The 138,816-nt window shown below is 34.7% G+C and overlaps 21 protein-coding genes, 2 long non-coding RNA genes and 1 pseudogene across 29 annotated transcripts; 11 read left to right on the forward strand and 13 right to left on the reverse strand.

The window, feature by feature from the left end:
- On the forward strand, positions 8,302-10,738 carry LOC18593635 (putative disease resistance RPP13-like protein 1). Its single transcript, XM_018124195.1, has 3 exons — positions 8,302-8,630; positions 10,137-10,595; positions 10,676-10,738. Exons 1-3 carry the CDS (start codon positions 8,340-8,342, stop codon positions 10,736-10,738), a joined length of 813 nt encoding a protein of 270 aa, XP_017979684.1. The 5' UTR covers positions 8,302-8,339.
- LOC108662841 lies at positions 10,782-12,866 on the forward strand. 2 transcript variants are annotated; one of them, XR_001928674.1, is made up of 3 exons: positions 10,782-11,586; positions 12,258-12,520; positions 12,622-12,866. It is a non-coding gene; the product is annotated as an uncharacterized LOC108662841 (long non-coding RNA). The 2 variants fall into 2 exon arrangements; XR_001928675.1 differs by having other exon boundaries at positions 12,664-12,866.
- Positions 13,613-15,709, forward strand: LOC18593636. The gene is made up of 5 exons (XR_001928670.1): positions 13,613-13,671; positions 13,788-13,867; positions 14,430-14,565; positions 15,245-15,395; positions 15,487-15,709. It is a non-coding gene; the product is annotated as an uncharacterized LOC18593636 (long non-coding RNA).
- On the forward strand, positions 26,221-30,567 carry LOC108660438 (putative disease resistance protein RGA4). The gene has a single exon (XM_018124196.1). It carries the CDS (start codon positions 26,221-26,223, stop codon positions 30,565-30,567), a length of 4,347 nt encoding a protein of 1,448 aa, XP_017979685.1.
- LOC18593637 lies at positions 31,633-33,326 on the forward strand. Of its 4 annotated transcripts, XM_018124486.1 has the most exons (5): positions 31,633-31,682; positions 31,809-31,938; positions 32,583-32,664; positions 32,774-32,834; positions 32,965-33,326. In XM_018124486.1, exons 2-5 carry the CDS (start codon positions 31,926-31,928, stop codon positions 33,112-33,114), a joined length of 306 nt encoding a protein of 101 aa, XP_017979975.1. In that variant the 5' UTR covers positions 31,633-31,682; positions 31,809-31,925; the 3' UTR covers positions 33,115-33,326. The 4 variants fall into 4 exon arrangements, 3 of the variants coding, with proteins under 3 accessions (XP_017979975.1, XP_017979976.1, XP_017979974.1); XR_001928655.1 differs by lacking the exon at positions 32,583-32,664; XM_018124487.1 differs by lacking the exon at positions 31,633-31,682 and having other exon boundaries at positions 31,721-31,938.
- On the forward strand, positions 43,758-45,673 carry LOC108662836 (disease resistance protein RGA2-like). Its single transcript, XM_018124479.1, has 2 exons — positions 43,758-45,400; positions 45,545-45,673. The coding sequence occupies exon 1, from the start codon at positions 43,907-43,909 to the stop codon at positions 44,633-44,635; it is 729 nt and encodes a 242-aa protein (XP_017979968.1). The 5' UTR covers positions 43,758-43,906; the 3' UTR covers positions 44,636-45,400; positions 45,545-45,673.
- Positions 47,087-50,734, forward strand: LOC18593639 (putative disease resistance protein RGA4). The gene is made up of 3 exons (XM_007020954.2): positions 47,087-50,161; positions 50,271-50,329; positions 50,457-50,734. The coding sequence occupies exons 1-2, from the start codon at positions 47,139-47,141 to the stop codon at positions 50,320-50,322; spliced, it is 3,075 nt and encodes a 1,024-aa protein (XP_007021016.2). The 5' UTR covers positions 47,087-47,138; the 3' UTR covers positions 50,323-50,329; positions 50,457-50,734.
- Positions 54,550-61,144, forward strand: LOC18593640 (protein disulfide-isomerase 5-3). The gene is made up of 15 exons (XM_007020955.2): positions 54,550-54,733; positions 55,078-55,168; positions 55,394-55,488; positions 56,493-56,550; positions 56,901-57,085; positions 57,209-57,266; positions 58,360-58,400; positions 58,486-58,560; positions 58,871-58,927; positions 59,237-59,303; positions 59,415-59,549; positions 59,760-59,981; positions 60,492-60,653; positions 60,762-60,839; positions 60,946-61,144. The coding sequence occupies exons 1-15, from the start codon at positions 54,693-54,695 to the stop codon at positions 61,021-61,023; spliced, it is 1,443 nt and encodes a 480-aa protein (XP_007021017.2). The 5' UTR covers positions 54,550-54,692; the 3' UTR covers positions 61,024-61,144.
- Positions 61,532-62,773, reverse strand: LOC18593641 (early nodulin-like protein 3). The gene is made up of 2 exons (XM_007020957.2): positions 62,349-62,773; positions 61,532-62,250 (listed from the first exon to the last, which is right to left on the reverse strand). Exons 1-2 carry the CDS (start codon positions 62,542-62,544, stop codon positions 61,799-61,801), a joined length of 648 nt encoding a protein of 215 aa, XP_007021019.1. The 5' UTR covers positions 62,545-62,773; the 3' UTR covers positions 61,532-61,798.
- LOC18593642 (TBC1 domain family member 15) lies at positions 65,016-71,320 on the forward strand. The gene is made up of 12 exons (XM_007020958.2): positions 65,016-65,561; positions 66,099-66,194; positions 66,941-67,044; positions 67,180-67,319; positions 67,405-67,503; positions 67,602-67,724; positions 68,256-68,344; positions 69,140-69,245; positions 69,339-69,436; positions 70,204-70,458; positions 70,736-70,819; positions 70,996-71,320. The coding sequence occupies exons 1-12, from the start codon at positions 65,472-65,474 to the stop codon at positions 71,008-71,010; spliced, it is 1,299 nt and encodes a 432-aa protein (XP_007021020.2). The 5' UTR covers positions 65,016-65,471; the 3' UTR covers positions 71,011-71,320.
- On the reverse strand, positions 72,093-75,064 carry LOC18593643 (COBRA-like protein 10). The gene is made up of 3 exons (XM_007020959.2): positions 74,257-75,064; positions 72,513-73,975; positions 72,093-72,389 (listed from the first exon to the last, which is right to left on the reverse strand). Exons 1-2 carry the CDS (start codon positions 74,822-74,824, stop codon positions 72,555-72,557), a joined length of 1,989 nt encoding a protein of 662 aa, XP_007021021.1. The 5' UTR covers positions 74,825-75,064; the 3' UTR covers positions 72,093-72,389; positions 72,513-72,554.
- Positions 75,926-77,884, reverse strand: LOC18593644 (thiamine thiazole synthase, chloroplastic). The gene is made up of 3 exons (XM_007020960.2): positions 77,313-77,884; positions 76,465-76,953; positions 75,926-76,305 (listed from the first exon to the last, which is right to left on the reverse strand). Exons 1-3 carry the CDS (start codon positions 77,736-77,738, stop codon positions 76,144-76,146), a joined length of 1,077 nt encoding a protein of 358 aa, XP_007021022.1. The 5' UTR covers positions 77,739-77,884; the 3' UTR covers positions 75,926-76,143.
- On the reverse strand, positions 80,422-82,351 carry LOC18593645 (protein translation factor SUI1 homolog 2). The gene is made up of 5 exons (XM_018124488.1): positions 82,189-82,351; positions 81,266-81,346; positions 80,954-81,159; positions 80,807-80,860; positions 80,422-80,690 (listed from the first exon to the last, which is right to left on the reverse strand). Exons 2-5 carry the CDS (start codon positions 81,300-81,302, stop codon positions 80,646-80,648), a joined length of 342 nt encoding a protein of 113 aa, XP_017979977.1. The 5' UTR covers positions 81,303-81,346; positions 82,189-82,351; the 3' UTR covers positions 80,422-80,645.
- Positions 83,078-86,000, reverse strand: LOC18593646 (DDRGK domain-containing protein 1). 2 transcript variants are annotated; one of them, XM_007020962.2, is made up of 9 exons: positions 85,906-86,000; positions 85,516-85,645; positions 85,319-85,433; positions 84,624-84,730; positions 84,426-84,527; positions 84,157-84,318; positions 83,777-83,833; positions 83,556-83,592; positions 83,078-83,421 (listed from the first exon to the last, which is right to left on the reverse strand). In XM_007020962.2, exons 2-9 carry the CDS (start codon positions 85,633-85,635, stop codon positions 83,216-83,218), a joined length of 906 nt encoding a protein of 301 aa, XP_007021024.2. In that variant the 5' UTR covers positions 85,636-85,645; positions 85,906-86,000; the 3' UTR covers positions 83,078-83,215. The 2 variants fall into 2 exon arrangements, with proteins under 2 accessions (XP_007021024.2, XP_017979967.1); XM_018124478.1 differs by lacking the exon at positions 85,906-86,000 and adding an exon at positions 85,834-85,856.
- LOC18593647 (L-type lectin-domain containing receptor kinase IX.1) lies at positions 86,233-88,500 on the reverse strand. The gene has a single exon (XM_018124197.1). It carries the CDS (start codon positions 88,498-88,500, stop codon positions 86,548-86,550), a length of 1,953 nt encoding a protein of 650 aa, XP_017979686.1. The 3' UTR covers positions 86,233-86,547.
- LOC108662834 lies at positions 90,920-93,406 on the reverse strand (annotated as a pseudogene).
- LOC18593648 (L-type lectin-domain containing receptor kinase IX.1) lies at positions 99,388-101,414 on the reverse strand. Its single transcript, XM_018124198.1, has one exon. The coding sequence runs from the start codon at positions 101,412-101,414 to the stop codon at positions 99,459-99,461; it is 1,956 nt and encodes a 651-aa protein (XP_017979687.1). The 3' UTR covers positions 99,388-99,458.
- LOC18593649 (MYB-like transcription factor ETC1) lies at positions 103,540-104,890 on the reverse strand. The gene is made up of 3 exons (XM_007020966.2): positions 104,619-104,890; positions 104,053-104,140; positions 103,540-103,916 (listed from the first exon to the last, which is right to left on the reverse strand). The coding sequence occupies exons 1-3, from the start codon at positions 104,668-104,670 to the stop codon at positions 103,829-103,831; spliced, it is 228 nt and encodes a 75-aa protein (XP_007021028.1). The 5' UTR covers positions 104,671-104,890; the 3' UTR covers positions 103,540-103,828.
- LOC18593650 (protein translation factor SUI1 homolog 2) lies at positions 106,441-108,612 on the reverse strand. 2 transcript variants are annotated; one of them, XM_018124490.1, is made up of 5 exons: positions 108,412-108,612; positions 107,450-107,531; positions 107,150-107,355; positions 107,005-107,058; positions 106,441-106,846 (listed from the first exon to the last, which is right to left on the reverse strand). In XM_018124490.1, the coding sequence occupies exons 2-5, from the start codon at positions 107,484-107,486 to the stop codon at positions 106,802-106,804; spliced, it is 342 nt and encodes a 113-aa protein (XP_017979979.1). In that variant the 5' UTR covers positions 107,487-107,531; positions 108,412-108,612; the 3' UTR covers positions 106,441-106,801. The 2 variants fall into 2 exon arrangements, with proteins under 2 accessions (XP_017979979.1, XP_007021029.2); XM_007020967.2 differs by having other exon boundaries at positions 107,450-107,536; positions 108,412-108,589.
- LOC18593651 (2S sulfur-rich seed storage protein 2) lies at positions 109,909-110,575 on the forward strand. Its single transcript, XM_007020968.2, has one exon. The coding sequence runs from the start codon at positions 109,955-109,957 to the stop codon at positions 110,405-110,407; it is 453 nt and encodes a 150-aa protein (XP_007021030.1). The 5' UTR covers positions 109,909-109,954; the 3' UTR covers positions 110,408-110,575.
- LOC108662709 (2S sulfur-rich seed storage protein 2-like) lies at positions 112,422-112,745 on the forward strand. Its single transcript, XM_018124199.1, has one exon. It carries the CDS (start codon positions 112,422-112,424, stop codon positions 112,743-112,745), a length of 324 nt encoding a protein of 107 aa, XP_017979688.1.
- LOC18593653 (polyubiquitin) lies at positions 115,802-118,110 on the reverse strand. The gene is made up of 2 exons (XM_007020970.2): positions 117,990-118,110; positions 115,802-117,125 (listed from the first exon to the last, which is right to left on the reverse strand). The coding sequence occupies exon 2, from the start codon at positions 117,123-117,125 to the stop codon at positions 115,980-115,982; it is 1,146 nt and encodes a 381-aa protein (XP_007021032.1). The 5' UTR covers positions 117,990-118,110; the 3' UTR covers positions 115,802-115,979.
- Positions 123,646-125,773, reverse strand: LOC18593654 (gibberellin 2-beta-dioxygenase 8). The gene is made up of 3 exons (XM_018124475.1): positions 125,264-125,773; positions 124,235-124,556; positions 123,646-124,042 (listed from the first exon to the last, which is right to left on the reverse strand). The coding sequence occupies exons 1-3, from the start codon at positions 125,698-125,700 to the stop codon at positions 123,812-123,814; spliced, it is 990 nt and encodes a 329-aa protein (XP_017979964.1). The 5' UTR covers positions 125,701-125,773; the 3' UTR covers positions 123,646-123,811.
- Positions 128,789-130,898, reverse strand: LOC18593655 (polyubiquitin). The gene is made up of 2 exons (XM_007020973.2): positions 130,783-130,898; positions 128,789-130,115 (listed from the first exon to the last, which is right to left on the reverse strand). The coding sequence occupies exon 2, from the start codon at positions 130,113-130,115 to the stop codon at positions 128,970-128,972; it is 1,146 nt and encodes a 381-aa protein (XP_007021035.1). The 5' UTR covers positions 130,783-130,898; the 3' UTR covers positions 128,789-128,969.

Genomic DNA, 138,816 nt, shown 5'->3' on the forward strand with positions numbered 1-138,816 from the left:
GTATATGGGTGTGTGTTTCTGAAGAATTTGATGTCTATATAATTTTTAAGATAATCTTAGAGTCGCTAGGAAATAGTAAAGTGATGACTTGGATCTAGATATTTACTTGAAGAAGCTTGAAGAAAATTTGAGAGGGAAGAGATATTCACTTGTGTTGGATGATGTATGGAATGAAAACAATTTAAAGTGGGATAATTTTTCAAAGCATCTTGTGTTTGGTGCCCCAGGAAGCAAAATTCTTATGACAGCTCGTAGTAAGAAAGTTGCAACTATTATGGGGGTGAACCATCCTTACCTTTTAGAATGTCTCAATGAGGATCAATCTTGCGCTTTATTTGAGAAAGTGGCATTTGCAGGACAATGTCAAACCAATCCAAAGCTTAGAGAAATTGGACAGGATGTTGCACGAAGATACAAAGGAGTTCCTCTTGCAATCAAATGTTTGGGAAGTTTGATGAGACAAAAGCTTAATGAAAAGTACTGGTTGTCCGTCCAAGAAAATGAAATTTGAAAGTTACTTGAAAAAGATGATGGTGTTATCCTGGTGTTAAAGATTGAGTTACATTCACTTACCAAGTCATTTAAAACAATGCTTTGCTTTTTGTTCACTTTTTCCAAAAGATTCTAAGATATATAAAGACGAGTTGATCCATTCATGGGGAGCATAGGGTTACATTCAATTACAGGAGGAAAATGAGAACACAGAAGATATTGGTGATGAATAATTTAATGATTTGTTGTCAAGGTCACTTTTCAAGAGGATAAAGATTATTTAGGGAGAATTTTTTGTAAAATGCATGACCTTGTCCATGATCCTGCAAAAACAGTTGCAAGTCGTCATTTTCATTGGATGAAAGATGAAAAAGAAAAAATTTCAAAAGGAGTTCACCACATGTCAGTAGAAATAAATTTCGAAAAAGTTGTTTTGACTTTGTCGAAAATGAAAGGGATGAGGACTATGTTTTTACATAGACACATTTTCTATTATTTTTTCATTTCAAATGCAACTTTTTTGAGCTTCAATTGTTTACGCATGTTAAATTTGAGTTGGATGAGAATTGTCATTTTGCCAGACTCAATTGGTGAATTGAAGCACTTGAGATATCTTAATCTTTCTGATAATGAGGAGATGGAAGTGCTGCCAAATGCTATAGCCAAATTGCACAATTTGCAAACTCTATTACTCAATAATTGTACTCTACTTAAAAAGTTACCAAGGGATATATGACAATTGATTAGTTTGGAATATTTCAATATTGATGGTTGCAAAGGCCTGACGTGCTTGCCAAAAGGTTTAGGTGAATTGACTTCGCTCCAAAGATTGGACAGATTTATTGTGAACAGAGTTAAAAAGAGTTTCTCAAATGCAGCCACGTTGAATGAGTTGAGGGATCTAAATTACCTTGGAAACTGCTTAGGAATTGAACACTTAAAACTTGGTGGAATTAGAATTTATGGAGGCAATTTTAAAGAAAAAGAAACGGCTTCAGTCTTTGCGATTATACTGGAGATCCTTGGAGTGGAGTGCTTTCTCTTCAGAAAGAGTGGACAGTGAAAAGGATGAGTCGTTGTCAAATATTCTTGAGCCACACCCGAATTTGAAAAGGCTGATGGTATCCGATTATGGAGGAACAAGGTTTCCGAGTTGGCTATCTTCATTGACTAATTAAGTCGAACTTGATATAGACACATTTAGGAATTGCCGAGACCTGCCACCCTTGGATCATCTTTCATCTCTCGAGTCTCTTACTCTTGTGGGGTTATGGGCTTTAGAACACGTCACAGATTCTTTCCCCTTGCCTTGTTCTACGCCAAGAAAACCATTCTTCCCATCACTTAAGAAACTTGAGATCAAGTATTGTCACAATCTCAAAGGATAGTGGAGGACAAAGAATGAGAACGAGGGATCAACAACTGAGCTGCTTTGCTTTCCTTGCCTTTCCGAGTTACATATGGAGAAGTGTCCAAACTTAACCTCCATGCTGCTGTTTCCATCTCTACACCAAGATCTGACTTTGATTGATACTAGCACAAGGCCTTTGCAACAAACATTGAAGTTGAAGATGAAGATGACCGAGGCTAGCATGACATCAGAAGAAGCATCATCATCATCTTCAGGGAGCACGTCCTTCTTACTATTCAACTGCCCTTCCTCTATGCAATTTGAAGTGTTTGACTCTTATGAAAATTCATGATCTAGAAGCTGTCAGAAGAGTTCCTACAAAATCTCACTTCTCTTGCACTCTTAACATTGAAAGACTGGCCTAAATTGGAATCGTTGTTGTTGAAAGAGATGAGCTGTTATATGTTATGAAGTACCATAATTTGAGGGTTTTGTTAGACTGGATACCCAATCTCATCACTTCCTCATAGGTCTTCACATTTGCGAGTGCCTTGAATTACCGGACTTGCAATAAAGGATGCATAGCCTTACCTCTTTAAAATGGTTGTTGATTTACAATTGCACTAAACTAAGTTCTTCGGGATTGGGTTATGTCAGTATTCCCAAAACACTTGTAATTCAGGCACGCCCTGATCTACATTCCTTGCCACTAATGGTATGGCTGGACATCATGCCTAATCTCACTTCTCTCAAAACACTTAAGATTTGTAAGTGCTCTGAATTACAGGACTTGCAAGGGATGGATCACCTTACCTCTTTAGAAATATTGTCAATCACTAAATGTCCCCAATTATCGGAAAGATTTCAAAAGGAGACTGGAATCCTATGGCCTCACATCGCTCACATCCCATCTATTATAATTGACGGGCAGCGGATTCAATGATGATCGTACAATATAGGTAACTATATTTTGCTTCACCTCTATTTATATTTTCTCCCTTTACCTAATAATTCTTTTTTTTCCTGCATTTGGATTTGATCTAATAATATTGATATTTTTTCTTTTCGTACTTTGAATTTTCAAATTTTAATAATATTTAAACTGTCACCCTATAACTTGATGTTAAGGCTCTGCCAGTATTTAACAGCAATTGGGAACTTTTTCCTTGTTTCAATCTCACACTTTTCATTTACAATCTTAATTTTTAAGCATTTAGGATCTCACTAGCTCTAGATGGAACCCTTGTACAGATAGCATACTTATACTCAAAGCATTAAATTCTATACTCTTGTGCATACAATCTTTTTTTAAAATGCAACAGTATAAATGTGCCCAAGTTATCAATTTATTCTGATTTTTCACCTTGTTATATCAATTCCTGACAATCTTTTAGATGTTTCCTCTCACCTTTTTCAGTAATGCTAATCTGTGTCTCGAAGAGAGTGATGCGACTCAGATATTCTCAATAGTTAAACTTCTTCTGTTTAACATACGCAAAAATGGAGTTCATGAACAAATTATTGTAAGTAGTTTCACTTCCCCCGGTCTTATATGTTGATCAGTACAGTATCATCTCTTATACAATGGGACAACTTTGGATGTTGTTGCCATACCCTTTCAGGAGCAAAACCAGAATTAAATGGACAAGGATCATGAGACAGATTGCTTCTATATATATTTATATATATAAACCAGAGAATTGAATCTGGAGATGTGATGCAAATGGGATATGCTATCATTCAACAATACCGAGAAGCTAACGTATTGGTGGCAAATGGTGAAGATGGTCAGGGGCGGAGCCTCCTAATGTGATGGGAGGTCATGTCCCCCCCCCCAAAACTTTTAAATTTTTTTTCATAACATATAAAAATTTTAAATTTTTTATATATTCTATTACTAACTCCCTCTAAATAATGTTTTATTTAATAATTAATATAAATAAAAAATAATAAAATGATTTCACTTATCTCACTCAACTTTAATTTTTTAATTTATATTATTATTTTTATTATATTTGTTCATATGTTATAAGTTTTTATAAATATTCTTTTCCAAATTTTTACAAACCATTAACCATATTCTTTTTTTTTTCTTTTTTATTATGTAATATATGGTATCTACCTTCTACTTGCCATGTTCTTCTTTTTTATGTTACATAAATTTTATTTTTTATGATTTTAATTTTTAAAAACTAATAAATTATTATATAGTTCTCAAATATAAGTTATAGTATTACATTGTTACTTAAAATTTCATCAACGTATCATTTTTTTATTTATCTTGATTATGTAAGAGGAAACTAAATTGAGTATATACTTTTATATGCTTTACATTTTATATTTAGTTAAAATAAAATTCTCTCGTATATATATTATTTACATAATTCTGATTATATAAGAAAAAATTATTAATCTTACATATCATTTGTAACTATTTATATTTTTCAAATTTTAATTTTATATTTAGTTTCATATTTCTATTGTCAATATTTTTATTGTTGATTGAATTTAACATATTAATTTTTTAAAATTTTAAACTCTTATTCAACTATGTTTGGCCCTCCCAATAAAATTTGGCTAGCTTCGCCCCTGAAGATGGTGTTATGAGTTTGAGCTTGGACATGTTGATGAGAATGCAGGGGAATCAGCTATAGTCTGACGCGGTTGTATTTGATTTTAACGGTGCAAAATTTATTGTAGCTGGTTTTATTGTCTGCAATGATGATGGAGATGTTTTCTTAGCTGGTGCTAATTGTCAAATCTATGGTTCCAGTGTAGAGGAGGCAGAGCTCATGGCCCTGGCATGGTTCCTGTCATGTTGCGTTTCAGAAAATGTTAAGAGTCCATCATGTGTTGACAGATTGTCTAAATGTGGTTAATTGGATACGTACCAACAGAGTAAGTGGTGGATTAGGGAACATTATAGAGGACTGCATTGAATTAATCAAAAGTGCTACTGGCCAGATTTCTTATTGTCCAAGAGGGAAGAACCAAGCAGCCCATCAAATTGCACAAGAAGCTAAGGAAATACAACAGAGTAAAGTGCTTTGGAGGAGCATCCAGATTTAATCCGAATTGATTTAGCTCAAGTATTAAGTTTAATTTAATTTGGGGTACTAGGCAAGGTATATATGTATTTGTGTAATTGGGAAGGCACTCATTTTTCCTCTTCCATGGTTTTCTCCCACTGGTTTTTCCCATGACAAGGTTTTTAATGAGACTTTCTCGGTTATATAAGGGGTTATAAAATATGTGGTTGAGTGAGTGAATTTATAATGAAATGCATTCTTTTCAAAAAAAAAAAAACTACCCTTGCCTTGAGTTCCCTGGTCTGTGTTTTGAACCCACAGAAGAACCTGCAGAGTTTCATGTCTTCTATTTTTTGCTGAAAGCATATGGCTGAGAATATAATGTTCAAAGAAATTAAATTCACATCGGCCTATTTGTTTCCTAGTAGGTTGCGCTAGGTCAAATAATCAACAAAGTACAGCAGGATGAAAGTTATTGGAAAAGAATTAACATGAAAACAAGAATCTAATCAGTCATAAAATTAATAAAAACTCTGTTCCTATAATTAAAAATCAAAAGTTGGGGAATACTAGTAGAATTCCATGTTTCACTAGTTTTTGTTTGATTTCAACAATGTAAATATATTTTCTGTTTATTAATTAATTGACGATTATTCATACTTCATTTAGGAGCTCATGTCCTCTAACCATTGTATATAATTTTTTATAAAAGAAAAATAAGTAAAAAAAAAATTCAAATTCAATTTCATTATGAATTATTTATTTGTGAAACTTTTTGAAGGTAAGTAATAATTGGATGGAGACAACATAAAGCAATCACTCGATGTGAAATCACTGTTTTTCTACATAAAGTTGGCTAACAATCAATTAACCCAGTAAATGACCTTGTTTTATTTCAATATCATGTATATGGGTGAGATTAGGATACTACTTCTTAAACAAAGTGTTAAATGAAATCAATTAATTGTTAGAATAAAAAAATTAAATTTTTTTGAATAATTTATGAGTTTTTTTAAGTATTATGTGTAGTTAAAATTAAGTAATAAAAAAATAATCTTAATTTCTACAAGAAAGAAAAGCAATTTTGATTAGTTAAAATTTGCAGTTCACTTTCTCTGAAATAATTAACTATATATATCATGGCATTGATTAATTTTTGTTGAGCAACCAATTTACCAAGAAGAGATCAAAGGATGACTAGAATAATAGATTCAGGTAAATGCAAAAGTCTCCATCAAGTTGGCCAACAATCCATTGACCAAGTAAATGCCCTTGTTTTCTTAAACAAAGTGCGGAATGAAATCAATTTGCTTATTGATAAGACAAAGTTGAAGAAATAATGATTGCAAAATGACAAAAATATAAAAGAAAATAATAGAAGGATCAGACGCCAATCTTTCCAATATATTTCTGAATGTCCTACACCTACTTTTATTAGCAATCAATTCATTATTATTAATCATCAAGTTGCCAATATATTTCCGTTGTTCCTAATTTAAATGTTATTGTTCCAAATTTCCTATACCTACTCACATGTGACGTCTTTGACCCAAGTTGCCAATATTTTTGTATTTATCCTGTACCTTCTCTTATTACTTTCTCGTCTTCTTCTATCATCTCTACCATCCCAAGAGTTTGTTTGATTTCTGCATTACTCTTCTTTTAACTCAAACAAAACCTACTCTTCCATTTTATTTTCCTTCATTTTCCCACTTTTCTTTTAACTCAAAGAACAAAAGCATCTCTGTTATCTAACTCTGAAAAAAAAAAAAAGAGAACAGTTCTCTTAAATTGCTTTTGTTTGATCCTTGTTAACTACTTTTCCTTTCCTTAATTTTGGTTTCCCGATCTCTGGAGTTGGTGAAGTAATTTCATCTCAATCGAGGTAAGGTTCAATCAAACATATTATATTCTCCATAATTTATTTTTTTTATGTTCTCAATTTCTCTTATCATTTATGAATTTGCCTTCTTATTTTTTAAGTTGGCAAATAAAATTAATTAATTAATTTGTACTTTACTTATTTACTTCTTAATCCTATGAATATTTAATAATATACTATGTGCAGCATTTTAGTATGAAATAATTTTAATATTATGACTTTAAAATATGTAAAATATATGAATAAACATATGCCTGACTTTTTTTTCCATCCATAGTTTGACTTTTTATGCCACTAGAAACCTTTCATCAACAAGATTCAAGACTTGTTATGGCATGCAAACTTTTGGAATTAATAAAATTTCTACTTTTCAAAAAAAAAAACATATGTTAAAATTTCATTATAGATTTTTTAATTTATGATAATTTTTTTTTTCATTTTTACCGACATTTATGGATATTTTGAGAAAGTATTTTATAGAATGATGATACTATGCTTTTACTTTAATATGACAATATATTATTAATTAATATACACATGACTAGTGTCACGAATTTTTACATTTGCAGTATTTTCAATTTCCAAGTTAGTCGGTCAACAATCCGTTCAATTGTGATCCACATTTTCAAGTAAGATCCTTTGCAAACATTTAGTAATCGTTTTTGTCTTTCTGTAAAACATTTTACGCATTGATATTAAAATTAGTTAGATTTATATTTTATAAAAGTTCTAAGTGAATTTTAATTAAAAAATATTGCATGTTTTAATAATTTAAGACTTTGGAATTTGAGATATTAATATTACTTGTTAATAACAGTAAAGTTTTTATAAAAAGAAAAAAGAAAAGATGAGGCCAATAGTACTATAATGTAAAAGATTTGAGCCAGCATCTTGTACGAAGGATTTGAAATTGAATAAGAAAAAGTATTTATATTGGTGTACTAACCACGCTTAGTTTTTATACCTTTAGTTTACCAAATGATATTATATCATTAACAAACAAATATAAAAATTTATAAAGCTTTTAAAATAAATATTAAAAAAATTTTAATAACTAATTAGAGAAATATTGTGGAGGCATAATCTAATAAAAATATGAATTATTGCAATGGTAGCCCATTTTTGGTGCTCCAATTTTTGACCTTGATCTTCTGAACACACAATCCAAAACAATTCCAGTAAATAGATTAATTATGATGTACACACATCTTTGCAATTTGCATTGCACATTCCTACCAAACATATTGAAATTATTCTTAAGCTTCCTTTCATCGTTTTTTTTGTTTTTACTTTTTTTTACAACTAGTTATAAATTAAGTGAGAAATAAATGACAAAAAAGTGAAAGCATAATTAATTAAAAATTAGCAAATGACTACGGTAAAAAAAATAAATAAATGGTAAAATTATATTAAAACCATTTCATTATTTAGAATATTATATATATATTTAATTTATCAAAAACTTATTTTGATTTACTCAAACATGCTTATCAGGTCAAGTCCACTAAGTCTTTCATTACCATGTTAGTTTGCTTATATTTCCCTGTTATCTGCTTTAGATTCTTTTCAACCAAGTTGTAGATCCATGGCAGAAGCAATTCCATATGGAACGGTCAGTAACATCTTGTCCAAGTTGGTGTGGCTTGCTGGGCAAGAGCTTGGCTTTATTTTCGGGCTGAATACTGATCTGGAGAAGCTTCAAGAGACTCTCAGCACCATAAACGCCGTCCTTCGTGATGCTGAGGAGAAACAGGAGAGCAACCATGCCGTGGACAACTGGATAATTCGGCTGCAAGATGTTGTCTTTGATGCAGAGGACTTGCTGGACGAATTTGACTATGCGATCCTGCGCCAGAAGGTGCGTCCTCGGGGACAGGTATACAAGTTCTTTTCATCCTCCAACCCTCTAGTATTTCGTCTTAAGATGGGTCATAGATTTAAGGAGATTAGAGAGAGGCTGGATGCGGTTGCAGCAGATATTTTTAAGTTTAACTTGAGTCGGAGAGTTGTAGTGCTGGATAGTCAAGCTAAGAAAATTGACAGGGAGACTGCCTCAAAGGTGAGATCGGAATTAATAATAGGGAGAGAGAAAGAGAAAGAGCAGATTATAGAATCATTGTTGAAGGAGCAAAATCATGGTGACAGCATCTCCAATATTGTTGCCATTGTTGGGTTTGGAGGTTTAGGAAAGACCTCACTTGCTCGGTTGGTGTATAATGATGCAAGAGTAACAAACTTCTCCAAACGGATATGGGTGTGTGTTTCTGAAGAATTTAATATTTATATAATTTTTAAGAAAATTTTGAAGTCTTTGGTAGATGACAAAGTGGATGATTTGGATCTAGATAAAGTGCAAAGAAAACTTGAAGAAAATTTAGAAGGGGAGAGATATTTACTTGTATTGGATGATGTGTGGAATGAAGACGCTTCAAAGTGGAATGATTTTTTGCAGTATCTGGTGTTTGGTGCTCCCGGAAGTAAAATTCTTGTGACAACTCGTAGCAAGACAGTTGCATCTACAATGGGGGTCCAACTACCTTACCTTTTAAAAGGTCTCAATGACAATCAATCTTGGGCTTTGTTTGAGCAAGTGGCATTTCTAGGACAACGCCAAATCGATCCAAAGCTCAGAGAAATTGGAAAAGATGTTGCACAAAGGTGCAAAGGAGTTCCTCTTGCTATCAAATGTTTGGGAGGTTTGATGAGACAGAAGCCTAATGAAAAGTATTGGTTGTCTGTTAAAGAAAATGAAATGTGGAAGTTACTTAAAGAAGATGATGGTGTTTTCCCAGTTTTAAGATTAAGTTACATTCACTTACCTAATCATTTAAAACAATGTTTTGCCTTCTGTTCAATTTTTCCAAAAGATTGCAGGATATCTAAGGACATGTTAATCCATTTATGGGGAGCTCAAGGTTACATTCAATGGATGGAAAATGAGCGTATACAAGACATTGGTGATGAATACTTTAATGATTTATTCTCAAGATCATTTTTTCAAGAGGAAAAGAGAGATGAGACAGGCAATATTGTTAGTTGTAAAATGCATGACCTTATCCATGATCTTGCATTATTAGTTGCAAAATGTAGTTTTTATTTGCTGAAGGTTGAAAAAGAAAAAATTCCAAAAGGAGTACGTCATGTGTCACTTGAATGCAAACCTTCTGAGATGTTTTTGACGCGCTTGTCGAAAGCAAAGGGGATAAGGACTATGTATTTTCGGGAATACACTCTCCAGGATTTATTCATTCGAAATACAATTTTTTCAAGGTTCAATTATTTACGTATGTTGAATTTGTGTAAGATAGACATTGACATTTTGCCAAATTCAATTGGAAAATTAAAACACTTGAGATACCTTGATCTTTCTTGTAATTATCAGATGGAAGTGCTCCCGGATGCAATAGTCAAATTGCACAAGTTGCAAACTCTATTACTCTATGATTGCAGGAAGCTTAAAGAGTTACCAAGAGATATACGACAATTGATTAGTTTGGAATATCTCAATATTGATCAGTGCAATGGACTACAGTACTTGCCAAAAGGGTTAGGGGAATTGACTTCGCTACAAACATTGCATAGATTTATTGTGAATAGTTTCTCAACTGCAGCCACGTTGAATGAGTTGAGGGACCTAGATGACCTTGGAAACTACTTAAGCATTGAAAACTTAGATGATGTGAAGAATGTGGAATTAGAATCTATGGAGGCAAATTTAAAGACAAAGAAGCGGCTTCAGTCTTTGAAATTAGATTGGTGGACCTATCCACGAGGGGACGATAAAAAGGACGAGTTGTTGTTGGATAATCTTCAGCCACATCCTAATTTGAAAAAGCTGGAGGTATTGAGGTATGAAGGGGCAAAGTTTTCGGCTTGGCTATCTTCCCTGAATAATTTAGTCAAACTTCAAATTTGCATTAGTTACAATTGCCAACACCTGCCACCCTTGCATCATCTTTCATCTCTCCAGTGTCTTATTCTTGAGTATTTGAAAGTTTTAGAACACGTGGCAGATGATGGCAAGGAAGATAACCATTCTTTCCCCGTGCCTTGTTCCACTCCAAGAACATCATTCTTCCCATCACTTAAGATTCTTAAGATCCGAGGATGTCCCAAACTCCAAGGATGGTGGAGGACAAAGAATGAGAACCAAGGATCAACCGCTGAGTTGCCTTGCTTTCCTTGCCTTTCCAAGTTAGAAATCGAGGACTGCCAAAACTTAACCTCCATGCCGCTCTTTCCATTTCTCGACGACGATTTGACTTTGAAAGGTACTAGTGTAAGGCCTTTGCAACAAACATTGAAGATGAAGATGACCAAGGCTAGCATGACATCAGAAGCATCATCATCGAGAAGCACATGTCATTCTTATTCCTATTCTTCGACTGCCCTTCCTCTCTCCAATTTGAAGCGCTTGACTCTTGATTCCATTAATGGTCTAGAAGGTCTATCAGAGGAGTTTCTGCAAAATCTCACTTCGCTTGTCTACTTACAATTTAAATATGATTGTCAATTGCTGCCGCAAAAGATGAACAGCCTCACCTCTTTACAAGAATTGCATATTGAGTATTGTCCTGATCTGAGGGTTTTACCGGACTGGATACCAAATCTCACTTCTCTCATAACACTTACAATTTGGTATTGCCCTGAATTACAATACTTGCCAGAAGGGATGCATCGCCTTGCCTCTTTACAACGATTGTCTATTCGAGGATGTCCCCAATTGTCAAAAAGATGTAAAAAGGAGACCGGAATCCATTGGCCTCACATTGCTCACATCCCATCTATTGTAATTGATGGGCGATGAATTCAATGTTGATCATACTGTATAGGTAACCATATTTTTCTTCACATTTGTTTACATTTTCTCCCTTTACCTGAAAATCCCTTATTCAATGTTGATCATTTGTTTAGACTGAATTCAATGTCTATTCATATTGAAATGGCAATTGGTGCCGAATATAGGTAATCATATTTTTCTTCACCTCTGTTTATATTTTCTCCCTTTATCTGATAATTTCCTTTTTTTTCGTGCATTTGGATGGTTAATACTTTGTTCTATGCATGTAACCCAAGCCGAATAATGATTCGCCAATGCAAAAGTGGATTTAATCTAGACTCTGCTACTTCTTTCTAATTATGTGGACTAACAATATTGATTTTTTTTTTCTTACTTTGAATTTTCCTTTCCTAAGTTAAATATTATTAATCCTTGAGTGAAAGGACTTTGAACTGTGACCAGAACTTGATGTCAATGTTCTGCCAGTATTTCACAGCAATTGGGAACTTTTTTTTTCTTGTTTCAATCTCACATTCTTCAATCATAAACTTAAATTTTAAGGATTTAGAATCCCACTAGCTCTAGATGGAACCCTTGTAAAGATAACGTACTGACAAATTTGAAAAAAAAAAACTGCAGTATATGTACACAACTTATCAAATTATTCTGATTTTTCACTTTGTTATATCAATTCCTAACAATCTTTTAAATGTTTCCTTTCAGTTTTTCCAGTGATGGTGAGGACCTGGAGGAGATAGATGTGACGTGAATATTCTCATGGAGTTGATGAATAGATTATTGTCAGTAGTTTCACTTCCCCTGTTTTTATGCATGGATCAATGCAAAGTCATCTCATATACAATGAGACAACATTGGATTTTCGTGTCATATCTTTTCAGAAGCTAAACCAAAAATAAATGGAAAACGATCGTGAGACAGATTGCTGCTGTCACAGAGATTCTAAGTAATTGAAACACTGGTGAAATGTGAGAATCTTTTTTTTTTACAGATTTATATATTTCTTCATTTTTCTATCTTGTCTTCAAGAAAGTGACTAATACTGTGACCTCTTCCTTTCAACAAGCAGATGGAATGAAGTATTAACCTCAGAATATTGTTTTTTCCCCAGTTTCCCTGAGGATTTGCAACTACAAGTTTGTTAGAGGGCTTATCTCCACTCAAGACTCTTGAGCTGAAAGCTAGAAATAATAGAAAACAATGTGAAAGTCTACTTGTACATGTCCCGTTGTATCCTTTGTGACGAGGAGATTTTGCTATGGGTAATGTTTCCTACTCTTCCAGTTGTAGGAACTTGCTCTTGTAAAGAATATATTGACATCATTTTTGTCTTTTTTTTTTTTAATGTGTTTATAATGGGATGTGACATTTTTTTTTCATTGTTTGAAGGAGGATGATCTGATCTTGTTAATTTCCTTTCATAGCACTATGGCAGAACAATTGTTGATTTTGCTGTATAGGTAGTTATCCTGTTTGAGCCACCAATTCCTTTCGGTGTGGCTGAACGTTGGCAATTGTGCAGGTTTATGCTCAAGCCAATCTGTTTATGCCATTGGGAGTCTTAAGACGATGACTAAAGACTACCTAAGGAATGCTGGCTTTGAAGCAATTTAATAAATCACCTTTCAAAAAAAAAAATTTGTTGAACTGAAACCAGGGGAAATTTCTAATGGTAAACTTGATTACTTATTTGGTTTGTCTTATCAGTTTCATTTGCTTTCAATAGGGAAACCATTAACACCCAACTTCATACTTCTTTCTGCATGTCTTTGTTGGGTTTATGAACTTTATCTGATAGTTTGAGAGAGTACGTGCAGATTTCAACTTACCAATGCCTATGTGAAGAAGAGTACTACAATCTGTGGATTGGAAGCTTTACTCTCAACAGCGTTTATCACATCATAGTTTTAAGGAGTGACTATGTATGTTACAGTTTCAATGCAATTCTATGTGAGAGTTAAATTTTGCTGTGTGTTTAACTTCAGTAAAGACTAGGTGATGAAAATAATTGAACAGCTTGACCTCTGGTTTCATTTAGATAACAACAACTGCACAGCATGCGACTCTTTCACCTTTTCTTCCAAGAAGTAAGCCTTGGTCTAACGATCTTGAATTTAAGGTAAATTAGCTTATCAATTATGACTATGCATTGTAGTTTCTTTAGTTTTTGTTCTTTGATTTTTTTTCATATCTTTTTCCTCAATGCTTCTTTATGACAATGGTTTTTTTTACTAGTTATCTGTGAAAGGAGGCAAGCAACACTTGCTAGGTAGTGGCTCGAGTGATTGGGAGAAGTGCCTGGATCAGCTAAACTGGTTGGAAAACCCTTTTGCTTCTTTCAAAATCAATAATGCTTCCATCTCGGTCATTCTTGGAGGTCTTTGTGCAGTGGCTTCAATCCTAGTCTTTAGACCTTTACTACATTAACCCAAACTGTGAAGGGACCTAAATACAAAGGTTCTTTCACAATATATATGGAGAAGACTTTTGGGATAGTGTTCCGAAACACTACAAAAAAATTGAATTTTAATCACATTTGTTTAGACAGACAGTTTTTTTGTATGGTAAAATTTTAAAAAAGTGCAACTACTTAAACTTTTAGCTTCACTTTTTTCACATTTAGTGGCAATATAAAAAAAATGCAATCTTTGTAAGTGTATGCAATTTCTATCGTTACAATTTATTCATAATACATCTAAAAATTTATATAATGAAATTAGATCTACAAAAATGTTCTAAAAAACATAAAGACTAACATGAAATCAGAAGCATCATCATCCTTGTCATCCACGAGCACTTGTCATCCTTATTCGTATTCATCAACTTCCCTTCATCTCTCCAATTTAAAGCGTTTGATTCTCCAATTTCTCTTTACAGCAATTGTCAATTCGTGAATGTCCCCAGTTGTCGAAAAGATGTGAAAAGGGAACCGGAATCCAGTGGCCTCACATTGCTCACATCACATCTATTGTAATTGATGGGCGATGACTTCAATGTTGATCATACTGTATAGGTAAGCATATTTTCCTTCACATTTGTTTACATTTTCTCCCTTTACCTGAAAATTCCTTATTCATTTTTTTTTCTTCCTGGATTTGGATAATTCATACTTTGTTCTATGCATGTAATCCAAGTCGGTATACCGATTCACTTATGCAAAAGTGGATTTAATCTAGACTCTGTTACTTCTTTCTAGCTACGTGAAGTAATAATATAAATTTTATTTTTCTTTTCTTACATTGAATTTTCCTTTCCTAAGTTAAATGTTATTAATAATTGAGAGAAAGGGCTTTGAACTGACACCATAACTTGATGTCAAAGCTCAACCAGTATTTCACAACAATTGGGAATTTTTTCCTCGTTTAAATCTCTCATTCTTCATTTATAAGTTTAAGCATTTAGGATCTTGCTAGCTCTAGATGGGAGCATTGTACTGATAGCAAACTTAAACTATGAGCATTAAATTTTATACTCCTATACAAACAAATTTGAAAAAAAAAATACAGCAGCATAAATGTATTCAATTTTATTTTGATTACTGTCAATAGTTTCACTTCTCCTGTTTTGATGCATTGATCAATGCAAAATCATCTCTTACCAATTTTATTCACTTTCTATAAAAAAACCATTAACATCCAACTTCATACTTCGTTCTGCATGTCTTAATTGGGATTATGGACTTTTTCTGACAGTTTGAGAGAGTACATACGGATTTCAACTTGCCAATGCCATTGTGAAGAAGTGTACTAGAATCTGTGGATTGGAAGCTTTACTCTCAACAGCATCATCGTATTATAATTTGAAGGACTGAGTATCTATGTTACAGTTTAATGACAATTCTATGTGAGAGTTAAATTTTGCTTTGAGTATTTAAATTCAATAAAGGCTAGCAGATGAAAATAGTTTAACAGCTTGAACTCTGGTTTCCTTTTAGATAACAACGACTGCACAGCATGCGACTCTCTCACCATTTCTTCCCAAGATGTGAGCTTGGTCTAACGGTCTTGAATTCAAGGTAAATTGGTTTTTCATTTATTGCCCTATTATATATGAGGAATTTGCTGTGTATAGAATCTGCAATAATTTTCCATTGCTCTAATGTTTAAGATTTCCATTTTCCATCGAAAATAATGTTTAAGATTTTCATTTATTATGAATTGTTTGCTTGCTAATTATCATTATATTCAGTTTGATTCAGCATCTATATTTTTCACTACAGTATTTGTCAAAGGTATTCCTCTTTTGACAAGATAATGTTAATAGACCTGAAGTAAATCTCATTTACCCTCTCACCATGAATGTAGGCTATGAAGATAATTTTTGTAAATTTTTTTTTGTTTTTATCATACTCAATTGTTTACTTTGCTATTTATCATTAAATTTGGGTTCGGCTAGCAGTTGGGTTCTATATTTATAATTTTCACTATGTTATTATAAAAGGCATTAGTATATCCCAAAATGCATCAAGTGAAACTATCATAAATGTTTCAATTGTAATAGTGTAAGAAAGATTATTAAATTGAAATTTCTCAATTTCAAGATGGATTAATTTTTTATAAATGTCCCTACAACTAGGTAATTGGCATTAATTAGAAATATTTCCTACTTAAAATTTGCCATTAATTATAAATATTTTGTTTTAAAAAAACACAAAATGTGGATAATACTCAATCGTACTCTTAATTTATATAATTTGACATAAGCCAGAGATCCATAAATATAATTTTGTATAAACAGTATATGGAAACAGTGCCAGCATTTGCACTGCCAAAGGAAGAAACAGCCATGGTTGGTTGATCAGAGCTAGGATTGTATTGGTAACGAACCAGTCCTTTAGGAAACAAAACTAGAAATAAACTGAGAAGTCTCTGTATCGTTAGTGTTGCTCTGCCAAAACTGGAAATAATCACAGTTAAAGGTGCTTCTAAACTAAAGCAATTATTTGGGGATGAAGAGAAATAACAGTGCTCCGTACTATTACTGATTTAGGAGCAAACTCTCATCACAGGTCAATTTTGCATTAGAGAGAATTTCATTTATTCAAAAGAAAAAAGTGAAGCTCCATGAAATTTTTGGTCCCTTGCCTTACACTTGCGTCCTCGCAAGTCCCATCTTTTGCCATAACACTTCGTGGAAAGCCAACCGGGGTCCTTAACAGAGCATCTGACAGAGACTTAGTCAAAATACTTCTTCCCTTAGAATACGGTCTCTATTAATGGTGGTGAATGCCTTGCTGTCCAACTAGTATAAAGTAAAAGTAGCGGAGTCAGATTTGGGGCCTTGTCTTCCACTAAGGATTAAAAATTGAATAAGAACAGTAGGAACAATAAAATAGAAACAGATTTCAAAGAAAATAAGTCTTTGCTGAAACTTTTTCTGTAACTTCAGTTGGTCACTAGGATTTGAAGCAGATTTAAAGCTAAAGTATCTATAAAAAGGAGCTCAAATCTATAACAAATAGATCCATCAAATGGACTGACAACAGGTTTCTTAGGCACCCCCTAAATCATCATAACTAGATTTCATCCAAATCCAATTTGACTTATCTGTCTTCCTTTCTTTTATCTTTTATTTTTAAAAACAAAACGCGTATTCAACTAATTGTACAGTATTTGGATATGAAAGTTGGTGGTGTTATGTTACTTCGAAGAAAAACAATAGTTCAAAAGTGCTCATGATTCCATGTCCCACTAGAAATTGTGGGTAGTTGGAAAATTTCCTATAGAATTACATCCTCTTGCCATAACACTTCCTGGAAACACAAGCAGGGTCCTTAACAGAAAATCAGAGAGAGAATCATCAAAGTTTATTAATTTTCTATACCTACTCTTATTACAAAATTTTTTACTCATTGAGAGAAAAAAATGCTTGGGTGAGTCTTTAGTTTCCTAGAGAAGACTAACCCAAGCATACATTCATCCTGATCTGTACACTTAAGCATCACAGACGGGTTCACCTGTGAACAAAAAATAGGCCATCTGGTGTGTATATTTTCTATTCCTATCTTGTAATTTACAATTCACCCATTACATCCCCATAAACAAAAAAGGCAGGGGCTTGAGGCCACCCTGACCAAAAGAGAAGACATTATTATGTTTAAGATCACAAAAATGAAGCCAATTTTACATTAGTTAGAATTTCCTTTAATAGAGTGTCTTTGTTCATGGTGGCATTAATATTGTGTTCAATGTAACCATGAATCAAATATATCTGGAAAGATTTCGAGAATCTCCTCTTTACTTTGGTATATTTGATTTCCGCATTACACTTAATTCACTCCACATAAGAGTCATAAAGCAAAAGATGTTTGGGTCCATTGTTATTTGAATAAAAAAAATAACAATAAAAAAGAGACTCGGAAATAAATCTATAACTCAAAACTGCTCATGATTCTGTGTCCCTCTAGTAGAAAAGGGAGAGAAGCATTGTTTGGGTGGCATTTATATCTATAACTAGAGTGCAATGCAGATGAGATTGGGAATAAGGTAAAACCAACAACATTTACCTACAATTTTCAAAGTGTGGACCCACTATCACATGTTCTTTGGGGAAGAATTAGAGAAGGAGGTGGAGAAGGGGGATTCATTTTCGTTCAAACTCCCAATCAAAAAATGAGACAGATACACTTGAATTAGTCTTTCTAAGAGAGAATTAGTCAATCACAAGGCAAAAGATGTTGGGGCCCTTGTCTTCCACTAAGGATTTGAATAAGAAAAATAGTAAAAATAAAAACAAAAAGAGATTCCAGAGAAAACAAGTCTTTGCCTTAGAGTTTCTACTTTAATTTCTGCTGTTTTCCTGGCCTTCTGCATGCAAAGTTGATTTCTACTTCAGTTTTCTTTGAACTCAAAAACAATAAGAAAAAAACCTTCACTAACAGCGTTAGTGCTTGTAATATTTTATGGCTGGATCAGAATAGAAGCTGTCTTTTACAATCAAATTTAATACTTTCATTTAGGAAAATATCTGTCTGTCAATAAAAGACTGAAATTTGTCGATAACTTAAATTATCAACAGAATACCAACGAAAAGTTTTGTCGGTGTTTAATCGGAAATATTGCTATCGATAAAGCTGATTCCGTTGATAATTGAAGTTTTTATCACCAATTTTTTGATGAAATATTTCGTCGAACATTCGATCAGCAAAGCATCTAATTCATCGATAGCATGACTAGTTGGTATTGATTGGTTTTTGTCGATAGCTTCTGTCGGTAATTTTCCTTTTGTGCTTTATTTGTCTTGGTTCGACATTTGAGTAGATATTTGCAAGTTTAGATGCATTGACACATATTTGCTATTTTCAAATTACGTTATTCTTTCATCTTAGCTTGACAGATATTTGAATTTCCCCCTTTGCAGTATTTTATGGTCCTTAATAATTAGTTGTAGTAGTTCCTTCTTAATATAAAATAGCTTCACGGAAGTTTTTTCTTAGTTATGATTATTTGAAGGAAGACAATATGGAGTCATTTTCTTTATTGTGTTTTCTTTTTCTAGAAGATTATAATATTAATATTGAGTTGTTGATTACATGTAGAATTGGTTAGGGATTTTTTTTTTATATTAACTTCATTGAAGACTTAAGGGGGGGAATTGATCTAGCATTATGAAAACTCCAAAACTTTGATTTGTTATTGGAAAGTGTTTATGAAACTTTTATAAGAATGCATGATATGGTTTGTGATTTTGTTATTGCAGACTTCTTAATTTTAGTTTTTGAAAAGAAAACTTTGAGAAAGTTCTGAGAATCTCCTTTTTACTCTAATAAAATTGGCTTCCGCATTAGACTTAATTTTTCTAAAGCAAGAATAAAAAAAATCCTTTCATATTGATACTTTTTTATTAACTTAGAAGCAAAGATAATCAATTAGGCGACAAACGACCAAAGTTTTCCAATTGCAAGAAAAAAACAATTGACAAAACTCTCTTAAATAATTTTTGGCTTAGCTTTTCTTGATGTTGGCCATTTTTTTAATTAAAATTTCTCCAAGAGATGATGGATATAATTTTCTATTTCCCTTTAATAATCACTTTTTATGGTAACCAAAATTTATAATTTAACATTCATCAACACATCTATCGTGTTTTAATAATTTAAAATTTGGAAGTGAGATTTTATTATTTGTTAAATAATAATTTTTAATGAAAAAAGAAATGAAAAAGTGAGGCCAATAATTCCATAAATCAAAAGATATTTGGATAATTAAAGTCTTAAATTTAAGGTTCTTGGATTAATTAACAACCCTGATCACAACCACTGACTTGTAATTATTGGGAGAAACCATTACTTCTCCAAGGCTACCACCTAAAAGAACGAGTATAAAGGAAAAAGTTTTCTTTTTCTCTTTGAAAAGTAAATTTGTCATAAATTAATGATGACATTAATTTATAATGCTATTCAAGACTTTAACTTTATAAGGTAAAGGACTTATTTCAATCGTAATGATTAAAAGTTGATTAATTAATTGTTATAATTTTTTTAACTAAGCAACCAGTTGATAAAAAAAGTTCAAAAAAGTGAGTAGAATGATACATGAGCAGAAGATTTTTTTTTTTTTTTGTTCACTAAAATTTGTCCATGATGATTTAGCCAGGCAACAATGAAGTCATTCTTCATTGCTAGAAAACCATTAATTCAAAGGTGCTCCTGAGTCCATGTCTCACTAGTAAAAAGGGACAACAATCCGTGAAAAAGCTCCGGAAATCTCCCTGTACTAAAGTAAATGGACCTCGAAGGGAAAAATAATTGCAAAACGACAAAAATGCGGAGGACAATAATAATGAGATCACATCAATTACTCAAAAAAGCTTTTAAAAGTAGGTCATTACTCATTATGAGAAGAGAATTAACCAAGTAATACTTAATTACAGTATAATCATAAATAGAGATAATCAAGTGTTTACTCTTACAGACATTTATGAAATAATAATAATAGTTTTTATTTTCAAAGATTGTCAAGTGTTTTTCATGTAAATCAACCAAGTCAGTCAAAAATTAATACTGAAAAGTAAGTGAAAAATGATAAAAATAAATAAATAAATCAAAAGCGCATCAATGATTCCATGTCCCATTGCGTAGGAGCACAAAGAAAAAAAAATAATTGTCTTTCGAATAATGGTAAATTTTACATTATTATGTTTAGGATCACAAATATGAAGTTAATTTTACATTAATTAGTTAAAATTGCCTTTTAACAGAGCATATCCATCATTATTTTTTCTAGAGAGAGAATTAGTCAAAAATACTTCTTCAATGACAATACACTCTCCATTAATGGTGGCATTAATATTGTATTCAATTTAATCATGAATAAAAAATACCTAGAAAATTTTCAAAAATCTCCCTTTTTGTTTGGTAAATTCGATTTCCGCATTAGGCTTAATTCGTTTGAGTAAGAGTCATAAAGCAAAAGATATTCGGATTTATTATTATTTGAATAAAAGAAATAAACCATAATTCACAAGTGCTCATGATTTTCAAAGTGTGGACCCACTATCACATGTTTTGGGAAGAATAGAAAGGGGGATTCATTTTCAAAAGGTTCCTATACACTGACATCCTCGCAAGTCCCATCCCCTTTCCCTAACACTTCCTGGAAACACAAGCAGAACATTTGAGACAAAATTTGTTTAATTTTATTAAAATGGACTAATCCAAAGTAAAAGCTAGAGACTTGGCACTAAGCAAAAAATTTGTTTGCGGTCCAAGAATAAACATTACAATGTTGTTTTTGAACCTTTGTCTAATTCGAAAAGAATTTTATTTTAATATATTTGGACAATTAAAGTCTTGAATTTAAGGTTCTTAAATTAATTAACAACCCTGATGACAATTGATGACCAGTAATTATTGGAAGAAGCCATTACTACTCCAAGGTCACCACCTCAAAAACCAAGTATAAAGGAAAAAGTTTAGTGATAAAAAAGTTAGAAGGAGCATCAACTATATAAACGATAAAAAAGGTTTTGGCACCTGTTTTTTTATGATATTTTCTTTTAATTTTTATTTGATTTCAATAATATAAATATATTTTCTCTGCTTTGTTAATTAATTAATTGACCATTATTCATACTTAATCCATTTGCTCATGTCCTCTAGCCATTGAATATCATTTAAAAAAATAATCCAAAAAAACAATTTGAAATCAATTTTACTTACATATTATCTATTTGTCGAAACTTTTGAAGTTAAGTGTGAAAGGAAATCAATTTGATTATTACTAAAACAAAGCTGAAGAAATAATTATGTTGTTCAGCTGCCAAGCTTTTGCATTGCGTGGAAGTTGTGAAACGAAAACAATAAATAAATAAAAAATAACTTTCTCAAAGTATGGAAGTAGCTTTGGCATTGTAGCTTTCTCAATGGGACGACGTTGAGATTTCATTTATTGCCAATATTGTCAGTTGTTTCGGAGTTCATGAATAGATTATTGCCAATATGGGGTTGGGATTGAGAAAAGGCTTCTTAGTGACATCCTCGTCATAACTGTAAGTCATCCAAATCCAAATTTGGCTGATCCATCTTCCATTCCTTCATTATTCTTTTCTTAAGCAAAAAGTGTATTTTACTTAGTAAAGTCGGTTACCGCATAAGACTTAATTCTTTTAAGACAAGAGCCAAGAAAAGTCCTAATTTCACATTGATGTTTCTTTGTAACTTTAAAGTAGAGATAATAAATTAATTGACTAATAACCAAAGTTTTCTCACAAAACTTTCCCAAACATTTTTTTAGCTTAGCTTTTCCCAATGCCGGTCATTTTTTCAATTTGAAATTTCTCCTAGGGATAATGGATGTCATTATCTATCTCCCTTTACTAATCTAATAAGCACAACACATATAACCTGTTTTAATAATTTAAGATTTTAGAGTGAAATATTATTACTTGCAAAATAATTTAAAAAAAAAAAAAAAAAAGAAGTGAGGCTAATAATTTCATAAAACTAAAGATGTTCGGGTCCATTGTTATTTGAATAAAAGAAAATAACAATTAAAGAAATACTTAGAAGAATACCAAGTCCTTGCTGCAATTATTTTTGAATAATAAAATAAAAAACATTCAAAAGTGAATCAATAATTCCATGTTACACTAGACAAAGTTGTGAGGATTGGGATTATTGCATTTAGAAAAGGAAAATGCTGCGTAGATTTGATAGAATTAAAAATCAAAAGTTGTGGAATACAAAGAGGCATTTCAGGTCAAGGGTCTTCCACTTTCAACTAACCCAACAACGTAAGAAGAATATATTTGCTGATTAGAGTCATAAAAGGGTCCCTAAATTTAATTAAAATCTATGTCAGTGCTTGGTCACGTCATGTCGGTACTACTATTACATCATTCGTGAAATACCACATCACCATTGCCATATCATCAGATTCAATGCCACATCAACAAAAAAATGTCACGTCAACACAACCAAACACCATATCAAATAGATAATAGAAAATTTCTAACACATTAGACTGGGGTACTGGGCAAGGTATATATGTATTTGTATAATTAGGGAGGTACTCTTTTTTCCTATTCCATAGGTTTTGTCCCACTAGGTTTTCCCATGAGGAGGTTTTTAACAAGGCTTTCCCATTATACAAGAGGTATAAAATATGTGGTTGAGTGAGTGAATTTATAATGATATTTTTTTTAGCTCATATGCAATCATTATGTATTTCTGATTAATGAAATGCATTCTTTTCAAAAAAAAAAAAAAAACTACCCTTCCCTTGAGTTCCCTGGTCTGTGTTTTGAACCCACAGAAGAACCTGCAGAGTTTCATGTCTTCCATTTTTTGCTGAAAGCATATGGCTGAGAATATAATGTTCAAAGAAATTAAATTCACATTAATTGGTCTATTTGTTTCCTAGCAGGCTGCATTAGGTAAGATCCCCTTCGTGGTCAACAAAGTACAGCGGGATGAAAGTTATTGGAAAAGAGTTAATATAAAAACAAGAATCTAATCAGTCATAAAATTAATAAAAATTCTGTTCCTAAAATTAAAAATCAAAAGTTGGGAAATACTATTAGAATTTCATGTTCCACTAGTTTTTATTAGATTTCAACAATGTAAATATATTTTCTCTGCTTTTTTAATTCATGAACAATTATCAATACTTCATCCACAAGTTCATGTCCTCTAACCATTGAATACATTTTTTATAAAAGAAATTAACTCAAAAAAGAAAACAATTCAAAATCAATTTCATTTACGTATTACCTTTTTGTGGAAATCTTTGAAGTTAAGTACTAATTGGATGGAAACAACGTACAGCAATGACTCAATGTGAATGAAGACTATTGAAAACTAAAAATCAACTACAAAGGAAATCATTGTTTTTCTACATAAAGTTGGCTAACAATCAATTATCCAAGTAAATGCCCTTTTTTATTTCATTATCATGTGTGTATATATATATATAGGTGAGATTAGGCTACTACTTGACAAAGCGTGAAATGAAATTAATTTGATTATTAATAATGATGTTGTTCATCTGCCAAGCTTTTGCTTTGCATGGAAGTTGTGAAATGAAATGATCTCTAACAATGTTTTGGATTATAGCTGGAAAACAATAAATAAAACAAACTTTCTCAATGTATGGAACTAGCTTTCTCAATGGGACGACGTCGAGTCAAGTTTCTAATATATTTCTCAATGTATGAAATCAATTCATTATTAATCACCAAGTTGCCATTTTATTTCCATCGTTCCTAATTTAAATATTATTGTTCCAAATTTTCTATACCTACTCTCGGCGTATTGTAGCTGGTTATTATCAAAGAAAAGAGCATAATATTTGTTTATTAATGAGTTGGGAAACTCACAAGTCACATGGGACGTCTTTGACCCAAGTTGCCAATATTTTCCCATTTTTATTATGACTATACTCTTATTGCTTTGTCGTCATAGAGTTTCTATTTGAGCATCTTCTTCTATCATCTCTACTATCCCTAGAGCTTGTTTGATTTCTGCCTTGCTTTTCTTTTAACTCAACAAAGCCTACTCTTCCATTTTATTTTCCTTCATTTTCCCACTTTTCTTTTAACTCAAAGAACAAAAACATCTCTGTTGTTCAACTCTGCAAAAAAAAAGAAAAAACATAGTTGATCTCTTAAATTACTTTTGTTTGATCCTTGTTTGCTACTTTTCGTTTTCTTAATTTTGGTTTCCCGATCTCCAAAGTTGAAGTAATTCCATCCCAATTGAGGTAAGCTTCAATAAAACATATTATATTCTCCATATTTTTTTTTTTTATGTGCTCAATTTCTCTTATCATTTATGAATTCGACTTCTTACTTGTTAAGTTGGCAAATAAAATTAATTAATTTGTAGTACTTAATTTACTTCTTTACATCTTAACCCTATCAATATTTAGTAATATACTATGTGTAGCCTTTTAGTATGAATTGGTTTTAATATTATGACTTTAAAATATGTAAAAATATATCAACAAACCTGTGCTGAAATTTCATTCTAAATTTTTTAATTTATTTTAAATATTCATATTTTTTTTATTTTTACCAACATTTATGGATATTTTGGGAAAGCATTTTATAGAATGATGATACTATGCTTTTACTTTAATATAAAAATATATTTTTAATTAATATGTACATGATTGGTGATAAGAATTTCATACATCTGCAGCATTTTCAATTTCCAAGTTGGTCGGTCAACAATCTATTCTCTTGCAATCCACATTTTCATAAAGGTAAGGTACTTTGCAAATATTTTGTAATTGTTTTTTTTTCTCTGTAAACCTTTTTACTTATGAAAATTAAAATCAAACAATTTTTTATTTTATGAAAGTTTCAAGTGATTTTTAATTAAAATATATAACATATTTTAATAATTTAAGATTTGGAGTTTGAGATATTAATATTACTTGTTAATAATAGTAATTTTTTTATTAAAAAAAAGGTGAGGCCAATAGTTCCATAAGGTAAATGATTTGAGCCCTTCTCCTCCACTAAGGATTTGAAATTGAATGAGAAAAAGTATTTGTATTTGATGTACTAAATATGCATAGTTTTTAAAATAAATATTAAAAAAATATTGATAACTAATTAGAGAAATACCACGGAGGTAAAATAAAATAAAAATATGAATTATTGCAATGGTACCCATTTTTGGTGCTTCACTTTTTGGCCTTGATCTTCTGAACACACTATCCAAAACATATTCCAGTTGATAGATTTTCAAGTCTAAGATTAATTATGAACACACCCCTTTGCAATTTGCATTGAACATTCGTACCAAAAATATTAAAAAAATATTCTTAAGCTTCTTTTTATTGTTTCTTTTGATTTTGTTTTTACATTTTTTTGGTACAGTTATTTGTTTTTTATTTCTTAAAAAGTTAAGTCAGAAATAAATGACAAAAAAGTGAAATCATAATTAACTAAAAAAGAGTAAATGAGTAAGGTAAAAAAGTAAATAAATGATAAAATTATATTAAACCTAAAAAGATCCATTTTATTATTGAGAATATTATATATATAATTTATGAAAAACTTATTTTGATTTATTCATTCAAACGTGCTAATCAGGCCAAGTCCACTAAGTCTTTCATTATCGTGTTGATTTGCTTACATTTCCCTGTTATCTGCTTCAGATTCATTTTAACCAAGTTGTAGATCCATGGCGGAATCATTTTTATATGAGATGCTCAGTAACATGTTGTTCGATTTCGTGTCCGATTTCGTGTCCAATATTGTATCAAGTGCTGGGCAACAGCTTCGCTTGATTTTCAAGCGAGATGAGGATCTGGAGAAGATTCGGCAAACTCTCACCACTGTAAAAGACTTCATTCTTGATGCTGAGGAGAAGCAGGAGAGCGATCTTGCCTTGAAAGAGTGGATAATTCAGGTGGAAGACGTTGTTTACGATGCAGACGACTTACTGGATGAAATTGACCATGAAATCCTGGGCGAGAAGGTGCGTGCTCAGGGACAGGAACCCGGGGTGCATACTCGGAAAAAGGTACGCAAATTAATTTCGTCTTTTGAGATGGGCCCTAGAATTAAGAAAATTAGAGGGAGGCTGGACAAGGCTGCAGCAGACATTTCTACGTTCAACTTGAGGAAGAGAGTTGTAGAACAGGATAAGAAAGCTAAGCATATTTACAGGGAGACTGCCTCAAAGGTGAGATCGGAATTAATAATAGGGAGAGAGAAAGATAAAGAGCTTATTATAGAATCATTGTTGAAGAAGCAAAATGATCGTCATGGCGACATCATCCCCATTGTTGCCATTGTTGGGTTTGGAGGTTTGGGAAAGACCTCGCTCGCCCAGTTGGTGTATAATGATGCAAAAGTAGAAAGTTACTTTCAGAGACGAATATGGGTGTGTGTTTCTGAAGAATTTAATGTTGGTATAATTTTTAAAAAAATCTTGGAGTCTCTTGAAGGTGATAAAGTGAATGACTTGTGTCTAGATATTTATGTAGACAAGCTTCAAGAAAAATTAAAAGGGAAGAAATATTTACTTGTGTTAGATGATGTGTGGAACGAAAATAATTTAGAGTGGGATAAATTTTCACAGTATCTAGTGTTTGGTGCTTCCGGAAGCAAAATTCTTGTGACGACTCGAAATAAGACAGTTTCATCTACTATGGGGGTGCATGATCCTTACCTTTTAAAAGGTCTCAATGAGGATCAATCTTGGGCTTTGTTTAACCGGGTGGCATTTCAAGGACAAGATCAAATCGATTCAGACCTTAGAGTAATTGGAGAAGATGTTGCACGAAAATGCAAAGGAGTTCCTCTTGCTCTCAAATGTTTAGGAGGTTTGATGAGACAAAAGCCTAATAAAAATTATTGGTTGTCTGTCCAAGAAAATGGAATCTGGAAGATACTTGAAAAAGATGATAGTATTTTCCCAGTGTTACAATTGAGTTACATTCACTTACCAAGACATTTAAAACAATGTTTTGTTTTTTGTTCACTATTCCCAAAAGACTTCAAGATATCTAAAGCCAAGTTGATCCAATCATGGCGAGCACAAGGTTACATTCAATTAATGGAAAATGAGAATGTACAAGACATTGGTGATGAATACTTTAATGATTTGCTGTCAAGATCATTTTTTCAAGAGGAGGAGAAAGATGCATATGGGAATATCATCTGTTGTAAAATGCATGACCTTATCCATGATCTTGCATTATTAGTTAAAGGTCATCATTTTCATTGGATGAAAGACGAAAAAGAAAAAATTTCAAAAAGAGCTCGACATGTGTCATCAAAAACAAATTCCAAAGAAGTTGTTTTGACTTTATTGAAAACAAAAGAGATAAGGACTATATTTTTTCGGGCACACATTGTCGAGGATTTATTTCTTCAAAATGTAACTTTTTCGAGCTTTAATTGTTTACGAATGTTGAATTTGAGTAAGATGCGCATTGATATTTTACCAGATTCAATTGGTGAATTGAAGCATTTGAGATATCTTGATCTTTGTTCTAATAACAAGATGAAAGTGCTCCCAGATACAATAACCAAATTGCACCATTTGCAAACTCTATTACTCAAATATTGCACCCGTCTTGAAGAATTACCAAGAGATATACAACACTTGATTAGTTTGGAATATCTCAATGTTGATGATTGTCAAGCCCTAAAGTACTTGTCAAAAGGGTTAGGGGAATTGACTTTGTTACAAAGATTGGACAGATTTATTGTGAACAGTGTTGAAGAAAGTTTCTCAACTGCAGCCACGTTGAATGAGTTGAGGGACTTAAATGGCCTTAGAAATAGCTTAACAATTGAACACTTAGGAAAGGTGAGGAATGTGGAGTTAGAATCTAAGGAGGTGAATTTAAAGAGAAAAAAACGGCTTCAGTCTTTGAAATTATGTTGGAGATCTTCCTTGCATTGGAGCCCTTCCTCTCCAGCAACAGTGGCAAGTGAAAAGGATGAGTCGTTGTTAAATAATCTTGAGCCGCACCCGAATTTGAAAGAGCTGAAGGTATTCGATTATGGAGGAGCAAGGTTTTCGAGTTGGCTATCTTCGTTGACTAATTTAGTCAAACTTACAATAGCATGTTTTTGGAATTGCCAACGTCTACCACCCTTGGATCATTTTTCATCTCTCAAGTCTCTCACTCTTTACCGTTCCAATGCTTTTAAACACCTGCCAACTTTGGATCATCTTTCATCTCTTGAGTCTCTTTCTCTTACAGGGTTACGTGCTTTAGAACACCTGCCACTCTTGGATCATCTTTCATCTCTAAAGTATCTTGTACTTGAGGAGTTAAATGCTTTAGAATATGTGGCAGATTCTTTCCCTTTGCCCTGTTCCACGTCAAGAAAACCATTCTTCCCATCGCTTAAGAAACTTAAGATCGAATTCTGTGACAATCTCAAAGGATGGTGGAGGACAAAGAATGAGAACCAAGGATCAACCGCTCAGCTGCCTTGCTTTCCTTGCCTTTCCAAGATAGATATATCCAAGTGTCCAAACTTAACCTCCATGCCGCTGTTTCCTTCTCTCGACCAAGATTTGACTTTGTGGGGTACTAGTGTAAGGCCTTTGCAGCAAACATTGAAGATGAACATGACTGAGGCTAGCATGACATCAGAAAAAGCATCATCATCATCAGGGAGCACTTGTCATTCATATTTTTCAACTACCCTTCCTCTCTCCAATTTGAAGCATCTGAGTCTTATTGACATTAAGGATTTAGAAGTTCTGTCAGAAGAGTTCCTACTGGCGTACTACCCTAAATTGGAATCGCGGCAGCTACAAAAGATGAGCTGCCTCACCTCTTTACAAGAATTGTGGGTCAAAAATTACCCTAATCTGATGGCTTTGTCGAACTGGATACTCAATCTTACCTCCCTTGAAACACTTCGAATTAGGGGGTGCCTTGAATTACAGTACATGCCAGAAGGGACCCCTCAGCTTACATCTTTAGAAGAATTATCAGTTCAGAACTGTCTTAATCTGGTGGCTTTGCCTGACTGGATACTCAATCTCACTTCCCTTAGAAGTCTTCAAATTGAGGAGTGCCTTGATTTACAGTACATACCAGAAGGGACGCATCAGCTTACCTCTTTAAAAGAATTGTTCGTAGGGAAATGCCCTAATCTGAGGGCTTTGCCAGACTGGATACTCAATCTCACTTCCCTTAAAACACTTCGAATTCAAGGGTGCATTGAATTACAGTACATGCCAAAAGGGACGCATCAACTTGCCTCTTTAAAAGAATTATTCGTAGAGAAATGCCTTAATCTGAGGGCTTTGCCAGACTGGATACTCAATCTCACTTCCCTTGAAACACTTCGAATTCAGGGGTGCCTTAAATTACAATATATGCCAGAAGGGACACATCAGCTTACCTCTTTAAAAAGATTGTTCGTAAACAATTGCCCTAATTTGAGGGCTTTGCCTGACTGGATACTCAATCTCACTTCCCTTAAAACACTTCAAATTTGGGAGTGCTTTCAATTACAGTACATGCCAGAAGGGACACCTCAGCTTCCATCTTTAGAAGAATTAATTGTTTACTGTCTTAATTTGAAGGCTTTGCAAGACTGGATACTGAATCTCACTTCCCTCAAAGATCTTTATATTTGCGAGTGCCTTGAATCACCGTACTTCCAAGAAGGGATGCAGAGCCTCACCTCTTTACAACGATTGATAGTTGAATATTGCCCTAATCTGAGTTCTTCGAGACATTCTCTCAAAACACTTCTAATTCGGGGGTGCCCTGAGTTTTACTACTGGAGAACGTTGCATCCTTTTTCCTCTTTAGAAGAATTGAATGTTCAAAGTTGCCCTAATCTGGGGAAATTGTTGTATCGTATATCACTTTTTTTCACTCACCTCAAAACACTTAAGATTTGTAAGTGCCTTGAATTACAAGACTTGCCAAAAGAGATGGATGACCTTACCTCTTTACAAGTATTGTCAATCAGTGATTGTCCCCAATTGTCTAAAAGATGTGAAAAGAAGATCGGAATCCTGTGGCCTCGCATTGCTCGCATCCCTTCTATTATAGTTGATGGGCAACAGATTCAATGATGATCATACAATATATAGGTAACTATATTTTTCTTGACCGCTATTTATATTTTCTCCCTGTACCTAATAATTCTTTTTTTTTCTTCCTGGATTTGGATGATTCGTAATTTGTTGTATGCATATAATCCAAGTCGACTATGCAAAAGTGGATTTAATCCTGACTCTGCTACTTATTTCTAAGTGGACTAACAATATTGATTTTTTTTTCTTTTCTTACTTTGAATTTTATTTTTGTTAAGTTAAATATTACTAATGTGAAGTGTGACCAAAACTTGATGTCAAAACTCTGCTAGTATTTCACTGCAATTGGGAACTTTTTCCTTGTTTCAATCTCTGATTCTTCAATTATAATCCCAAGCATTTAGGATCTCACTAGCTCTAGATGGAACCCTTGTGCAGAAAGCAAAGTTATAGTCAAAGCATTAAATTTTATACTCTTATATAGACAAATTTAAAAAAATTACAGCAGTATGAGTGTACTCAGTTAGCAAATTATTCTGATTTTTCACTTTGTTATATCTAAATGTCTCTTTTCACCTATTTCAATGATGTTAATCTGTGTTTGAAGGATATTGTTTAGGTTGACCAAAAGTTTGGGTTTTCTGTAAAAAGTTATCAAAAGCTTTTTGTGCAGTGTTGATGTAATTGTTCAATTATCTTATCAGTAGAGTTAGAATGCCAAAAAGAGTCTTTAACTGATTAGATCATAGACTTTTGATCTGACAATATCAATGAAATCAAAACTTTTCCAAATAAAAAACATAAGTATAAAATGGGTTATGGACAGATTATTGTCAGTTGTTTCACTTCCCCTGTTTTTATGCATTGATCAATGCAAAATCATCTCTTATACAATGAGGCAACATTAGATGTTTGTGTCATATCTTTTCAAAAGCAAAACCAAAATTTAATGTGAAACACTGGTGAAATAAGCTGAGATTTTGTAGGCACTTGCTTTTGTAAGGAATATGTTAACATTATTTCTTTCTTTTTTTCTACGTGTTTATAATGGGATGGTGACATTTTTTCACTGTTTGAAGCAGGAAGCTTTCATCTTGCTAATTTCCTTCCAGAGCAAACTGTTGTTGAATTGAAACCAAGAGAATTTTCTATTGGTAAAATTTACCACTTATTTGGTTTGTATTACCAATTTCATTTACTTTCTATAAGGAATCCATTAACACCCAACTTCTTACTTCTTTCTGCATGTCTTTATTGGGATTATGGACTGTTTCTGATAGATTGAGAGAGTACAAATTGATTTCAACTTGTCAATGCCATTTTGAAGAAGAGTACTACAATGCACGAATTGGACGCTTTACTCTCAACAGCGTCATCACTATCTATGTTACAGTTTGATGGCAATTCTATGTGAGAGTTAAATTTTACTTTTGAGTATTTGAATTCAATAAAGGCAAGAAAATAATTTAACAGCTTGACCTCTGGTGTCTTTTTAGATGACAACGATTGCATAGTATGCAATCCTTCACCTTTTCTTCCCAAGAAGTGAGCCTTGGTCTAACGATCTTGAATTTAAGGTCAATTAGCTTATCACTTATTGCTCTATACAATTTACTGTGCACAGAATGTTGAATATTTTTTCATTGCTATAACGTTATAAGATTTTCATTTTCCATAGAAAAAAAAGAAGTGTCATGACTTGCTCACCACCTCCCTTTTGAGGCATTCTTGAAATGCAGGTATATTCTCAAAGCATATCTATTGCAAAAGTGATGACTATATGTTGTAAGAGGAGATATTGCTATAGGTAATGTTTCTCCCTCTTCTACTTGTAGGCACTTGCTTTTGTAATGTTTCAACCTGCCAATACCAATGTGAAGAAGAGTACTAGAATCGATGAATCGGAAGCTTTACTCTCAACAGCATCATCACTGTCTATGTTACAGTTTGATGGTAATTCTATGTGAGAGTTAAATTTTGCTTTGAGTATTTAAATTCAATGAAGGCTAACTGATGAAAATAATTGAACCGCTTCACCTCTGGTTTCTTTTTAGATAACAATGACTGTACGACATGCAACTCTTTCACCTTTTCTTCCCTAGAAGTGAGCCTTGGTCCAACGATCTTGAATTCAAGGTTAATTGGCTTTCCATTTGTTGCTCTATTATGTATGAGGAATTTGCTGTGTATAGAATCTTCAATATTTTTTCGTTGCTCTAACGTTTAAGATTTTCATTTTCCATAGAGAAAGAAGAGATGCCAATGACTTGCCCGCCAACTCCCTTCCGGCCATTATCGAAATGCAGGTATTCTCCAAGCATTATCTATTGCAAAAATGATGACTATATGTTAAAATCTCGTTAGTTTTTGTTCTTGATTTTTTGCATATCTTTATCCTCAATGCTTCTTAATAATAATGGTTTTTTTTTTTACTAGTTATCTGTGAATGGAGTCAAGCAACACTTGGTAAGAAGTGGCTCGAGTGATTGGAAGAAGTGCATGGAGCTAAGCTGGTTGGAAAACCCTTTTGCTTCTTTAAAAATAAATGTCAATGAATTCATCTTGGCCATTCTTGGAGTTCTTTGAGCAGTGGCTTCAATTCTAGTCTTCAGGGCTTTACTTAATTAGTCCAAACTGTTAAGCGGACCTAAATACAAAGGTTCTTCCATGATGTATACGGAGAAGACCTTTGGGATACTATTATGGGATTTACTATTTGCTACATTTGGGTGCTGTAACTACTGTAACGTCATCTTCTTGCATCATATTAAAATCCCTTTTACTCTTATATCCGTAGATGTAAATAACAAAGTCAAATTATGTAAATTTTTGTAAATTTTATTATATTAAAATGTTTGGTATCTATATTTTTCACTCGATTATTTGTCAATGTTATAACTATTAGGTACAACCTATATTCATATTCCAGCTAACAATATTCTAAAATAATGTTCAAACTCACTATATTAATTTCAGTCAATATATCGAAAATCTTATATTGAAATCCATAATCAGCTAACTGCACCAGATGGAAGAATATAGAATGCGTCAAGAATCAGTCAGCATCTCACATCTTTGTCTGTATAAACACAGGGCAATGTAACCTCTGTGTATGTATGCATGCATTCGCGTTTCTGTGAAAGGCAGAGGAGAGGACAGATGCGAGTGTGTATGATAGAACCAAACTCGTTACATCAGGAAGTCAACCTCATCAAAGCAATGCATGACACTAATAGTTTAAATAAGGGACGGAGCTAGTCAATTTTTATTGAGGGGTTAAAGGTTAAAAAAAATAAAAGTTAAAAATTTTTAAAACTAATATATTGAACTTAAGCATTAATAATCAAAAGATTTATAATAAACATTAATTTTATATAACATGTAAATAAAAAAATAAAAAAATTTATAATAGTACTCTAGGAAAATTTTATTCGACGATGGCAATATCTTTTTTAATATAAACAACTAAATTATTTATAAGAAACTTATCATTCATTTTATTTCGAAGTCTTGTCTTTCTCAATATAAACAACTAAAAAATTAATGTAGTCNCGAAGTCTTGTCTTTCTCAATATAAATGACTAAAAAATTAATGTAGTCAACACCCAGTATTTTTATTTTATTATATTAAAGTTTATAATACTAAATATTAAACTATAAAGCATAAAATATAAATAGTTAAATACAATATACAGAATTAATAATTTCTTCTTTTACTCAAGATAATTTTTTTCAACTAAATATAAAATGTAAAGTACATTAAAAACATATACTCAAGATAATTTTTTCTTACATAATCAAAATTAATAAAAAAAATGATATTTGAGTAAATTTTAAACAACAACCAATAATGCAACACTGGAACTTATATTTGAGAATTACATAAACAATAATTTTTTAATTTTTAAAAATTTAAATCATTAAAAATAAAATCCACATAACAGAAAAAAAAAAAACCATGACAAGTAGAAGATATAATCTATATAACAAACAAAAATATGGTTGATGATTCGTAGAAATTTAAAAAAGAAAATCTATAGAAATTTAAAATATATGAGCAAATAGAATATAATTGAAAAAAATAAATAAATATAAATAATAATAATTAAATAAAAACTTTATCTCTTTATAATTTCACAATATAAGGACAAAAAGGAAAAGAGGAAAGATAAGTGGAGAAACTTTAAAAAATTTTAAAAATTGAAGAATTTGAGTAAAATTGAATGGGGCTTGTAAGGTCATTTTATTATTTTTAATTATATTAATTATTCAATAAAAATTATTTTAAAAAATCATTAAAAAAATATATAATATATGAAAAATTTCAAAATTTTTGGGGGGCCATGGTTCCCCCATTACGAAGGGACGCTCCGCCCCTGGTTTAAATGTTGCACTTGAATGGCTTGATAACAAAACTAAAGTCCCCGGACTCAAACAGAACCAACCAAAATGTACATAACAACATGAGAGAAGCTCCTTAGCGCATGCTTGTAAGTTGGAAAGAACCGTATGCATCTTACTTGGAGTTCATTGGGAACAAATCCAGCATCAACAGCAGCAGGGATAGCACCAACTATGCCAAAAAACAAAAGAACCACTAAGTCTAGTATCATGAGAAGTTCAAGACTTACAGAAATGACATCTATATGAAGACGAGACATGACAATGACAACAATAGAATGAGGATTTTATAAGTTCAGCACGGTAGAGTTGTTGAAGCTAACTAGCTGCATCAAGTTTCTCTGCAAGCTTCTCTAGTAGTTTGAAGTTGTCAGCACTTTTCAAACCTGGCCCCCAGTGCCCTTCCCGAATCAGGGTGCTCTGTTTCCTCAGATGACAGCTTTATGTATCTAGATTTACCAGTAGAATCTGGAAGAAAAGTAGGAACGATTGTCAAGACATGGCAAAGACTCAACTTTAGCCCAATAATCCAATCAGCCATAGCAGGTTGATTAGGGTTAGGATTGCATTGGTAATGAACCAGTGCTTTTAGAAACATAAAGATATCCGCAACCTGGAGGGTTTGGATGTAAAGCTTGCCGGTTGTGTCAACAAAACCAACCTCAAGGATTCCATCAACAACAATGAGGAGGTCAGCCATATACGTGGGTGGATGTGAGGTGGGTTAACGGTGCCTGCAGGGTACTCCAAAGTGGCAAAGGAGACTCCGGCCGTTAAGGGCCCTTTTGTAACCTTGACGTTTGGTGCATAGTCAGCATTGAATATACGTAAGAAGTCTGATATGATATCAGGAACACTAGCAGATACCATTGCTGCTAACAAAAACAAACCAATCAACTTAAAAGAAAGTCGATGCCTTGGTTGGTAGCACTACAATTTCTTTTGAAGGTTGAGAAAAGATTATGTTTTTGCTTATACAAATCCTCCTGGAGCAATTACTTATAGGTAATCAGTTGAGAATTCTATGTCATAATTGTCAAAATTGAGAAAACAGTTTCCGATCGGCAACAAGAACATTGTATTTTTCCATTGGCCTGCATTACCTGAATATCTTTTATATTAACAAATAAATATAAAATCTGCTCAAAAAAAATGAAATACCAACTAAAAATCTTAACAAGTCTTCTTAGGACACTCCATAATAAAATATATCTTTTATTTATTTATTTGAAAAATAAAACTCTAATTGGTTCACTCATTTTTGTATGAAGAGTCTTCCAGTTGCTAGATTTCCAAGTCCAAGATTAATACGGAAGCAACACTTTTGCAATTTACATTGCACATTCCTACCAATAAATAATAATAATAATAATAATAATAATAAATATTCGTAAGCATCCTTTCATTGTTTCTTTTGTATTTTTTCATTTGCCCAAAGTTTCTTTAGTTTTATTCTTGATTTTTGCATATCTTTATCCTTAATGCTTCTTTATAACAATGGGTTTTTTGACTACTGATCTATGAATTTTTACTCTGAAAAAATAAAGCTCCCTTTGTCAATTTTCTGTGCACTCAAATAAGAAGATTAGCAACAAGTTATTGGTTCCCAATTGCCTTTGTTAGCAAATTGGTTGCATCTTGTCAGGTACTCTTTGGAATTTCTTCTTCTTCTTACTTGGTTAATGTGACCAATTAATTAAAAATCCTTTTGGTTCTTTAATTTTTTTGGCTGCTATTTGAAGAATAATCATGCCATGTTAAAATTTTTGCAGCGTAACACGTTGTTCTTGATCCTCTTGCCACTGTTACAATTCTTTCTTGACACTTTTCTGGTTGCCATGGCTGCAGCTTGTGGGATTGCATAGTAATCCACACATCCATGTTGGTGTCAAGATTGCTATCTTGGTAGAATTTTCACGCTCCTTTTACCTCTTGGTAATTTCGCAAATCTTCTTCTTGTCTTTATTTTGATAGCTTGCCACCTTGTCGCATTGCTTGCCATTATATAATTCAAGAATGATATTAAGATGCCACTCTGCACATCACGCATGCTGACCCATGTTTGATAGCATATGCCTATCTTCTTGCAACATTTAATTCATTCTTTGCTGCAATTATTTTTGTTCTGGATTCCTTTTCTTGTTGCCTTTGTTATTTTTTTTTTGGCCATAAATCATCTGACTGAATACCTTCCCAATGCTACATCTATGTTTGTCTTTTTTGGCGATTGCGATTACAAAAAGACCAGCACCAAAGATGGGAGGATGAAGAATTGAAGGATATGTTCGTGTAAAGAAGGTTATAATTACAGTCCTAGATTAGACTCTGACCGTTTGGCTTCTTTTACTTGTAATTTCTTGAACGCCAATCATTTTTGCCAGGTTATAGCTCATACTTTGCTTCAGCTTAGTTGTAGATCCATGGCAGAATCAATTTTATACGGGGCAGTCAGTAACATCTTGGCCCTGTTGGCGTCAAGTGCTTGGCAAGATCTTGGTTCAAATTTTGGGTGGAAAAACGAGCTGGAGAAGCTTCGAGGGACTCTCAGGACCATACACACCATCATTCTTGATGCTGAGAAGAAGCAGGAGAGCGACAATATCGTGAAAGAATGGTTAAGTTGGCTGGAAGGCGTTGTCTACGATGCAGACGACTTAGTGGATGAATTTGACTATGAGATCCTGCGCCAGAAGGTACTTGCTCGGCGACAGGTACGCAATTTCTTTTCATCCTCAAACCCTCTAGCATATAGTCTTAAGATGGGTCCAAGAATTAAAGATATTAGAGAGAGACTGGATGCGGTTGCAGCAGATATGGCTATGTTTAACTTGAGGGGCAGAGTCGTAGAACTGGAAGCTAAGAATACTTACAGGGAAACAGGCTCAAAGGAGGAATCGGAAATAATAGGGAGAGAGGAACATAAACAGTCTATTATAGCATCATTATTACAGGAACAAAATGATTATTGTTAGGATAGTCTTGAATTGTGATTTAATTAGGATTGTTTAATTCTAATTAAATTAGTATACCTTATAAATAGTCTTTAAATCTAGTTAGATTAGAATAACAATTCTTAATTCTATTAGGAGAAGATTCCTAATTATTTTAGGATAAGGTTATTGTATTTGATACTATAAAAGGACCCCATGGGTTAAAGAATAATTATCACCTAGATTTAGAGAGAGTGATTTAAGTGTACGTGGGATAAGGGTTATGAGTTTGAGACTGTTCTTGTAATCTCCTGATTTTCTCTTAGTGAATTTTTCTCTATTGCTGTGCCCGTAGACGTAGGTCATCAAAAGACCGAACCACGTAAATTCTTGTGTTATTGTGGGTGTGCTTGATTTCTTCTTTCTTTATTCTATTGATTGGGTTAGATCTTGGGCAATTCTTTAGAGACAATTCCGCAATTTCCCAACAAACTGGTATCAGAGCTTCAAGGTCTTGGATCAATCTGAATCTCGCTATGGCAACTTCGTCGACCAAGTATGAAATTGAAAAATTTAATGGAAGAAACGATTTCAACCTGTGGCGTGTTAAGATGCGCGCATTGCTAGTGCAACAAAGACTGTTGAAGGCACTGAAGGGAAAAGAGCATTTTCCCTCGAATTTATCTGATAGTGAGAAAGATGACCTTATGAAAAAAGCACATAGTGCTATTCTCCTTGCTTTGTCTGATGGGGTGCTAAGAGAAGTCACGGATGAGGAATCTGCTGCTGCAGTGTGGTTTAAACTCGAAAGTATTTATATGACCAAGTCCCTAACGAATCGGCTTTATATGAAGCAACAATTGTATACTCTCAAGATGAGTGAAGGTACGTCCGTTAATACCCACATTGATGAATTTAATAGAGTTATTCTTGTTTTAAAGAATATCGATGTTAAAATTGAGGATGAGGACTTAGCCCTAATTCTTTTATGTTCTTTGCCTCCATCGTATGAAAATTTCGTGGATACTATGCTTTACGGCCGAGACACTCTCACTTTCGAGGATGTAAGGGCATCTTTAAATTCCAAGGAATTAAAGAAGAAAGTTGGTGGTATTCGGAATGAAAATCAAGCAGAAGGTTTGGTTGTAAATAGAGGTAGAGGTAAAGAGAAAGGCTTAGACAGAAAAGGTAAATCTAGAGCAAAAGGGAAAACTTGCTGGAATTGTGGTCAGAAAGGGCATTTTCGTCAAGACTGTATCAAATTCAAGGATGATGAAAAGTTTAATAAGTCTGAGAATACTGCAAACGTGGTTGGAGATGACTTTGATACTTTTGAGGAAACTGATAATGTTCTTGCAATTACTAATTGTAACCTGATGGATACATGGATCTTGGATTCGGCTTGTTGCTTTCATATATGTCCTAGGCGTGATTGGTTTACAACTTATCAATCTGTTAATATGGGCACTGTACAATTAGGAGATGATTTCTCTCTCTCAGTTGTTGGAATTGGCACAATTAGAATCAAGATGTTTGATGGTATGGTAAGAACACTTGAGGTAAAACATGTCCCTGACATGAAAAAGAATTTAATATCCTTGAGTTTGTTAGATAAGAAGGGCTACAAATATAGTGGCCAAGATGGTGTCTTGAATGTATCTAAAGGAGCCTTAACTATCATGAAGGGCAAGTTATCCGGTGACCTTTATTGTCTAGTGGGAAACACGGTCATTGAAACTGTTTCTGTGGTCTCATCTAATGATCCTGAAGATGATGTAACACGTTTATGGAATATGAGATTTGGTCATATGAGCGAGAGAGGGATTAGAAAACTAAGTAAGCATAGTTTGCTGTGTGGTCAAAAGAGTGGAAAGCTAGATTTCTGTGAGCAACATAGAGTGAAATTTAGCACTAAAACTCATCAAACCAGGGGTACAGTAAACTACATCTATTTAGATTTGTGGGATCCTTCTCCGGTGGTATCAAAAGGTGGATCATTATACATGTGGATCTTTATTGATGATTTTTCAAGAAAGGTGTGGACGTATCTTCTAAAGGCTATGAGTGAAGTGTTAACCACCTTTTTGCATTGGAAGGTATTGATCGAGAAGCAGACTAAGAAAAGGATCGAGAGCTTTCGAACAAACAAAGGTTTGAAATTTTGCAAATGTGAGTTTGGTCTATTCTACAAGAATGAGAAAATCGTTAGACATCGCACTGTCGACAAAACACCATATCAAAACGATATTGTAGAATTGATGAAGAAAACACTTTTGGAGAGAGCAAAATACGTGTTCTCAAATGTTGGCCTAACCAAAGTATTTTGGACAGAAGCTATCAACAAGGCTTGTTACTTGGTAAATCGGTCTCCATCAACTGCAATTGAATTTAAGACTCCCAAGGAAGTTTGGTCTGGTAAGCCTGCTGATTATTTTATATTGAGAGTATTTGGTTGTCCTGTTCATGTTCATGTGAGTGATGGTAAACTTGAGTTGAGGGCGACAGAGTGCATATTCCTAGGCTATGCATATGGGGTGAAGGGTTATTGGTTGTGGTGTACTGATTGTAAGTTCCCCAAGTTTATGGTGAGTCGGGATGTTACCTTTGACAAGTCTGCATTACTTTGTGGGATAAAGTCTAGAATTGCAAACACATCAGACCAAGAAGTTGGCAAGCAGGTGGAGCTTGAAATCAATGCTCTTGTGACAGTGCGAGATGATAGTGAAATCCAGAAAGAATTGCAAGAGGTACAAGAATTGGTATCTCAACGAAGCATTACTTGTATTGATGGTGATTTTGATTCTTATGTTTTATTTGTGGAAGTAGAGATTGAAGAGCCTTACTTTTATCATGAGAAAATTATATATGTCGAGTCTTCTAAGAAGATTGAGTCTCTACACTGGGATCAAACATGGGAGCTTGTGAAAACACCTAAAGTTACTATTGAAGTTGGCTTAGTGTGTGAAGGAGGTGCAAACATTAGTCGTAATGTGGTTGGCTTCTCCAAATCAGATTTTGCTGGTGATCTAGATAGTAGAAGATCTCAAACGGGGTATGTGTTCACTCTCTCAGGATCTGCAATCAGTTGGAAAGCAGTTCTTCAATCAACCTTTGCTTTGTCTACAACTGAAGCTGAATATATGGCTGTGACCGAGGCAGTGAAGGAGGCTTTGTGGCTTAAAGGCTTGGTTAGTGATCTTGGTTTTGAACAAACACAAACAGTTGTGTTTTGTGATAGTCAAAGTGCTATACATTTGACTAAAAATCAGATGTTTCATGAGAGAACCAAACACATCCAAGTCAAGTGTAACTTCGTTCGAGAGATTATTTCTAAAGGTGAGATTGTAGTAAAGAAAATAGCTACAGATGAAAATCCGGCAGATATGCTAACTAAGTCAGTTTCTGGGATAAAGTTCAAGCATTGCTTGGACTTGATCGGTGTTCGTAGTGCTTGAGGCCCATTGGGGCAGTGGCGGTGTCGACAGAGATTGGTTCGTAAGGTGGAGCTTGGTGAATTCAAGCCTAAGGTGGAGATTTGTTAGGATAGTCTTGAATTGTGATTTAATTAGGATTGTTTAATTCTAATTAAATTAGTTTACCTTATAAATAGTCTTTAAATTTAGTTAGATTAGAATAACAATTTTTAATTCTATTAGGATAAGATTCCTAATTAAATTAGGATAAGGTTATTGTATTTGATACTATAAAAGGACCCTATGGGTTAAAGAATAATTATCACCTAGATTTAGAGAGAGTGATTTAGGTGTACGTGGGATAAGGATTATGAGTTTGAGACTGTTCTTATAATCTCCTGATTTTTCTCTTAGTGATTTTTTCTCTGTTGTTGTGCCCGTGGACGTAGGTCATCAAAGGACCGAACCACGTAAATTCTTGTGTTCTTGTGGGTGTGCTTGATTTCCTTTCTTTCTTTATTCTATTGATTGGGTTAAATCTTGGGCAATTCTTTAGAGACAATTCCGCAATTTCCCAACAATTATCATGGTTCTATTGTTGTTATTGTTGGGTTTGGAGGATTGGGAAAAACGTCACTCGCCCAGTTGGTATTTAAGGATGCAAAAGTGGAAAAGTTCTTTGATCGACGGATATGGGTGAATGTTCATGAAGAATTTGATGTGTGTAAAATTTTTAACAAAATCTTGAGGTCCCTAGGAGGTAGTGAAGTGGATGAATTGGATCTAGATCTAGTCCGAAGACAGCTTGAAAAAGTTTTAAAAGGGCTGAAATATTTACTTGTCTTGGATGATTTGTGGAAGGAAGATATAGGCTGGGATAATTTTACTAAGTATATGGTGTTTGGTTCTCCGAAAAGCAAAATCCTTGTGACAACTCGTAATAAGGATGTTGCTTCTAATATGGGAGTTAAGCATCCTTACATTTTAAAAAGTCTGAACGAGGATCACTCTTGGGCCTTATTTGAGCAAGTGACTTTTAAAGGACAACCTCAAATTGATACAGAGCTTACAGTAATTGCAAAAGATATTACACGAAGATGCAAAGGAGTTCCACTTGCTATCAAATCTTTGGGAGGCTTGATGAGACAAAAGCCTAAAGAATACTGGTTTTCTGTTCAAGAAAATGAAATCTGGAAGCTTTTTAAGGAAAAAGACATTGTTTTATCAGTGCTAAGATTGAGTTACATTCATCTACCAAGGCATTTAAAGCAGTGTTTTTCTTTTTGTTCAATTTTTCCAAAAGATTTCAAGATGTCTAAAGATCTATTGATCAAGTCATGGCGAGCACAAGGTTACATCCAAGGCATGGGTGAGAAAGACTTTAATGAATTATTGTCAAAATCATTTTTTCAAGAAGAAGAAAAAGATGACTATGGCAATATTATTAGTTGTCAAATGCATGGCCTTATACATGATCTTGCATTATCAGTTGCTGAAAGTAGTTTTTATTTGATGAAAGATGAGCATGCAGAAGTTCCAAGAGGAGTCCGTCATGTCTTACTAGAAAAGTTTTCAAAAGAAGTTGTTCTAGCATTGTCAAAAACAAAGGGGATAAGGACTATTAATTTTAGGTATGAGTTTATCGGGGATTTATTCCTTCTAAATGTTATTTTTAAAAGCTTCAGTTGTTTACGTATGTTGAATTTGAGTTGTATGAACATTGACATTTTGCCAAATTCAATTAGTAAATTAAAGCACTTGAGATACTTGGATCTTTCTGGTAATGGTAGATTGGCAGTGCTCCCAAATGCAGTAACTAAATTACATACTTTGCAAACTCTGTTACTCTATAGTTGCAAGAGTCTTAAAGAGTTACCAAGGGATACATGGCAATTGATTAGTTTGGAATATCTCGGTATTGATGGTTGCGATGACCTAAAGTGCTTGCCAAAAGGGTTAGGGAAATTGACTTCGCTACAAAGATTGCAAAGGTTTATTGTGAACAGTGTTAAAAAAGGTTTTTCAGGTGCAGCCACGTTGAATGAGTTGAGGGACCTTAATGACCTTGGAAACTACTTAAGCATTGAGAACTTAGACATGGTGAGGAATGTGGAATTAGAATCTATGGAAACGAACTTAAAGGGAAAGAAACGGCTTCAGTCTTTGCAATTAGGGTGGAAGGACAGTGCAAGTAGGGACTATAGAAAGGATGAGTTGTTGTTGGATAATCTTCAGCCACACCATTATTTGAAAGAGCTGTCAGTATACGGGTATGAAGGAGCTAAGTTTTCGAGGTGGCTATCTTACTTGAAAAATTTAGTCAAAATTCATATATACAAGAGTTGGAATTTCCAGCACGTGGTAACATTGCCACCCTTGGATGAGCTTTCATCTCTCCAGTCTATTACTCTTGAGGATTTGCCTCTTTTAGAACATGTGGCAGATGGCATGGGAGACCACCCTTCTTTTCCTTCACATTGTTTCCAATCGCTTCAGCAACTTGAGATCCGAAACTGTCCCAAGCTCAATGGTTGGTGGAGGACAAGGAATGAGAACCAAGGATCAACTGCTGAGCTGCCTTGGTTTCCTTGCCTTTCCAAGTTAAAAATTATCAATTGCCCAAAGTTAACTTCCATGCCGCTCTTTCCATCTGTCGACCAAGAGTTGAGTTTGGAACATACTAGTATAAGGCCTTTGCGACAAACATTGAAGATGAAGATTACCAAGTCTTGCGTGACATCAGAAGCATCATCATCAGGAAGCACTTGTTCAACTGCATTTCCTCTGTCCAATTTGAAGTGTCTGACTCTTGCTGCCGTTAATGACGTTAATGATTTAGAAGCTCTGTCAGAGGAGTTTCTGCAAAATCTCACTTTTCTTACGTGCTTAACATTTAAAGATTGCGATAAATTGGAATTGCTGTTGCCGCAAAAGATGAACTGCCTCACCTCTTTACAAGAATTGTGGGTTGAAAATTGCTCAAATCTGAGGGCTTTGCTGGACTGGATACCCCGTCTCACTTCCCTCCACACACTTACAATTAGCAAGGACTCTGACTTACAGCACTTGCCAGAAGGGATGCGTCGGCTTACCTCTCTACGTGAATTATGGGTTGTCGAATGCTCTAATCTGAGATCTTTTCCGGATTGGATACTCGATCTCACTTCCCTTACCACACTTAAAATTTGGGATTGCCGTAAATTTCAGAGCTTGCCAGACGGGATGAATCGCCTTACCTCTTTGAAACATTTGTCAATTAAGGAATGTCCCCAGTTCTTGGATAGACATGCAGAGGAGATCAGAATATGGCCTGACCCTGCTTGTATCCCGTCTATTGAAATTGATGAGCTATGGATTCAATGATGATGACGTAACCATATTTCTTTCACCTCTGTTTGTAGTTTTTGTTCTTGATTTTTTGCATATCTTTATCCTCAATGCTTGCTTATAAAAATGGTTTTATTTGTACTGGTTATCTGTGAATGTAGGCAAACAAAACTTACTAAGTAGTGGTTTGAGTGATTGGGAGAAGTGCTGTAGCTGAGCTGGTTGGAAAACCTCTTTGCTTCTTTCAAAATGAATGTCAATGGATACATCTTGGCCATTCTTGGAGGTCTTTGAGTAGTGGCTTCAATTCTAGTCTTCAGGCCTTTACTGAATCAGTCCAAACTGTTAAGGGGACCTAAATCCAGAGGTTCTTCCATAATATATATGGAGAAGACTTGTGGAGGATTCAATTTTTGCTAGTCTTTATATCCTGGAATTATCAAATGGCAATGGTGGCTTAATGACTCTGTCTAACGGTTTTGATGCAGGTGGTTGTTTATTTTCGTTGGGCTGATGCAGCTTGCGGTATTGATTTTCATTGCTATGATGCAGCTTGCCGTCCCTTGCTTTGTGTTGAAGTCTATTATGCTATTAATGAAACTCAACATGATTACTACATTTGGTTTTGATGCGGGTTGTTGTTTTGGTTGTTTATTTTCACTGGGCTGATGCAGCTTGCCGTATTGATTTTCATTGCTATGATGCAGCTTGCCGTCCCTTGCTTTGTGTTGATGCCTATTATGCAATTAATGAAACTCAACATGATTACTGCATATGGTTTTGATGCAGATGGTTGCCTTGGTAGGTGTGATGCAGCTTGTGGTATTGATTTTCCCTTGCTATGATGCAGCTTGTGGTATTGATTTTCCCTTGCTATGATGCAGCTTGGCGCCCCTTGCTTGTGTGTTGATATGGTTTATGGTTCATGCGTATTATGTTTTGCAGGGATTTAGGTTGCAGACCCAGGTGTAACTATTTTCTACTTTGATAGGAACTTTTGATTTGAAGCGGTATATGTAATTGACAGTCATGTAGGTGTTGATTTTGCTGCAGACAGATCCACCTTCAGGCTGGTTGGCCCCAGCTTTATTTACCCATTTGGGATATTATTATTATAATATATATATATATATATATATATAATTATATATATATAAAGTCTTATCATTAAATTAATTTATCCATTTAAAAATCTTGATTTAAATTTATAAGAATAGTCGTAAAAGTTCATTAAATTAAAGTAAAAATTGTTAAAATATTGAGATAAATGTGTAAGAGTTTTTCTTGAAACAAACATTGTTAAGATATTTATGTAAATAGGTAAGAGTTATGAACAAGTCATTCAAGACAAAATATACAAATTCTTAGAGAAAATTAATCATTTGTGTTTATATTTTTCAGAAAAACATTTAACTATTTATGAATTTTAATTTATAAATATATAATAATATAAAATAAATTGAATTATAATAAAAATTAGCCAAGGACAAATCTTGATGTAAATTTATAAAGATAAATATAAAAAAATCATGAAGGTGAAATAAGTATTGTTACAATATTAATGTAAATATGTGAAAATTATCGTATAAAAGTAAATTAAAAAAAATAAACATAACTTTTTGTAAAATTCATCATTTTCATTCATATTTTCGACATAAAAATATTTAACCATTTATAAATTTAAATTTATAAATGAAAAATTAAAAAATAATTAAAAATTAATTATAAAAAATTATAAATATATATTTTAAATTTTATATATATAATAATAAAAAATTAAAATTACAATCACCATCACCTACCGCTATCTTAATTCTGTCATTGTTTATTTTCTTTGAGATTATATTAAAAAGCGAAAGAAGACACTTTTGTTTTGGATTATTGCATACAATAACTTTATAATGAGCAAATTGTGAGAAATGGTTTTTTTATAAACCCAATTCAAAAATCACTTATTATAATTTTAACTATTTTTAGATGTTTTTTACATAACTTGATAACAATGCTCTTTAAACAATTTTAGATAAATTAAAATAGCTTTAATTTTCTCTATCTCGCTATTCAGATAAAAATTTTAAAATTAAATATTGATTTCTCTCTCTTTTTAAAACTGTCTATCTNTTAAAATTTATTTATTTTTTAAATGTTTTATTAATTTTTTTAAAAATAAATAAATGATAAAATTATAAACATTCATTAGAATTTTAATAGTTTATATATAAAACTAAAAGATTCGTTTCATTCTAAACTCTCTCTCTCTCTCTCTCTCTCTCTATATATATATATATGTATTTAATTATAAAAAACTCTTTTTTGTTTTACTAAAGTGTGCTTTTAATTGATACATAAATAAGGTGAATTTCACAGAAAAATCAATAATATTGACCACACTGTAGCCCTTAGATTTTGAGGGTTTTATTTCAGCCATTGATGAAGAAAAAAAATTACAAACCTGTTAACTTAAAAGCAACAGGTTTATCTAAAACCCAAGAAAAACCAACTTAGGAAAAAAATTAAATCAAAAAAAATTGAGAGAGACATGAGAGAGATACCGATCAACATGTGTCAACCAAGAGCTATGGCGGAATCAATTTTATACGGTGCAGTAAGTAACATCTTGTCCCTGTTGGCGTCAATTGCTGGGCAAGATCTTGGCTTGAATTTCGGGCAGAAAAAGGAGCTGGAGAATCTTCGAGGGACTCTCACCACCATTCACGCCGTCCTTCTGGATGCTGAGGAGAAGCAGAAGAGCGATCTTGCCGTGAAAGAATGGATAAGTTGGCTGGAAGACGTTGTCTACGATGTAGACGACTTACTCGACGAATTCCACTATGAGATCCTGCGCCAGAAGACGCTTGCTCGGAGACAGGTACGCAAGTTCTTTTCATCCTCAAACCCTCTAGCATTTGGTCTTAAGATGGGTCGAAGACTTAAGGAGACTAGAGAGAGGCTAGACGCGGTTGCAGCAGATATTTCTAAGTTTAACTTGAGTTCAAGAGTTGCAGCAGATGTGATACCTAAGAATATTGATAGGGACACTGCCTCAAAGGTGAGATCGCAAATAATAGGGAGAGAGAAAAATAAAGAGCACATCGTAGAAATTTTGTTGCACTGTCGAAAATCAATTCTTGTTATTGCTGGAACTGAAGGTGTAGGAAAGACCTCGCTCGTCCAATTAGTGTTCAATGATGCAAAAATAAAATGCTTCTTCAATGCACGGATATGGGTACGTGTTTCTGAAGAATTTGATGTGTCCATAATTTTTAAGAAAATGTTGAAGTCTCTTCAAGTAGATTGTAAAGTGGATGATTTGGATCTACGACAACTACAAATACAACTTCATAATAATTTAAAAGGGAAGAGATTATTGCTTGTGTTGGATGATGTGCGGAACAAAGACCATATAAAGTGGGGTAAGTTTTCACAATATATGGTGTTTGGTGCTGACGGAAGCAAAATTCTTGCAACAACTCGCAGTGAGAGGGTTGCAGCTACTATGGGAGTCAACTTTCCTTATCATTTACTAGGTCTCAATGAGGATCAATCTTGGGCTTTGTTTGAGCATGTGGTATTTAAAGGACAAGGCCAAATTGATTCAAATCTTAGAGTAATTGGAAGGGATGTCGTAAGAAGATGCAAAGGAATTCCTCTTGCTATCAAATGTTTGGGAGGTTTAATGAGACAAAAGATTAATGAAGAACATTGGTCGTTTGTCCAAAAAAATCAAATCTGGAAGTTACTTACTGATAGTAGTGTTTTCTTGATTTTAAGATTGAGTTACATTCAGTTACCAGATCATTTAAAACAATGTTTTGCTTTTTGTTCGATTTTTCCAAAAGACTTCAAAATATCTAAAGACAAGTTGATCCATTTGTGGCGGGCGCAGGGTTACTTTCAAGTACGGATTGAAAATGAGAATATACAAGACATTGGTGATGAATACTTCAATGATTTACTATCAAGATCATTTTTTCAAGAGGAGGAAAATGATGCATATGGGAATATTGTTAGTTGTAAAATGCATGATCTTATCCATGATTTTGCATCATCTGTTGCAAGTCGTAGTTTTTATTGGATGAAAGATGACAAAGAAGATATTCCAAGAAGTGCCCGTTACGTGTCACTAGAAAAAAATTCCAAAAAAGTTGCTTTGACTTTGTCGAAAACAAAGGGGATAAGGACTATGTTTTTTCGAACAGATGTTTACGAGGATTTATTCATTCGAAATGCAACTTTTTTGTGCTTCAATTGTTTACGTATGTTGAATTTGAGTCAGATGGGTATTGAAATCTTACCAAATTCAATTGGTAACTTGAAGCACTTGAGATACCTTGATCTTTCTTGTAATGATATGATGAAAGTGCTCCCAAATGGTATAGTCAAATTGCACAATTTGCAAACTTTATTACTTTGTTCTTGCAGCAGACTTAAAGAGTTACCAGGAGATATACAACAGCTGATTAGTTTGGAATATCTCGATATTGATGATTGCTATGAGCTAAAGTGCTTGCCGAAAGGGGTAGGGGAATTGACTTCGCTGCAAAGACTGGACAGATTTATTGTGAACAGTAGTGTTGAAAAGAGTTTCTCAACTGCAGCCACGTTGAATGAGTTGAGGGACCTAAATGACCTTGGAAACTGCTTACGTTTTGAAAACTTAGACAAGGTGAGGAATGTGGAATTAGAATCTAATGAGGCAAATTTGAAGGAAAAGAAACGGATTCGGTCTTTGCGATTACATTGGGACCCCCGTGCAAGAAGGCACATTGAAAAGGATAAGTTGTTGTTGGATAATCTTAGGCCACACCCGAATTTGAAAGAGCTGGTGGTACACGGGTATGAAGGAGCAATGTTTTCGAGTTGGCTATCTTCCTTGAATAATTTAGTCGAACTTGATATAGACTATTGTTGGAATTGCCAATACCTGCCACCCTTGGATCATCTTTCATCTCTCAAGTCTCTTATTCTTCAGCGGTTCAATGTTTTAGAATATATGACAGATTCTTTCTCCTTGCCTTGTTCCACACCAAGAACATCATTCTTCCCATCACTTAAGAAACTTGAGATCCGAGAGTGTCCTAAATTCAAAGGATGGTGGTGGACAACGACTAAGAACCAAGGATCAACCGCTGAGCAGCCTTGCTTTCCTTGCCTTTCCAAGTTAGAAATCCGCGCCTGTCCAAAGTTAACCTCCATGCCGCCGTTTCCATCTCTCGACCAAGATTTGACTTTGATTGGAACTAGTATAAGGGTTTTGCAAGAAACATTGAAGATGAAGCCGACCGAGGCTAGCATGACATCAGAAGCATCATTATCATCAGTGACCCTTCCCCTCTCCAATTTGAAGTCTCTGACTCTTATTGACATTAAAGATCTAGACGCTCTGTCAGAAAAGTTTCTACAAAATATCACTTCTCTTGCGCACTTAACATTAAAAGACTGCCCGAATTTGGAATCGCTGCTGCCACAAAATATGAACTGCCTCGCCACTTTACAAGAATTGTCGGTTATCAATTGCCCTTTACAGGAAGCGAGCCTTGGTCTAACAATCTTGAATTCAAGGTTAACTGTCTTTTCCTTTATTGCTCAATTATATATGAGGAATTTGCTGTGTATACAATTTCCAATATTTTTTCATTGCTCTAATGTTTAAGGTTTTCATTTTCCATAGAAAAAGAAGAGATGGCAATGACTTGTGCCAACTCCCTTCCGGCCACAATTGAAATGCAGGTATTCTCAAAGCATTAGCTATTGCAAAAATGATGACTATATGTGAAAGGTTCTTTAGTTTTTTGTTCTTGATTTTTTGCACATCTTTTTCCTCAATGCTTGCTTGTAACAACGGTTTTTTGACTAGTTATCTGTGAATGGAGGCAAGCAACATTTGCTAAGTAGTGGCTCAAGCGAATGGGAAACGTGCCCGGAGCTAAGCTGGTTGGGAAACCCCTTGGCATTCTTTCAAAATCAATGTCAATGGATCCATCTTGCCGTTTCCTGGATGTGTTTTGAGCAGTGACTTCAATTCTAGTCTGTAGGCCTTTACTTAATTAAAGCAAACTGATTAGCAGACCTTAATACAAAGGTTCTTCCATGATATATATGGAGAAGATTATTGTCAGTATTTTATTATGTTGAGTTGTTCGCTGGCTGCTTATCATAAAATTTGATTTGCTTTCGTACCTACATTTTTTTATAGGTTATTTCTTAAAGGTTTGGCTTTTTCACAAGATAATATTGAAGAATTACCTTAAACCTTTTGGATAATATTCAAGGATTATCTATTTGTTACATTTTTTGTACTGCTAAAATCTCTTATACTCTCGCTTAAACCGAATTGCGTAAGTTTTTTGTGTTTTTATTATATTTGATTGTATACTTTGTTAGTTTACGTATTTATACATATTGGTTTATTCCAAAATACATCAAGTAAAACTAAAATATATATATATTTCAATTTTAATCAATTAAGAAAGATGATTAAATCGAAATTACTCATTTCCATGACAAGTGCTATTAATTAAAAATATTTTCTATTTAAAATTTGCCAGTAATTATAAATATTTTGTTTTGAAAAAAAATAAACACAAAAAGTTTGAGCCAAAATTTTCCAGCTCGAGAGTCCCTGGAAGATTCTCCAGCTCGTTTTTCCACCCAAAATTTGATCCAAATCTTGGATTGTTTTTGTTATATTCAACCTGTTCTGCAAACAGAAGGCACAAATTTAGTCATATGGACCAAAATTTACATGGTAAAATGCCATTGAGGAAAAACATTCAGGCATCTTGAAGAATGCAGTATGAGAAAAGACTGACAGGCAAATATTAACTCAAAAGCTAGGCTTAAAAAGGTGTGCTGCATTTCATTTTTCTTTAGCATCAAATATATTATCAGATAAGTTTAAAAAAAGATAGTGAACAAGGACATAACTCACATCTAAGAGTTTTCACATATACTCTATGCCAGGCATTTGAAAATTTAGTGCTAAACAGGAGAATAAGTTTTCTTTTCCAATGAAATTAAGCAGATGAAACACATCAGATAATATAAAATTACAGTTCCCAAGGCACCACTCATGTCAACAGAAGCAAATTCATATGAAAACGCTGGAAAATAAATTGAGATAGTCAGCCAACCTAATTATTTAGCATTACAATCAGAACAAGAGATGTAGGTGAAGCTTGTATGGAGAGGTACGAAAGGCAACTTGTGACAAGTATATTTTACCAACCCATTTGAATGGTGGGACAAAAGGAAAAGTAAGAAAAATCCATGGCACCCAGATTTTAAGCGCAAAGATACTGGTGAAGCTCTCTGGTTGAGTCCCAATGATCCTCCTTGGATCAAAAAGCAACTTGAACTGCTTGATTCGAAATTGGCCGAAGGCCTAGGCGATCATGTAAATTCTCGTCATCGTGTATCTGAATGGGTGTATGATGAGTAGGTTAAATCTGCAAGACTTGAAGAAGAGCGGGAGCAGGTAGTACTAGTGGAGGTTCACTACAGCACAGCTACAAACCTATAGCATCAGCCAAACGTTAAGAAGTAATAGTTTTAACCTTAGCCATCAAATGAAGGACAGTGAAGGGGATTAAGGTAATTGTACAGCTAGAGCAATGTGTATGACTAGTTATGTGGTAATTCTGATAATGTGCAGCACTTATGATTACTAGTTTCCTTTGGTTGAAATGTATTCTTGTGGTAAGTGTTGTATTAAGTTTATTTCAATAGACCAAAACTTCTGTTAAGACAAGTACCAGGTACAGATGAAATCTTAATGCACTTTTGCATCATTCCTTCAATAAATAAATAAATCTTGAACTATGCTAAACGATATTGCAGAAATGAAAAGACACATGCATATTGAGATCACTGGCAGTTTTGAAAACATGATAGTTGCACCAAACCCATAACAGTTTGTGAGGAACACCCATAGAAGTATGTCCAAATAAATGCACGGATTAATGCTTAACTGGGTGGTGATTGACATGTAGCAACTTAAAGCAAACAAATTTCAAGAAAAATCTGTACGGAAAACTCAAAAGCAGCATAAAGTACCCTAAGAATCACAATATGATGTAACGTCATTCTTTATTTGCTAGTCAAGCAAGAAGATTGCAACACAGTTGGGAGCCTCAGTGCATGAGAGCTCTGTTTTCATGCTAAGCCCAGTTGAGATGAAGCAGAAACTTAAGTGTCGCCATCTTCTAAAGACCTCAAATTCAAAAATTCAAGCCACTCCTGCCCCCCATTACAGTAATGTGCCCATCAATGTTCAGATAAAGATAACAAAGACCAAATGCTGGAGGATTCGAGGATGAAAAGAACTTGCATACCTTCTGGCGCAGTAGGTCATCTGCATCGTAGACAACGTGTTCCAGCCGACTTATCCAGTTCTTCACGGCAGGGCTGCTCTCCTGCTTCTCCTCCGGACGGCGTGTAGGTGGTGAGAGTCTCTTGAAGCTTCTCCAGCTCCTTTTTCAGCCCGAAAAGCCCTTGCCCAGCAAGCGACAACAACTTACAAAAGGACTAATCAATACTGTATCATCGTTTCATTACCCAGTAATCCTTAGACCAAGGCAGAGGCGGAGGGAGGGGCTAGTAGGACCTCAAGTTTTAAAATTTCATAATTTTATATTTATATTTTAAAAATTTTATAATTTCATGTTTTCCAATATTAAATTTTTTATTTTCACTTTCTGGGCATAAAATTTGGACTTTACTACCGAACCAAATAGAGTTTTTTATTTTAGAAAAATTTTATATATGATTGTTAAAATCTTAATTTCAAGATCAACATTATATTACTTGATTGCATATTAATATATGTTGTTTTATTGTATGTTGAAATTTTTGTTTCTAAATTTTAAATTGTTATATAGAATTCAAAAATATAAATTTTATTTATTTATTTATTAACATAAAATCAAGGTAGAGCATTTTTTTTTTTTATCATAGCATAGGTATTCAAGTAATGCAGGCCATGATATAACAAGAAGGGCCAATGGAGAATACATTGATCTTGTTGCCTATGAATTTTATCATATATATTATATTCCCAATTTTGATAATTTTGACATGCAATTGCAAAAAATCATACACCAATATAATTAACCATGGCATCAACTTTCTTCAAGTTGCTTAGTGTGTTTTTGTTAGCAGCAATGGTATTTGCTAGATTTTTAGATAAACATTAATTTATTAATACACATATAACAAAGGGCAAGTTGGGTTAATTTTTTTTTAAAAAAAAAGCATAATATACAAAAATCTTTTAAAATATTTTAAAAAATTTAAATAATCTTTTATATTTTTATTTTGTTCAATCAATTTTATATATTTTTATTTTAAATCAAATAAGTTTTTATACTTTTTATTTTTAATCGAATAAATATTTAATTAAAATATTATTTATTATTTTATGTCATGTGAATCTAACGTGATATGTTAAAATATTATAATTGATTATAATGTGACATACTGATATATCATAATTAATCATGATATAACATATTAATTTGATATAATAATATAATTATGTGATATTTTTTACTTTTCACATCAATATCATATAGATATAAAATGACAAGTAATACTTTTATTAGTGATAATTAATTAATAATTAATTATAAAAATTTATTGAATCTCAAATAAAAACACAAAACTTAATTCAATATAATAAAAAAATTATTAAATATTTTTAAATAATTTAAGAGCTTCTTTTATTTGATCATCTTGCAAAAAAAAAAAAAAAGAAAGGACGTATTGAATTTTACAGACAGAATCTTTGATCCAGCATCAACTTTGCCCCTACTATCCGATGTGGCAGAATTTAAGAGAACAGCTCTCCTATTTTTCCGCATTTTAAGCCTGCTTTTACCAGCAGCAGATCGTGGCCTGCAGTAAAAATTTTAAAATATATATAAAAAAAGGGGAAACCCCCGGATAAAACGCAGGAGAGTTAAGTAGTTCACGACTTGGCTCGCCTCTCACTATTTTTTTTAACACTCGAAAAAAGGCTAATTTTCCATTGCCAGATCTCTTGCTATTAAAATTTTTCTCTTCGAAATCTGATTTGGATTGGTTCATCGCAGCCATGATTTCTTCAAGCAAGATCAAGTCCGTCGATTTTTACAGGTTCAGATCGATCTCCCTTTTCTCTTTCGAAATTTTCGTGGATCTAAAGCATTTGATAGGAAAAAAGGAACAAATGAAAACCGTTTGCTGCTGGCATTGCATTATATCCGTTTGAATCATTTTGGTGATTTTTTTTTGTTTGATTGCGAAAATTTGGATGGTAAATTTGTTGAATGAGCTGAATTTGTTATTGAGGTTTAAGGACATATACGTGACCGAGTCACCTACTGAATTTCTTAGTTAAAGTTATATTTTTTTTTTGGTTAGAATTTCTGTTGTGTGGTTAAGGAAATGTTATAAGGATTATCCTGTTTTTGTCGATTATGCTTTCCTTTTTTATACAGGAAAATCCCGAGAGATTTGACAGAGGCGTCGTTATCCGGTGCGGGGTTATCTATAGTAGCAGCACTAGCCATGATGTTTTTATTTGGAATGGTAGGCAGCCTTGCTATTTACTCCAATTTTGATTTGATACGATGTGCTTGGCGTTTAGGTTGATACTTCATCCCAAACAGCATTTCTCCAACATCTTTTTGTCTTATTATTTGTTGCTAATTCTTTGTCCTTTCTCTGATGATACTTATCAGATTCATCGTAGTTTATAAGTTAAGCTGCTGCCTTGCTATGAACCAACTGTGATACATGACATTGATTTTGCAGGAATTGAGCAATTATTTAACAGTCAGCACCTCTACATCAGTTATTGTTGACAAGAGTTCTGATGGTGAATTTTTACGCATTGATTTTAACATCAGGTGCGTTTTTTCTGTAGCAATGCTACTATTTGACCTTCTCAGTTGGTTGAAAGCTTTTTGGTATTTAATGCTTAGCCTTTATGTGGCAATGTCTTAGATACGATCTTGAATTATGAGCTGTTTTTGTCACGTATCATCCTTGTGTCATTTATTAGGGACATTAAAAATAGGTTAGTTATCTTTTGTTCTGTAAAAGTTAGCCTTGAACTTTTGTTGGCATCATTTTTTGCCATAGTCTTTGTCTCTTCATGTATTAATAAGTGAAAAAAAATAGGGCATAGCTTGAGTATATCTAAGTTTGTGCATCCTGTATATGAACTTGTGCATTAACATGGATGAGTCTTGGTATGGATTCTGATATTAGCTGTTTGTTGCTAATATGATTGAAGGTCCAGTTGAACTTATGTCAAATCAGAGGCAGAGGGCTTGTTTTTGTGTAGATTGAGCATGTGGTTATATGGGTTATCACTGCTTATCTATATTTGTACATTGATGGACACATTACTGTAATGGGCAGGATTGGCTTGAAATTTTTGAATTTGGGGTCTTGAGAAGATGACGATACTTAAGTTTCTACTCTATCTCATATTTATTCTCAATTGAGCTTAGCATGAAGAGAGAGCTTTCATGTACTGAGGCTTCAAACTGTGTTCCAATATTCTTGCTTGACTAGTAAATAAAGAATGAGATTTCACTGTATTGTGACTCTTAGGGTGCCTTATGCTACTTTTGAGTTTTCCATACAAATTTTTTTCAAACTGTTTGAGTTATGTTGCTACATGTCAATTACCACCCGGTTAAGCATTAATCCAAGCATTTATTTGGACATACTTTTATGGGTTTTCTGCAAAACTGTCATAGGTTCGGTGGAACTCTCTTTCTTGCTAAACTGTCAGTGATCTCAATATGCATGTTTCTCTTCATTCCTGCAATATCCTTGAGCATTCAAGCTTTATTTTAATGATAAATAATTAGGTTGGCTGACAATTCCAATTGATCTGCAGTTTTCCAGCGCTCTCATGTGAGTTTGCTTCTGTTGATGTGAGTGATGTCTTGGGAACTGTAAGTTTCTATTATCTGATGTGTTTCATCTACTTAATTTTATTGAAAAAGAATACTTATGCTTCTGTTTAGCACTAAATTTTCAAATTCCTGACATAGAGTATATGTGAACACTTTTAGATGTGAGTTGTATCCTGTTCACTATCTTTGTTGAAACTTATCTGATAATATTTTTGATGCTAAAAAAATGAAATACAGCACACTTTTTTATGCCTGGCTTTTGTGTTAATATTTGCCTGTCAGTCTATTTTCATACTCCATTCTTCAAGATGCCTGAATGTTTTTCCTTTATGCCATCTTACCATGTAAATTTTGGTCCATATGACTAAATTTGTGCCTTCTGTTTGCAGAACAGGTTGAATATAACAAAAACAATCCGAAAGTTTTCTATAGATCCACATTTAAGATCCACTGGTGCTGAGTTTCATGCTGGACCTGTTCCACATTTCATTAAGCATGGAGATGAAGTTGATGAAGAAACTGTTGAGGGTTCCGTACCATTAAATGGTGTTAGCTTTGACAAACTTTCACATCTGTAAGTGGATCAATTCAACCTTGCAAGCAATTTAATTTTGTGTATTATGTTCCCACTATGGAGCTTTGTTAAATGCCAATTTAGGTGATACCTCTATTGATTGATTTGAGTGGTTTTTTGCAGGTATCCAATTTTGGTTGTCAATTTTTATGCTCCTTGGTGCTACTGGAGTAATCGCCTGGTAATCTACTATTAGCATGCACAATCTTTGTCTTGAAGATACTTGCTAAAAACATTATTGGCTAGCTCTCACTCTGTGGAAACTGGTCATCATAAATGACTTGTTTTGCAGTTACGTAGTTGCCAAATCTTACTTCTTTTTCAAGTAACTCATTTTGTGACTTCATGCACTTCATTTATATTCTAATAGCCCTTTAATATACTCTGTGATGTGATATTTTCCGTAGTAGGGCCTCAGCATGTTTAGCTCCATGTGTGTCTTTCTATACATGCTTGTTTTTCTAAATGTTCTAAACAATAGCACATAGAAATGAATTAAACCCTTGCTGCTAAGGAGTATGAAATCTTAGGTGGACCTGATAGTAATGGATGCTTTCAGCATTGATGACTACTACAGTTGCTTAATTAAGTTTAATTTTCTTTTTTTTTTTAAGAAAATTTTGCTGTTAATGTTTTGGAAAAATAAGTCAGCAAGATGAGTAGGAAGAGGTTTATGCTACCTGGCTTGCCATTTATGAAACAGAAAGCTTTAAAACTAATGGATTTTATATACTGAAGCCGTTATATGTAATTCCAGTACTGGCACCCAAACATGCTTCAAAGCCATTATATGTAATTCAGGCGCTTCCTGCAAGCGAGTTTGCCTCCGAAAATTAAAAAAAAAAAAGAAAATAGTAATTGGAACAGATGTTTTGCAACGTAAAATGTAGAGGATGGATTTTCTCTTAAATTCAAAATAATTTTTGCTTATACATGTATACTTCCTTTTGTCTAAATGGACTTGACAAGGCAAAGAACCTTTTTTTTTTTGAAAGATAATAAAGCAAAGAACTTGGTGGTCTGATTAAGCACACTTCTTTAACTGAGAAGGATTATGAGGATCCTTAAGAACATCCTTCTTAGTCCAAAGGTTTCATAAAATAATGATAAGTGCCAGCATCCTATGGTTTGCGTTTTGTCTTGTTTAGTTCTTGTTCCTTTTTTGGACGGCTTAAAGGTCATATTGGAGCTTAAAACTGTTCCTTTTACCACTGAGAGCTTAGGGTGGTTTCTTCACGTATCAGTAGCCTCATCATGTTTCTTTTTGGTTTCAGAAACCATCATGGGAGAAAGCGGCCAAGATAATAAAAGAGAGGTCTGAGCATACATCATTTCTCTTCCATGGGATAAATTTGTAAATAGCTTCTTGATTTAGCAATAAATTTTGCACCCTTGCACAGATATGATCCAGAAATGGATGGGCGTATTCTTTTGGCAAAGGTTGATTGCACTGAAGAAGTTGACTTGTGTAGGAGGTATGTCTTTGTTGATGCCTGATCACATGTAAATTGATGCTTTCTTGTATGAGAGTTTGATTATATGTCATTATTTGACCACAAATCATATTGTTACATTTTGACCAATTTGATGTTGTAGATACATAAAAATATGTACCACTTCGTAAATTTATCTTGCTTCTAACATAGAATTATTTCCCGAATGTTGCATCTTTTTCATAGCTTTGCCACAAGTTTAATCTTTTCTCTTTCTCTTTCTCTCTTTCTTCCTTTTCTATTTTATCAATTGCTATCATGCTCACTTGTTCTGTGTTTCTTTTTCATTAAGGCATCACATTCAAGGGTATCCATCTATTCGCATTTTCCGAAAAGGCAGTGATTTGAGGTAAACGAAAATATTTTACATACATTTTCGACCCTTTTATGTTAATGGTTTAATGCCCCCCACTCACTTTTCCCCCTTCAGTCTCACTCCCTCTTTTCCTTATGTTGCTTGTTACTGACAAATTATTATTATATTCTAACATGTGAAGCTTGTACATGTATTATTCTTTGGGGCATATATTTCACCTTTCACTTTCCTTTGACCACTGACTAGAGGATTATGCTTTCTTCTAGGCTATTTAGTTCTGCTGAACCTTCTGTATATTTGCTGTGCAGATTCACCTTGTTGTCTGACTTGTGTGTGTTTCAGGGAGGACCATGGACACCATGATCATGAATCTTATTATGGAGATCGTGATACAGAAAGCCTGGTTAAGGTACAATTGCAATGAGTATTGAATTGGCTGTTTGCATTTATAGATCAGTTATAGAAATCTTATAAGATAAAGGTACACGTGTGACCTAATTTAGTTGTCTGTTTCTTACAGACAGTGGAAGAATTGGTTGCTCCTATACCACTGGAGTCCCAGAAGCTGGCATTGGAGGATAAATCCAATATAACAAAAAGACCAGCACCAAAGACAGGAGGATGTAGAATTGAAGGATATGTGCGTGTAAAGAAGGTGATAATTATGGTCCTAAATTAGACTCTGACCATTTGACTTCTTTTACTTGTAATTTCTTAGTCCAATCATTTTTGTTTACCCTTGAGATATGAGCGATAGAAATGTGAGTTATGTCATCCCTTTGATCTCTAAGTGTGCCAATTTTTGGAATTGTTTTTCTTTTTATACTTTAAACTTAAAGTATTAAGTTTGACTTGCACTTTGCAGGTTCCTGGCAACCTTATCATTTCTGCTCGTTCAGCAGCCCATTCTTTTGATGCTTCTCAAATGAACATGTCTCATGTCATAAGCCATCTTTCATTTGGTAAAACAATTTCTCCTCGGGTACTGAGTGATGTGAAGCGGTTAATTCCTTATATTGGTAGAAGCCATGACAGGTTGAATGGTCGGTCATTCATTAATCACCGGGAGTTAGATGCAAATGTTACTGTAAGTTTAACTTTTTATATGATCGTTTCTGTTTAGTTGTTTATTTTACCTTTTAAGTGTCATGGTTTTGACATGAACATTTTATATGCCTTTTTGTCAAAGCAATCAATGATGCTTTACCTCTGCGGCTGAGTAAGCTATGTGTATACCTTGATTGACAATAAAGAATTTTCTGTTCTAAAAGTTTTTTCATAATCTAAAATCTATAAGATGAACCAAACTAATTCTCGATTAAATAACTTGTAATTGGTCAAATGAGTGGACTCAATACTAATTAATAACAAAATTAAATGTTAAGGTCTCTGGTAGAGATTATGGCAATTGTTACAATAGGAAACCTCGTTAGAGATTTCAGTCTTCTTTCTGGCTGCAAAGACAAATACTTGTATGTGGAAAAGAAGGGACTGCCCTTGTAATAGAATATTATATCTGCTGAAATGCTGTTATAGTTTTTTGAAATGTGTAAATCTCTTAATTTATGAGCTTCATTGTTCTTAATTGCATCCACAGATAGAGCATTACCTTCAAATAGTCAAAACAGAGGTGGTTACAAGAAGATCTTCTCGTGAACATACATTAATCGAGGAATATGAGTACACAGCACACAGCAGTCTGGCACAGAGCATATACATACCTGTCACAAAATTTCATTTTGAGTTATCTCCAATGCAGGTTATTCTTCGAACTGATTAATTATATTTGAGAAGGTTTTACCTTCCATTCTTATTGGTTTTTGTTTTTCGTTAACATAATGGTTTTTTATTTTCCTTTGGTACTCAGGTTTTAATAACAGAAAACCCAAAATCGTTTTCGCACTTTATAACCAATGTCTGCGCTATAATTGGAGGTGTTTTCACGGTTAGTATCTTATTACCCCTCCCCAACAGCCTTTTTCTTTTCCTTTAAAAATTTGCCTTAGAAAACCATAACTGCGATATTGACGAATCTTCTCTGTGGATTGCAGGTTGCTGGGATTTTGGATTCAATTTTACACAATACAATTAGGCTGATGAAAAAAGTAGAATTAGGCAAAAATTTTTGATAGAGAAGGCAAAAATAAAAATTTGTTATTCTGTAAAGAATTCTAATTAGTGAGGATAATTGAGATGTAGCCCTTTTCACACATGAAATGAAGCACAAGAATTTTTATTGCAATGTTTCTATGCAATAAACTTACATCTTTCTTTCTCCTTGAAGAAAAAAATGGAGAGATGTGGTTACCACATTGGTGAATACCCAGGAATGTGACTGTTAGGTACTTGATTTGTTTATGTTTGAACCCATTCACTTTTTTAAGTGATGGATTGAAATTTGATAATTTAGCATAGCTTTCAATATGCAGTTTATTAATTGAGGTTTTTTTTTATAATTTGTTGATAGATGGTCTTGTATCGATCTGGTAATTTATTGAAATTTCAGCATAGCTTAGAGCTCGATGATTTTTATTTATTTTTTTTTTCTTTTGAAGTTTGATAGATTTGTCTGAATGACTTACACGCTTGTTTCTTCCTTGGCAATGGAAACAGGAAAAAAAAGTAGAGAACAGAAGAAGCTGGTAAGCAGTATCCACACAGTATACAATCCATATTTATTTCTCTGTTTACAAACAAGCACACCAAGTACTATACATCTATCACCTTATTCCTTTAGTTTTGACAATCAATTGTCAAGGAAAAAAACACAGTTGAACATAGTTAACACAAGCTGAGGAAGATCAAAGAAAGAAAAATGTCAAAAAAAAGAAGAAAAACCCAATAGAATCAGAAAAAAAAATTCAAGAAATTAAGCAATCCTATTCATCATGGAAATTCTTCCTCTTAGAATGCTAGAAGAAGAGTTGAAGCAACAAATGCTCCAATTGAACCAGCAACACTCGTGAAGACTGAAGAGGCTGCGTTTTTCTGATTACCCTCGTTGCTTGGTGCTGGTGTTGGGTTAATCTCGACTGTTCCAGCGGGTGGAGACTCGCCGGAGGGGGCTGGAGATGGCATTATGTCGATTGAACCTGAAGGCGGAGGAGAAGGGGGGGCGGTTTCGTTTGTGCTTGAAGAGCGGTTGCTTCTATCAGCCAAGACGACAACCACCAATTTCTCATTCTTTTCACAGTTATCTCGGTTTCCACTGACGAAGTAGTAAGGCCCCGAACGGCTCAATGAGAAAACAGTGTGGCCATCCTTGTAGTCGGAGATCGGTGCCTCTGTGCTGCAGTTTTGGTAGGCCTCCGCCGTTACTTGAAGCACTGAATCATTGTTCGGTTGGTAGACAAACACTGCGGCATGTCACCACATACAAGGAAAAATGAAAACAAAGTTACACTATATTAGAACTTAGAACCAATGAATCTTTAGTGATAAACCAATGACTTACCAATGGAGTCTCCAATCTGAAATCTGTTTCTTTCTGCCCATTGGTTATAATTTTCTGCATAGCTGCCATTGTGAAGGCCCCAGTTCACTGTGAATTCCCTTGCATAACCATTCTGAATCAGCAGCATGAAACAAAAAAGACCCAACACATGAAAGGCTTTGCTTTGATAATCTGATCCAAAAATGGAGTTAGCCATTGCAAAAACAAACAGAAAGGACAATCAAAAACTGGTGTTTGAACCAAAAACTGTAAACTTAAGTGAAACAAAAGGGGTTGCTACAAATGGGTGCCAAGCCCAGGGTTTTTGTAGGCCAACTTGCATGGAACTTTACAAACTGTGGCAGAGAAGCCTTGGCTTCTTTTCCAGATTCTCTTTTCCTTTGGGATTTCTTGGCTTCTGGTGCAAAGCATAAAACTTCACCTTATTATAGTTTGTAAGAGCTAGAGTATTCTTCTGCTCTCTTTTCAATCTTTTCTGTTACTTACTTTATCATGGGTTTATGCTTTACTTGACCATAAACAAGAATATTCATGTCTTGCACTTTGGGTTAAACCAATTGGCATCTTGTATAACTTAATGGAATTTGGGTTCACATCACAAAATTTTTTTCCCTAGAATTGTTCATCCTAGGAATTAGCTTGATGAAATGCATTTAGGCTTTGGTTTTACCTTCTTGCAGCATTAGAATTAGAAAAGAGACCAAAATAAAGAAAAGCATGAGTTGGAGATATAGACAGGTATGCACATCTTAAATCTGTTTTACACTCAAGAATTGCTGGTATCTTGCAAGGTGAATGAAGTTACAGCAATGGTGATTTAGTAGCAAAATAGGTCTTCCTCATTTCATCCAGAATAATATTTTTTGTTTTCTTGTTGAATTCCATTTCCTTCTCTTATATGCTTATATGCATCTGGATTTTCTGCAGAATTGAAAATGAGGGATGACAAAGAAATAATTGTCCAACTGGTTTAGTCATGGTCATGCTTCCTACCTAATTAAGGTTAAGTTTGATGGCTTTATTAACCAGTCTTGAATACTGAGGTCTACTTTGTCCTGACCTGCTTAGAACGTCATCAGGGACAAGATCTAGACAAAGTCAGACATGAAATAGATCATTCAGCTATTTAATTTGCTATGTTTGCCATTGTTTAATATTGCTGATTAATCCAGTCTCAGGAAAATAGAAGTCCTCTGAAATGTTGTTCCTTGCTATGACTTTTCCAAGGAGATATTACTCTCAGAACTTGATAGGGAGATGTCTGAACAACTTGACCAGTTCCTGTTTCCTGACCAACACCCCTCTTGCAGCTACTTAACCCTATCTGCAGAAAGTAAATAGGTAATCAGATACTGCTAGGAAAAAAATGGGGACACATATAAAAGCAAGGAGACAGGGGAAACTAAAGGCAACCAGAAAAAGAAAGAAGGATAATGGAGATGATATGCAGCTGGAAAACTGTCCAGTTGGTGAACTTGGGTCCTTAACAAATGATCAAAATGTTACTACATGGTCATCAGTAAGAAATGCTGATGGAGATTGACTACAATTCTAGATTCGAAAAAAGTTATCTTAATTTTTTTTATATAAGAGAGTATTATGACTCGAAATTAAGATTTTTATCGAAATTCTATTTCACTTTTACCCCTTAAGTTAAATCCGAGCAGACAAGAGGGCCTAAGGACAGTTGGTAAAACACTAAAAGGTAAAAAGAAGAAAATTGAATGGATCAAGCTGGCAGCCTGGCAACTTCAACTCCTCCCAGTGACTTCGTCCTTGCTAAATTAGAACCCCAACCAACCTAGACAGAAAGGGTCCTCTTCAAGTTGGAAAGCATTTATTTATATCTTCATATCTTTGCTGAATAAGTTGGCAAGCATTTTATGAACCAGAACAAATCATATTCCCTGGTACCCACAGGCATTCTTTTTCTAATCACTACTATGTTTTTAAGGAACCCAATGCTGTTCCATGTCCAAACATTTCTCTCCTTATGATCAAAAAGATTAATTGAATAATGCAAATGCAATAATTATTCCCACCATTAGTGATGAATAGAGTCATTACCTTCAAAAATTCCCATTTATCATTACAGAGTATTAGCTGTCATTTGAGACATAAGATTTGTAGGCTTTTGGATTTCATTTTAAGACAATGTCACTCTTCTTCCAAGATCTAAGTTATGACAGTTTATCACAAATTTTTGGGGAGTCAAAAGCCAAGAATAGTTCAAGCAAGTTTCCCCATCACCCTTGTCTTGGTCAGCTGGTCATGGTCATTGTCATTGTCATTACCCACATGAACATGGGCACCACCACATCTACCACACCTTGCTGGGGAGAAATGTTCTAAAACTCTCATTTAAAATACCAAGAAAATAAAAAAATGGGTAAAAAGTGAAAACCCAAAAAAGAAATAGAAATAAAGGAAAGTTAGAGCATTACCCAAGAATCATGTGAATCTCATATAAGGAGTAAAGGGCATTAAATTGAGGCAGCAAATGAAGTAAAAAGAAAGGCAGGAAGATTATAGAGAGAAAAGAAAAGGTCAAATTTAACTAGAGGCAAAACATAGGAGAGAAAAGTCAAGTCAACATGAACATAAAGAAGCTTAGAATTTTTTTAGAAGCATTAAGTTTTTGTTCTTGGGGATTTAATTTAGAACATAAAAAATGAAAAATGGGTGGCAGTTAAATTTAGACAAGGACAGAGAAACATGAGGGAGACGGTTAAACTCAACGCATAAAACGGCCAATTGTATTCTTTTATGTCCTTGTGTTTGTGAGATGGCAAACTTTCTTACAACCACCATGGCTGCCACCACCACCACCACCCACCAAATAAACCCATAATTAACGCCCAAAAAAGAAAAGAAGATTTCTTTTGTTTTATTTTTGTGAAAAAAAAGGGAAAAAAAGGGTCAAGGAAATTCTCCTTCTTTTTGTTCTTTGAAGAGCTTGACTTGGCTGGCCCCCCCATTTTCTCAACTTATTCCTGCATTTCTTTGATATTTCCTTTCTGGGTAGTTCTTATTCTGATCAAAGGTTACAGCTTTTGGTGGCTTCTTTTTTGTGCCAAAAAGGTAAAATACTTTATTTCTTCCTTTACCTTTTTTTCTTGGTAAATGTGGGGGGCTGCTGCAGAACCTGCTGATTCTTATTATGAGGTTCGGCCTGAATGCACTGATGTTCCAAGAACCAGATTTAAAATCAAGGTTTGTTTTTTTCTTTTTTTTTTAGTCGAAAAAAATGAAATTTTGGACACCCTTTGATCTTAATTTGGACCAATGATTAAGAAAATATTGGAAAGGAAGCATCGTTTATATAATGTGGTTCATTGGATAATATATTTGGATTAGACTTATATGAAAAAGGTTTTTTTTTTTTGCTTTGTTATTGGTTATAATTTGATTGAATTTTAGCTCAAGTGAGTTTATCCAATTGAGGGCTTTTCATATGGATTTGATAGTATGAATTTGAGATTTGATCTTGAATTTGTAGATATATAAAACAGTAAAGTTTTAGAAGTTTTGTTTTATGTGGTTTCTTATCATGGTCAATTCACTGTCAACTCAATGTTTTCATGGCCAAAGTTTCTGCTTCCAGTTTAACAAATATGGTTTCTTTTTAACTTTGTTGATTATGTAAATGAAGCTGCAATATTAAAAAAGGGGCTGTGACAGCCTAATTAGCTTTCTGCTGCATTGATTCTGATTCACTGACGATGCTTTTGTTTTTCTTTGTTTATGTAGCCTGGTAAAACTCTAAGTGCAAGAAAATGGCAAGCTGCATTTTCTCCAGATGGGCATCTGGATATTGGCAAAACTCTTCATCGAATCCAACGTGGGGTAAGTGCATATTCATGTTCAAAAAGATTTTTTCTTTCTTGGTAGTAGATTTCAATTGATTCAAATGCAAGTGTAGTTTTGCAGAATGCATTAGATATACAAGTTTCCAGAGTAGTTCATTCAAACTTCTATAGTCGTCTGATGGCCATCCTTATATATCAGACTTGAAAGCTGCATGGATGATTTGGTTGCTTCTTTTTCTGTGACAGTCATTCATATACTTAGTATCCTGTGTAGCTAGGACCGTTTCCACCTACAATTTAGTTTTTAGTAGGTCTTAGTTGCTCTCATAAAATAAGTGTACTAGTCATCAAAACCAGGATTCAAATATAGACTGTTTTTATTTTTTATTTTGTGTACTATTGGTGAGAATTGATCCAGATATCTTAATGCCGAGCCTTCTATAGTCGTGCTTGTAAATGATGTAGAACATGCAAATTGTATCCATGAAAGAGTATGGATAGTTTATCACTGCAAAAGATCAAAAGCAAACTCATCAGTAAGTGTTCTATGTAACTTATGTTAATCACACTGGATGGCAGCATTATATATATATATTCAGCAATGCAACTTGACTGCATATTCTGACATGTATTATGTCTGAATCTTATCTGTAGAAGAGCATATGCATATATGCTGTTGAGTAAGGTTATGTTTATGTATGTTTAAATGCATGTACATGTTTGTACTTATTTGTTGTGGTCTCTATCTATCGCTATTATGGTTTTTTGTTCGGGCAAACATAGGGGATCCATCCCTCGATTAGAGGAGAAGTTTGGGAATTTCTACTTGGCTGTTATGATCCTAAGAGCACATTTGATGAAAGGGAGCAGATACGGCAACATCGAAGGTAGTCCACTTCTCCTTTGTTTGTAAATTGGTACTATTAGGTTATTGAATCTTTGAGAGATTGGATCTCTGCTGGACATCTTTCCTCACCAGGAGATCATTTGCTGAGTGTTGTTTTCTCACTTCTATATCTCAGGGTGCAATATGCTAGATGGAAGAATGAATGTCGTGACATCTTTCCTGTTGTTGGAAGTGGCAAATATATTACAGCACCTGTAATCACCGAAGATGGTCAGCCCATTCAAGACCCCTTAGTACTTTTAGAAACAAATCCAGGCAAGTCACTGGCACTTTACCTGCTTAAAATAATATTTTGCTTGAAGTGAATAAACCAGGTATTAATATTTGATGAATTATTCAGGTGCAAATGCTAATGGTTCAGAAATGGTGAAGGAGCTTACCAGTCGTGGTCCCTTGGACAAGAAAGTAATCCAGTGGATGCTTACATTGCATCAAATAGGTTGGTTATTGTTTCTATTTTAAATGCATGTCTCGCTTTGATTTGTTGCTTTCTTCTCTTAGTCATGACAACATTTCTTGAATTTATGTTTCTGTCAGGTCTTGATGTCATTCGCACTGACAGGACTTTAGTATTCTATGAGAAGCAAGAGAATTTGTCAAAACTTTGGGATATTCTCTCTGTTTATGCCTGGATAGATACAGATGTTGGCTATTGTCAAGGTGAGTAATTATAAAAAGTTTTGTTTCCCTTACTGGGATGGCCTTCTTATATGATGATAATAGTTTCCATATTGGTAACTGCCTCAATCAAGTGAACCTTCGATTTACTTATTTATGTATCTTAAAATGCCATTAGTTTAGGCACTTTGTTTGACTTGGTTAGCATATGATTGTAGCATGTGCTTGACATTGTGGTGACTGAATATAACTATAGGTTTATAATTTTAAAAAACATTATGAAAGCCTTTGAATTTAGTTATCACATCTAGATTTTGCTAGTATTTCTAACATGGTCTTTTATTCATCAGATTCATCTGTTATTAAATTCAAGATTTTACATTCCATTCTGTGCTAAATATAAAAGTTACCTATTCCTGGTATTTTCCTTTACGGCCTTCCACTAACTAACCCTCTCCCTATCGTAATTTCCATTTGCTCTACCTCTCTTTGTAAATGAGGGAAGAATAATTATTTTATGTACAATCTATAATTCTAATTCTGAAAGCTAAATTCAATTACAATGTTGAGCAGGAATGAGTGATCTTTGCTCCCCCATGATTATCCTTCTTGAAGATGAAGCTGATGCATTTTGGTGCTTTGAACGTCTGATGCGCAGATTGGTACTTTTACTTACTTTTTTTAATGCCGATCTATGACAGCATGATGTCTTATCTTTACATATGCATTAAGTCCATTTTCCAGTATTGAACTAAGCTCGAGCTCCAAGTGGGTTTATTTTATGTTTATGTGTCTTTAAAGTTGATATTTATCTTTGTTAGGTGCAATTCTGACTCCTAATCCTCAGGATCTTTTAGGATTCTCATATGTTCAGTGTGAGAATGCTATCTGTAAGTACTGGTTGTGTTCAAGATTGTCTAGTCCAATAATTCCTACTCAGTCGTTCTACATGCTTTGGAACAGGGATGCATTTTGCCTCCCTGTGGATTCATTTTACTGGGTTGCTTTTATGAATTGAAATTTCCATGCACCATTGGCAGATTTTACTATTATGTCCTTATCTGCCACATATCATTGCATACGTTTTGTAATGGTTAGTTGACACAAGATTGCCATTGATAGATATTGCCCTTTATCTTGTCAGACCTTGCTTGTTCTGTCTATTTGGTTTTCTCTTCATTTAATCCATTCAAAAAGAAACATCAGAAAGGCCCAAAAAAGCAGATTTGTGTATGCTGACAGTCTAACCTCAAAGAATTGGTTTTATAGGATGTGTTTTATCCATCTTTGCTATAAAATCTTACTGCTTTGTTAATTTATCACATAAGGTGTATTTCAGTATGATCAATTAAATATGACTCTTTGATTTACCATAATCATTTCTTTTTAAGGATTTTCTTGTTTTCAGCTTTATTACCAGTTTCTTATGATATGTGTTTCTATTTTAAATCTTAAAGCGAGGAAATTTCAGATGCACTGAGAGTTCTGTTGGGGTGGAGGCACAACTTAGTAATTTGGCTGCCGTAACTCAAGTTATTGATCCAAAACTTCATCAACACTTAGGTAAGAAATGAAATTTATTGTGTTATGCATTATGCTTTCTTTGCACATGTTGTATGAAGATCATTATTTTCTATTTCTTGTATTGGTTTACAGAGACACTGGGTGGAGGTGACTATCTCTTTGCTTTTCGAATGCTAATGGTTTTGTTTCGTCGAGAGTTCTCATTTTGTGATTCATTGTATTTATGGGAGGTATGTTCAACATTTCTAATACCATTGTCTGATTTTATTGAATTTGAAATATATGATGAAATGCTTTGTAAATTACCTGATATCATTCTTCTGAAACAATACACATTTCCATGATAATTGTGATTGTTTCTGACTCCAATGATTTTATAGAACTGTTTGTTCATGGATTTGACTTTTTCAGATCTTAGAAAATTAAGTTGATAATAAACCTTAAGGAGGGATTCTTATGAAACATTTAGATGGATATTTCCTTTGATAGAACTGTTTTTTTATGGATTTGTCTTTTTCAGATCTTAGAAAATTAAGTTGATAATAAATCTTAAGGACGGATTCTTATGAAACATTTAGATGGATATTTCCTTTGTGTTAACTTAGTTCTTTAACCTGTGGTGTGACTGGTTTTCCAAGGAATAAAGATGAACGGAAAAATGATAAAAGTCCTATGAAATATCTTTATACATTGGAGAAGGTTGCACCAATTATTAAAATTTGTGATTTTCAATAAGCTGTTTTAAGGAGTGTATTCAAGATGCATCCAGGGACATTGAAGAAAAATCATTTTCACCTTGACAATGTTTTACAGTTTGTAATTACTTATGGGCTAACATAAGCATAAATGTTTGGTTGTGTTATGTCAAGCACACTGTACAATTTCATGGCCAACGTGAATCAATTCTGTGTTTATAGTATCTATACTTCTGATCCAGTATGCTTCACATGAATTTACTCATAATGTTGCTTTGTCTGGTTACCTAAACTTTCTACAGATGATGTGGGCTCTGGAATATGATCCTGACTTGTTCTCTCTGTATGAAGAACCTGGAACAAATGTTGAGAAGGCCGAGGGTTCTAAAGGAAAAACAAAGTCAATACGTCAGTGCGGGAAATATGAGAGAGAAAATATGAAAATTAAAAGCTCTGATGCTCCCCTCCCCATTTCTGTTTTCCTTGTAGCCAGTGTCTTAAAAGATAAGAGCTCAAAGCTACAACAAGAAGCTCGGGGCCTGGATGATGTAGTTAAGGTCAGCTTATATTTTTTGTAGCTTTTACTCTAGGATTACTTGGGGAATTGACCTGGAACTTCCCATTATGCATTGCTGAAGTAGGTGTCTGTCCATGGTTAGGACCTTCCAAAACCCTGAGCATTTACGAATGGTTTGGGTGCTGATGAAGCCTTATATCTGTATACTTTATCTATAAAAATTTTCCCTCTTTTTGTGGGACTGCTGCAACTTTTATCCATTTGATGTTGTACTAATGCCCTACCTGTCTCGTTATCTTGTTTTTGTTCTTTTTCAGATACTGAATGACATAACTGGAAATTTGGATGCCAAGAAAGCTTGCACTGGGGCAATGAAACTTCATAAAAAATATTTAAAAAAGGTACTTCTACTTCCTCGTTTCCTTTTAATTATGGCATTGAAAGACCTTCATCGCGTGAAAGGCAAAAAATTAGCAGCATAGCATAGTAGGCGGTAGTCCTTGAGTTCATACTCATTTCTCAAGTTTTTCTGGTAAATCTTTGAACTCAAGTCTTTCATTTCATCTTGTGACCACAGGCCAAGAAGACATAGCATAAGCTAAACCGTGTGACGTTTTCCACCCAGTCATGAAATAATGAAAATTTTTCTTGTATGCCACGACTTGATTTGGGAGAAGATTATTCATTTACTTCCAGATGAATCCTGGCTCAGAGATTACAGTATTCTATAACTACTCCAACCATCAAATGTTTTGCTATATATGTGATATCAACCTTCCACATTACTTGTATACGAAAACACTGGTTACAGGGTCTCTATACAAATCCATTGTTGTATAGGCATATCTTGTGTTTTGTAACCATTCAAATTTCAATGAAATACAAAGAAAATTAGCTGCTTATGCATGTAGTCTCCATACCCTTTTCATGAGAAAAGAAAAATTACAGAACTATTCCACTTGCCATATGAAGGAAAAGCACAAACAAAAAGAAAAATGAATGGTGAACACCATAAGTCACTTTTGCTACTTGTGAGAGCTACTAAGATCAAAATTGAACGACCATAACCTTTGGATCAAACAATGAACAATTATAAGTGAAAATTAGCTACCTTAACGTTATTTGTTCTAATAAATGAAGTAAACTTACAGAAAAATGCTACTGGCTCTTTGGAAGAATCCATCTTCAGTGGGACTGTTTTAGCTCAGAGCAAGACAAGCTAATTTCTGTTAATGGTGGGTTTTTCTTGGTGAAGTTATGAGGTGAAAAGAGTTCTGTAAAGAGTAAAGCATTTCAGAACATACCCTTAATTTCCATGCAGCATGAGTACGGATTCTGAAAACAGATCGGCATTGGAAATAGTGCACAGGACATCGCTTGGGAACCATGGCAAAATTCTAAGCAGAATTTGCCTTTCATAGTCCCAAAGTCACCATGGTCACTTAAAAGACAGTTATGGTCATGAACTGTTGAATGTAAAATCACTTCTTTTCTTCTGTGTGAATATCAATGAACTTTCTTGATTTGAATGTAAAATGTTGATTCGAGGCTATTGTCATGACTAAAAGTGAAATGACTACAATGTCCTGCCCTGACTGCCATGATTTTTTTATTACCCTTTTCATTGGCTTGTTCGTCAACTTCCTTAAAACATTCTTACAAAACAGTTCAAGAGATCAAATGGAAGTTCTAATTTGTCTTTTGCAGTAAAAAAAAAATACAATATACCAGAAAGCAAAAAGATGGTTGTCCGAAATATTACATTGGAAAGGCCTTGTCAGGCAATAAATAATATCTACGGTACAGCTCAAGCACAAATTATCATAAATTTTTCTGTTTTTCACAGTTGTTACAGTTTCCTCATCTCTGCACTTCTTGATGATCAAATTTATAGCAGAAGAAGCCTTCTTCAAGTTGTAGTTGCGCATTGCTCTCCATCCTCTATCCACCCATGTCACATCAGCATTATTTCTTTTCCCAGAAAGAAAGCAAAGCAAATTCTAGTTATAAAGAGATCATCATGATTCATGGGGTTGTTCAAGATGTTGAGTTTTAAATCATAGAAGCAAAAATATAATGTATATAAATTCTTACCAAAGCTAATACACTACAAGAAAAAAAGGGACCCTTCAAAGATCATAAATGGAAACGGTCTGTCATGAGCAAGAAAGTCAGAATAACTATGAAGATAGCAGCTGAGACGGAAACGCGAGAGCTGTGCCCTGCACTCCTTGGAAAATCATCAGGAAGAGCACATTCTTCCCCGTTGAAGAACACCTTTGATGGGAATCCATCGCCATGTCGAATGTTTATTCCTGGTGTATGTTTCTTTGTGAATGAAATCACAGATTGTTGCTTTCCAGGGACTCTCGGATCATGTCGTTTAGTCCCATTTCTCTCTGCCACCAAGTAATTCAAACCTGGCAAACCCTGGAAGAAAATGGTATTCTTAACGGATTGCAGCTTTGTTCCATTGAAGGAATAGACATTTTCATAACCGGGGAAAGCCTTGTTCATTTGAACAGCAGCGAACCAGTCCTCAAATGGAGAATCTCCCCAATTAAACAGGGTGATCCGAGCTGTCCATCCGGTCTTGTAATCAGAGTTAACATGCCAATTTATACTAACTCCGCAATTGTCAGGGCAAGGCAACTTTTTAGGAACAGCCCTGTGCTTGAGATGGGCAAAGGCTTTAGCTTTAGCTGTCCTGTTTTCAAAAGGAACAAGTAGAGCATCTGCTGGGAGAAGCATCGAACGCCCGTTGGGGTTGCAAGTATCCGTATCGATATTATCACAGCCGCAAGCACAGGTACTGCATGGAATGGCAGAATCATTGTAGTAAGCTGAGAAGGAAACACAGCACTTGGTTTTTTTCTTCTCTGGCTTGGTAATGTTGCAGACAACTTGCCAACTTGCAATAGCACTTGTCGTGGCCTGGAGGCCAGTCCTGTCAGGAAATTCTGTTGGATCAACTCTAATTGGAGGGCCACATTTGTAGTGGGGATTGAGTACCCCAGTAATGTTCCATCTTTGTGGTGGATACAAAGCAGTCTTGCTGGTATCAGGAGGCAATTTGTATACCCTTAATTGGAAAATTGACCTTGCTTTGCTTTCATCCATCAAGGGTGGCAAGAGAGTGCCATTCCTGCAACAATAAGGAATCTTGCCAACCGTGGTATCATTCGCTCTATCAGCTGGTAGATCAGCAATCACAGGCTTTTTCTGGCAATTCATGACTTGACTGAAATCAAAGTCCTTGAGGTATTGCCCGGCTAGGCCATAGATGCAATCAGAGTAATCGATTTTGTGAGTGTAGGCTCCTCTCATGGAGTAAATGAACTCCCCTCTCATCCATTCCCAAGTCAAGTTCCAGTGATCAAGGCGGCTTAAGGGGCTGTTGTTGTCCATGGTTACTTGGGCGACATAGCTGCCTTCATAAGCTTGAAGAACATCATACATGAAGTTGAGATCCCCATATTGCCTAGGCAAGTACTTGCCCCTCACAGGCTTGGCCTTGAATTTGGGATTCTTTTTGCAACACACATGCATGTAGGTGGCTGTAAAATAAAAATATTATCAAACAATAAGTATTTTCTAAGATTAAAATTACCTGTTTAATTAAGATTTTAGATCCCATCCTCTGAATTTATCGGTAAAGTTAAATATATATATATATATATATCTAAGTAATTGTATCTAATCCAAAGATTAATTTAAGAGTCCACTAATGAAAAAAATAAATAAAGAAAGAAAGTTCAAACGTTTGCATGCATACTTTCACGTTGGAACACCATGCATGAAACAAAACCTAAATATCAAACAAGGAGAAGAAACGTACTATGTTTAGTAGGCTGGGGGCAGTTCCAGCCATCGTTGGCCAGCCTGATCGTCTTCGGCATCGGAATCACCTTCTCTTTCAAGCCAAACATGGTGCCGGTGAACTCAACCTGCACGGCAATCTGGTTATAATCCCCAGCAGTGTCAATGGACGTCTTGAGGTCCGTCATGGGGTACCCTGACAAGGTTGTTCCATTCCCAACAGCCACAGGAAAATCTCCGCTGCCGTCTACGACGACCGCGTTCGTTGCAGACACCAATATCTCCCTATGTTGAAACCCTACGAACATCTTCCATCCCTTTACCTCTTCTGTTCCCGCATTCATTATAGTGGCTATAGACTTGAACGCCCATGATTGAGCTGTTATGTTCTTTACGTGGGGATACTCTTTATTCCTTGACGTGAAAGCGTAGCTCAAGAATACGCCATTACAATTGTCTTGGCCCGGTGGTGGTGCCGCCACTGGATCACTGTAGTCATCCGTGTTATCTTGGCCGTAACAGAGCTGAATTCTTAAAGAGATACAGAGAAATGCAAGACATAAGAGTTTCATCCAAGGCATTTTCATGCCTGCTTTTGCTTTTTTTGAAACCTTTTCTTTTTTGATGTTTTGTTTTGTTTTCTATTTTGAGGTTGATGATGAGAGGCAGAGCCAGAGGCAGGGAAGGGGGTTTGCCGCGCGGTGACGACGCGGCAAGGGGAGAGAGGGAGGGAGTTCTGAGTGAAACCCTATGAAGTTTAGGGATGAAAGGGCTATAAGGGGAGAAGAAAATGGGAGATTGAGTCAAGCTAAATTCTCTTCCTCTTGTTTTTGCGGTTGGTTCGGACAGGGGAAACAGGGTGGTGCTTTCTTCTTGTAGTGAAAAAAACAGAACAGGCATCTGGTTTTGCTATTTTTAGTGTGTGGTTGATGAACTATGTCGTTTTTGGAGGTTGGCCAAAGGCAAATTTTGAGTTGTCAATGAGTTTTTGGTTGTCTCAAAACAGATGATTGGTGTGGAATGCCTAATTAATTTTCATAAAATATCCAACCGTATTTGTTACGAAATCTCCTTTCTGATAGATAAAGAGGAGTTCTGAGTTTATAAATATCGACTTTATACGTTCCATTAAATTAGTTTTTGGCAAAAAGAGTAATGATCTCGTGACATATTGGCTGAACTAAATCATGCAGGTTCATGTTAGACCTAATTTTCATTGCTTAAACAAATTTTAGATGCTTGTTAAGATATTGCCTTGCTCAATCTTATTAATTGCATTAAATTAACAAAATTTTATTGTTAATGTATGAAAAAGGTTTTTTTTTAGTGATGAATTTACTGAAAACAGAGGAAAAATAGAACTGACAAGCAAAAACACCATATGCAACTGCTAATGGAAGATTAAAGAGCAGCAGAGAAACTAACCTGAGAAACTATGGTATAGACTAAAGCAGAATTATGAGCCTGGGTCTAAGGACCCTTAGGTTTCTTTTGGTATCTTGTTCACAAGGAAACATGCCAATGGTTAAGAGCCATAGAGACTGCAGAGCAAAACAATGTCCAGCAGCAAAATTTTTATTTTTTTTATACTATTTCTGATCATATTACCCAGGAATTATAGCAGCATGGGTGGCATGATTAGAGAGATTTGGCAACTATTAATCAATGGAACTTGTAAAGAGGAGAGAAAGAGGAAGAAAAAGCAATACTTATTGATGGCAACAAGAACAGCAAGAACTAACTGCTACGTGCCATTAAGTTCCAACAGGGTCTAAACAGCACACCCTCTTTATTAACAAAGCTCACCACATAATCACATCAACCATCTAAAACCAAACCACTCGTTCCTACCGATGACTCTAAAACCGACCCCTAATCTCCATCATCGCGACTAATTGCTATGCAACTAAGCATCAGCAGTCTCAGCAGAATCTGCAGCAGCCAAGATCAGCTCTGGGTGAATGTTTCCCACATATGTTCCATCAAGTGCATTAGGCAATCCCAATGATTGCAGAGCAAGATGGGCTGCCTTTTGCCCTGATATCATCATGGCTCCAAATGTTGGTCCCTGCAGTGCCAAAAGCAATGCAATACGTTAACAACAGGCCATTGTAAGATCACTATCTTCTTTCATAACAACTCCAAAGCATGCATTTTAGAGGAGGAACTAAATTCAGCATGATTCAGAATCAAACAGAATAATAATGATCATGTAAGTGAAAGTTACCATTCTTGGTGATCCATCAATCTCGGCAACTTCCATTCCAGTAACAATCATCCCAGGCACAATTTCCCTAGTTAGCCTCACAATAGCATCCTCAGCTGTATTCATATCCAGTGCCTTCATCCCCGGCACGCTATCAATCATCCCAATGCTCTTCAACCTCTTGACCCCAGTGGCTCCAAATGGCCCATCATGACCACAAGAGCTCACCACCACCTTGGCCTCCATGACGTTAGGGTCCATGCAGGACTGTGTGTCATGGTTCATTGAAACCAAGGCCCAATTTGTCACAACACCACCAACTCTTCCTCCCTTCACTATCAAGTCCTCTGCCGCCACAGCATTGAACAGCTTCACATTGGGGCGAGCTAGAAGCTTGCTCATGATGGTGGATGTGAACAGGGCTGCATGCTTGATCACCACATAGTCGTCTTGCTCATCATACTCAATCCCAAGTTCATCAAGGAAGCGATGAGCTGGTTTGCGTACTACCTGCATTAACATAGAATTTTTAATCTTTTTAATCAACAACAGTAGAATCTAAGGCCTTGCCTTCAAATTGGATCTTTCATATGTCTTCACAAAAGAGAAAACCCTGAGCTATCTATCTCTTTTTGTTATATCTCATACCTAAGATCCATTTTTTAAGTTATGATGATTTAAGTTAAAACAAAAGATTTAGGCATGTCAAATTCATTTTTGAGATTTACAGATTAAAAGATGTATGAATGCTAAACAATAACAAGACTAGAAATCCGCTGCTGATTGTTTTTCATATTATCAATATCTGAATTCTTGTACCAAAAGAAATTCATAGAAAGATTTCAATATCTGATTGTTTTTCACATTACCATGGCAGAGAAAAGCTGTCCTCCTAGCCAGGCACCACCTCCGGGGCTAACAGATTGCTCAACAATAGCAACCTGTACGGACGGGTTCTTGCTAAGCTCATAGGCACAAGACAGCCCTGCGGAGCCCGCACCAACCACCACCACATCAGTGTCAGCGTGGGTGATCATGTCCATCATGTACCTACGTGTCATCTCACGTGACACGATGGATTCCTTGATGGGGTCAAACCTGAAATTGTTCAGGTCATACGGTGGAGGTGATGAGGCTGCAGACATGGAAACTGATGCATTGCGTGGAGAGGACTTTGCCTTGAGATGGAAAGAAAGTGGCGTTATGGGAACCCCATGGAAGGAAGACTCAAAGAGGGAAGTGTTTCTGTAAAGTTTGGTAGAGGAAGTGAGAGTAGTAGCTACGGATGATGCCATTACTGCCTGAGAAAAATCAAGAAAGGGTGATCTTTTTGGGGTTCCTTTGCAGCTTAGAGCTGAGAAGATTGCAGAAAAGAAGTGAAGAGGGTGGAAAAGAGTGGAAAGTGAACAAAATATCTGAGAGGACACCTGGGGAAAGGATAGGATTTGAAGGGTTTAGAATCGTTAGGATCTTCTTGTTGAAAGATCTGATTACCCTTGTTGCAGGGTGAGTTACGTCATTCAAGAAAATACTTTGTCCTTTTGGTGTATTTTGGCTTCAACCAATTTGCAGGCACCACTGTATCTGATCCCCACTTTGTCCTTTCTTTGTCACGTGGGATTATCTTGCAGACCCTTTCGGTGATCTTTGTCACCAAGTGCTCAACTTTTGGTCATCTTTTTGTCACTTAATTTGTTACCCTAGGAAGGTATCTATTTGACAATAGTATCTTGGATTCTTCATGGGAAAGGCATATTATTTGTTCATATATATGTAGTTTCAAGCTTGAAATGATTTGGCAAGTGGATACTTCCATCATCTTATAATGATAACAATCACATATTTCATTGTCAAAACGTTGATATTTCAATCTGAAAACTTCAAAACCCTAATCTTCAAGAGAACTTCATTAATGGTGTAATTGACACATCACTAATATGCAATAGCAAAAGGGTTATCAAAAAATAAACACCTTCATTAATGGTAAAAATGGCACCATCTTGCAACCAAAGGAACACTAGGAAAAAAGGTTGGCCATGGTAGATTCCCCACAAATCGAAACTAGAAACTTAAAAGAGAAAAAAGGGCTGTCATTGTATGAAATATGAAGCAATCTTCAAGGTTTAAGACTAGTGAGGTAGGTCCCCAAAATAAAGCCTAAAATGGCCAAAGAGGAAAGAAAGTGAGGGAAGAGAGATTTGATGGAATTTTTGCATTTACAATTTAACCGAATGTATTTCACCATTTTGAGTTTTTACTTTTCTTTTATTATCTTTTCCTCAAACCTTTGAAGAATCAAAACAAATAATCCTTATTTAATATTAGTATCTATTAATACTTACTCTTTTCATCTCTAAATATTTTTTTTCTAAGGCTCGTAAAATTAAAACTAATATTTTAATTTGAATTTATTTTTATAATATGGATGTTAATATGCAAAAAAAAAATAAAACAAATAATAAATTTGTAATATAAAAAAAATAAAAATAGTAACATTTGGCTTTTCTTTTATTCCTTCCTTTCCTCTGGGCTGGGTATTGGTGCAACTTGGAAGAAGCACTCATCTTATTCAAAGTCTCAAACCAGATTGTTGGGCCTCCTTGAACTAAATACCCCTTTTCATGAGAGCTGAATTCAAATTCAACATGAAAAAGTTTGAGGTAATGGGCTTGGGGTCTTTCCAGCACAAGACAATAATCTTCACATGATGTTGAAAATTAAAATATTTTTATATAAAAACACCTTGCTTTTTTTCATGGACAAGCCAAAATAGAGAAAAAAAAAACATCTTATTTGGATTTAACATCTTATCAAATATCTTAAGACTTGGAGATGGATCTTCTTTGCCTTCCTAAGTTCTAAAATAATGCATAAGTACACTTGTTAGCCAAAGTTTGCAAAACCCATCTCTTGTAATTGCTTACACTACATTGTGGTTGTCGATCCAACCTAAATATGATACATGCCAACTATTTTCAAAAGAGAGATAGGCACAGTGATCGATAATAGTGAAACCGTAATTAAATTGGATAGATAAAATATCAAGTCAAGTACTTCAAAAGAAATAAGGTGTATCAATTTCATATCACATAATTAAGAAAATCTTAAAAATTTTATAAATGTGAACATTACACACCTCGATCAACCTTTAGGAGAAAGGATTAGGAGAATTCTACAGACCTCTATGCACCTCAATAGGTTAATCTTTAAGAGAGAATGACACTTACATGTCGGATTCTCTGGTTGGGAAGATGCACAAGCAAGGGATAAAATATGCTTCTTTTCCTTCACCGTTTTGGCTGGAATATAACATTACCAGATAATGCTCATGTCAATTCAATGAAAAAATCATCTTAGAAATGAGAATATAGTTATTCCTGGCTGACATTCGTTCACACATAATGGAATATTTCTACTATTATTGCATATACCTTAGCGGCTAAGGGCATAAAACTCCACAACTCGCATAACCATGACCAATTTTGCTCTAATTTTTCGTAACACAAAAACTTGGCCAACTCCCCTATGTTTGCCAATATTTTTATGGATTGCACTAGTTTATATGGTAGGTGAATTCACCGGCCTCTGATGCTTTGTTGAGTCTGTTGATTAACATCCCCCAAGCACTTTTCAAACTCCTTGAGATCCTAGCAGGCAATTTTCATTTTCAATTTCAGATTTACGTATTATTGTAGAAGCAACGTTTTGAGCAAACAAGAACAGGGTCGCAACCAATTACTGAGGCAGTGAGGCTGGAACAGAAGAAAAGAGGCAGGGAACAGAAACCAGAGATCTAATGCTCTTAAAGCAAGTGCACGAACCGGCACAAGAAATCTCTCTCTATAGCTCCGCGTGACCAAACATGATCATATCTAAGATCCATACAACCAATAGCCGAAATAAATCTTGTGCTTCATCAGATGATGAAATAAACCCAAACAAAAAATGCAGAAGATATTCAGATGACTAAAAGACCACTTGTTTAACTTTGAGTCATAGAGAAACAAACTTTTATAGATTGCATAATCATCCAACGGTACATAATTGAGGGAACTAGAAAGCACAAGAAATACGAGATGCATATGTCGTTATGAAACTAACATAGAGATGATATAAGACCATAGATATTATCCTAATCAGGTAGTATTTTCTGCTTTGACACAAGCCGTGTGACTTAGCAGAAAACTTTAAGCAGCTGCAACTTAGAAACCATGGATTTTGATGTTCTCCTTCTTCACAATGCCAGCCTGGTCCAAAAAGAAAGACAATGAAGTTTAGGAACTTGAACACCACACTGCATCAGATGCACTTTTGCTTATCAACACATGTGACATTGAAATATTCAAGAAGCAAAAACAATTACCTGAACAAGGAAGGTGGAGACATTCTTTCGCTGGTCACCTTGAAGTTGAATAACCTGAATATAAACAGCAATACAACAAACTTAACCATTGGGCACCAATAACAGATATTGACAAGGTTAATAATCTCTTATGGGTTATACACACACCTGCCCTAATTCAGGATCCTGAACCACAGTGCCATTGCAGCAAAACTCCTTCTTGAGGTCTTTGAGTATCTTGTTATAGCTGAATTCTTTCTTCAACCCCTGGACAGTTGTCAGGCTTTTCCTACCATTCCGCTGCTGGATACGAATGTGAACATACTCCTTTGCACCAGCACCTGAGTCCTCAGCATTTGCATCAGCAAAGGGATCTAGCACAACAAACACAAAATACAAGTTAAACCCATTTTAACAACAACAGACAAATCAACAACAAAGATGCATAATGGGACTTGGGAAGTTAGGATCCAGGCGTACCAAAGGTAGTAGGAATCTGGACGTCGAGATCAGACATGAAACTTAGTTGATCAAAGAGGCCTAACAACCACAAGCTCAGACCTAAATATGCAAAGCAATACCCACATCAGATATGAATTCATATATCACCATCAAGAATAACAATAATATTCACATAAAATCAAAAAAAAAAAAAGAAGGAATCCTAAATTCCATTTGACAACCAACCAAAGTGGGCATCTCATTCCCTTCTATCAACAAGTTAACATAACAAACGAAAGCCTTACAAACCTCACAAAAAGTAAATAGAAGAAAGAAGTATCTGATCATTGTTAAATCAAAAACCATAAGTTAAACTGGAAACAAGTATAATCACAACAAGATTCAAACTTGCACCCAATCCCTCCCAACGAGGATTAAAATCTTCCCTATTTGCTCTTCCACTTTCTCAAACATACCAAAAAAGAAACAAAACAACACCCCAAAATGTTCTAATTTATGCATTAAGGGACCAAATCTTAACGAATTAGCTACAAACCCATCCCAGAAATCATTACAATTAATCCAAAAGGCACAATTAAAAATCAATTAACATGTTTACAAAAACCCAACATCTAAAAACTCACTATTTTAGATTAATATTCTTTTTCAATCTAATCAAACTATATACAATCATGACAAAACAAAATCCCAGACCTAAAAATGTAACCTTGAATCTTACATTTCGCTCATTTCTTTCAGCCAAAAAAGATTCTTAATCTGATCTAAACACAAACAATTAGCATACAAATTAAAGACAAAAAAGAAGAAATCTCGATTATATACACAAAACCCATGATCAGAAAAGCTCCAGATCAATCACTGACTGATAAAAAATTGATCTTTAACCCCCAAAAACAACAGAATTCAAAGGAAAATTAGAGAAGATTATATAGGAAAATTACCTGATCCGGGGATTTTAGGGCTTTTGGTAGATAATTGAACTTCGGATTACGAGATAATAATGAAACCCTAAAAGTCGGATAAAGTCTGAGAGGCGTTCCTCGGCGTGGTAGGGGTGGTGGTGGAGTTTAGCTTTTTCGTTTGGGTGGAGAGGGAATTAAAAGGAGAGAGTTTTACCCAATAATTTATTTAATTAAAAAAATTAAGGAAAAGACAATTTTTTTTTTTGGATATTTTTGGGATTTTTCATAGGTTGTACGCAAGTTGAGGCGATGGGTTTTTACTCCTGCGATTACGATTTAAAATTGCACTCGCTGTTAACAGCTAGTGATGATAAAATTAGACACGTGGCGGTTGATGGAGTGAGACGTGAGGTGGTAGTGTTGATGAGGAGCAAGGAGGGGAGTTGTTGAGTTGAAAGGGTAGAATTGTCAACGTAAATGGAAATTGTTGAGAAAAAGAAGGTTTGAAAGGATAAAACGACGACGTTGCGAACTGGGAACAATCCTTAAAATGGGCACGTGCGGTTTTTGTTCATGTCTTGTAGGGAAAGACAGAATCAGGTTCGGTTTAGATAAGAGTGGTCCGATTACCCCGAACCAAGTCCTCCCCATTTGTTTCTAGTTAAGATTAATAAATTTACAAATTTAAATATAAAAAAATTATTATCCTAATTACAATTGAATTAAGTTCAATTATAATTATCAAATTTAATCGTAAATACAAGATATCGTATCATTTATAATAAATAGCGAAAAATCTTAGTACGATGATTACGATAAATTTGTTTATTTTCATAAAAATAAATGAATGTTTACGATTATAATTATTTAAATCGCGATATTAAACAGACCTGAAAGAAATTTATAAATTAAAAACAGGAAGACTATGTGGCTTAAAACAAGTAAATGCATAAGCAAAACTCAATCTGGCCATTTTTGTTTTCATAATGCAATTGCTATATTTTTCCATGAGTAAACTTTGTCTTCAACAAATATTAGTGAGAAGGGGAAGGGGTATACAATTGAATCAAGCAACATTGATTTCCTCTGCTATGCTCATCTCCTCCAAGAGCTGAACTTTTGGCTCTAAATCAATGAACTGGTTGGACTTGCTGGCTAAATGTGAAATGCTAACCCTTCCCTGACGCTTGATATAGTCGGCTACAGCCTTCATCTCCTCCAGTGAGATGTATATATATTTTCCTCTGTCATCCATGACACCAGAAAGTCGACCTGTGCACGCGATAAATAAAGGATAGACAAATAAGTCATTAAGTTTTATATGACAAGCACTTAAATTGTTCATTAGATGAAAGTAGTTCCGGAATAGATGGTTATGAACGGAAGGAAACATGAAAATTACATACCCATACTTTCGAGGGAGGTGATCCTATTGATACATTCCTGCATTGATGATAAGTTGTACTTAAAAAGTTAGAAAGCAGAATCTAGGATAGGAACAGGATGGAAGAAGAGAGGCTAGACAGTTCAATTTACGGGTTCCCTTTATTTGCTAGAACTGGAGGCCAAAAGTCGACCTATGAAAGGATTCAATTTAAAGGGGAAATTAACTATTAGGAGCATATACCTGGGTTCTCAGCTTGAATTCTGCAGCCAGATCTTCCAAAGGAATACATTTATGATTCTGCAAGATCATATACAAATACATAAATAACCAAAGTGCAACACAACAACACTCATTCGAAAGCCTTATTGGCACCTAATAAACTGTATGTAGGCTAATGCTTATTCTGTCATTATATAGCACAAATACTTCCAAAACCTTTGTTAAATTCTGATTAAAAAGATTTCAGATCAAAAAAGTTCACATTTGATAGTCATTTGCTTGTCAAAGGAAAAAGATCAAAGCAAGAGGAAATGGAGGAGGCTGAAAACAGCCAAAGAAAATACTTGTCTGCTTATCATGATTTAGAGTAAGAAACCAGTTAATACAGGGCTCAAAATTACCTTAATGTATTCCACAAAATTGGAAAGCAAGTCCTGACTTCCATCTTGCACTTCATTCTCTGTGGTTCCTTCAGCATCAACAGAAAACTCCCCTTTCCACTTCTCAAACTCCAATGCAGCAGCTTCTTCTTCGTTGGCCTTTCGAGCTTGAGCTTCTTCTTCCTAGATAAACGATAGCAAATATCTTAAATTGGGAAATTATATATAAGTGGTTATCTGGGTGGATTCTGAGTATATCAGCGCCACAAAGATGAAGGCAATCAACACACCAGCCTACGCTCCTCCGCTTCACGTTCCTCATCCTTCCTCCTCCGCATTTCAGCATATCGGTCCTGTTTGGTCAGCCTTGACTCCCGAGCAGCTTCTTCAGCCTTGATCAAAAGTCATAAGAACTTAGTGAACAGTGGCAACAGGTCCAAGCATAACAGAATATAAAATAAGTAACGACTGAGATAATAATGATGTACCCTTCTTTGTGCATCCCTTTCTTGCCGCTTCTTTTCTTTTTTCTTCGATGCTTTAGCCTCATAATACCCATCTGCCTCATCTTCTCCATCACTTCCATCAGCAGTTTCTGCATTGACATTTGGATAAATAAATACTTCAGTCAGTGCCACTTACCCCAAGCAGAGAAAACAGCATTTTAAGGAAAGAAAACTAGGCTGCTGTAGAAGCGTAATTCAAATTTAATGCTATGGAAGAGAAAAGAAGGGGTGGGGGATTATTAAGAAAGCATCTCAGATTCACACATCCTTGCACAAAGCCAAATCGTTCCTCTCTCTCTCATTCCTCATAAAAAAAACATTTGAGACATCAAAGATAAGCCATTCCTTAGTATGGTTTTAATCTACAAATAACATAAATTAAACTCCCTATATTCACTAACAACCTTAACCACCTTAAACGTGAAGTATCACTCCACAAAACAAACCACTGTTTCACCTCACATCTCTTTCCTAAATTGAAAGTAATTCCGCTAAATGACAGAAATAACAACATCCAGAAAAGATGATCTGCTGAATGGTCATAAATGGTCCTCTACACATTTCATATACAGATTTCATAACTATAGCAAGAAAGTCCCATATGTCATCAAATCAGTAAAATTTGTTAAAATGCTCAACAAACCAATCAAATTTCACATTCTTTCCAATCAACAAACCTTCAGCAGTTGCAGCGGCTGATGACGTGCTAGCTCCTCCGGCAGCCGGTCTCCTCCGCATCCTACTACGACCACCAGTGGCTCCACCACGTACTACATTTTCCCTCCTTGGAGCCTGCAATCCACACAAACCAATTAATAATCGCATAAAATTAAAAAAACCAACAAAATTATAACTTTCAATACTCCAAATATACCTGGCGTTCTTCAACGTGTTCATCGGTTGATCGAGTACCCTGACGGTGTTTCCACAGATATAATGGAACTAATGCGAGTACAAGAAGCATGGAAAGTACTAGAGCAAATATTTCCTCCATTTCTGTATAACTGCCAATGGAAAAGCATTAATCAAACAAAATGGATATGGATTGAATGATAGAAATATACTAAAACCCTAACATGGAAAGGATATACTTCAAGTCCTAAAATTGATGCCAAATTATGTTAAATTTTGAATCTTTTTCACTTAATCGAAAAGAAAAACGAAAAACCAGATCGATGAGTGGTAACTCTACGTTTGGCTGCCGAGAAAACTAAAGAAAGATTCAGAAAAAGAAAGAAAAGAGAGTGGATTTTCAGGAAGATACCTCAGGCAAGAACCAGAGGAGAGAGGCCTTCCGTCGATAGATGTCAAATTTTAACAGCTGCTATAGCGAAGCAGTAACGACGTCGTTTACCAGTTGACCAACAAACTCAGAATTTTCATTTTTTTTTTAATTTTTTATGTCCAAGAACATTTTATGAATAAATTCAATTTTGGGTATTTATATTATGTTGCAAAACAAAAAAAAATTTCCTTGATTGGAAATTAAGAGTTGTTTATAGTTTTTTTTTCTTTTTTGGGATTTTTGTATGGATAATTTTTTGTTTTTCTTATTTATAGAAGAAGGAAATTAATCTTGGTACATAAAGAACCAAAGCTTTAGCCGCAGAACAGAAATTTCTTGCTCAAATGGTAATTTACAACAAAGCTTAAACAATTAATTGATGCTTCCTGATTCAGATTCCCAGCTCTGGCACAACAAATTTTATTTCTAAAGCTTGTTCAGATTCTTTCATCAAAGCTTCATGACTTCAGCAGCAGCTTGCAGGGTACCAAACTTCCATGTCTACGAATATGGCATTGGGACCTGATTAGCTTCACACCAGATTCTTTTGTCAGCTGATTGTAAGAACCCCAAAATTTCATGTCCAACAAGCTTACAAAAACTATAGATAATCATATGATTTTAGCGACCTGTTGTAGAAAAAGAATTACTTATTAATGGTTCAGCAAAACTTTCAGTTGGTGAAGCCAAGGGAACTTGATACATGGGAATAGGCATCTGCAATGGGAGATCAGGCATTTCTGCTTCAAAATTCAGGACTTGAATCGCCTGTCTTATCGAGGGCCTCAACGTGTAATCTGGATGTGCACACCAGAGTCCAACCATTACCATGCACTTTGCTTGTTGTTCATCGAACCCCATCTGCAATCTTTCATCAACAGCCGATAGAGGCTCCCCCCGTCTGTAAAGATCCCAAACCCACTCTACCAATCCCATCTCATCGTTTCTAGGATCTCTTGCCCTTCTACCTATCACAAGTTCTAAAGTCACAACCCCAAAGCTGTAAACGTCTGACTTGCTGCTTGCTTTACCTGAGATTACATATTCTGGAGCCATGTAGCCTAAAGTTCCAGCCAAACAAGTTGTTCGAGGATCTAGCTCGTGGTCCACCAGACGAGCTAATCCAAAGTCACCGAGCTTGACATTGAAACCAGAATCCAGCAACACATTCCCAGCTTTGATGTCTCGGTGCACCACACACTGCTCCCAATCATTGTGAAGATAAAACATTGCTGTTGCTAAACCAAGACAAATCTTGTACCTTACAGCCCAAGTTAGAGTACAATTGTGGGTAAATAAGTGAGAATCGAGACTACCATTGGGCATGAACTCGTACACAAGCAGGAAGTGACCTCGATCATGACACCAGCCAATGAGTTGCACCAGATTCCTGTGTCTTAACCGGCTAACAATCGTCACCTCAGCTAAATACTCCTTTTCTCCCTGTTTAGAACCCCTTGAAAATTTCTTCACTGCTACGTCTATGTCTAACTCTGGTAGGTGTCCCTTGTAAACAGCTCCAAATCCACCTTGGCCCAACTTCCTGTCATCTGAAAAATTGTTGGTGGCTGAGATAAGATCTTTGTAAGAAAATCTTCTTGGTCCTGCTCCTCTTTCGAGGTCATGAATAATCCAGATTAAGCTTATTCCCTCTGGATTCTCCTGCTTGTTTCCAATCTTCTTTCCCCAAATTGTAAAATATGCCACAATACACCCAACTACTGGAGCACCAAAACATAGCAGTGCAATCATTATGATCTTGTCAGTCTTTGATCCTTTTGTCTGCTTGGAAGCCAAGCTGGAACTGAACTGCCATGATTTAAGTATATGTTTCTCGTGATAAAGACCTGTTGCAGCTCCAATCCCAACCTTGACCCACTCCATGGGTAAAACCTCCCTCAGATCAACATGGAAAGAAAGACTAGAATTTTCTTGAGGATTAGAGGTGGCCTTGTACCTCCAAGACACAGTCAAGTTCTTAGTGGAAGCATTATAAGAAATCCATGCATCAGCAGTATCTCCGCTGTGAAAGCTAGCATTCCAAGGTGTGTACACAGAAGAATTGAGCGAGTTGATATTGATGCCCACATGCTCATAAGGAGGATCCGTTTCTAAGTTAGCAAAAGAGTCAAACTCAACCAAAACAATTTGATGCTTCTGCTGTGATAACTCAGAGATTAAGGTGTTAGGAAATAGGCCTAAACCACCACCACCTGAATTCTCAGGAGATTGAAATCCAACAGGAACAATGAAAAAGACGATCCCATCACCATAAAGTAGGTTGTCAGGACCTAAGGTATCGATAGTGAAGGAAAAATGGGTGGTAAAGTCAGTAAGCTGCTTGGTACCAAAGTCCTGGAGCCGCACAGGCTCTGTACAAATAACTTGGCCAAGGCGATAAAGCGAATCCTTGGTCAAGTTCATGGCTCCAGCAGAAGGACTCGCATCTCCCCTGTATTCAATGTCTGTCATGTTAGAACCAAAGTGAGTTATGTTGAAGGAAACCGAATCAATCAAAGGAAGGAAGAAAAGAAAGGTTGCAAAAATCGTAAGCTGCTGTATGAAAAAGTCCATTGAAACTACAATGTGAAGGAGAAAAGGAAGAAGGCAACTTATAACAATTTCCTAGGATTTGGTAGTTAAAAGTTGAAGTTGTATGCTTACACATTTGACAGGAAAAGGTACAATTATTGATTAAGAGAAAGTTAATAATCTGTTCCATGAAACCCGGGCCGCTGATTCATGTGTCCATGGAAACTTCAGATTAATATTGTAAGGTTAGGTCTAATAAACGTTGTTGGCAAACTTACAAAAGTAAACGTTATGCACCTATCATATTAAGTTTTTAATAAAAAAATCATAATCGTACAAAAAAATAATATTAAAACAGTTCAATTTAAAAACATTGATTGATATATAATTCTTTATCTAAAAAATAAGATTCAAATATCTCTTTTCTCAATTATTAAAAAAAAAAAAAACCTAAACTCACTCAAACCAAGCAATTCTAATAGTGTACCGATTAACTTAAATTCTCTTTTTCATTCAAGATTAACTTAGTTTCGGAACGTGGAGCAAGCTCTCCTATATATTTCCAGGCGCATGGCCCCGTTGCAGTAATTTTGTACGAGAAATCAGACCCACGTTCATGTGTATTCGCCCAAGGCACGTGCACATTCCCATGGTTTCTCACCTTGAAGGAAAAAGCCAAGAAATTTGGTTCAGAAGCTAAAAGAGGAAAAAGCAAGGAATACCAAATAAAGAAGAGAAAGAGCCTCCCGCTCTAGTGGGAAAATGTGGAACAACTTTCCCTTGCTTTCACATTTGTTGAACACATCCTAGCGGCGATAAAAAGAATTACTTATTGAAAAATATTTTTGATCGGTTCTACGGTTAATATTCGTTTTAAAATTTAATATGACATCAAAGCATACATCATCTTTTTTTTTAATTTTTTTCATAAATTTCTTTTATTTATAATCAATTAACTTTAAATTAGATATCTATCTTTTTTATCTTGTAATATGAAAAGTGCATTTTTTTAATTTATATATATATATATTCTTAAAATATTATTATTCTCCATCCGTTTATTTTTTTTTTCATTTTTTCCTTTTTGAAATGTTTACTTTTACCTTTTTTTTATATGACAAATTTATTTTTCATGAATTTTTTTACTTTTTTATATTTAAAAAAATTAAACATCCATATTATAAATTTTTAACAATTATAATATAAAATAAATAAAAAAACATTTTGAAATGATAAAAGTACGATAATATTGAATCTATATACTAATTATATATTTATTTATTAGTCCAATAAGTAATAGTTTGGATTAAATGTCCAAACCCGGCCCATAGGCTTTCAAGTTGTGGTGGGCTGGCAGCCTATGATTTCAATTAGGAACATGGATTTGAAAATGATTTTGATTTCATGGGGCAAAACCTAAAAGAGGTGAACCTTTGGGGTTCTCTTGAGAGACTATTATTTATTATTATTTTTTTAAAATGTTGGGATATTTTAATATAATGAATTCGAATATTTTAAGGGTGGACTTGCAATTCTCTATATTTATAAACTAACCCACATAACTATTGATATTTACAATAAACCCATTAATCTCCACCAGTGATTTCTTGTATATCAAATTAATTAAAGAGAGGGTTTATGTTTTATACATTGTCAGTTACTATGATTTTATACATTATGACTTACCCATATAGTAAAATTTTGTAAATTTACCAAGAGTTTATAAATGTGCAAAGATAATATATCAAATATAAACCTTAAAAAATGTACTTAGGAGAAATTTGAAAGCTAAAATTTGGAAGAAAAGAATAATGACATCAGGATTACAATATTGAAAAACTTTCTGCTGCAGAATGTAAAAGACAAAAAAGCCTAAATTTGTCTTGTCCTAGCCAAACCCAAAAAAAGATGTAAAACAATGATGAATAAGAAGAATTCCCAACACATTCCACAATAATGCTTTCACTGGCTTGTAGAGTACCTTGTTCCAATACATCTCAATCTCCTCAGCTGTTCTTCCAGGGATTCTCCCAGCAATCAGTGTCCATCTGGTATAACATGTTGCGCCCTTCTTTTTAATATGAAAATATTCTAGAAAACACAAACATGTGTACGTATGTGTAGAAGGTTTGATAAAGAACAGAAGATGTACTGCCTTTCTCCAACCAAGTTCAACATCCTGATTATCAGTGTTTCCTCATCTTCCGAGAACTGCAGTTCAGAATCTTGTTTATTGTGATCCTCTGGAAATGAAATAACTCAGGTTAGAAAGCACAAAGGACCTTCTAATTTCAAGCTTCTTTCAAATTATATGGATAGCTTTTTGGGGGTTTTTTTTTTGGATAATTATTTGTTTTTCTTATTTATAGAAGACGGAAATTAATCCTGCTACATAAAGAACCAAAGCTACAAAGTGTTTAGCAGCAGAATAGAAATTTCTTGCTCATATGGTAACTTACAACAAAGTTTAAACAATTAATTAATGCTTCCTGATTCAGATTCCCAGCTTTGGCGCAACAAATTTTATTCTAAAGCTTGTTCAGATTCATTCATCAAAGCTTCATGGCTTCAGCAGTAGCTTGCAGGGTACCAAACTTCCATGTCTAGGAATATGGCATTGGGACCTGATTAGCTTCACACCAGTTTCTTTTTTCAGCTGCTTGTAATAACCCCAAATTTCATGTCCAACGAGCTTACAAAACCTACTGATAATCATATGATTTTAGCGACCTGCTTCAGAAAAAGAATTACTTATTAATGGTTCAGCAAAGCTTTCAGTTGGTAAAGCCGAGGGGACTTGATACATGGGAACAGGCATCTGCAATGGGAGATCAGGTATTTCTGCTTCAAAATTCAGGACTTGAATTGCCTGCCTTATCGAGGGCCTCAACGTGTAATCTGGATGTGCACACCAGAGTCCAACCATTACCATGCACCTTGCTTGTTGTTCATCGAACTCCATCTGTAATCTTTCATCAACAGCTAATAGAGGCTCCCCCCGTCTGTAAAGATCCCAAACCCACTCTACCAATCCCATCTCGTCGTTTCTAGGATCTGTTGCCCTTCTACCTGTCACAAGTTCTAAAGTCACAACCCCAAAGCTGTAAACGTCTGACTTGCTGCTTGCTTTACCTGAGATTACATATTCTGGAGCCATGTAGCCTAAAGTTCCAGCCAAACAGGTTGTTCGAGGATCTAGCTCGTGGTCCACCAGCCGAGCTAATCCAAAGTCACCAAGCTTGACATTGAAACCAGAATCCAGCAACACATTCCCAGCTTTGATGTCTCGGTGCACCACACACTGCTCCCAATCATTGTGAAGATAAAACATTGCTGTTGCTAAACCAAGACAAATCTTGTACCTTACAGCCCAAGTTAGAGTACAATTGTGGCTAAATAAGTGAGAATCGAGACTACCATTGGGCATGAACTCGTACACAAGCAGGAAGTGACCTCGATCATGACACCAGCCAATGAGTTGCACCAGATTCCTGTGTCTTAACCGGCTAACAATCGTCACCTCAGCTAACTACTCCTTTTCTCCCTGTTTAGAACCCCTTGAAAATTTCTTCACTGCAACATCAATGTCTAACTCTGGTAGGTGTCCCTTGTAAACAGCTCCAAATCCACCCTGGCCCAACTTCCTATCATCTGAAAAATTGTTGGTGGCTGAGATAAGATCTTTGCAAGAAAATCTTCTTGGTCCTGCTCCTCTTTCAAGGTCATGAATAATCCAGATTAAGCTTATTCCCTCTGGATTCTCCTGCTTGTTTCCAATCTTCTTTCCCCAATTGTAAAATATGCCACAATACACCCAACTACTGGAGCACCAAAACATAGCAGTGCAATCATTATGATCTTGCCAGTCTTTGATCCTTTTATGCGCTTGGAAGCCAGGCTGGAACTGAACTGCCATGATTTAAGTATATGTTTCTCGTGATAAAGACCTGTTGCAGCTCCAATCCCAACCTTGACCCACTCCATGGGTAAAACCTCCCTCAGATCAACATGGAAAGAAAGACTAGAATTTTCATGAGGATTAGAGGTGACCTGGTAACTCCAAGACACGGTCAAGTTCTTAGTGGAAGCATTATAAGAAATCCATGCATCAGCAGTATCTCCACTGTGAAAGCTAGCATTCCAACGTGTGTACACAGAGGAATTGAGCGAGTTGATATTGATGCCCACATGCTCATAAGGAGGATCCCATCTGTCTGAGTCGGCAAAAGAGTCAAACTCAACTACAACAATTTGATGCTTCTGCTGTGGTAACTCAGAGATTAAGGTGTTAGGAAATAGGCCTAAACCACCACCACCTGAATTCTCAGGAGATTGAAATTCAACAGGAACAATGAAAAAGAAGATCCCATCACCATAATTTGGGAGGTCAGGACCTAAGATATCGACAGTGAAGGAAAAATGGGTGGTAAAGTCAGTAAGCTGCTTGGTACCGAAGTCCTGGAGCCGGACAGGCTCTGTACAAATTACTTGGCCAAGACGATAATGCCAATCCTTGTTCAAGTCCATGGCTCCAGCAGAAGGCCTTGCATCTCCCCTGTATTCAAGGTCTGTCATGTTAGAAACAAAGTGAGTTATGTTGAAGGAAACCGACTCAATCAAAGGAAGGAAGAAAAGAAAGGTTGTAAAAATGGTAAGCTGCTGTATGAGCAAGTCCATTGAAACTACAATGTGACAGAGAAAAGGAAGGAGGCAACTTATAACAATTTCCTAGGATTTGGTAGTTAAAAGTTGAAGTTGTATGCTTACACATTTGACAGGAAAAGGTACAATTATTGATTAAGAGACAGTTAATAATCTGTACCATGAAATCAGGGCGGTTGATTCATGTGTCCATGGAAACTTCAGATTAACATTGTAAGGTTAAGTCAAATAAACTTCGTCAGCAAACATCAATGGCACAGAATGTTCACATTGACCTATTGATAGTGAAGCATTTCCTCTAAACTTCTGGCTCAGTTTTTAATTTTTTTTTTTAGGATACTCTTCATGTAAATTTTTTACGGTATGGTCTTTTCTCACATAGTACCTTAAGTTTATTGTCTCTTTATAAAAAATTAATTAACAACTTTTGAGAAAAGAAGTCAAACACAAGATTTTATATAAAAAAAATAATCTCGGGGTAATATGTGAGAAAATATCATATTAAAAGGATTTATGTAAAATTTATTTTATATATATATATATAAAATTTCATGAAAACTTACAAGTAATCCAAGTTTAAACGTCATGTCAAACATTTTAGAAACATTACGCACCCATCAAATTAACATTTTAGTAATAAAATTATTATCTCGTGATAAAATAGTATTAAAACAGTTCAACTTAAACTCACTCACGCCAAGCAATTCCAATAGTGTGCCAATTGACTTAAATTCTTTTTTTCATTATTATTAAAGATTGACTTAGCTTTTGACTATGGAACAAGCTACCTAGATATTTCCCGGCATTTGGCCCCGTTTCAAGTGCATGTTTGTTCCAAATCGAATTATTGACCTTAATCCATAATTTTGTATGATTATCCTTTAATCACCCTTTATATAAAATTTTGAATCCATCATTATCTAAAACTTTAAGCCAAATCAATAAATTATTTCTCGTAATACTTCCCTTCACTTACAAAATTCATGGAAGCCAAATCAATAAATTATTTCCTGTAATACTTTCCTTCACTTACAAAATTCATATAAACTTACAAGTAATTCAAATTTGAATGTCATATCAAACACTTTAGAAAAAATAGATAAAGTGCTTCAATTTCAAATAAAACAAATAAAAAATTCTAAAAAGCTTACAAAGGTAAACGTTACGTATCCGTCAAATTAATTTTTTAATAAAAAAATCAAGATTGTACGAAAAAGTAGTATTAAAACAGTAAATATTAGTTAATGTATAATTTTTTATGTAAAAAGTACGATTTGAATCCTTTTTCTCTCGATTATATAAAAAAAAAAAACCAAAACTCAAATCAAATAATTCTAACAGTGTACCGATTGACTGAAACTCCTTTTTTAATTCAAGATTGACTTAGGTCGGAGTGTGGAACAAGCTCCCCTAGACATTTCCAGGCGCATGGCCCCGTTGCAGTAATTTTTTATGAGAAATCAGAAGCATGTTCATGTGTATTTGGCCAGGGCACATGTGCAATTCCATGGTTTCTCACCTTCTAGGAAAAGGCCAAGAAATTTGGTCCAAAAGATAAAAAGAGGAAAAAGCAAGGAATACCTAATAAGGAAAGAACCTCCTGCTCTAGTGGGAAACTGTGGAACAACTTTCCCTGGCTTTCACATTTGTTGAACACATCCTAGAGGCGATAAAAAGATTTACTTATTGAAAAATATTTTTGATCGGTTCTACCGATAATATTCATCTTAAAATTTAATATGACATCAAAGCATACGTCACTTTGTTCGTTAATTTTTTTCATAAATTTTTTTATTTATAATCAATTAATTTTAAATTAAATATCTATCTTATTTATCTTGTAATATGAAAAGTGCATTTAGTTAAATTATATATAGTCTTAAAATATTATTATACTCCATCCGTTTAATTTTTTTTTCATTTTTCCTTTTTGAAATGTTTACTTTTACCTTTTTTTATTTGACAAATTTATTTTTCATGAATTTTTTTTACTTTTTCATATTAAAAAAATTAAACATCCATATTATAAGTTTTTTAAAATTATAATATAAAATTAATAAAAATAAAAAAATAAACATTTTGAGATGGTAAAAGCAAGATAATATTGAATCTATATACTAATTATATATTTATTTATCAATCCATAAGTAAAAGTTTAGATTTAATGTCCAAACTCGGCCAATGGTCTTTCTGATGCTTAAGTTGTAGTCGGCTGGCAGCCCATGATTTCAATTAGGAAAATGATTTTAGTTTCATGGGCCAAAACCCAAAAGAAGTGAACCTTTGAGGTTCTGTGGAGAGACTATTATTTATTATTATTTTTTAAAATGTTTGGATATTCTAATATAATGAAATTGGAATATTGTAAGGGAGGACTTACAATTCTAGATATTTATAAACTAACCCATAGCACTGTTGATAGTTACAATTAACCCATTGATCTCCACCAGTGATTTCTTGTATATCAAATTAATTGAAGACAGAGTTTATGTTTTATATACTGTTAGTTTTTTTATAAACTACCACTTACCCTTACAGTAAAATTTCGTAAAGTTATAAAGATTTTATAAATGTGCAAAGATAATATATCAAATATAAACCTTAAAAAATGTACTTAGGAGATATTTGGAAGCTAAAATTTGGAAGAAAAGAATAATGACATCAGGATTACAATATTGTAAAACTTGCTGCTGCAGAATGTAAAAGACAAAAAAGCCTAAATTTGTCTTGTCTTAGCCAAACCCAAAAAAAGATGTAAAACGATGACGAATAAGAAGAAAAACAACACTTCCCAACACATTCCACAATAATGCTTTCACTGGCTTGTAGAGTACCTTGTTCCAATACATCTCAATCTCCTCAGCTGTTCTTCCTGGGATTCTCCCAGCAATCAGTGTCCATCTGGTATAGCATGTTGCACCCTCTTTTTTAACATGAAAATATTCTAAAAAAAACAACCATGTGTACGTATATGAGCAGAAGATTTGATAAAGAACAGAAGATGTACTGCTACTCCCTTTCTCCAACCAAGTTAAACGTCCTGATCATCAGTGTTTCCTCATCTTCTGAGAACTGAAGTTCAGAATCTTGTTTATTGTGATCCTCTGGAAATGAAATAACTCAGGTTAGAAACCACACAGGACCTTCTGGTTACAAGCTTCTTTCAAATTATATGGATTCTTTTTTTTTTGGGGGAGGCGGGGGGTGGGTGCTGGTGGTGGGGGAGTGGGGGAGATTATTGTTTGTTTTTCTTATTTATAGAAGACGGAAATTAATCCTCCTACATAAAGAACCCAAGCTACCAAGCGTTTAGCAGCAGAACAGAAATTTCTTGCTCATATCGTAATTGACATCAAAGCTTTAACAATTAATTGATGCTTCCTGATTCAGATTCCCAGCTTTGGCACAACAAATTTTATTCTAAAGCTTGTTAAGATTCATTCATCAAAGCTTCATGGCTTCAGCAGCAGCTTGAGGTGTAATACCCTCAAAAATATCATACTTAATTAATTATATAAAAAGTTATAATCTATATTAAACAAATAAATAAATATAATATAAGTTCAACTTTTTATAATTGCAGTTATGACTTTAGGTTTGTTAATAAAATAAGGATCTTTAAGTAAATAAAAAAGTTTAATTAATATCAGTTTTTTTTTATCACGTTTAAGTTAGTGGGGTTAAAGTCAGTTATTTTATCTGATAACAACTCACTAAATCACGTTAAAAAAAAAATAGTAGATGTCAGTTTGTTTCATCAAACTCAAACGATAGACAGTCAGAGGAGTTTAGCATCAGGGAAAAAGAAAGACAAAAGGAAAGGTTAAAGTATTGAAGGAATTGTTGATTAAGGTAAGTTGGTGTTGTATTGTCATAGTTTGGGTACAAAGAACCTTAAATTAGTTGTATCTTCTTACCTTTTATTTAAATTTGGTACTTTTTTGATGACTTTCCGGCAGCATGATGGGTACCAATGGAAAAGGTCTTGAAAAGATCTTTTCAATGGTTTTTGTAGCATCTCGTTTGGCCTTATGGTTAGGAAGATATGAATTTTTGAAATTAATTAGAAACCTGATTTTTAATAGTTTTGACAACTCAACTTTGGGTCACGGGAACTCTATATTCTGGCAACGTTTTTGGTCGTTTCTTTGAGGGCTTTTGAAGTATGAAATAAGGTGTTTATTTTGGCACCAATGCCTCGGTTAGAGGCTTCCTGTATTAAGAGAATTAAAGCCTCAAATTGGGTTCGTTGATACTGAAAACCCAAAAATCTGGATATTTTTGTGACGATTTTGAGAATTTTAGCTTTCGAAACTTGAGAATTTTCTGTTCTTTTTAATCGAAACAAATTTTGGTGTTGTATTATGATATGAATACTTCATATTGGTGTTGATTTCATCACTGGAAATTTATCGGATTAAAAGTTACAAGTGCTTAAAGTAGGCCAAATGGCCATCCAGATTCTGGAAATTTTTGAAAACAGAAAATTTCTTTTTAATTTGTTTTAAAATTTGATTTTAATTAATATGTGATAAATTCTATTGTAAACTTCATAAATATTGGATATGTGATTTCTACTGTATTTTTATGTTAAGAAGTATGTATTTTTATATTTTATAAATTATTTTCTTAAATTAGTAGATTTTATTAAAATATCAAAAATTTATGAAAAATTATAAATATGATTTTTCAAGAGAAATTAGTGTTATCTCTCTATCTGAAATTAAAATCCTTACTGATTTTATGATTTAAGTTTAATTCTCAACCTTATTGCAAAATTTTGTTTAATTCAAAAATATATATAATAATAAAATATTACCTTATTAACCAAAAATGTTCCTAAATTGTAATAAAAGTCGCTACACACCCTAAGTGCTTAGGATGGTCAACGGAAAGTCACCTTGTAGGATCTGTTTGTAAATTCAGTTCTGATTTTTGTATATGTTTCTTGAAATATTAGGCTTTTAGGAGGATTTTCAGAATTACTACTTGAAAGTGAAATTAACAAGATCAGGTAAGTGACTGATATCTCTTCGGTGTTTTTACACTTTAAAATTTAGCATCAACCTGAATTTGTACATGAGATATAATATTTTATCCAACAATTTATTAAAATCGAGTTGAGCATTCAAAATGTATATATATATGAGTTTATATGTTGGATTTATAATGTCGTTTATGCAAAGCATAATTTCTTATTTTGAAATTTGTATACGACTTTGTATAATGTATGCATATATGATTTCGCAAATATAAATACAAATATTTAGTCTGAAACAAATATACTTTTGTGGTGTATGAGATATGCTTGAAAAATTTGATATATTATTTTATGAACTTTGGGTAATCTAAAAATATATATATTTCTGTTTTGTCTCTTAGTATGGCTATGCTCTGACCCTGCCAATAGGGGTTAAATGTTGGTCATGTCGACATGTGTTCTGTGATTAGAGATCGATTTACCAACCGCACTACCGGTTACAGAATAGTGGTATTTGTGATATCTGTTCAATGAAACCAATGATTGCTTTGATATGCTTCTGACCCCTACCACCCGGGTTAATTGTGATTCTATTTCTGACCTATGCCACGGGGGTTAAGTGTGATCGTAGCATGTTACGGGAGATCATAAAAATTTAAATATTGTGAATATAATTGTTCTATTATTTGAATGCACAAAATTTTGAAGTATATGATTCTGAATAAGATTACCCAATATTTTGTCTCGGCATTTGTAAATGATATTTTGTCCTAAATGTTCTAAGCATGCTTAATCCGGCTGAAGGGATGTTAGTTACTTGCTGAGCAGTTGGACTCACCTCTTCCTTCAAATTTTTTTCAGGTTGTGATTTGGTCAACCACGTCGAAATTTTGAGGAGTGATGTTTAATTTAATAGCACTTAAATTGTTTAGGATTTATTTAAATATTATGAACATCGAACTATCTTAATTAGTATTCAGACTTTTATCTTGATTTAGTAGCTTTATGGTTTTGAAGATTTAATTTTGAATATTGTCGAATTATGATTTTTAAAAGTTCTATTGCCAGATATAGTTTATAAATCACTAAACTTTTTAAGTATATCAGTCTCTTTTAGTAATGGTTTAAGATATATATTTTAGAGCCTTGCATATATGTAAGATTATACCTTACAGATATACGGCGTCTGTCATGTCTCAGGTCTGGGGCGTGACATGAGGGGTACCAAACTTCCACGTCTAGGAATATGGCATTGGGACCTGATTAGCTTCACACCAGTTTCTTTTTTCAACTGCTTGTAAAAACCCCAAATTTCATGTCCAACGAGCTTACAAAACCTATAGATAATCGTATGATTTTAGCGACCTGCTTCAGAAAAAGAATTACTTATTAATGGTTCAGCAAAGCTTTCAGTTGGTGAAGCCGAGGGGACTTGATACATGGGAACAGGCATCTGCAATGGGAGATCAGGCATTTCTGCTTCAAAATTCAAGACTTTAATTGCCTGCCTTATCGAGGGCCTCAACGTGTAATCTGCATGTGCACACCAGAGTCCAACCATTACCATGCACTTTGCTTGTTGTTCATCGAACTCCATCTGTAATCTTTCATCAACAGCTAATAGAGGCTCCCCCCGTCTATAAAGATCCCAAACCCACTCTACCAATCCCATCTCGTCGTTTCTAGTATCTGTTGCCCTTCTACCTGTCACAAGCTCTAAAGTCACAACCCCAAAGCTGTAAACGTCTGACTTGCTGCTTGCTTTACCTGAGATTACATATTCTGGAGCCATGTAGCCTAAAGTTCCAGCCAAACAGGTTGTTCGAGGATCTAGCTCGTGGTCCACCAGCCGAGCTAATCCAAAGTCACCAAGCTTGACATTGAAACCAGAATCCAGCAACACATTCCCAGCTTTGATGTCTCGGTGCACCACACACTGCTCCCAATCATTGTGAAGATAAAACATTGCTGTTGCTAAACCAAGACAAATCTTGTACCTTACGGCCCAAGTTAGAGTACAATTGTGGCTAAATAAGTGAGAATCGAGACTACCATTGGGCATGAACTCGTACACAAGCAGGAAGTGACCCCGATCATGACACCAGCCAATGAGTTGCACCAGATTCCTGTGTCTTAACCGGCTAACAATCATCACCTCAGCTAAATACTCCCTTTCTCCCTGTTTAGAACCCCTAGAAAATTTCTTCACTGCTACATCTATGTCCAACTCTGGTAGGTGTCCCTTGTAAACAATTCCAAATCCACCTTGGCCCAACTTTCTTTCATCTGAAAAATTGTTGGTGGCTGAGATAAGATCTTTGTAAGAAAATCTTCTTGGTCCTGCTCCTCTTTCAAGGTCATGAATAATCCAGATTAAGCTTATTCCCTCTGGATTCTCCTGCTTGTTTCCAATCTTCTTTCCCCAAATTGTAAAAAATGCCACAATACACCCAACTGCTAGAGCACCAAAACATAGCGGTGCAATCATTATGATCTTGTCAGCCTTTGATCCTTTTGTCCGCTTCGAATCCAAGCTGGAACTGAACTGCCATGACTTAAGTATATGTTTCTCGTGATAAAAACCTGTTGCAGCTCCGATCCCAACCTTGACCCACTCCATGGGTAAAACCTCATTCAGATCAACATGGAAAGAAAGACTAGAATTTTCTTGAGGATTAAAGGTGACCTGGTAACTCCAAGACACGGTCAAGCTCTTAGTGGAAGCATTATAAGAAATCCATGCATCAGCAGTATCTCCACTGTGAAAGCTAGCATTCCAAGGACTGTACACAGAAGAATTGAGCGAGTTGATGTTGATGCCCACATGCTCATAAGGAGGATCCCATCTTTCTGAGTTGACAAAGGAGTCAAACTCAACTACAACAATTTGATGCTTCTGCTGTGGTAACTGAGGGATTAAGGTGTTAGGAAATAGGCCTAAACCACCACCAGTTGAATTCTCAGGAGATTGAAATCCAACAGGAACAATGAAAAAGACGATCCCATCACCATAATCTAGGTTGTCAGGACCTAAGGTATCGATAGTAAAGGAAAAATGGGTGGTAAAGTCAGTAAGCTGCTTGGTACCAAAGTCCTGGAGCCGCACAGGCTCTGTACAAATAACTTGGCCAAGACGATAAATCGAATTCTTGGTCAAGTCCATGGCTCCAGCAGAAGGACTCGCATCTCCCTTGTATTCAATGTCTGTCATGTTAGAACCAAAGTGAGTTATGTTGAAGGAAACCGAATCAATCAAAGGAAGGAAGAAAAGAAAGGTTGTAAAGATGGTAAGCTGTCGTATGAACAACTCCATTGAGACTACAATGTGACAGAGAAAAGGAAGGAGGTAAGTTATAACAATTTCGTAGGATTTGATAGGAAAAAGTTGGAAGTTGTATGATTACACATTTGACAGGAAAAGGTACAATTATTGATTAAGAGAAAGTTATGAATCTGTACCATGAAACCAGGCAGGCTGATTCATGTGTCCATGGAACTTCAGAATAATATTTTTAAGGTTTACTCAAATAAACTTTGACAGCAAACTTCAGCGGCACAGAATGTTCACATTGACCTGTTAACTTGATTGTAAATCATTTCATCTAAAACTTTAAGCCAAATCAATAGATTATTTCCCGTAATGCTTCCCTTGCAGAACTCATAAAACTCTGCGAGTAATCCATGTTTAAGTGTAACATTAAACTCTTCAAAAGAAATAAATAATGTGCTTCCAACTCAAATCAGAGAAATAAAATTTTTTTTAAAATTTATAAACACAGACGATGCATACCTGCTAAATTAACTTTTTGATAAGATAATCATGAAGATTTTGATAAAGTAATATTAGAGCAATCCAACCTAAACTCCACTCATACCAAGCACTTGCCGATTGACTTGATTCTTTTTCTATTAAAGATTTGACTTAGTTTCTTAGTGTGGAACATGCTGCTTTTGTTTATATCCTCCTTGGGTTGCTCCTTAGTGCATGACAAGCTCTCCTAGATATTTCCAGGCGCAGGGCCCCGTCAAATCATGGGTATTTGGCAGAGATACATGTATATTCCATGGTACTTTCCTTTTAGGAAAAAGCCAAGAAATTTGGTCCTAAGGATAAAGAGGAAAAAGCCAAGAAATAAAAAAAAATAATAATGAAGAGAAAGAACCTGCTGCTCTATTGGGCAAATGTGGAAGAAATTCCACTTTGTTCAACACATCTTGTAAAAAAATTTCATATTCAAAATATTTTTGACAAATAAATTTCGATTTTAGGTTTAATATTTGTCTTAAAATTTAACATGACATCAAAGCAAACGTTACCTTTATTCGTTTATTTTTTTATGAACCTTTTTATTTATAATTAATTAATTTTAAATTAAATATACGTCTTAAAAGTTTAACAAGCTTTCAAAGTCGGGAATCATGAGAAATTTTAGAATGAAAAAATAGTAGGAAAGCTAAACAAGTATTTCATCTTGACCAATTAAAACTACAATAATAATGCAAATACACTTGAAGGAGACCTTTTTATTCCTAAAAATATGTTCATGTGAATCTCTTGTTCATAATAATGTTCATGTGAATATCTCAACTCTTACTCCTAAATCAAGATTTAATGTTACATTTCCCCAAAATTTTTTATCTAATTTGAATTACTATATATCTTGTAATATGAATAATGCATTTTCATTTAAATTATATATGTTAACATGAAATATTATTATGCTCCATCCATTCCATTTTTTGTTCCGATTTTCTTTTCGAGATGTATCAAAATGAAGTTCGTATTACTATTTTTTGTATGACAAATTTACGTCTATAATATAATTTTTTAAAAAATTTTAACATAATATATATCAAATCCAAAACTTTTATAATAATTCTCGTGAAAATAAAAAAAAACAAATATTTAGAGATGAAAAAAATAAAATAACATTAAGTATATATACTAGCCATATATCTATTTATTAGTCCAAACTCGGCGTATGGGCTTTCTGAAATGCTAAAGTTGTAATGGGCTGGTAGCCCATGATTCTAACTAGGAAAATGGATTTGGAAATGATTATGACTTCATGGGCAACTCAAAATGTTTAAAATGTTTGGATCCTTTAATATAATGAAACTGGAATATCTATGGATGGACTTGCAATTCTAAATATTTATAAAGAAACCCATATTACTATCAATAATTACAATTAACCCATTGATCTCGACTTGTGGTTTCTTTTTTATCAAATTAATAAAAAGAGAGTTTATGTTCTACATACTGTCAGCTAATACTATTTATGCACTATTATTTTACCATATAGGGAAATTTCATAAATTTATAAAGGTAATATATCAAAATATAAACCTTTTAAGAAAAAAAAATAGTTTCGATTTTTGAGTCACGGATGTTCTTCGATGATGAAAGTTTTCTTAATAGAAGAGAGATTAACAAGTTTTTACTAAGAAAATGACCATCCTTCAATTAGCAAAATGGGAATTTGTTCAGATTCCATTCAAACAAAAACATGGTTCCAACATATTTACATCCTACATTTAGGTCATGTCAAGGGGCAGTAAATTTCCAGACTCTCAAACCAAAAGACCCAAAGCCACTAGTTCAAGATTCAGAACCAAAACAATATACCCCTTATGTTTCACCAATTACATAATAATTAGTTAAGTCATCAAATTCTATTTAGGCCCCAAAACAAAATCTTCCCAACATATTCCACAATGATGCTTTCACTGGCTTGTAGAGTATCTTGTGTTCCAATACTTCTCAATCTCCTCAGCTGTTCTTCCAGGGATTCTCCCAGCAATCAGAGTCCATCTGGTACAACATGTTGCACCCTCTTTTTTAACATAAAAATATTTTAAAAAAGACAAATATGTGTATGTACGTGCTTGTACGTATGTGTACCTGATGAAAAAAGTTTGAAAAAGAAGAGAAGATGTACTACTACTACCTTTCTCCAACCAAGTTAAACATCCTGATTATCAGTGTTTCCTCATCTTCTGAGAACTGAAGTTCAGAATCTTGTTTATTGTGATCCTCTGGAGATGAAATAACCCAGGTTAGAAAGCACAAAGGACCTTCTGGTTTCAAGCTTCTTTCAAATAAGCAAGGTATAGGAAGTGAAATACTCTACCCAAAACTATAATATGAAACTTGGGTGTTTTTCTTTGTTGCTTCTTTTCAACACCTAGATGATGAGTCAAACGCTCAAACTCTAGTCAGCCATAGGAAAAGCTGAAGGTTCTAATGTTTTTTTCCCTTTGAAAAAGTACATAGTTAAGAGAAACATGAAAGCTAAAATTTGGAAGAAAAGTGTAATGACATCAGGATTACAATATTGTAGAACTTTCTGCTGCAGAATATAAAAGAGAAAAAAGCCTAAATTTGTCTTGTCATAGCCAAACCCAAAAAAAGAAAGATGTAAAACAATGATGAATAAGAAGAAAAATAAACAGAAAATGGGATCTCAACAGTAATGGACATTTGGGATTTGAAGAACAGGCCTAAGGATTTTACCTATAGAGTCCATAGATGCATCTTCACTAGAAGAGTGTTCTGATTCAGCCATTTTCTTCTTCCTTTTTTTTTTTTTTCCACTCAAAGAATGAAACCTCAAACCACTTAACCCTTTGTCAGAAAGTCACAAGAGAATTATGTGAGTTGGAGAGATGTTGGGGAACCGGAGGCATTTAAATAGTATTTCATGCATGACTGAGAGAGAAACATTTTCCTACAGGAAGTTTACTGGGAGGGAGAATGGAAGGTGGGAAGGGAATATTTTGTAGAATGGTAGTTGGCAAAGAGAATAAGGGGTTTGGTATGTTAGGTGAATATAGATTACTGATAAAGTTTTTGACATGAATTTAAAAAAGGGTCGTACTGTAACAAAGGTAGCATCAGATGAGTTATACCTGTGTGATTAATAAATATTCCACAATTGACTCATGTTTCAGATTTTTAGCAGGTTTTGTCATCTAGTTCATCTGCCATCTTCTGCATCTGATCTAATAATTTTCCTCGTTTTACCAATATGACACATGGGAGTTGAAAGTGATGGTAATAGGACTTGTAATTCACAAACCTCACTCTCTATAGACAAAAGTATGGAGATGAATGGTTGCATCAGAGGAAACTCTTGTCCTTGCAACTTGAAACTTCACCTGACTCTCATTTTCATGCACCCAAAGGAAAGAAAATCCATCTTGTTTTGATTTGAGTTTCAGTTTGATTCAACTAGTCACCATGAATACTAGAATTGAACTGCTCCATATCCAATATTCAAATGGTTTGAAGTTTGAAGTTCCTGCTTTCTCAACCATCCCCAAGAAAACATTCTTCCACTAACTTCATTAAATTATTTGAAGTTGCAGTGCACTTTGTTTTAAAGTCCTACCCAGCCTGCAATTAGTACCCGCAAAACATGCAAGAGCTGTCCCTGTGCTGTAACTCCAACTCAACATCCTTTCTTAAAATTCCAAAGAAACAAAAGAGCAGAAGGTTTCTTTATGGACTGGCTGGTTGGATTACCAGAAATGTAGAATAGTAATAACTTTATACCTCAGGACCCACCTATGCACCATGCGTACAAAGCAGAAGATAGGGAAAAGAGAAAGGAAAAGAGATTAGTCTCACATCAACATCATTGTCATGCTCATGAAACAGAGTCATATGCCATATGTTCTGATTGAAACTTGCTTTCTTATTTTGTCACAAGCCAAAAAAATTAGCCGGGGTTAGTTAAGCATCAAGAATTTGATCAGTGGCTATATAGATCTAAAATTAGCATAGGTGGGCATACTTCAACAACATATTATTATTAAGATAATTGTAAAAGGCCTTGGCATTCTTTTCTTTTCCTGAAGTTTTATTTTTGTTCTCTTTTGGCCCAAAAGGATGGATTTTTTTTCTCCTGCATTCCTGTCCAATCATTTCTTCCACAGTTTCTTTGCACGCGGATTAAACATGATGGTGGAAAAAGAAGAGAGTTTATTCCTCTTTTTGTTGCATAAATTAAACAAAAGAAGTCTTCCTCTGCTCATAATTTTAAAATCCAACTCTGTTTCTCTTTCTCTCTAAGCATAATCCATTCCTCACTCTGTTCCTAGCATTATCCATTTGAATGCTAATCTCATTTTAGTTTGCTATCATTTCAACTGTGCCTCCCGTGGGATTTGGTGAATCACATGAACACAGTGAAGAACATCAGCTGTATATTTACAGCCACAAACTCAGAAGAGAACTGAACTCTGAGCCAAATCAATAGAAAACTTAAATTGCACCAATAAACCGGTAACCAGGCATAGAGGAGCATCTTTTCAAATTTGACAACACAACCAAGTATCAACTTAAGAATTGTACACAAGTTTAAAGAAACCATCCCTCATCACATATTGCAATACTAATTCAATTATTGGACTTTGAAAAGCCAAATAGAATTTAAAAGAGAATACCATGTCATGCTGTTTTAACTTCAAGATTGTAGCAACAACCCAGTGTGATAGAAAAACAGTAACGGTTTCCATTGTCATTCAACATCACACAAGCCAATAGTTGAAAGCACAAGAAACACAGGACGTATATATCAGTTTCAAACCAACATAGAGGTAATATAACAGTACAGATATAACTAATAGTTCATCAGGTAGGATTTTCGACTTGGAACTGGAGGCTAGACTCCCAGAAATTTTTGCAGCTGCAACTTAAAAACCATGAATTTTGATGCTATCCTTCTTCACAATGCCAGCCTATTATCAAAATGAAAGCAAATGTAATTAAGAACTTGAAACAACATGCCTAAACTAAACATTCAATTACTCAGACATGCATGACTAAGCAAGTAAACATAGAACCTTCCAGTCAGTCTTAAGAATATGCAAACGTTCCAAAGGGTAGTGACAATTACCTGAACAAGGAAGGTGGAGACATTCTTCCTCTGATCACCTTGAAGTTGAATAACCTACACATAAACCACATACATAATGAACTTAACAATGGAAAACAAAGGCAGAGGTGGGGAAGGTCACTTTCTTAGGAGGTTAGACACACACCTGCCCTAACTCAGGGTCCTGGACAACAGTGCCATTGCAACAGAATTCCTTCTTGAGGTCCTTGAGAATTTTGTTATAGCTGAATTCTTTCTTCAACCCCTGGACAGTAGTCAGGCTTTTCCTACCATTCCGCTGCTGAATACGAATATGCACATACTCCTTGGCACCAGCACCAGAGTCTTCAGCATTTGCATCAGCAAACGGATCTAGAGACACAGCACACTGTACAAGTTAGATTTTCCATGATCAAGATAAAACGATTCATTGTAGTGGATATCAATATGAGGGGAAAATGCTTACCAAAGGCAGTAGGAATCTGGACGTCAAGATCAGACATGAAACTTAGCTGATAGAAAGAGCCAAACAACTACAACACTCAGGCCTACACTGCAAGGCAAACCTTCATCAGTGATTTCATTCTACTAGACCAAAGTAAGTTTCTTCTTTCTACACATCTCTCAAACAAACATTTCAAACCCTTATTTTCAGCTAACAAGAAAAAGCAATCAAAGGACAAAGAAGTGTTCGTGAAATAAAAATTTAGTATTCTTGGTTAATCCAAAGCTAAATAAAAACAAAGCACCACAAGACTCAAACATCGATTTATGTTGTTCCAAGAAAAAGCCATAAACTCATTTTGGCACATTTGACTCACTCAATACAAAAAGTCCACAAAATCAAACATTTGAAACACGAATCTAACGAACCAAATTTACTAGCAGAAACACAAAACGCCTTTACAACTTTATAATATCGAAGACTAAGTAAAACTATAAAAGGTACAACTTTTGCATACGGGACACTTATTTGCCAACACCCCATATTGGAATAAGCATTATGCTGATGTAATCTAAAGTGGGTACCTTTAATTTTACCCTAAAAAATTTCAAGGACACACCAATGCTAAATTATCTCAAAGTAGTGATTTTTTTTGGGTGGGGGGGTTCAAATTAAGATTATAAACTTCAATTAAGGGGGAAAAAAGAACCAAAGAAGTACTAAATTTTGTCTATTTCATCAAAAAAAGCATATATCTTGCTGAATTAATAGTAATAATAGTTACAACAACAGAGCCAAAAAAGGAAGATTTCTTCATCGTAATCTTTCTTAAAACAAAATTTCCAATTTCTTTTTGGGACTAAAACCAAGATGAAAACCTTTCACACAATAAAAACGCTAAAATAATCAAAACAACAAGTACCCATACAATCGATTACAATTTTTTTTAACAAAATAAAATTAGAGAACCAATTAAAACGTACCTGATCTGAAAATTAGGGTTTTGGACAATCAAGAATCGAATTATCAAATTTAAAAAAGTAAAACCCTAAAGTTGATGGTCGAAGCCTGAGCTCTGTCTCCGTTCGCTGAGTTTTCGAGGGTTTGTTTGGGGAGAGAGAAAATACACCAAAGAAGGATCCAGAAATTCCTTTCCTTTTGAAGTCCTAAATTTATTTTTTAATATTCGTTTTAATTTAAAGTCGGTTACAGAAAGCGAGTGAGCTGTTCGGCGTGTACTCGATTCTTTTAGCTGGTGATCATTAGGACGGACACGTGGACGATATCCTAGGCGAGTTTGAACCTTTTTTGTAGACGAGGAGGATGCGTAAGTTCAACGTATGTAGAGAAATGGGTTCGAGTGGCAAGCATAATACGACACCGTTTGTTGTTTTTCTCTTAAAAAAATAAAAATCCATAAGTAATTATAAAAAATTAATTCAGTTAATTATGATTAACATGTCCTTTAGGGAACTTAAATCCAACCCATTTGAATTAATAAAAGAATACCCCTAACGTTATTTGGTCGAAAATGTAGATTGAATGAATATCTTAATCAATAAGGTAAAATATTTTCACATTTCTAAGTTTTAATTAAATTTTAAATAAATTTATTAATTTTTAAAATAGACACTTCATATCAAAATTGTATACACTATTAATAAAGATGATGAAAGGATTAAAATATTTTTTTATTCATTTAAAAATTTATTATTATATTTTTTAAAAAACTTTAAAAAAAGGCACCCATGGTGCTCTTTAGCTCTCCAAGAAAAGGGAGGATGACACCGACAGTGCTTTTTTTTTTAATTAATAAAAATTATATAATAATAATTTTTAAAATTAATAATGAATAAACTTATAATTTTAATATTATTATGTCATCAAATTAACGAAAACACCAACATTTGACAAATAGCTAGATCTATGCCTCTAACGGAAGATTTTTTTTTAAATGAAGTATCTATTTTAAAAACTAATAGACTTGTTTAGAATGTTGATTAAAACTTAAGAGATTGTAGGTATTTTATCATAATCAATAATACTTTAATGCATTATTTTGTAAAAAATGTAAATGAAAAATATACCTTAATCAATAATATTATTCGGTCAAAAACTCATACATATAATAAAATTTTTTATGTCGACAAAAAAAGTTGATTCTTAACTTTATTATATAATTCAAAATCATATATTTGTATTAAAAAAATATTTGTTAGATCCACGAGGACACTCTTGAGTACACCAAACAAGACCTAAAGAATAAACAACAGATGGTTGTGATGGGTTTAACCAAACAAAGACAAATTGCAGATTCAATGATAAGAATAATAAGGTAGTTTTACAAGCAAACAGAGCTTGTTTATCATCACCATTTGCATGCAACAACCAACGTGTTACCATCCCCCGCTACACGTACTCGCCATGCAAAGGCCTGGGTCTCCTATAAATACCCTTCACTCCCCCAAGCCCCATAAGCAAGAACCAAAGCCTTGTCATCTAACTAGCTATATATCTATATCCACCATGGCAAAGCTCGGTCTCCTCCTAGCCACCCTTGCTCTTGTTCTCTTCCTCGGCAATGCCTCCGTTTACCACACCACCGTCACGGTTGACAGCGAGGAAAACCCTTGGGGAAGCAAAGAGAGCAGCTGTCAGAAGCAGATAAAGAAGCAAAACTACCTCAAGCACTGTCAGGAGTACATGGAGGAGCAGTCCAGAGGCAGCGGCAGCAGCAGCAGCCGTGAGCGCTACAGCCGCCCCGTGAGCAAGCACCTAGACTCCTGTTGCCAGCAACTGGAGAAGCTCGATACGCCGTGCCGTTGCCCTGGTCTAAAACAGGCAGTGCAGCAACAGGCGGAAGAGGGAGAGTTTGGGAGGGAAGAGTTGCAAGAGATGTATGAGACGGTTGACAAGATCATGAACAAGTGTGACGTAGAGCCTGGAAGGTGTAACTTGCAACCTCGCAACTGGTTCTAGAGAGAAAGAAAGATCAGAGCTGCCTGATCTAATGTAAAACAATGACTGTAATGTTCACCCATCAACTCTGGTGTTCTAACTGGAGGTTTTTGGGGTGACTAGAAGTACTGATAATCCATAAATAAAAGCACATTCTCGTGTGCGGTTGCTTTTTGCTTCAGGCTAAGATTAAATGAGCATAGTTCATATCAGAATCAGACTTCAGACCACCAGGAATTTAAGGAACAATGAACTTGCCTAGTTAATCTTATTGAATTCCTAAAGGCTCATATCAGAAATTTTTATTAATACCAAATCTCTGAATGGAGGATAATATTGGAATGATACATTAAAGGTCAATGGAAGACAAAATTATCAGAAGATTCTTGTTTTACATCAGTTCCTGTTGCTAAAGGGATGCTAACGTCTGTTTCTCCTCTAACTGTTTGCACTGGTATTTGGATTTATGAACTTTTGATAATAGTGTATATGCAAACACTAAAAAGAAAAAGCAATTGCATTGAACAAACAAGATGAATTAATGATGGCATCTGCATTGCAGTCTTAAGAGGGAAAAGAATTTATCCATCAGGAAGCTGGCAAAGCCAGCACCTGGAAGAACACCTGCCATCCTAGCCCTTTCAATCTTCCACGTATAGTTTTACATGCGTAAAACCCCAATTTCCCTTTAAAAACCGCACCACCACCATTGGAAAAGATGGAAATTAAGTTAAATTTTTAACAATTCGAGTCACATCAGAGCTATAATTACAATAATGGAAAGTCTGGTCACTAGGCAATTGCTTTCCTTTTAGTTCCTTATGCAGTCTCAACTGCCGGAAAAGCTACCATCAGAACTGTCACTGTTGAAGTAAGAATATATTAACAAAGATAGCTCCCATAGGAAAACCACAGAACCTGTGGAGAAATCCAATGACTTTGAGCAGTACTTGCTAAGGCCTTGCCTGTCAGTTGAAATGCTTACCCCCTGAACACACAATGCAGCTATATATGCAGATGTCATAGTTGGCAGAAGCATAAGGTGCAGTTGCAGCCTTGCAGGGGTGACTCAGACATAAAAATATATGTATATATGACTTTTTTCTTTTTAAGTACCATGGAGTGTATTATGAATCAGATATAGAATTATCGTTATGCAAATCCTGACCCTTTTACCACTTGAGCTTTATCTGTGTTCCAAGCTTAATCCTCACTGGGACGTATCTTAAAAACAACTGATCCAGATGCACAAACGTATGAAAGAGGGGAAAAGAGCATGGACAATACAAAATTTTCACCTGAACCACTACCTAATATGAACAGTTGAGCTAAAATGAGACCCAAAGAAAATCCCGAGATATGAATAGGTGATATGAAGCGGAGGTGAAACCATTTTATCCCCCAAAAGATACAAATTAACATGGTCAAGACTCAAGAGAGAGACTGAAAGAAATCCCCTTAAGGCAGTTTCTTAACCAAGCAAAAGCTACTTCTTGACACCATTAGCACGCAAAAAAAATACGCTACCTTCCCACAACAAACGTAATCGACATGCAAGGCCCTAAGTCTCCTATAAATAACACCACTCCTCACCCCATTTTTCACCATCGAAGTCATAACCAACCCTTCTCGTCTCAACCATGGCAAAGCTCGCAGTCCACCTAGCCTCCCTTGCTCTGATTCTCTTCCTTGCTAATGCCTCCATCCAGCACACAACTGTCACGGTCAACAGCGAGGAAAACCCTTGGGAGAGCCAGAGGACAGCTGTGAACAGCAGATAAAGAAGCAAAACTATCTCAAGCACTGCCAGATGTACATGGAGGAGCAGTGCAGCAGTAGCAGCGGGGAGTACTGCAATCGCCCCGGAAGCAAGCACCTAGATTCCTGTTGCCAGCAACTGGAGAACCTTGATACGCAGTGCCGATGCCCTGGTCTAAAACAGGCAGTGCAGCAACAGACAGAAGATGGAGAGTTGGGGAGAGAAGAGATGCAAGAGATGTATCAGATGGTTGAGAAAATAATGTCCAAATGAGACATGGAACCTAGGAGATGTGACACGCCATCTAGCACCACCATCACCCTCGACAGCGAGGAAAACACTAGGGGGCGACAAGGGACCGGCTGTCCGCAGCAGATAAAGAAGCAGAACTACCTAGAGAACTGTCAGAAATACAGCAGCTGTGACAACCGCTCCAAGAAGCACCTTGACTTCTGTTGCCAGCAGCTAGAGAAGATGGACAGGCAATGCCGATGCCCTGGTCTAAAGCAGGCAATGCCGATGCCCTGGTCTAAAGCAGGCAATGCAGCAACAGATGGAACAAGGACAATTGGGGGAAGAAGAGATGTATCAGATGGCTAAGAAAATAGTGCCCAAATGTGACATGGAGCCTAGGATGTGTGACTTGCCATGTCGCAGTTGGCTCTAGAGAGAAACATCATCATATCCCACGCTGCAGAACAAATAAAAATGTAATGTCTTGTTGAATATTGATGGCTTTTTGATCTGCAAAGGAACCTACTACAGAGGAAGAGGTAATGGTGATTCCAAGGGCCCGTAGTTCAAAAGGAAGAAGAAGATGTCATATTCAATTTTACTTGTTTGTTTTTTATTGTTTATTTTATGCAAGTTGAAAAGTCAACCATTTAGCTACTTGAATTAATTGATAGCGTATGAGTCATTGTGCCATGGAACCTTTCGTTTCAGCACCCTCGGTCTTTGTAACGCCAGATGACTTCATCTGGTTTGCTATTCTTTGTACATGTTCTCTCTCTTTGAACAGCATATATAGGTTGTTAAAATGAAAAGTAGTTGAGAAGCCGTTTATGAGGAAATAATATATTTTTTTTCTCTCTCTTCTCTCTCAACTATTCGCTCCTCTGTTCATCGTCTTCATCCTTTGAATATTCAAAGGTTTCAACATATCTCACCATTACTCTAGCGTTTTAGCTGGAGGTTTTGGGGTGACTACAACACTTTAATCGTAATAAAGGACATCATCGTGTGCGTTTTGCTAAGTTTATGAGTAGCCTGCTTAAATTAAAGCTTTACTAATATGCTTCAATTTCCTTGCAACCAGGAAAGAGCAATATTGGTTAACTGAATCGGTTGGCTTATAACTGTTCAAAGGAATTTGTGGCTTGAATTGCTTGGACAAAATTAGAATAAGAAGAAAATTTGTACGTGTCCTTTACATACAAAGATATATAGGTGTTGGATTAGTGTAAAGGGGGTTTTTGTGATAAAGAGAGGAAAAGTTACAAACAAGTAAAATGATGTGTTAAATGAGACAAAGAAGAAGAGTGGAGCAGTTTTGAAGTACTGAGTGTTGTGATAGGTGAAAGATAATAAAAAGAGAATTAAAGAATAAAAGAGAATTATAGACAGAAGCTCTAGAGGAGTATGTGTTAGTTTTTTAGGGAGAGAAGCACCCCTCTAAATGAATTATGAAGCTCTATATATAATGCTAAAGCGGCGGTTACTCAAGAATAAACTCTAATGCGACTAATAAATGATATTATTATGAAAAACATTAATGTGAGTAATTGTTACTGTAATCGGATGTAATAAGATTTGTTCTCGAGTAAAAAGTAATAGAAAAAATGTATACGTGAAAAGGTACAAGAGAAAAAACTATACGTGAACAAGTATAAGAAAAGAAGCTGCACGAGAACAAGTATAACAGAAGAATATGTATGTGAATAGGTATACAAGAACAAGGTAGGAGGGTGAAACGTTTGTACTTCAGGAAAAGAATAAGAGTATGACCTTTTAATTGCTTTCATATTTGAGTCATCAAGTCAAACTCTTTAAAACATTATAAGATAAAAGTAATTCATAAATTCTGCCACTTATTCTGAATTGCTTTCACTGTCATCCAAGTGAAGTGGTTATTTTATTCGAAGTAGTTGTTTTACTTATATTAGTTATTTCATATGAAATAGTACTATATTTATTTTAATTATTCTACGTGAAGTAGCACTTCACTTGTTCTAATTATTTTTTATATAATATTATGTTGTAATATAATTTTTTAAAGAATAGATATGAACTAAAATTAAGTATCTACAACTAGTTAACTGATACTTTCAAGGCTCTGATGATTCACATGTGTCGATTGAATTTTCAAATAAAACTACCTTTGTTTCCAAGCATGCCATCCAGACAAAACCTGAAATTAAGGGCAATGCAGGATCCCAAGTCATAACGCAGATAGTGAGGCAGCAGAATGGGAAGTTGCCCTCCAAGTGTGGGGTAAACCCTGACGAGAAAAGGCTTTCTGGTTCTGGTGGAAAGTGATAAACAATGGGTAGCTTGGTTGAATTGCTTTGGCCATTTTGCTAGACTTTTATCAGCATGTCTCTGTACCTCAGTTTCAAGCAATATGACTTTGTTTTTTAAGGTGCAAAAAGAGAGTAGCATTACTCGAACATAAAATCCTGATTACGTACGCAAATCTTGTTTCTTTTGCCACACTTGAACTTTAATCTATGTTACAAGCTCAATTTTTCACAGGGTTTCATTGCTACACTCAAGTGTCACAAGTGTCTCAAATCTCTGTTTGCCCTGCGCCCGTATGATGTGATATCATGATTACAGTTTATCTAAGCTCGGTAAGACTAAGAAACGAAATTGGAAAATTAAAACTAATATCTAGAATTCTATGGAAAATTATTTTTGAGTGATACTTGGCTTGAAAACAAAAAAAAAAGAAAAGAAAACAGAACATGTTCTGAAATATCTGCAGAGCCATCAAGAAATTGGATTACATGAGAGCATTTACCAAAGCAATTCGCAATCATCGAGGCCACAGACGACCGAACAGAGACATCTCAGTCTTAAAAAGGAATCTAAACCAATTCATAACCAAACAAAACATAATTTTATGGGAAGATTTGCATGGCGTAATACGTTTGAGCATCGAGCCAACTTCAAACTAGCCATCTCAACATCTCATCTCCCACGTTTCTTACATGCACATCCCAGAATTAACATAACAAATCTCTTTGAATTAACCCCTAATACGAGAAACAATGCATAGGATACCAACTTAAAGATCTCGGAGCTTTGGATTTGAACTACCAATTGTTAATTCATTTGGGACCAGAAGACGGCAGTGCCCTCATGAAACCTCACCCAACTTTAAATTAGCAGCTGCTACAGATAATTGTATTCTTTCAAAAAGCATCCATTTATATTTTGTTCGACAGGCATGACACATGTATATCATAGATTCTCCATCCTACATCCCTAAAATCAGATTACCCATGACACATATATATTATATATTTTTCATCTCACTTTACCTCTAGCAACATACACTACCCATGATTACCACAAGTTTAAATTTGTACCACCACAAACAATGCACATGCTAGCAGAACACATATGGCAGCAGGCAAAATAATTCTTAAGAGTAGAAGATAACAATTTTTGAACGGGATAGAACTTTATTTAATATTAGCTGAAATGTTTCCAACCATTTCAGCACCACACAGCATCAAAACCATTAAACCAGAACAGTATTTTAAAAGGAGTTTTGAAACTATTCGAGCCTTTTGCCACAGATTGGCAAAATTAGAACACAAGTACAACTTAGAAACCACCACGGAGGCGAAGGACAAGATGAAGGGTGGACTCCTTCTGGATATTGTAGTCAGCCAGAGTGCGACCATCCTCCAACTGCTTGCCAGCAAAGATCAACCTCTGCTGGTCTGGAGGAATCCCCTCCTTGTCCTGAATCTTTGCTTTCACATTGTCAATCGTGTCTGAGCTCTCAACCTCCAGGGTGATGGTTTTCCCAGTCAAGGTCTTCACAAATATCTGCATCCCTCCTCTCAGGCGCAAAACCAAATGCAGGGTTGACTCCTTTTGGATGTTATAGTCTGCAAGTGTCCTCCCATCCTCAAGCTGCTTTCCAGCAAAAATCAACCTCTGTTGGTCAGGTGGGATACCCTCCTTATCTTGGATCTTGGCTTTAACGTTGTCAATTGTGTCAGAGCTCTCCACCTCCAAAGTGATGGTTTTACCAGTCAAGGTTTTCACAAAAATCTGCATTCCACCACGCAGACGCAGCACCAAGTGGAGGGTTGACTCCTTTTGGATATTGTAATCTGCAAGCGTCCTCCCATCCTCCAACTGTTTGCCGGCAAATATCAGCCTCTGTTGATCTGGAGGGATACCTTCCTTGTCCTGGATCTTAGCTTTTACATTGTCAATGGTATCAGAACTCTCAACTTCCAAGGTAATAGTCTTTCCAGTGAGAGTCTTCACAAAAATTTGCATGCCACCACGGAGTCGCAACACCAAATGGAGGGTTGACTCCTTCTGAATGTTATAGTCTGCAAGGGTTCTGCCATCTTCAAGCTGTTTTCCAGCAAAAATTAACCTCTGCTGGTCTGGTGGGATACCCTCCTTGTCCTGAATCTTGGCCTTCACATTATCGATGGTATCCGAACTCTCCACCTCCAAAGTGATGGTTTTCCCAGTGAGAGTTTTCACAAATATCTGCATGCCACCCCTAAGTCGAAGAACAAGGTGGAGGGTGGACTCCTTCTGGATATTGTAATCAGCAAGGGTGCGGCCATCCTCTAGCTGTTTACCAGCAAAGATAAGCCTCTGTTGGTCTGGTGGGATCCCTTCCTTGTCTTGAATCTTAGCTTTGACATTATCAATAGTGTCAGAGCTTTCCACCTCGAGGGTGATGGTCTTGCCAGTAAGGGTTTTCACAAAGATCTGCATCTGTTGTCAATAAGAAACTCTGAATTAGTTTATAACATCCAAAATCCATATGCAGAAGCAAAAAAATAATAACTTTTGCCCAAAAAGTAACTAATAACTAAGCTGTAAACAAGAATTACTCCAAGATTTAATTTGGCATAGATTAAACACCCCACATAACAAGATTAAAACATTTTGCCATCCATATTTATCAACAATAACACAAACATCATAATACATAAATCATCATGCAAGCAGAATCGAAACCAATATTAACCAATCAAATAACATCAACAACAACCTTCAATTTGGGCCAATTACCTCACTTTTTAATACACCAATAAATCAAACCTAAAAACGAACTAAAAAGAAAGAAAATTTTCAATGAAATCCTAAAATAAATTTGCCATCCATATTTATCAACAATAACACAAACATCATAATACATAAATCATCATGCAAACATAATCGAAATCAATATTAACCAATCAAATAACGTTAACAACAACCTTCAATTTAGGCCAATCACCTCGCTTTTTAATACACAAATAAATCAAACATAAAAACGAACTAAAAAAATAAAAATTTTCAATGAAATCCTAGAATCAAGATCAGCAATAAATCACGAAACCCTAAAATCGACAAGATAAAATTAAAAAAAAAAACTTTTCAATCAGTTAAAACGCCCATCGCTCAACAGAATCTACGATCTTGAATTAGAAACAGATGAGATTTTCATAAACAGATATCAAAATTTCATCAAGATTGACCGAATTGAACGAATCAATATAAACCAAAACCCTAAAATACATGGAACAAAAACAAATCAAATCTAAAAAACAAACAAGAAACAAAACAAGAATCGGAGAAAGAGGAAGAAATTACCTTCTGAGAAAGAGATTTGAAAATCGAAAGCTTTTCGATCGATGAGACTTTGAGAGAAATGAACTTTGATAGGTGAAATTAGGGAAAATGGTGATTTATTTATAGAGGGAAAGAGGTTGAGGTTGCCGACTTGACGAAGAAAAGTAGGAAAATACAGGAGCAAATAAGAAGACGCCACGTATTACATTAGAGTTTGTGAGTGACTTGGATGACACGCTTAGATTTAATTGTTCTTGACGTGTTCAAAACGGGACGCTGCCGTTTTCTAGCTTTCCCTCCTTTGGAATAATTGTGGTAATAAAATATTATTGTTTAATACCTCAACCACCATAGGCATGCCTTTGTGTTAATACCAATTAATTATGATAATAATTGGAAAAGAAATTAATAGAATTTTGTATAGAATAAAGTTTGATTGTTTATATGGGCCAATAATGTTTGATTCTCTCATAAATGTGATTTTTTTTAAATTAATTATTTAATCTATATTTTTTGAGTCTTAATCTATGTTTGAGATAAGAAGAATAATATAATCAAGTAATGATAAGTCGATGGACCTTTAAAAACAACTTATCATTCTCTTTTCGATGTTCACCAACTTGTTATTTAGTATTGCAATTTAGGGTTTTAGACTATTCAAACAGCCTTACCTACTCAAATTAACATTTTGTTATATGTCAACTTGGTTTATGTTGATTATGTTATTGAGGAGAGGAAGAATAAGTTACTAGCTCAACAACTCTTAAAGATGAACAGTTTATTGGAAGGGATCAAAGTGAAGAAAGGGTTAGGGGACATGTTGTAGTGACAAAACCTCAGAATAAATTTATTAGAACGATGCCCCCAATGCAACATCAACTTGTTTGTACAATGATGATAATAAACAAGTGGGCTGCTTTTTTAAATCCTAAACGCATTGACTGCTTTGCATAACAGTAGCAGCAACAAGCAGAATGAATGGATTTTCTTGGTTTCATCAAAACCATGAACATGAAAGAAAGGGGAAGAACATGGCGGAAAGGGGGGGGGGGGGGGGGGGGGGACAATAGGAGGGGTTGGAGCACTCAAGAAGAATAGTAAGTTTGGAACTTTACAACCCAACTTGATAAAGCCATTAAAGAATAGGAACTAAGGAAAACTCAGGGTAAGGGAGGATTGGGCACAGATACACACAACCTTCATTTCAGCTTATGGAATCCATACCGTTGTATTATCGAAATTGAAGCATGCAGTCAAGTTCTCTACACAAAAAATGATTATTTTTTTTCCACCAATGAAGTGCTCTCATGGTAAGTTAATGCACACTCTTCTGTAGCCACAACAAGAATTCTGTAGTGTTTGATTATAGGCATTTATTATGAAAGTTTATTTATTTGTTTTTAGTTATGAAAGTTGTTTAAGATATTTTTATAATAATTGCTTGTTTAAGTTTTAATTTTAATGGTTGTTTGTTTGTATAAAATTAATTATTAGTGAATTGTATGGATAAAAATGGTAAAATATAATCATTATCTTATATAAATATAGATTTGAATTTGGGTAATTAGATATTTATGAAAAGGTTAATAAATTTTTTTTGTACAATTGGATATTTAAACGAGTACTATTAGTTAACGAAAAATGAGTGGAATATTATAATTCAAGTGCTTTGAGTAAAAAATTTCAAAAATAATCAAGTAATTATAGGATTTAGTACCCTATTTATTAATAAGATAAGATATCTCAAAATTAACTGTACCCGTTCATAACTCTAATATGCATCCTAAATTGGGTTGAAGCAATCCTCAAGCCTTCTTCACTAGTAGGAACCAGAGCAAAAATCCTTAGCCTAAGGCCCAATCTAGCCCATGAGGCATGAGCCCTGCCACTTTCTTTCATAGCAGAAAAGATTTTTGTATGCAAAAGTCACTTAAAACTTTCATAAACCATTTTTTGTTGGAAGTATGAGTTTCATAATCATGGTGAAACCCATGAACTCTTATCACTTTCTCTCTTTCGATCTCTCTCTCTAATCAATTCATATGCAAAAGTCTGAGTTCTATGAATATAATCCTCAGGTTCCTTTACTTCTGCTATAGATTTCAGACAAGAAATGAGAAGCAAAGCGAACTAATCTTTTCGATAGCCCTGACATCATGGAACTGTTCCCATATGCTGATGTTGCAACTGAAATCCTGTCTGGTTTCTCTTCTGTGTCTCGTTTTACCTCTGCATGGCTTTGTTTTTTTCCTTTTGTCTTTTTCTCTCAAGAACATGAACATCAGTATCATTCAAACATTGGCTTTGCCTTGATCAATTATTTTATCCATTAATCCCAAGGTACCAATCAAGGTAAACAACACCATTGTTGCTGGTGTTTTTATATATGTATACAATCCAGCTAGCAAAGAGTGGATTGCTATGGAAACTTCATGGTTGGAGACATAAATTTCAGCCCCCCTTCTTCTTTTCTCTGAAGTTCCAGCCTTTGCAAAATGATTCAAGCACATAATCCTTCACAATGTGTTACTCATCAGATACAGGCACAGTTGGATAGCATCCATGGAGCTTTGCAAATTCAACTTAAAATTCTATCCAAGTAAGATTATTTGTGTTCCTGGAAGGTTTCCTTGGCTGACTTAATAACTTGGATCTGCAGCCAAAGTTATACCTCAGGTTCTTAAATTACCAGGCCTCGCCACACCCGCAGCCACCGTAGGCGGTGCTGATTGTATCGTAGGCATCTGCTTTTGGGTGTCGATTGTCATACATTAGTAGTGTGTAATCTTTTACTAGTTTTTATCCTACAAATTTCTTCTGTTTTTATTCTAATAAACTAATAAAAACTATTAAAATGATAGAAAAGAGTAGTACAGTTTGAGTGCCCTACATAGGACACACGAATTGGGAAGACACGTGAGCATTGAGTTGGAAAGCTTTGATTAAGTGTCGAAGCTTAATAGTAATCAAAGATGATTGCATCCATGCATGGCTAGCTTTGACTGACAAAAAAAAAAAACAACTACCGTGCCAAGTGTCAAAAAGGTAATCACCTTTTTAACTAATAGATATAAAAGGAATTACCCAAAGGCTGGTTTATGCCCCAAAAAAGAATAAAAAAAGGCACAAGATAGATGAGCTGAGCTGAATTTCTTAAATGGGCTTTATGAATTAGCCTATATGTTTTCATGACAGTGTTTGATGGGCCTTCTTCTAAGTGATAATCACAGAACTGGTTCAAAGTGTAGGCTCGTTTTTAGCCCACTTCTTAATGTGTTGGGTGTAAATACATATAATTTTGATAATTTCCTTGATCTTAGAATAATGAAATTCCCCATTCTTTTTTTTTCTTAATGTTAATAACATTATAATTTGCAATTCACTAACAACATGTAACATTCATATAGAAATAACAATCACCACCGAATTTTTTATTTTAACATTCATCCCAATTCATTTGTTGAAATGGAATGTGATTATTGAATCATACCATTCCTAATCATAACTATTAAATATTAACACTTCCGATCTATTTATATTTTCTTCATAATATACTCCAATTTTAAAAATTTGTTGGGTTAGTAACTCTAAAATATGAAATATTACACCTTTTTTGGGAATAAAAACAAGAAATATATCTTTAAACCCAATTTGACAAGTTGCAATTTTAAGTATAAACAAACACTATGATTTGGTACTTTGTAAGAAAACAAATGTTTGGGTATATAGTTCAATGTTGTAATAAGAAAAGGCACACACAAGATTTGCAAAGAGAGAAGGAATGAATGAATGAATGAGGACACAAACAATTTTGGAACTATCGAAAAACAAAAATGGAAAGAGCACGTGTAGATGTGTAGTATCCATGAAGGTTGGAAAACAGATGAGATGGGGGAAAAGTGAACACCAACAAAGATTGAAAGTCCCATTTCTTATCTTCTTTTTTCCGTCTCTCTAATTTGACAAAGTTACAGTGTTCTTTGTATTTTCATTTGGCGAGGTGGGTGTGTGTTTTCTTGTTTGTGCCCCACTTGACAACTAATAAATGGGGACTTATTGTAACTCAGTCGGCAACTAACGGACAAATTAACCTAGCTTAGGACTTAGGGCTTGTCTCTCTCTCTCTCTCTCCTCTTCTCTCTGACTTTTCTTTGTATTAAGAAACACAATGGTCTTTGTCCTAAGAACCATGTAGGATTAAGGAAATATGAATGGTTTTTTTTCATTTTCAACTCAACAAGTCTTTTTTTTTTTGCCAATAATTACTCACCTTTGTTAGACTGGTGAACAATGAAACAAGATTTGTTTAAAGCAAAAAAANTCTGACTTTTCTTTGTATTAAGAAACACAATGGTCTTTGTCCTAAGAACCATGTAGGATTAAGGAAATATGAATGGTTTTTTTTCATTTTCAACTCAACAAGTCTTTTTTTTTTTGCCAATAATTACTCACCTTTGTTAGACTGGTGAACAATGAAACAAGATTTGTTTAAAGCAAAAAACCTCTATATTATGATTGTTTCTTTGATTTATCTATGACAGCAGACTTGAATTGATATTCAAGCAAAATTTTTTAATCAATTAATGACTCATGCTTTGTTTTTTTTTTTTAAGAAAATAAAAAGGTAAAATGTAACTGCAATGTTGCACCGAGTCTGTGACTGATTTTATTTATGACAACAGACTATTCATGTAATCTTTTTTTGTCAATCAATAACTTATGCTTTATTCTTTTTTTTTAAAAAAAATGTGAAACATAATTGCAATGTCGCACCGAATTTGTGATTAATTTTACCTATAATAATAGACTTGAATTGATATTCATGTAATCTTTTTCGATGGATCAATGACTCATTTAAAAAAAAAAAAATTAAAAGTAAAGTTTTGAACCTAAAATACTCCAAATTCACTAAAGTCAAAGGCAAGGGCCGTAATATTGGGTAGGTGTAGTATCATTGCATGTGATTGAAAATTCAAGACCGAATAACCAGAGGAACACCACCAACCTGAATACAAAGCATGTCGTGTCTAGTAGCTAGCTAAAGCAATGGAGAAAGACAAGGGAGAGAAGGTGGTATAGCAAGTACGTGCATAGCAATGAACTCTAGGTAATGGACCTCCTCGCATAAATGTGTTGATTCTAGGCATATAATAAGCTCATTTACATGTGAATAATGAATATCAGGGATGTTTCCTCCTTTCGGATAACCTGAGGCCCACTACACAAACCTATACCAGCATATTGTCTTTACTGTGAGGGGAGGAACCGGGGCCTGTTGGCAATTTGGCAAACTCCCAGGAGCTTCCACTTTTCAATTTGTCCTTCTCCACATGCACAACTGTCGTTTACCACTCGGAGATAGCACTTCCTCCTATTGCTCACCCTTAGTTATAGGTGGTAAAACCAAACCGACCCACATCTAATATTCGTGTTTATAATTAGATGTTTCAGGTTCGAGTTTTATAATTACGTGTGAGTTTGATCTAATTTTTTGTTAAATTAATGTTACATAGATATTAGTTTGTTGATTTATTTAATTTATTTTATTTTTTATATGATTGATTGGACAGTTTAATCTTAAGTATCTCTCTTTTATAATTATCTTAATAACATTACGAGGGAGAATAACATAATTTTAAGCTTCAAGCATGTAAATGTTTACTTGTAAGTATTCTCACCCTGTAAAAGTGGGATGGAATGGGGTAAGTTAAAAGCACTCAAACAATTCATCTATGCTTTGATTCTTGTTGCATAAGATGTTAAAACAGCAGCAGCCAAACTTGGAAGTACAATTATTTTCATAATAAGACTGTGGCTAAGCTGTCACGGCAAATTTTTCCCTTTCACCAAAGAAACCGAGAAAGCCCTACTTTGTCCCCAGTAGCTTTTACATCCCTTTCGATTTGCTCCTTATACTCTTTGAAACTAAAGTTTCTGTACAAAGCTGGCTCGCTGCAGCTTTGTATTACAACTTCGTCGGTGGGGCAGTAGAAGTATGCAATAGAGTACCTTTCAACCTCTTCATTTGCAGCCACCCGGTGAGTGATACTCTTGTAAATGCCATTGCTCAATGCCTGCATTACATGGAATCTCTGTTTTAATTCGTGGACGGAAGATTAATATAAATATATACATACGTATCTATTATTGAGCTGAATGTTCACGTATCGTATACTTACATAACAAATAAAAAATCAAGAATGAAAATAATCTTCGATATATTCTTATGTTGTCATTGTAATTAGTAATAATATACTATTGATTACCTGAAATAAGTCACCAATGTTGATGACTAAGGCTTTTGGATTGGGTTTAACACTAAACCATCTTCCATCTGTATTGAATTGCAATCCCCCTACCTGGTCTTGGGATAAAATGGTGAGGAAATCAGTATCAGTGTGAGGGATAATCCCAAACATCCTGGAAGAGAATGGACAAGGAGGATATCTGTTCATTCGAAGAGAACTCGAGCTTGGTGAGCAGTTCTCTTGGAAATAATTTGGTTTGATGCCCAATATTTGTGCTAAATGTTCAGCTAATTTTTGAGCCAGTAAATTAGCTTTTCTTGCATACTCTTGTATTGTTGACCTGAAAAATGGTGAAACAAAAAAAATAAGGTCTTGAATGATTCATTGTATCAATTTTGTATATATTTACTGAAACATTGGAGAATTCTTGAAATGATCAGTACTAACAATTCAATCCACATGATTACAAAGAAACCAAAGTTCTGGAGAATTCTAGAAATGACCGCATGCCTTAGCTAGCCTCTTCACTAGCAAAAGCACATTGTGGGTGACAGCCACAGTGACAGTGGTCTGGTGGCTAAAGGCACACCAGGCCATGGCGGCAGCCCTCCAGGGCGATCACACGGGTGGGGCTTCGAAATGTTTGGCAGGTAGCAGCATAAGACCAATCATAGATAGATGAAGCAACATATAATTATAAAACTGGGATAAGGTAAACTCGCGCTTACTGATAAATCAGTAAAAACCAAAATTTTATATACAAATGAGTTGTCCGTTCTTTTATAAAATTAAAGAGTATATCTCTCAAACCTTATCATAGTACAAAAAAAATTATAAGACTATTATAAGGTTTGAGAGTGTAATTTGCAACCTTAAGTTCCAAATAATGTCTATCTAGTTCTAGCTAGTGTTTGCACTATATAACCTTTTCATTTTTCTGTTTCTTGTTGGTTTGACAGCCTAAAAGTTGTTCCTTGTTATTTCATGTAAAGACAATGAAGAACTGTGGTGGATGTACTATAAGAAATAAGGTAAATAACCAGGTACCTGAGCTTGTTGCATTCATCCATTCTCGAAATATCTTTGAGCGATATATGCAAGGCTTCTGACCAAGAAAGGTTCCTCAAGCTGGTAGCTAGAGGGTTCCCCCATCGGTAGCTATGGGCTGATAAATTCAAAAACTTCTTCTCGGCCTTCTTGTCAAAAGGCAGGTGAAACACCTTCATCTGCTCATACTTCAATCTGTCCAGTAGCCCTCCTGGAATCCCATGATTCACAATTTGAAAGAAACCCCATTCACGAGCAGCCTTATCCATCTGTTCTATGCACTTTTGCCTCTCGAATGGTCCAAGATTCAAACCACTGAGATCAATCAAAGGCAGCTCAAATTCCTCAAACACTTCAATCGTGGAAAATTTCTCCTTTTCAGCGGAGCTCTGCAAGATGGCCTTGTATTTCTGGAAAAATGGAGGTTCAACACCCATTGAGATGGAGAGGAAGTCGTACTATCTTCTCAATCCTGTTCAGACAAATGTACATGAAGTAAGTAATTATCATGCTCAAAAGAACTATTTATATGAATTGTAAATGAAAGTGTTCGTTGTTAGAAACAAATATATATATGTATATGTATATACACATACATATGTATATACATATATGTTATATACATACATATGTATATACATATCAATGTCCTAACTCCTGCTATACGTTTTGATTTGTCTGCAGTTACTGAATTATTATCATTATTTCATGACAAATAGCGATAGAAAAATACAAAATTTTTGGTCCCCTTGTTGCAAAAGGTCAAAAAATTTCCAAATTAAGGCCATCAGGGAATCATTTTCATTCCTAGAAGTAGTTAAAACATTTCCTTGTATGGTTAAACTTGTTGCATTGTAGCTGTTCTTGAGCTGTCAATTAATTGCTTTTTACTTTCATACACATTGAAAGAGATTTCATCAGCAGGTACATATGTTCTGGTTCACATTTTAGATTATGAAGTATTACTACTTGGAAGAGAAACTTTTTCAATTTCCATATATAATGCCTTAAATGAGCTTGGAAGATGCTACATCAGCAAGTGTTCTTTATTTTCAATTGGCTACAAACATAAGCCCAATTCTCCAAACTCTTCCATTCCTTAAACTCTGATTCCAAGTTATTATAGCTGGAAACCTGTCACCAGAAGAAGTTTACAGGCCTTAATTTTTGCCATGGCTATGTTTGGAGGATCAGGTAATTGTAGATAGACAAGTCCACTTATGTATCAAATCTCCTTGTAAATTACCTGATAGCTAGCCTTAGCAGATAACAGACAAGCATAAGGGAATTATAAGGAGGACAACAACAGCCACACTCCATTTCTGCAATTCACATAATCAAAAATGTTAATGGAAGTTATATTATTAAAAGTAAAGTAGCATAAAATGGGATGGATTCGAATAAACATAATTCAATTCCTATAGCATCCGTGATCAATTCCATTGCTCTGATATGTTGGATGACCAACTTTGGGGGGGAACCTCTGGAAAAGAAATTGACGAGTTAAAAGAAAACAGGCTGTTGCATCCGTAAATTTTTGTCAATATCTCCAGATCAGCACCAAACTGTTTCCTGGAGTAGACTCTTAGGCTAAAGCTTGGTGTGGACAGGAATGATATTTGCATAGCTGGTTGTAGCTTTGATGGTTAGTTGGGTGTTGTATCGAGTCTATCTCAGGCTTTCTTTTGGTTGTTTTTTTTTTCTCTCTTTGCACCTCTTGTTTATGGTTTGGTTTTTTCTGTTGTTGGATTTATATGTATTTCAGGTGGTTCGCCTCCATACCCTACTCCTATGGAGGCAGACTTCTTTCTTTGACTGAGCAGAATGACAAGAAAAAAAATTAGGGCTTTGTCCAGAATTGGTAATCATCATGTCTTCTGGCATATAATTTAAGGTAAATTATTAATATGACACTGATCACTTAGAAGAGACCAAAGGAAACTTGCAGAAGCAGCACTTTCTACCATCCAGGGAAGGTTGCACATTATAGCTATATATAATATATAGAAAAAAAATGGATGGTTAACTTCCTAATCCATGGACTGCTTATGATCTCTCCTAAGACTCTCACAAGAACAAGCAGAAGAATTTTCAGAAGTCCTTTGCAGGGAATCACCTTTTTCACTAATAAATATAAAGGGAAAATGTACTAGAGGCTGGTTTATGGGGTGACTACAACACTTTAATCACAATAAAGTACATTATCGTGTGCTTTTTGCTAATATTATGTGCATTTTCACATAGCTTTAGGCCTTAATTAAAACTACCTTTGTTTCCGAGCATGCCATCCAGACAAACCTGAAAGTAAGGGCAATGCAGGATCCCAAGTCATAAGGCAGATAGTGAGGCAGCAGAATGGGAAGTTGCCTTCCAAGTGTGGGGTAAAACCCCGACAAGGAAAGGCTTTTTGGTTCTGGTGGAAAGTGATAAACAATGGGTAGTTTAGTTGCATTGCTTTAGCCGTGTGTTAAACTTTATCAGAATGTATCTGTACCTCTATTAAGTAATAAGACTTTGTTTTTTAAGGTGCAAAAAGAGAGTAGCATTACTCGAACATAAAATCCTGATTACATACGCAAATCTTGTTTCTTTTGCCACTCTTGAACTTTAATCAATGTTACAAGCTCAATTTTTCTCAGGGTTTAATTGCTACACAAGTGTCACGAGTGTTTCAAATCTCTGTTTGCCCTGCACCTGCATGACGTGAGATCATGATTACAGTTTATCCAAGCTCAGTAAGACCAAGAAACGAAATTGGAAAATTAATACTAATATCTAGAATTCTATGGATTAGTTTGAGTGATACTTGGTTTGAAAACGAGAAAAAAAAAAACGCAGAACATGTTCTGAAATATCTGCAGAGCCATCAAGAAATCGGATTACATGAAGGCATCTACCAAAGCAAGTTGCAATCATCGAGGCCACAGACGACAGAACAGAGACATCTCAAGGTCTTAAAAAGGAATCTAAACCAATTCATAACCAAACAAAGCATAATTTTATGGGCAGATTTGCATGGCGTATCACGTGCAAGCATCGAGCCAACTTCAAACTAACCGTTTACCACACCATCACACTGTCAGAACCAGCGTCTCAACATCTCTTCTTCCACGTTTCTTACATGCACATCCCAGAATTAACATAGCAAATCTCATTGAATTAACCTCTACAATGAGAAACAAAACATAGGATACTGAATTAAGATCTTGGAGCTTTGGATTTGAACTACCAATTGTTAATTCAATTGGGACTAGCAGAGGGCAGCGCCTTCACGAGACCTCACCCAACCTTAATTAGCTGCTGCTACAGATAATTTTATTCTTTCAAAAAGCATCCATCTCTTTTTTGTTGCATTATAGATTCTCCATCCTACATTCCTAACTCAGATAACCCATAACACATATATATTTTATATTTTTCATCTCACTTTACCTCTAGCAACATATACTACCCCATAATTACCACAAAGATTAAACTTGTACCAACTACCACCACAAACATAAGACAGCAGGCAAAATAATTCTTAAAGTAGAAGATACCAATTTTTGAACGAGATAGAACTTTATTTAATATTAGCTGAGATGTTTCCAACCATTACAGCACCACAAAGCATCACAACCATAAACCAAGAACAGTATCTTAAAAGGAGTTTCCAAACTACTCAAGCCTTTTGCCACAGACTGGCAAAATTAGGTTGCAGTGAAACTTAGAAACCACCACGGAGGCGAAGGACAAGATGAAGGGTGGACTCCTTCTGGATATTGTAGTCAGCCAGAGTGCGACCATCCTCCAACTGCTTACCAGCAAAGATCAACCTCTGCTGGTCTGGAGGAATCCCCTCCTTGTCCTGAATCTTTGCTTTCACATTGTCAATTGTGTCTGAGCTCTCAACCTCCAGGGTGATGGTTTTCCCAGTCAATGTCTTGACAAATATCTGCATCCCTCCTCTAAGGCGCAAGACCAAATGCAGGGTTGACTCCTTTTGGATGTTATAGTCTGCAAGTGTCCTCCCATCTTCAAGCTGCTTTCCAGCAAAAATCAACCTCTGTTGGTCAGGTGGGATACCCTCCTTATCTTGGATCTTGGCTTTGACATTGTCAATTGTGTCAGAGCTCTCCACCTCCAAAGTGATGGTTTTACCAGTCAAGGTTTTCACAAAAATCTGCATTCCACCACGCAGACGCAGCACCAAGTGGAGGGTTGACTCCTTTTGGATATTGTAATCTGCAAGCGTCCTCCCATCCTCCAACTGTTTGCCGGCAAATATCAGCCTCTGTTGATCTGGAGGGATACCTTCCTTGTCCTGGATCTTAGCTTTTACATTGTCAATGGTATCAGAACTCTCAACTTCCAAGGTAATTGTCTTTCCAGTGAGAGTTTTCACAAAAATTTGCATGCCACCACGAAGCCGCAACACCAAATGGAGGGTTGACTCCTTCTGAATGTTATAGTCTGCAAGGGTTCTGCCATCTTCAAGCTGTTTTCCGGCAAAAATTAACCTCTGCTGGTCCGGTGGGATACCCTCCTTGTCCTGAATCTTGGCCTTCACATTATCGATGGTATCCGAACTCTCCACCTCCAAAGTGATGGTTTTCCCAGTGAGAGTTTTCACAAATATCTGCATGCCACCCCTAAGACGAAGGACAAGGTGGAGGGTGGACTCCTTCTGGATATTGTAATCAGCAAGGGTGCGGCCATCCTCTAGCTGTTTACCAGCAAAGATAAGCCTCTGTTGGTCTGGTGGGATCCCTTCCTTGTCTTGGATCTTGGCTTTGACATTATCAATAGTGTCAGAGCTTTCCACCTCGAGGGTGATGGTCTTGCCAGTAAGGGTTTTCACAAAGATCTGCATCTGTTGTCAATAAGAAACTCCGAATTAGTTTATAACATCCAAAATCCATATGCAGAAGCAAAAAAGAAATAATTTTTTCCCAAAAAACAACCAATAACTATGCAGTAAACCAGAATTACTCCGAGATTTAATTTGGCATAAATTAAACACCACACATAACAGATCAAAACATCTTGCCATCCATAATTAGTCAACAATAACACAAACATCATAACACATAATACATCAAGCTAGCAGAATGGAAATCAATATTAACCAATCAAATAACATCAATAATAACCTTCAATTTAGGCCAATCACCTTACTTTTTAATACACCCAAAAATCAAACCTAAAACCAACTTTAAAAAAATGAAAGATATCAAATCGAATTTTCAATCAAATCCTAAAATCAAGATCAGCAATAAATCATGAAACCCTAAAATCAACAAGATAAAATTAAAAAGAAATAACTTTTCAATCAGTTAACGAGCTAGCACTCAACAGAATCTATGATCTTGAATTCCAAACAGATGAGATTTTCGTAAACAGATATCAAAATTTCATCAAGATCGACCGAATTGAACGAATCAATATAAACCAAAACCCTAAAATACATGGAACCAAAACAAATCTAAAACAAACAAACAAGAAACAAAGCAAGAATCGGAGAAGGAGGAAGAAATTACCTTCTGAGAAAGAGATTTGAAAATCGAGATCGAGAGCTTTTCGATCGATGATTGAGAGAAATGAACTTTGATAGGTAAAATTAGGGGAAAATGGTGATTTATTTATAGGGGGAGAGAGTTTGAGATTGCCGACTTCACGAAGAAAAAAAGGAAAATGCAGGATCGAATAACAAGACGCCACGTGTTAATTTAGAGTTTGTGAGTGACCTGGATTACACGCTAAGATTTAATTGTTCTTGACGTGTTCAAAACGGGACGCTGCCGATTTGTGACTTTTCCCCCCTTTGGAATACTTGTGGTAATAAAATATTATTATTAATACCTCACGCCTTTGTTTTAAAAGAAATTAATTATGATAATAATTGGAAAAGAAATTAATAGAATTTTGGATAGAATAAAGTTTGATTGTTTACATGGGTCAATAATGTTTGATTCTCTCGTAGATGTGATTTTTTAAAGTTAATAGTTTAATTTATTTTTTTCGAGTCTTACCCATCAAAAATATTACTTTTTCAGTCTCCAAATATGTATTTTTTTTTACTTTTATAAGAATTAAGAAAAAATTTTCAATTTTCACATATTTTATATAAAAATTTTAGAATTTTTTTTTACAATATAGATGTTCAATATTGCTTAAAATAAAATATTATGTCTCTAATAATAAAAAATATGCATAAAAAAATAAGATAAAAGAAATAATATAATCAAGTAAGGACAAATCGATGAACATTAAAAAAAAATCACTTGTCATTATCTTTTCAATATTTGTCAATTTGTTATTTATTTATATAATTTAGAGTTTTAAGAGTTTCTAACAATTTTATCTAATAGTTAACTTATTTTTTCCGAGTCTTACTAATAAAAAAGTTTACTTCTTCCCTTCTTCAATGTGTATTTTTTATGATTTTTATAAAAATTAAGTAAAAATTTTCGATTTTCACATATTTTATATAAAACTTTAAAATTTTTTAAATATAAATATTTAATACTTTTTAAAATAAAAAATATACGTAAAAAAATGAAATAGAAAGAATAATATAATCAAGTAATGACAAGTCAATGGACATTTAAGTATCTTTTCGATGTTCACCAACTTATTGTTTATTTATGCAATTCAGGATTGTAAACTATTCAAACAACTTTACCAACTCAAATTAACATTTTGTTATATGTCAACTTGGTTTATGTTGATTATATTATTGAGGAGAGGAAGAATAAGTTATTAGCTCAACAACCTTGAGAACCCCAATCTAAGGGTCCAATTTTTCTGTATGCAGTATTATGGTAAATATTGAAAGGCCCAAGCTCTACATTTTGGAAGTGAGTGAAAACAATTATATGTCCTGGTGCCTTGATGTTGAAATGCATCTTCAAGGGCAAGGTCTTACTAATACAATTATTATAGACGGAAATGCAAATGACAAAGATAAAGTAAATATTCTGATTTTTATTCGTTGTCATTTGCATGAGAGCCTGAGAACTCAATATTTATTCGTCCGAGATCCTGAGATACTGTGGATGAGATTGAGAAAGAGGTATGATCATATCAAGACAGTTATTTCCCTCAAGCACAATATGATTGGCAACATCTCAAGCTGTAGGACTTCAAATCGGTGTCTAATTACAACTCAGCCTTATTTGATATAGTTTTGTGGCTGGAGTTATATGGTGTTAAGCTAATTGAATCAGAGCTATTACAGAAAACTTTCTCAACTTTTCATGCTTCAAATATTGTATTGCAACAGCAATACCGGCAGCGTTAATTTAAAACGTACTCAAAGTTGATTTTCGTCCTCCTGATTGCTGAACAGACTAATGAACTGTTGCTTAAAAATCATGATCTTAAACTTGCTGGTTCAAAAGCATTGCCTGAAGCAAATGCTAGCTCTGGTAAGAGTATTGGCCGATTTAAGGGTTCTAAGCACAGGCTAGTGCATAACCCACGAAAAGGTGGCGGAAGATATAAGCGCACTAAGCAAATTAATGTTGGCTTGAATCATGGCAAAGGCAAGAAGCCTAAAAAGGAGCATGATGAAGTATGTGCTATCATTGTGGCATGACTAGACAATGGTCGCGTACCTGTCATACACCAAAGCATTTTGTTGATTTATACTAGGTGAGTTGAAACTCATGCCATTAAAAATGTTATGACCAACATCGAGGCTAATAATACCTCCGTTGAAGTGACTCCTCTTATTCCTGTAGAAGCAAAAACAACATTGGATGTCTCTGATTTTTTTAAGGATCCTGAAAAGGCATCAAATTGGTGAAAGTCAGCTCAGACTTATGATCTAAGAATTTTAATGTTATTTTCAATGTATTACTTTTTACTTGATTGTCCATAAATAAAATTGATTTGTGAACTTTTACTTGACACCTGAAGTTGTCAATATAAGTGCAAATGGGAACCATCAAGAAAAAGAAAGATGTCAGTTTGCTTGATAGTACAATGACACATACCATTCTTCATGATAAGCATTTTTTCTTGAGTATGATATTACGTAAGGCAAATGTCTATACAATATCAGGTCCCATTGGGATTATTAATGGCTCAAGGAATGCTATAATTGTTCTACCGAATGGCACCACTTTGCATATTGAGGATGCAGTGCTGAGCAGTAGATTGAAGAGGAATCTATTTAGTTATAAAGATGTATGCCATAATAGGTACCATATTGAGACAATTGATGAGCAAAATAAAGAATTTCTTTACATCACCTCTTATAAGATAGGCCAGAAGACCATCCATGAGAAGTTGGAAGCTTCAACTAAAGGATTGTATTGTGTCCCTATCAGAGCTATTGAAGTCTACGCTACCATGTCTTGGAGACTGGTAAATGCTAATAAGTTTGGCCTTTAACATGATTGCCTAGGTCACCCGAGAGCTACGATGATGCGTAGGATAAGCCAAAATACTAGAGGACACCTTTTAAAGGATAAAAAGGTTTTGTTGTCCAAGGATTATACTCGTGAAGCATGTTCACAAGGAAAGCTCATTACTAAACTTTCTATGACAAAGGTTAATCTTGAATCCCCTTCATTATTGTAAAGAATCCATGGTGATATTTGTGGACCAATACAACTGGAAAATGGGCTGTTTCGATATTTTATGGTATTAGCGGATGCATCCTGTAGATGGTCTCATGTTTGTCTGCTATCTACGTGCAAAGTTGCCTTTGCACATTTACTTGTGCAGATTATAAAGCTCTGGCCATATTTCACTAATTATTTAATTAAGAGCATAAGGATGGATAATGCTGGTAAATTTACATTTAAGAGCTTTGATGTGTATTGCACTTCATTAAGAATCGAGGTTGAGCACCCGATTCCACATGTTCGTACTCAGAACGGATTGGCAAAATCCTTGATAAAACGCATCCAAATTATCGTTCGTACTCTATTATTGAGAACAAATCTCAATTATATAGTGTGGGGTCACGCTGTTTTGCATGCGGTGGCATTAATTAGATTACGCACCACTGCTAGTTTTCTGCAATCCCCCATGCAATTAGTTCTTGGTTATGAACCCGATATTTCACATTTACGCACCTTTGATTCCATTGTGCAGGTGCCTATAGTAGTACCAAAAAAGACTAAAATGGGTCCCCAACGCTGTTTGAGCATTTATGTTAGGTTTGATTTACCGTATATTATTAGGTTCATGGAACCAACGACAGGTGATCTTTTTACCACTAGATTCACGGATTGTCATTTTGATGAGATAGTGTTTCCATCGATTGGGATAACTAAGGCTTCTATGGCTAAGAAGCAGAAACTAGTTGAGATTTTCTCTTGAAATGAGAAAAATTTATCCCATTTTGACCCAAGAACTCCTAAATGTGAAAATGAGGTGTACCTTATAATCTATTTATAGGATATTGCCAACAGACTTCCTGATGCTTTTAATGATGCTGCAAAGGTCACAAAATCTCGTATTCTAGCTGTGAATGCTCCAACTAAAATTGTTGTTCCTGAAGAACAAGCTGAAATGGATCAAAATGGTTCGTGCCTGAAGTGTAGAAGATCGATAGGATTAAAAGATACTATTCCTTGAAAACGAAGGGGGAGGAATCACAAATTTGCTCCAGAAAAGCCCATTGCTCTTACAAAGACACGAATTTTTTCAGAAAAGCCTATTGACCCTGAAAAGGCACAAACCCATGAAAAGATCATTGGCCCTAAGAATACTGAGATTTCTATTACATATTGTAATGAGATTTGGGATCAGAATTAGATAATCATCGATGATGCTTTTGCATTCTCAGTTGCTCATGAGATGATGAACAATGATTATGAACCACGATCTATTAGTGAATGTCGTCAAAGCTAAGATTGGCATAAGTGGGAGGAAACAATCCAAGTTGAATTAGCTTTCTCAGCTCAATGAGAGGTTTTTTGGCCCTATAGCTCGAACCCCCTCCAATGTAAAGCTCATTGGATATAAGCGGGTGTTTATTTGGAAACGAAATGAGAAAAACGAGGTCGTGAGGTATAAAGCCCGAATTGTTGCTCAAGGTTTCTCTCAAAGATCTAGGATTGTTTATGATGAGACATATTCACCTGTGATGGATATGATTACTTTTTGTTTCCTTATTAGCCTAGCGATTTTTGATAAATTAGAAATGCATCTTATGGACGTTGTGATGGCATATTTATATAGTTCATTAGACTTGATATTTATATGAAAATTCTAGAGGGATTAAAAATGCCTGAAGCATACACTCCCCGTAACTTATTCTCAATAAAGTTGCAAAGATTTTTGTACGAGTTAAAGCAATCCAGCCGTATGTGGTATCAACGCTTAAGTGAGTACCTAATTAAGGAAGGGTACAAGAATGATCCTATATACCCATGCATGTTTATTAAGAAATCAGAAATTAGATTTGCTATAATAGCAGTTTATGTCGACGATATGAATTTGATTAGAACTCTAGAAGAGTAATCTAAAACTACTAAATACTTGAAATGTAAATTTGAAGTTAAAGATTTGGGTAAAACCAAACTTTGTCTTGGGTTAGAGCTTGAGCATAAAGCAAATGGAATACTTATCCATCAATCAACATATATTGAGAGATTGCTTAGACGTTTTAACATGGATAAGGCTCACCCATTGAACACCCTTATGGTTGTAAAGTCTCTTGATCCCTAAAAGGACCCGTTTTGTTCTAGAGAATCTGATGAGGAAATACTTGCTCATGAAGTATCATATCTTAATGTTATTGGGGTTTTGATGTACTTGGCACAATGTATGAGATCGGATATTGCTTTTGCAATAAGTTTATTGGCCCGTTTTAGTTCTGAGCCAACCCAAAGACATTGGAATAGGATAAAATATATCTTCCATTATCTCCAAAGAATCATAGATTTAGGGTTATATTATTCCAAGGATTCCACTAACTCTGGTTTAGTTGGATATGCTGATGCGGAATATAAATATGATCTGCATAAGGCTCACTCTCAAACCGGTTATTTATTTTTCTATAATGATACCACCATTTCTTGGCGCTCCACTAAGCAATTGCTAGTAGCTACATCCTCCAACCACTTTGAGATTATTGCTTTATATGAAACAAGAAGAGAATATGTTTGGTTGAGATCCGTTATAGCACATATTCATGATTTTGTTATTTAACACCAGTTATAAATTCTCCCATTATAATTTATGAAGATAATGCTGCTTGTGTTACACAAGTCAGAGGAGGATATATTAAAGGAGGTAGGACCAAGCATATCTCATCGAAATTTTTCTATACTCACAAACTTCAAGAATCGACAAGTTGATGTTAAACAGATTCGTTCCTCTAATAATCTTGTAGATCTTTTTACCAAATTATTTCCAACGTCAACATTTGAGAAATTAATATATGGCATTGGAATGTGACAAGTTAATAGGATGTACGATTAATTTGCCATGAAGTGGCAAAGTATCTGTAACACCCCGTACTCTCGTTTAACCGTCAACAAAACCCTATTGATTAAATGAAGAGTCATTTGATGTAAATTAAGGGTCGAAAAGCAGTTACGGGTGAGAAGAATATTTTGAAATAAAATATTATTTTATAAATAAAATAATACTTAAATATTAATATTTTATCTATTATTGGAATTAGTCATAAAAAAATATTATATGACTAATCTAAGTGGGGGTGAAGAAATAAGAAAGAATTTCGAAGAAAAACGACGATAATTGTGCCCGCGTGATTTTATTAAATCGAGTTAACGTGGGTAAGTAAATATTAAAATATTATGGTGATATCTCGTTGAAGTGCAATTTCGATATTTTGATTGTACGCATGTAAAGGAAGAGAGATAGATGGAAATTAGAATTTTTAAATGCATCAGAAAGATCGAATTTTAAAATACCGAAAGTTGAAGGGTTGTGTAGTAAATAAAATGAAATTGAGGATTTACATGTAAATTTTAATAATTAAAGGGAATAAAATAAATACTAACAATAATAAAAAAATTATTATAAAAGATCACATGGGCAGCCACCCATGTATGGGATAAAGAAGCCAAAAATATAATAATTTTTTTGAAGTTAAATGATGGTAGGGGCCGGCCTAAGGACATAAGGGAAAAAGAAAAAGAAAAAAAGAAGGGTCGGCCAAGTGAGATACAAGAGATGAAAGAGAGAAAGGCAAAGAAAAGTCAAAGCTATTTAAAGGAGGAGTAGTCGGACTTTAGAGAGAAAGAAAGAAGAAGAAAGGAAAAAAGAGTGAGGGAACATTGACAAGAAACTTGTCATTGTCGGCCCCACCATGAAGCCATATCAAATACAATATTTCTTTGTCTTTTTCATTTTATCCTTAGCCATTTAGGGAGAAAAAGAGAAAGGGAGAAAGAGCCGATATGTGAGAGAGAAAGGAGGAAGTGTCGCGGGTTGAAGGGAGAATTTCTTGGGTGGTTGCAGCCGATCTTGAGGGGAGAAATAGAGAAGAGAGGAAGCCATTTATGGAGCTAAATAAAAAAGGGAAAGGAACTGATTTTTGAGAGAGGAAAGGGAGGCCTTGTGCTGTCAATTTTTGAGAGGAAAGAGGGGCTTTGTGCTGTCGATTTTTGAGAGGAAAAAAAGGCCTTGTGTTGCTGGATTTTTGGGAAGAAAAAGAAAGGAAGCTGGGCTGTTATGGTGACCGGTAGTGAGAGTGAAAGTAAAGAGCTTGCTGCCGACGTTGGTAGTGAAGGAGGAAGGATGAAGGCTGCAGCAAAAAGGATGAGAAAGAGATCGGGTGAAGGAAAGGTAATTGGGGCATAAAGAAGNAAAAATATATATATATATATTAAATATAAAAATATAGATATAATAATATATATCTACTAAAATAATAATAATAGAATAAGATGATAAGAATAAAAAATAAAATAAAATAAAGTAAAGTATAGATATATATATATTAATGGGTTTCAATGTATAGGAGAAATAAGTAACGGTGGAACACTGTGGTGGCAGGTCGAAGAAAAATAACGAACGGCCGGTAGGAAGGAATAACTAGATACGTTTACGAATTAATAGCGACGTAAAATCTCGTTATTGTGAGGTGAGTAGGGGGTGTCCATTTTAAAATTTTTGTAAATATATACTTATCTGTATGATTTATTTTAAACGTGAAAGTTGTGGATAGCATGTGCTGGTAGCAATCTTAGGAAATTGTGGTTGCAAATTATGTTTGAAAATCGTTTTGAATATATATATATATATATATATATATAAATTATATGTAAAGAGTTTTGAAAATCGAGAAACAAGTCATTCGCACTGTTTTGCCTCAAAATCTGTGCCTTATATTTGTGCAGTGTGCATCCATGATTATAATGCTTATTCACCATGCGAGTTATTTTTCGAAATTCATGCACAAATTTTATTTTATGAAAATGATAATAGATTTTATCATACCCTGTGTTGAATACTTTGGAAATAATTTTGAGACAAGCTTTTAAGGACATAACAAAATTTCAAAATGGTTTTACAAACCGAGAGATTCGAGAGTAGGCCGGTTGTCACTTCGGTTAAGTGTGACCTTCGTACACGGGTGA

This window comes from Theobroma cacao, chromosome 7 (assembly GCF_000208745.1).
Source record: "Theobroma cacao cultivar B97-61/B2 chromosome 7, Criollo_cocoa_genome_V2, whole genome shotgun sequence".
Classification (NCBI taxonomy): domain Eukaryota; kingdom Viridiplantae; phylum Streptophyta; class Magnoliopsida; order Malvales; family Malvaceae; genus Theobroma; species Theobroma cacao.

What these genes read in the sequence shown, in the direction of transcription:
- LOC18593635 (XM_018124195.1), top strand. Translation starts at nt 8,340, where the DNA reads ATGGCAGAAGCAATTCCATATGGAACGGTCAGTAACATCTTGTCCAAG. An exon ending in AGGTGCGTCCTCGGGGACAG is followed by an intron (nt 8,631 to 10,136) that starts GTATACAAGTTC and finishes TGTAATTATCAG; the next exon opens with ATGGAAGTGCTCCCGGATGC. An exon ending in CTAATTTGAAAAAGCTGGAG is followed by an intron (nt 10,596 to 10,675) that starts GTATTGAGGTAT and finishes AATTTGCATTAG; the next exon opens with TTACAATTGCCAACACCTGC.
- LOC108660438 (XM_018124196.1), top strand. Translation starts at nt 26,221, where the DNA reads ATGTTGTTCGATTTCGTGTCCGATTTCGTGTCCAATATTGTATCAAGT.
- LOC18593637 (XM_018124485.1), top strand. Translation starts at nt 32,425, where the DNA reads ATGAATCGGAAGCTTTACTCTCAACAGCATCATCACTGTCTATGTTAC. An exon ending in CCAACGATCTTGAATTCAAG is followed by an intron (nt 32,665 to 32,773) that starts GTTAATTGGCTT and finishes CATTTTCCATAG; the next exon opens with AGAAAGAAGAGATGCCAATG. An exon ending in CGGCCATTATCGAAATGCAG is followed by an intron (nt 32,835 to 32,964) that starts GTATTCTCCAAG and finishes TTTTTTTACTAG; the next exon opens with TTATCTGTGAATGGAGTCAA.
- LOC108662836 (XM_018124479.1), top strand. Translation starts at nt 43,907, where the DNA reads ATGCCGCTCTTTCCATCTGTCGACCAAGAGTTGAGTTTGGAACATACT.
- LOC18593639 (XM_007020954.2), top strand. Translation starts at nt 47,139, where the DNA reads ATGAGAGAGATACCGATCAACATGTGTCAACCAAGAGCTATGGCGGAA. An exon ending in CTAACAATCTTGAATTCAAG is followed by an intron (nt 50,162 to 50,270) that starts GTTAACTGTCTT and finishes CATTTTCCATAG; the next exon opens with AAAAAGAAGAGATGGCAATG.
- LOC18593640 (XM_007020955.2), top strand. Translation starts at nt 54,693, where the DNA reads ATGATTTCTTCAAGCAAGATCAAGTCCGTCGATTTTTACAG. An exon ending in CGCATTGATTTTAACATCAG is followed by an intron (nt 55,489 to 56,492) that starts GTGCGTTTTTTC and finishes ATTGATCTGCAG; the next exon opens with TTTTCCAGCGCTCTCATGTG. An exon ending in GCCAAGATAATAAAAGAGAG is followed by an intron (nt 58,401 to 58,485) that starts GTCTGAGCATAC and finishes ACCCTTGCACAG; the next exon opens with ATATGATCCAGAAATGGATG.
- LOC18593641 (XM_007020957.2), bottom strand. Translation starts at nt 62,544, where the DNA reads ATGGCTAACTCCATTTTTGGATCAGATTATCAAAGCAAAGCCTTTCAT. An exon ending in TCAGATTGGAGACTCCATTG is followed by an intron (nt 62,251 to 62,348) that starts GTAAGTCATTGG and finishes GACATGCCGCAG; the next exon opens with TGTTTGTCTACCAACCGAAC.
- LOC18593642 (XM_007020958.2), top strand. Translation starts at nt 65,472, where the DNA reads ATGTGGGGGGCTGCTGCAGAACCTGCTGATTCTTATTATGAGGTTCGG. An exon ending in TTCATCGAATCCAACGTGGG is followed by an intron (nt 66,195 to 66,940) that starts GTAAGTGCATAT and finishes GGGCAAACATAG; the next exon opens with GGGATCCATCCCTCGATTAG. An exon ending in GCCTGGATGATGTAGTTAAG is followed by an intron (nt 70,459 to 70,735) that starts GTCAGCTTATAT and finishes GTTCTTTTTCAG; the next exon opens with ATACTGAATGACATAACTGG.
- LOC18593643 (XM_007020959.2), bottom strand. Translation starts at nt 74,824, where the DNA reads ATGAAAATGCCTTGGATGAAACTCTTATGTCTTGCATTTCTCTGTATC. An exon ending in CCCCCAGCCTACTAAACATA is followed by an intron (nt 73,976 to 74,256) that starts GTACGTTTCTTC and finishes TTTATTTTACAG; the next exon opens with CCACCTACATGCATGTGTGT.
- LOC18593644 (XM_007020960.2), bottom strand. Translation starts at nt 77,738, where the DNA reads ATGGCATCATCCGTAGCTACTACTCTCACTTCCTCTACCAAACTTTAC. An exon ending in GACAGCTTTTCTCTGCCATG is followed by an intron (nt 76,954 to 77,312) that starts GTAATGTGAAAA and finishes ATGTTAATGCAG; the next exon opens with GTAGTACGCAAACCAGCTCA. An exon ending in TTGATGGATCACCAAGAATG is followed by an intron (nt 76,306 to 76,464) that starts GTAACTTTCACT and finishes TTGGCACTGCAG; the next exon opens with GGACCAACATTTGGAGCCAT.
- LOC18593645 (XM_018124488.1), bottom strand. Translation starts at nt 81,302, where the DNA reads ATGTCTGATCTCGACGTCCAGATTCCTACTACCTTTG. An exon ending in CCAGATTCCTACTACCTTTG is followed by an intron (nt 81,160 to 81,265) that starts GTACGCCTGGAT and finishes TTGTTGTGCTAG; the next exon opens with ATCCCTTTGCTGATGCAAAT. An exon ending in TCTCCACCTTCCTTGTTCAG is followed by an intron (nt 80,691 to 80,806) that starts GTAATTGTTTTT and finishes TTTTTGGACCAG; the next exon opens with GCTGGCATTGTGAAGAAGGA.
- LOC18593646 (XM_007020962.2), bottom strand. Translation starts at nt 85,635, where the DNA reads ATGGAGGAAATATTTGCTCTAGTACTTTCCATGCTTCTTGTACTCGCA. An exon ending in AGCCGCTGCAACTGCTGAAG is followed by an intron (nt 84,731 to 85,318) that starts GTTTGTTGATTG and finishes ATGTCAATGCAG; the next exon opens with AAACTGCTGATGGAAGTGAT. An exon ending in AAAGGGATGCACAAAGAAGG is followed by an intron (nt 84,528 to 84,623) that starts GTACATCATTAT and finishes CTTTTGATCAAG; the next exon opens with GCTGAAGAAGCTGCTCGGGA.
- LOC18593647 (XM_018124197.1), bottom strand. Translation starts at nt 88,500, where the DNA reads ATGGACTTTTTCATACAGCAGCTTACGATTTTTGCAACCTTTCTTTTC.
- LOC18593648 (XM_018124198.1), bottom strand. Translation starts at nt 101,414, where the DNA reads ATGGAGTTGTTCATACGACAGCTTACCATCTTTACAACCTTTCTTTTC.
- LOC18593649 (XM_007020966.2), bottom strand. Translation starts at nt 104,670, where the DNA reads ATGGCTGAATCAGAACACTCTTCTAGTGAAGATGCATCTATGGACTCT. An exon ending in TGCATCTATGGACTCTATAG is followed by an intron (nt 104,141 to 104,618) that starts GTAAAATCCTTA and finishes TTTCATCTCCAG; the next exon opens with AGGATCACAATAAACAAGAT. An exon ending in TTTAACTTGGTTGGAGAAAG is followed by an intron (nt 103,917 to 104,052) that starts GTAGTAGTAGTA and finishes ATGTTGTACCAG; the next exon opens with ATGGACTCTGATTGCTGGGA.
- LOC18593650 (XM_018124490.1), bottom strand. Translation starts at nt 107,486, where the DNA reads ATGTCTGATCTTGACGTCCAGATTCCTACTGCCTTTG. An exon ending in CCAGATTCCTACTGCCTTTG is followed by an intron (nt 107,356 to 107,449) that starts GTAAGCATTTTC and finishes CTGTGTCTCTAG; the next exon opens with ATCCGTTTGCTGATGCAAAT. An exon ending in AGGACCCTGAGTTAGGGCAG is followed by an intron (nt 107,059 to 107,149) that starts GTGTGTGTCTAA and finishes GTTTATGTGTAG; the next exon opens with GTTATTCAACTTCAAGGTGA.
- LOC18593651 (XM_007020968.2), top strand. Translation starts at nt 109,955, where the DNA reads ATGGCAAAGCTCGGTCTCCTCCTAGCCACCCTTGCTCTTGTTCTCTTC.
- LOC108662709 (XM_018124199.1), top strand. Translation starts at nt 112,422, where the DNA reads ATGGAACCTAGGAGATGTGACACGCCATCTAGCACCACCATCACCCTC.
- LOC18593653 (XM_007020970.2), bottom strand. Translation starts at nt 117,125, where the DNA reads ATGCAGATCTTTGTGAAAACCCTTACTGGCAAGACCATCACCCTCGAG.
- LOC18593654 (XM_018124475.1), bottom strand. Translation starts at nt 125,700, where the DNA reads ATGGGTGTTGAACCTCCATTTTTCCAGAAATACAAGGCCATCTTGCAG. An exon ending in GATGAATGCAACAAGCTCAG is followed by an intron (nt 124,557 to 125,263) that starts GTACCTGGTTAT and finishes ACCATTTTTCAG; the next exon opens with GTCAACAATACAAGAGTATG. An exon ending in ACATTGGTGACTTATTTCAG is followed by an intron (nt 124,043 to 124,234) that starts GTAATCAATAGT and finishes CATGTAATGCAG; the next exon opens with GCATTGAGCAATGGCATTTA.
- LOC18593655 (XM_007020973.2), bottom strand. Translation starts at nt 130,115, where the DNA reads ATGCAGATCTTTGTGAAAACCCTTACTGGCAAGACCATCACCCTCGAG.